This window comes from Prunus dulcis, chromosome 1, assembly GCF_902201215.1.
Source record: "Prunus dulcis chromosome 1, ALMONDv2, whole genome shotgun sequence".
Classification (NCBI taxonomy): Eukaryota; Viridiplantae; Streptophyta; class Magnoliopsida; order Rosales; family Rosaceae; genus Prunus; species Prunus dulcis.
Window position 1 is genome coordinate 29,014,620 of NC_047650.1, and position 103,021 is coordinate 29,117,640.

Here is a 103,021-nt window from a genome sequence, read left to right on the forward strand (position 1 = left end):
TTTAACACCAATTAGTTAGAAAAAATTGTTATATGTAACTATACTAATTCAACATGTTTATCATCCGTATGACAAAATGTGTCACCCACGATAGCTTATGTAAACTAATAGGTAAGTGAGAAATATCAAAGGCATGTTTTAAAGTGATTATATGGAGAAGCACATTGGAAATGCTTCTCCCTAGAAGTGACGAGCCAATTACTGTGTTATGTTGAGAACGGACACTTAGAAAATATTGACACTTGATTATAAAATTTTAGAAAAAATCCAATTCTAGAGAGAGCAAATAACAATATTCCTTCTTAATTATTAAAAAATTGAAATTCATCTAATGGAATTTACTATATAATCTAACGTATTGAAAATCTATCCTTTTTTGTGTGTGAACATATTGATATTATAATTTCGTCTGCTTTCTTATTATGTCGTCCAACCAACTTTGAATTTTGAATTATTTATTATCATATGAGAATCGACTATTGGCACCGTGCACCACACACAATACGACATGCGCACGTTCGTCGTTAGAAGCCTTCACCCATATGATACGAGTTGACCCGGCCGTACAAGGAATAAGGCTGCAGAAACAGGAGAGGGCCACTAGGCCCAAAACGACAAAACCAAAGCCTTCCCATTAATTTTAGGATAATTAATTCAAAAGCAACAGTAATTAATTAGAGTTTTAACATTGCATAATTAATCTCGACATGAAAATTACACGCACTCTCTGTGTCGGTGTCTCCTGATTTCTCCAAAATCGCCCTTTCATTTTCTCGTACTCTCTCCCTCCCAGAATTGAGAACTCCATCACCTGCTTTACGGCGACAGGTCCTCCAGTAATTACCTCAAATTCCATGGCGGTTGTTTAGTTAATTAATACAAAAAGTAAGGATCAGAAACTCGCCGGAGAAGACCAAGATAAAAGTATGGAGTCTCCGGTGGCGACACCGGAGTCGATCTTTCTAGAAGACTTCGGTCAAAAGGTTGACCTGACGCGGCGAATCCGGGAGGTTTTAGTGAACTATCCCGAGGGGACGACGGTGCTCAAAGAGCTCATTCAAAACGCCGACGATGCCGGCGCCACCACCGTCCGACTCTGCCTCGACCGCAGGCTTCACGGTACCGACTCCCTTCTATCGGAGACCCTGGCGCCGTGGCAGGGCCCCGCGCTCTTGGCTTACAACGACGCCATCTTCACGGAGGACGACTTTGTTAGTATTTCGAGGATCGGCGGCAGTAGCAAGCATGGCCAGGCCTCAAAAACCGGCCGATTCGGGTAAATTTTTCTTTTTTAAATTTTCATTAGCATTAGTTTTCTTGGTGGGTCAGGAAAGAAATTGGGGTGCTCGACAATTCTTGCTATTGGCGGGAAAATGAGACTGGTTTCTGATTTTTTGTTCAATTTTTGTCTAATTTTTAGGGTTGGATTCAACTCCGTGTACCATTTAACTGATTTGCCGTCGTTTGTGAGCGGGAAGTATGTGGTATTGTTTGACCCCCAAGGCATTTTTCTTCCAAAGGTTTCTGCATCCAATCCCGGGAAGCGAATTGACTATGTTTCTTCTTCGGCCATCTCTTTGTACAAAGACCAGTTCTTTCCTTACTGTGCTTTCGGTTGCGACATGAAAACACAATTTGCCGGAACTCTATTCCGTTTCCCTCTGAGGAATGCAGAGCAGGCAGCAACCAGCAAGCTTTCCAGGCAAGAGTATTCCCAAGACGACCTTTCTTCCTTGTTTCTTCAGCTCTATGAGGAAGGAGTTTTCACGTTACTTTTCCTAAAAAATGCCTTGCGTATTGAAATGTATGTGTGGGAGGCCTGGGACAATGAGCCCAGGAAGCTTTACTCGGTCTCTGTCGGTTCCGCGAGTGATGATATTGTTTGGCATCGGCAAGCTGCGTTGAGATTTCCCAAGTCAGTAAACTCTACAGAGAGTCAGGTGGACTGCTATTCAGTGGACTTCTTAAGTGAGTCAACAATTGGGACCCAATCTGAGAAGAAGACAGATAGTTTTTATCTAGTTCAGACACTGGCATCCACATCCAGTAGGATTGGTTCCTTTGCAGCTACTGCGTCTAAGGAATATGATATTCACTTGCTGCCATGGGCATCAGTTGCAGCTTGCATATCCGATAATTCAGCACATGTAATTTGCGATATATGAGACATTCCTTGTTTTTCTATTTCAATGCATTTCAATTTCTTGCAGTCTCTCATAAGTTTTACCTTCCTCTTAGTTTTTACATTACTTTCTGCTTTATAACATCCTAGAGAACTTATATTGGTGCAATGTGATTTTAAACAGAATGATTCTCTTAAGCTTGGCCGGGCATTCTGCTTTCTCCCTCTGCCCGTTAGGACTGGCCTCACTGTGCAAGTTAATGGATACTTTGAGGTCTCGTCGAATCGTCGTGGCATCTGGTATGGGGCTGACATGGACAGAAGTGGAAAAATCCGTTCTGTATGGAACAGGCTTCTTTTAGAAGATGTTGTGGCACCTGCGTTTATGCAACTTCTTCTTGGTGTACGGGGACTGCTAGATTCCAGGGACTTGTACTATTCCTTATGGCCAAGTGGTTCTTTTGAAGAGCCATGGAGTATTCTTGTCGAGCATATATACAGAAACATTTCTAGTGCTCCTGTGTTGCATTCAGATCTTGAAGGTGGAAAATGGGTGTCGCCAGTAGAAGCTTTTCTACATGATGATGAAGTTACTAAGAGTAAGGAACTTGGTGAGGCTCTGATTGTGCTAGGAATGCCCATTGTGTGTTTGCCCAACGTTTTATTTAACATGCTCTTGAAATATGCTTCCAGTTTTCAGCAGAAGGTGGTGACTCCTGATACAGTACGATGTTTTCTCAGAGAGTGTAGATCTGTTTCTACCCTTGGCAAATATTTCAAGCTTGTATTGTTGGAATATTGTCTTGAAGATTTGCTTGATGATGATGTTGGAACACATGCATATAACCTGCCCTTGCTTCCATTGGCAAATGGTGAATTTGGATCGTTGTCAGATGCCTCCAACGGAATTTCATATTTTATTTGCAATGACTTAGAATTCATGCTGCTTAAACAAATATATGATAGAATAATTGATAAGAATATTCCTATTGACATACTAAGTAGACTCTCGGCTATTGCAAAGTCCTCAAAGGCAAATCTTGTCATTTTCAATGTTCAGTATTTTCTTCAATTTTATCCAAGATTTGTACCCGCTGATTGGAAATATAAAAGCAAAGTGTTATGGGATCCAGAGTCTTGCCATAATCACCCTACTTCAACATGGTTTGTGTTATTTTGGAAATATCTTCAGAATCAGTGCGAGAAACTGTCATTGCTTAGTGATTGGCCCATTTTGCCATCTACTTCCTGCCATCTGTACAGAGCCTCGAGACAATCGAAATTGATCAATGCAGAAAAGCTTTCTGACAAGATGAAAGAAATACTTGTTAAAATTGGTTGCAAGATTCTGAGCCCCAATTATGGAGTTGAACACTCAGATTTATCTCATTATGTAAGTGATGGTAATGCTTCAGGGATTCTGGAATCTATATATGATGTTGTCTCTTTAAATTATGGCACCATAATAACATGTTTTCATAATTTGGAAGCAAAAGAGAGGGATGAACTTCGTGCATTTCTTCTTGATCCAAAGTGGTATTTTGGAGACTGTTTGAATGAGTCTGACATAAGAAATTGCACGAGGCTGCCTATTTATAAAGTGTATGGTGATGGATCCACTCAAAGTTTCCAATTCTCTGATCTTGAAAATCCGCGCAAGTACTTACCACCCGTAGACAGCCCTGAGTGCTTTCTTGGAGCTGAGTTCCTTATTAGCTCCTCAGATGTTGAGGTGGAAATTTTGTTAAGATATTATGGAATTGAGAGAATGGGGAAAGCACGCTTCTATAAGCAGCAGGTGTTGAATAGAGTTGGGGAGCTGCAACCCGAAGTTCGTGACAGCATTGTTCTTTCTATTCTGCAAAACCTGCCACAGTTGTGTGTTGAGGACTTATCTTTCAGGGATTATTTGAAAAATTTGGAATTTATTCCGACCTTTGGTGGTGCTCTTAGGTCTCCTACTGCATTATATGATCCTCGTAATGAAGAATTATATGCACTATTAGAGGATTCTGATAGTTTTCCCTGTGGTCCTTTTCAAGAACCTGGTATTTTGGACATGCTACACGGTTTAGGCCTTAAAACATCTGTAACCCCTGAGACAGTCATACAAAGTGCTCGACAGGTTGAACGGCTAATGCATGAGGATCAGCAAAAGTCGCAATTAAAAGGCAAGGTGCTTCTGTCCTACTTAGAAGTTAATGCAATGAGATGGATACCCAATGCTTTAAATGATGATCAAGGAACAATGAACAGAATGTTGTCACGAGCTGCAACCGCATTCAGACCTCGTAACTTGAAATCTGACCTTGAAAAGTTCTGGAATGATCTTCGGCTGATCAGCTGGTGCCCAGTGGTAGTTTCTGCTCCATTTCAAACTTTACCATGGCCTGTCGTGTCATCCATGGTTGCTCCACCAAAGCTTGTAAGACTGCAAGCAGATCTGTGGCTTGTTTCAGCTAGCATGCGAATACTTGATGGAGAGTGCTCATCGACAGCACTGTCGACTAGTCTTGGGTGGTCTTCTCCACCTGGTGGAGGTGTCATTGCAGCCCAACTACTTGAGCTTGGTAAAAATAATGAGATTGTGAATGACCAGGTTCTTCGACAGGAATTAGCCTTGGCAATGCCAAGGATATATTCAATACTCACAGGGTTGATTGGTTCAGATGAGATGGACATTGTAAAGGCTGTTCTTGAAGGTAGTCGATGGATTTGGGTGGGTGATGGATTTGCAACTGCGGATGAGGTTGTCCTTGATGGTCCTATTCATTTGGCTCCTTACATACGTGTCATACCTGTCGATTTGGCTGTTTTCAAGGAACTATTTTTAGAGCTTGGTATTCGAGAATTCTTGAACTCTACAGATTATGCTAATATCTTATGTAGAATGGCTTTGAAGAAAGGATCCTCCCCTCTCGATGCACAGGAAATGAGAGCAGCCTTATTGATTGTGCAGCATCTGGCTGAAGTTCAGATACATGACCAGAAAGTTAAGATTTATTTACCAGATGTGTCAGGCAGATTATATCCTGCCACCGACTTAGTTTATAACGATGCTCCTTGGTTGCTTGGCTCAGAGGATCATGATAGCCCCTTTGGTGGTCCATCTAATGTGGCACTGAATGCAAGGAGAACGGTTCAGAAATTTGTGCATGGGAACATATCTATTGATGTTGCAGAGAAGCTTGGCGTCTGCTCTCTGCGCAGGACCTTGCTAGCTGAGAGTGCTGATTCAATGAATTTGAGTTTATCTGGGGCTGCTGAAGCTTTTGGACAGCATGAAGCCTTGACAACTAGACTTAAACACATTCTTGAAATGTATGCAGATGGACCTGGGATTCTGTTTGAGCTGGTTCAAAATGCAGAGGATGCAGGAGCTTCTGAGGTGAGCTTTCTCCTGGACAAAACTCAATATGGGACTTCTTCTGTTCTTTCACCTGAAATGGCAGATTGGCAAGGCCCTGCGTTGTACTGTTTTAATGACTCTGTATTCAGTCCCCAAGATCTTTATGCAATCTCACGCATTGGCCAAGAAAGTAAACTAGAGAAGCCTTTTGCAATTGGGAGATTTGGACTGGGTTTTAATTGTGTCTATCATTTCACAGACATTCCCACATTTGTTTCTGGTGAAAACATTGTTATGTTTGATCCTCATGCCTGTAATTTGCCTGGGATCTCTCCATCTCATCCTGGCCTACGGATTAAATTTGCGGGAAGAAAGATTATGGAACAATTTCCTGATCAATTTTCTCCTTTCTTACACTTCGGCTGTGACTTGCAGCAACCGTTTCCTGGAACCCTTTTCCGGTTTCCACTTAGGAGTGCTAGTGCTGCTTCCAGAAGCCAAATAAAGAAAGAAGGATATGCACCTGATGACGTCCTATCCCTTTTTGCTTCATTTTCCAAAGTTGTTTCTGAAACTTTGCTTTTTCTGCGTAATGTGAAAGTTATCTCTGTTTTTGTGAAGGAAGGAAGTGGACATGAAATGCAACTTTTACATCGTGTCCATAAGCATTGCAATGGTGAGCCCAAAATAGAGTCCAATGCGTTGCAGGATGTGTTTAGCTTGTTTGATGGAAGTCAGCACAGTGGACTGGATAAAGAACAGTTCCTAAAGAAACTGAGAAAATCAACGGACAGAGATTTGCCATATAAATGTCAGAAGATTGGAATTACAGAAGAAAGCTCAGCTGGTAATTTATCACACTGCTGGATAACCTCGGAGTGTCTAGGTGGTGCACAAACTAAGAACAAATCCGCAGTTTTGAATGACAAGTCTCATACTTATATACCCTGGGCATGCGTTGCTGCATATTTACACTCTGTCAAGGTTGGATTGGGCGTGAGTGATATCCCAGAGATGAACGATGCCTGTGCTGTTGCGTCAGATGTATTTCAAGTCTCTACGGGTTCTTTGCAAGATAGGAAAGATTTTGAAGGCCGTGCTTTCTGTTTCCTGCCACTTCCAATTAGTACTGGCCTTCCAGCGCATGTTAATGCATATTTCGAGTTATCATCAAATAGGAGAGACATCTGGTTTGGGAACGACATGGCTGGCGGTGGGAAAAAACGTTCAGATTGGAATATGTACCTGCTTGAAGGTGTTGTTGCCCCTGCTTATGGTCGCATGCTAGAGAAAATAGCACTGGAGATTGGCCCTTGTGATTTATTCTTTTCACTTTGGCCTAAAACAAGAGGATTAGAACCTTGGGCTTTAGTGGTGCGGGAGCTCTACACTTTTATTGTTGACTGTAGTCTTCGTGTATTACATACAAAAGCTCGAGATGGCCAGTGGATCTCAGCCAAACAGGCTATATTTCCTGATTTTAATTTTGACAAGGTAGATGAGCTAATTGAAGCATTATCAGATGCTGGTCTACCTCTGGTCACTGTTTCTAAGCCAATTGTTGAGAGATTTATGGAGGTGTGCCCCTCATTGCATTTTTTGAATCCACAGTTGTTAAGAACTTTATTAATTCGGAGGAAACGCGAATTCAAGGATAGAAACACAATGGTATTGACCCTTGAATATTGCTTACTTGGTTTGAAGATACCTGTCGAATCTGCAAGTTTGTATGGTTTGCCGTTATTACCCCTTGCTGATGGTTCATTTACAACATTTGACAAGAATGGGATTGGGGAAAGAATATATATTGCACGAGGCGATGAGTATGATCTGCTCAAGGATTTGGTTCCAAATCAACTTGTAGATTGCGGAATCCCAGAAGGAGTTTATGAGAAGCTATGTTACATAGCCCAAAGTGAGGCCTCAAATATTTCTTTTCTGTCATGCCATTTACTGGAGAAGCTCCTTTTGAAATTACTTCCAGCAGAGTGGCATCACGCAAAACAGGTGGCATGGGCTCCTGGTCAGCAGGGTCAACCAAGTTTAGAGTGGATTAGACTTCTCTGGAGCTATTTGAGGTCTTCTTGTGACGACTTGTCGCTTTTTTCTAAGTGGCCAATATTGCCTGTTGGGAATCATTGCCTCTTGCAACTAGTTGAAAATTCAAATGTAATCAAGGATGATGGGTGGAGTGAGAACATGTCATCTTTGTTGCTGAAAATAGGATGTGTTTTCCTGAGGCAAGACCTCCCAATAGATCATCCACAGTTGAAATTTTTTGTGCAGTTGCCAACAGCAATTGGCTTATTAAATGCGCTTCTGGCAGTTGCAGATAGGCCAGAGAACATTGAGGGGCTTTTCGACAATGCATCGGAAGGAGAGATGCATGAACTTCGGAGTTTCATTCTTCAGTCCAAATGGTTTGTTGAAGAGGAAATGGAATATAAACACATTGACATCATAAAACACCTTCCTATGTTTGAGTCATATAAAAGTAGAAAACTAGTAAGTTTGAGTAATCCTATTAAATTGCTTAAACCTGGTGATATTCCGGAAAATTTTTTGAGTGATGACTTTGTGCGCACAGAATCAGAGAAGGAAAAAATTATTCTGAGAAGATATTTAGAGATCAGAGAACCCTCCAGGATGGAATTCTACAAAGATCATGTTCTTAACCACATGTCAGAATTCCTTTCAGAGCAGGGGTCTCTTTCAGCTATTCTCCACGGCGTACAGCTTTTAGTTCAAGAGGATAATTCTTTGAAGTCTGCACTCTCTGAAATACCTTTTGTTTTGACAGCCGATGGGTCTTGGCAGCAACCTTCCAGGTATAACTTGTGTGCTCTGTTGTGATATATAGTTAGGTGTCTTAAGTCTGTGATTTGTTATTTTCTTTCTGTATTTTAGTTTTTTGCGCGAGAGTTCTAGTACTAATTACAGTGGATTCTTAGGGTTTGGTCTTTGGTGCACTTTAATGTTCTTTTATTCTCAAGGCTTATATATATAAGCAAGTTCAAATTGATGCATGACTATGTCCAAAATTGTTCAAATTCCATGAGTTAGTTCTAGTACTGTTTGAACCAAGATGAAATCCATCTTGGTAGATTCAATTCTAGTACTCCTCTGCTGTTCTGTTCTAATATTATAGTGGGGAGCTGCTGTGGTGTAGATATCGATAGAGTTTTGTTCTTTTAACAAGGTGACAGACTTGTAGTTGGTTTTTTTAAATTTTTTTTAATGCGATTTGTATCAAGTTTGAGAGGATGGTGGACCTCTTGTTTCCCGAGTCTTTATACCTCGTATTTTGTAAATTTTGTTTCTCACAGAAAAAGACCTAGATTTAATCCATCCTACTCATTTTAACCTGCAAGACCTCTTTCGAGTGTTAGTGCTTAGAATTTTTACATGCATGTCTTGCGTATCTATATAAACGGATCAAAGATTAAGTATGGAAAGTTGTTTTTGTACATTGATGAAGTTTCAAGGTCATCTATCAGCGCCACCCACTTCACCACACATGCCATACATCCTTCAATTAGCTTAAGGATATAACGCTTTTTGAATCTATTTTCTTTTCACAGGCTTTATGATCCTCGAGTACCTGCACTAAGAACCGTGCTGCATAGAGAAGTTTTTTTCCCTTCTGAGAAATTCTCAGATACAGAAACTTTGGATATTTTAGTCACGCTTGGACTCAGAAGAACTCTGGGCTATTCTGGTTTACTTGATTGTGCTAGATCAGTTTCTTTGTTACATGATTCTGGGAAACCGGAGACACTAAGTTATGCGACGAAGCTACTTCTTTGTTTAGATGCTCTTTCATTTAAGCTCTCGGCTGAGGAAGAAGGAAATCTTGATGAATCGAAGAATTCAATTTTTCACGATGACAATGAAACTGAGGATGGCGATGGTATGCATGATGAGTCTCCTAAGAGAATTGGGAACCAAATATTAGATGATCTGGACATAAATTTTTTCGTAGGTAACTTGATTGATGATCAGCCAGATGAGGACTTTTGGTCTGAAATGAGGGCTATTGCTTGGTGTCCTGTATATGCTGACCCACCTCTGAAAGGAATCCCATGGTTGAAGTCTAGTAATCAGGTGTCCCAGCCAATCAATGTGAGACCTAAATCCCAGATGTTTGTGGTATCCTGCTCAATGCATATACTAGATGGTGAATGCTGTTCGTTGTACCTACAAAAGAAACTTGGTTGGATGGATCGTCCAAACATAAATGTTTTATCTGCACAGTTGATTGAGCTATCCAAGTTATATAGCCAGCTCAAATCACATTCATCTGATGTACCTGTTGTTGATGCTACACTTTCTAAGGGAATTCCAGCACTCTATTCTAAGATGCAAGAGTATATTGGCACTGATGAATTTGTGCAACTAAAATCAGCACTAGATGGTGTTTCCTGGGTTTGGATTGGGGATAACTTCGTTGTTCCAAATGCTCTTGCATTTGACTCACCTGTGAAATTTACTCCATATTTGTATGTTGTTCCATCTGAATTATCGGAATTCAGAGATTTGCTCTTGAATTTAGGCGTCAGAATTAGTTTTGATATTTGGGACTATATGCATGTGTTGCAACGATTGCAAAATGATGTGAAGGGATTCCCATTGTCAACAGATCAGTTAAATTTTGTCCATCGTATCCTTGATGCTGTAGCAGACTGTTGCTCAGAGAGGCCACTTTTTGAAGCTTCTAACACTCCAATCTTAATTCCAGACACGTCTGCAGTTCTTATGCATGCTGGAGATCTTGTGTATAATGATGCACCATGGATGGATAATAGTACTCCCGTTGGGAAACATTTTATACATCCAACTATCAGCAATGATCTGGCAAGTAGGTTGGGGGTACAATCACTTCGCTGCCTCTCTTTAGTTGACGATGACATGACTAAAGATCTTCCTTGCATGGACTATGCTAGAATAAAAGAGCTTTTGACATCTTATGGGGACAATGACCTTTTATTGTTTGACCTACTTGAGTTGGCAGATTGCTGCAAAGCTAATAAGCTTCACCTAATTTTTGACAAGAGGGAACATCCTCGCCAGTCTTTGTTGCAGCACAATATGGGTAACTGAAATATCTGTATTTTTTGTTTTTGTTTTGAATGAGTTAATATATAGATTGCATTCATAGAGAAAGGGATCTTCATAAGTTTTGGGCTGCAAAAGATAAATTTTTTATTTTAATGTTGATGTCTGGTACCGTTATTAGACTTTTTCACTATTCACTAACATGTTAACCTGGTGAAGCATCAATTTTTACTGTTCTACTAGCTGTAAAACATAATGATTTTGTGCTTTATTCTTGATTTTGTTTACAAAATTGGTGATTACTGTAGGTGAGTTTCAAGGGCCTGCCCTATTAGCCATTTTGGAAGGGGTCAGCTTGAGTAGAGAGGAAATAAGTAGCCTCCAATTTCTACCTCCATGGAGACTAAGGGGCAATACACTTAACTATGGTTTGGCTTTGCTTAGCTGTTATTTTGTCTGTGATCTACTCTCAGTTGTTTCTGGTGGCTACTTATACATGTTTGATCCCCTCGGTTTGGTGCTTGCTGCACCGTCAACTTGTGCTCCTGCGGCAAAAATGTTTTCTTTAATAGGTATTTATTCATTGCCCACTCATTTTTCAATCTTTTGTTCCTATTTAAGGTGTTCATATTGTATGCCCCCTGTGTCTCAGGTGGTACCCATTTTTGTACTTCTCAGATGATCTTTATGACTTTCATAGTGCTTTTTAGCTTTTCATTTTTTTTTTCCACTTGAAATTGACTCAGAAATTCCTTAATGATGAAAGTATTGGTATTTTTGTCTTATCGGTCACTTTGTTGTGTGATTGTGGTGGTGGTAACAAAATGGTTTTGGTGGCAACACCATCCGATTTTAGTATATCATTTTCCTACTGAAAGGTGTCTGAGAGTAAGTGCATAAGTAACAATAAAACTTAACATCTGGTGCATTGTGCTCCGAAAAGCTAAATGGATATATCCAATCTCACCATTTTACTTCATATCTATGACTAACCAAAATGCATCATTTATCTGAGTTCAACAAAGGATTGAATAGAAAAATAATGAGTTATTAAGGTAAAAAAGAAAAATATAGAAGTTTATTTATAGCTTGATGAAGTAATGTATGGGTAAAACTATATTTAATAGTAACAGTTATAATGCATTCCATGATCCAAAGTAGCGTACTAAGTCTACTCTCTGAACTGTGTACTAACTAAAGTAACATGCTGTGTATCTACCACGTACCAAAGTGAACCATACTCCAGGTGACATTTTCCTGCTGGAACAAGGCTGAATGAGTACATCATGTCACAATCCACTAATTTGATACTCTGTTTTCATTTCATGCTGAGCAAGATTGAAGACTAAGAAATTTTTTTATGCTCGGTTTTCAGGTACTAATTTGACTGACCGGTTCCGTGATCAATTTAATCCCATGCTGATTGGTCCCAGTATATCATGGCCATCATTGGATTCTACTATTATTCGCATGCCTTTATCACCTGAATGTTTGAATAATGGACTAGAACTTGGACTAAGGAGAATAAAGCAGATTAGTGAAAGATTTTTGGAGCACTCTTCTAGATCACTTATATTCTTAAAGTCGGTGATGCAGGTATTGTTAGAGATTAATTTTCTTTGCATGTAGCTATATATCACAGCATTTACTTACAGTGGTCTTATGTATGATCAGGTGTCAATCTCGACATGGGAGGAAGGAAACTCGCAGCCACACCAGGACTATTCAGTTAGCATTGATTCGTCATCTGCTATAATGAGAAATCCATTTTCAGAGAAGAAATGGAGGAAATTTCAAATATCTCGATTGTTTAATAGCTCCAATGCTGCAACAAAATTGCATGTAATAGATGTAAATTTGAACCATGGGGCAGCAAGAGTTGTTGACCGATGGCTCGTTGCACTCAGCCTAGGCTCTGGGCAAACAAGAAATATGGCCCTTGATAGGTATGTTATGCAAGAACGTGGATATAGATTTCTTTCCTATATCTGTCACTGCAGAGTCTGCAGTTTAGAAGTGAAAAGTTGGAAATATATATATGTGATGATTTACCTTTGTTAAATTTGGGTTCCCTTGAATTCTGTGAACTCTTTGAGGGATGAATAATTGATTGGGGAAGCAGTAAATTTCTAGGTAAGGCAAAACTCACAACTTGATGTATAAAGTTGTATTAAGGTATCAGCATCAGTAAGTTGATGTGATGCTTGGTTTTTCTACAATTTGAGTGATAAATACAAATTCTAAGAATAAAAAATCATAAACATGTGTGGCATTCCGTCATTTAGAGCTGCTTAATTTTCTTTTTTCTCTATTCCCATGTATGACAGACAAAAACTTGAACTGTGACAAGATTTACACACTTTTGTCCTTTAGATTGGATTCCTGCATTCAAAATGTTCCATTTCTGTTGGGTCAACTGGAAAATTGCTTGATCTGTAATGTACTTATGGTTTCAGTAATGACTTCAAACGAATAGAGACTATCTTGTTTTAACTATTAAGTACGGCTAGAATCATCAAGCTGTGAAACTTGCCGATACAGAGAATATCCTGTCAACAAATTGAGCTTCTCTGATAAGTTTCTATAATGTGCTTGATGGATTCCACTTACTTCTTTGCAGGCGATATCTGGCATACAACTTAACACCTGTTGCTGGAGTTGCAGCACATATATCCCGTGATGGCCATCCTGCTGATGTTTGTCTAGCAAGTTCTATCATGTCCCCTCTTCCTCTGTCCGGTGGTATAAATATACCTGTTACTGTTCTTGGATGTTTCCTGGTTTGCCACAATGGAGGTCGCTCCCTCTTTAATTACCAAGACAAAGAAGCTTCAGAAGAGGCACAGGCTGATGCTGGAAATCGGTTAATGGAAGCTTGGAACAGGGAGCTTATGTCATGTGTCTGTGATTCCTACATTGAATTGATATTGGAAATCCAGAGGTTAAGAAGAGATGCTTCGAGTTCTGCAATTGAATCAAGTGCAGGTCGTGCAATCAGCCTGTCTTTGAAGGCTTATGGAGATAAAATTTATTCCTTTTGGCCAAGGTCTAATGGGCATAATATGGTCAAACAACAAGGAAACAACTGTGGTTTAGTTCCAATGGAAATGCTGAAATCAGATTGGGGATGCCTAATTGAACATGTGATAAGGCCTTTCTATGCTCGTGTTGTTGACCTTCCTGTGTGGCAGCTTTATTCTGGAAACCTAGCCAAGGCTGAAGAGGGTATGTTTCTTTCACAACCAGGGAATGGGGTGGGTGGTAAGTTGCTTCCAGCAACAGTTTGCAGCTTCGTAAAGGAGCACTACCCGGTGTTTTCAGTACCTTGGGAATTGGTAACTGAAATCCAAGCCCTAGGGATTGCAGTTCGGGAAGTAAAACCTAAAATGGTTCGGAATCTTTTAAGACTTTCTTCAACATCTCTTGTTCTCCGATCAGTTGATATGTATGTAGATGTTCTTGAGTACTGTTTGTCTGATGTTGAGATTAGAGAATCATCAAATTCCATTGGAAATTCTCTGACAGTTGACCACAATAACACAAACTATATCCATAGGGAAAGTCAAGTTGTTGGTAGCAGTCCTGGTTCTGTTTCAGTCCCTAATACTCATAACTTTCCTGCATTGTCTACTCAGAACGCTGGCAGTTCAGGAGATGCAATTGAAATGGTGACAAGTTTGGGGAAGGCTTTATTTGATTTTGGCCGAGGAGTTGTTGAGGATATTGGTAGGGCTGGGGGGCCCTTGGTTCAGAGGAACGTGGTTGCTGGTAGCAGCAACAGCATCTATGGAAATGGAGACCAGAATCTTCTATCAATTGCAGCTGAGCTCAGGGGTTTACCATGCCCAACTGCCAGAAACCATTTAACTAAGTTGGGTACTACTGAACTTTGGGTTGGGAATAAGGAGCAACTGTCATTGATGGTTTCTTTGGCTGAAAAGTTTGTCCACCCTAAAGTATTGGATAGATCAATCTTGGCTGATATTTTTTCAAATGGTGTGCTACAGTCATTATTAAAACTGCGAAGTTTCTCTCTTCACTTACTGGCCAGTCATATGAGGATAGTTTTTCATGATAACTGGGTGAGTCACGTAATGGCCTCAAATATGGTTCCTTGGTTTTCATGGGAGAATAATACATCAAGCTCTGGTGGTGAAGGAGGTCCTTCCCCCGAATGGATAAGACTCTTCTGGAAAAATTTCAATGGCTGTTCAGAAGACCTCTTGCTCTTTTCTGATTGGCCCCTCATTCCTGCTTTTCTTGGTCGGCCAATCTTATGCCGTGTTAGGGAGCGTAATTTGGTTTTCATTCCACCACTGGTTATTGATCCAACTTCAGAAGAAAGTTCCTTGGAAATTGGAGCAACTGGAAGCAATGATGCGCCTGAATCTGAATCAATTCATGGTTACGCATCAGCTTTTGAAGTAGCTAAAAACAAACACCCTTGGTTGTTATCACTGTTGAATCACTGCAGCATACCTATATTTGATATAGCTTTCCTGGACTGTGCTGCTCCATGCAATTGTTTCCCTGCTCCTGGCCAATCATTAGGTCAAATTATTGCTTCCAAGTTGGTTTCAGCTAGAAATGCTGGCTATTTCCCTGAACTTACTTCCTTTTCAGCTTCAGATTGCGATGCACTTTTTGCACTTTTTGCTAACGATTTCTTGTCAAATGGCTCTAATTACAGAGTGGAAGAACTTGAAGTTATACGTTCACTTCCTATGTATAAAACAGTTGTGGGTTCATACACACGGTTGCTCAGTGATGATCAGTGTATTATCTCTTCAAGTTCATTCCTTACGCCCTATGATGAACGCTGCCTGTCCTACTCCAGTGGTTCAGTTGAATTTTCATTTCTTCGAGCACTCGGAGTCTCTGAATTGCATGATCAGCAGATTTTAATCAGGTTTGGATTGCCTGGGTTTGAAGGTAAACCTGAATCTGAAAAGGAGGATATACTAATATATCTTTACACAAACTGGCATGACCTCCGAATGGATTCTTCTGTAATCGAAGCTTTAAAGGAGGCTAAATTTGTAAGGAATGCTGATGAATTTTGCACATATCTGTCTAAGCCCAAAGATTTATTTGATCCTGGTGATGCTTTATTAACATCTATTTTCTCTGGTGAGAGGAAAAAATTTCCAGGAGAAAGGTTTACTACAGATGGGTGGCTTCACATTTTAAGAAAAGCTGGTCTCCGGACTGCAACAGAGTCTGATGTAATACTTGAATGTGCCAAAAGAATAGAGTTTCTTGGAACTGAATGCATGAAGTCCAGAGATTTGGATGATTTTGAGGATTTAAACAACACTCAGAGTGAAGTTTCAATGGAAGTATGGACATTAGCTGGATCTGTTGTTGAAGCAATTTTCTCGAACTTTGCTGTCTTCTATGGCAACAACTTCTGTGATCTCCTTGGCAAGATTAAATGCATACCTGCTGAATTTGGCCTTCCAAATGTCGTCGGAAAAAAAGGTGGCAAGAGAGTACTCGCTTCATATAATGAAGCTATTCTGTTAAAGGATTGGCCTCTGGCTTGGAGTTATGCGCCCATTATTACAAGACAAAGTGCTGTTCCTCCTGAGTACTCTTGGGGATCACTCCAGCTCAGAAGCCCTCCAGCTTTTCCTACAGTACTAAAACACTTGCAGGTACCTCTAGTAGTCCCTTGTATATTCATCCACTATGATGGATTGAGTGCTAAAATCTTGCTTACATGACTGTTCCCCAGATTATTGGAAGAAATGGTGGTGAAGACACACTTGCTCATTGGCCAACTGCATCAGGCATGATGAGTATTGATGAAGCTTCCTGTGAGGTGTTAAAGTACTTGGATAAGATTTGGAATTCCCTCTCTTCTTCAGGTAGACTCCATTCCTGTTTTGTTTAAATTGTGTTCTTATGTCACCTTCTTATTTGATAATCTTCACATATAATTGAGCTTCTGTTTTCACAAATTATCAGTACTTCTGACCTTCAGCCCAAAAAAACCTTTGGTGTGGGAGGAAATAACTCATCTCAACTGCAAATTGCTACTTGTTGGTTAATTCTGCTTTTTCCAACTTTCTTTTTTATTGTCCCACTCTTTTACATTCCATGGTCCATACACATTTCTTACTGTTAATCAGCTACGTTACCTTTCGTAGACAAAAAAGGGATTAGTTATAAATAAATGAAAAAAATCTGAGATAAGGTATATCTGGCAGAGATATTTTGTGTCATGCTAAAATCAAGTACTGGCTTTATGAGTGTTTGTGCTGCTTGTTCAATTGGGTTCATGATATGATTCCAAGTCAGTAGTGCCTTCTTTAGTATCTGTTTATAGGCAACATAAAATTTTTATTGAATAAAACAAAAGATTACAAGAAAACAAAAGACAAAAAAGATTTCCATCTTGCACCCATCAAGATGAACAAATTTGAATAACAGGTTCTTCATCTTTCTTCTGTTTATGCAGATATAATGGAGTTGCAGAGAGTTCCATTTATACCTGCTGCAAATGGAACACGATTGGTGACAGCAAACTTGCTTTTTGCCCGTCTAACAATTAACTTATCCCCATTTGCATTTGAACTTCCTACTTTATATCTTCCTTTTCTGAAGATTCTCAAAGATTTGGGACTTCAGGACATATTTTCAATTGCCTCTGCGAGGGATCTTCTTTTGAATCTCCAGAGAACTTGTGGATATCAGCGTCTAAATCCAAATGAACTCCGGGCTGTCCTGGAAATTTTGTACTTTATCTGTGATGGGACTATTGGGGAAGACATGTCCAATGGGCCCAATTGGACATCAGAAGCAATAGTCCCTGATGATGGCTGCAGACTTGTTCATGCAAAATCCTGTGTGTATATTGATTCCCATGGATCACGGTTTGTAAAATGCATTGACCCTTCAAGGTTCAGATTTATTCACCCAGATCTTCCAGAGAGATTGTGTATTGTCCTGGGCATCAAAAAGCTGTCTGATGTAGTCATTGAGGTAGCATGATCTTCTAAAACTTAATTACTTTTTATTTTTCCCTTATTTGTTTTGCCCAAAGTAGAGTTGTCTTTATGTAAAATCTGCTTTCTGAATGTAGGAGTTAGATCGTCAGGAGCATTTGCAGACTTTGGATTATATTGGTTCGGTTCCATTAGTAGCCATCAGAGAGAAATTGTTGAGCAAGTCACTTCAGGGTGCTGTATGGACCATTGTAAATAGTATGTCTAGTTACATTCCTGCAATTAAGAATTTATCTCTGGGAACCATACAAAATTTATTAGAAGCTGTTGCAGAAAAGTTGCAGTTTGTTAAGTGCCTTCATACTCGTTTCTTGCTTCTCCCAAAGTCAGTAGACATTACACAAGCGGCTAAGGATTCCATCATTCCAGAGTGGGCTGATGGATCCATGCATCGGACACTGTACTTCATTAACCGGTCTAACACCAGCATTTTAGTTGCCGAACCACCACCCTATATTTCAGTTTTTGATGTTATTGCAATTATTGTGAGCCTGGTTTTAGGGTCCCCTACTCCGTTACCTATTGGATCTTTATTTGTCTGTCCTGGAGGCTCTGAAACTGCAATTGTTGATATTTTGAAGCTTTGTTCTGATAAACAAGAAATGGAAGCCACTAGTGCAAGCAATGGTTTGATAGGCAAAGAACTGTTGCCTCAAGATGTTCGTCAAGTACAATTTCATCCATTGAGGCCGTTTTACGCTGGAGAGATGGTGGCATGGCGTTCTCAAAATGGAGAAAAGCTCAAATATGGTAGAGTTCCAGATGATGTCAGACCATCAGCTGGCCAAGCACTGTACAGATTCAAGGTGGAAACCGCAACAGGGGTGATGCAGCCTCTTCTTTCTTCACATATTTTCTCATTCAGAAGTATAGCAATGGGCAGTGAGACTTCACCAATGCCAATGGATGATAGTCATACAGTAGTTCATAACAGAACTCCAGTCGAAATGCCAGAAACTTCTGGAAGCGGCAAAGCAAGATCTTCTCAGGTTTGTACCCCTCTGATGTTGCCATCTGCTCACCATTATGAGTCGGTTTGGCATGCCGTTCCCCTCTTTTAAGTGTTATATTTGTACGGTTTTTCTCATTCAGATTATTCTGCAATACTTGATCCTTTCAATTCCTTAGAAGACTCATTCCATACAAAGTATTCCAGAGCCATATTCGTGTGAGAAAGAAGTGGACTTTGCCTAAAGATAATCACCTACTTTTTATCTTTTCTCTTTTCCCTTTTTGATTTCTTTCCTTCTCTTTAATGCTTTTGTTTTTGGCGTTCAAAAGTTTGCACGATGGCTAGATGTTTAATCCATGCAGGAAAAATTATTGTTTTAAGTCCTGTTATATATTTTCCACTGAATTGAATGCTTTACGTGTTTAATATTATTGATTGTACGATCATATTTTACATCTTGGTTTGATTTAAAATTACTTTGGAGTCGGTTCTTTTCCAACTCTCACATGAGGCGAGATCCATAATATTGTGATACCAGTGGAGTCACTCAATGTGAAAGAATTGGAAAAAAAGGTTTGAGAAAAAAGTTAGATGTTATAGCAGTTTTCAGTTGTATTCCTTCAAGTATCGAACTCAAAATGGTTTCTTCATTTGCAGCTGCAAGCTGGCAAAGAGCTCCAGTATGGCCGAGTATCAGCTGGAGAACTGGTGCAAGCAGTACAAGAGATGCTTTCTGCAGCTGGGATTTATATGGATGTGGAGAAGCAGTCCCTGCTGCAGAAAACACTAACGCTGCAAGAACAGTTAAAGGAGTCCCAGACATCACTTTTGCTTGAACAGGTATGCTATTAAACTATACATATTTTACACACTTTATTATCTAACACTGCAATCGTGCTTGAATATAAGGGAATAATATTGCATATATGTTGCTTTGAAGAAAATATTTTGGTGCGCTATGAATCTCAAGGGACCATGTTTTTATATATGAGCTGGATCACTTTCAAAGTGATTTACTTTGGCACTTGCTGAGGCTTATTTGTCCTTTCATGTTTTATTTTTGGGCGTTCAGTGTGGGGGATATAAGTCTGCATGTTTATTAGATTTAGCATATGGAGAAATTGGTTGTGGAGGATATAAGAAAGCATATTTATTGAACTAATTTTCAGGAAAAAGCTGATGTGGCAGCAAAAGAAGCTGATACAGCAAAAGCAGCATGGCTTTGTCGGGTCTGCTTGACTGCTGAAGTTGACATAACTATAGTTCCTTGTGGTCATGTACTTTGTCGCAGGTGCTCTTCGGCGGTTTCCAGGTGTCCATTTTGTCGGCTCCAGGTCTCAAAAACTATGAGAATTTTTCGGCCATGATCACCTTGTTACTTCGGACGGAGAAGGGGTTGTGCATTTCTTCTGTTTATACATTTAGTTTTGGGTAACGAGAATCACCTCTCGTCCTTGTTTCTTTGGGAAAGGAATAGGTTCTATTAATCTCTAGGAAAGTTGAGTTTTTTCTTTTTCTTCTTCTTTGAGTGCAATAGGAAAGTTATCGATTTTTATCATAGGAACAACTGTTTATGCCCCTTGTCTGGCGGGTCTAAATTTTGTTGTGTACATAGTGAAATAGAAATATATAGTTTCATTCGACCAAAAAAAATATGTATGTATATATAGTTTGTATAGTAGTTGATTGGAAAATGAATCTGGCGTGTACAAGCCATCATCCCTCTCATGACCCTCTCTTTTTTATTTTTATTTTTTCCTGAACCTTTAATTTATGGAACTGGTAAGATTATCGAAAGATGAAGCAAAAATATCTAAAAATTTTCACTTCAAAATTATTATTTTTAAAATTTTAATTTGTTTATATATTAACTTTCACTTCATTTGATGGATGAATCTATGGTAGGCATACTAATTACAAATAATGTTTGCAAACTAATTACAAATAATGTTTGCAAATTGTTGTGAATGAATTAAGCAAAGTGAGCAAAGACACCAACTAATGGGGGCTCGCCAAGTTTATAATTGTCTCTGGTGTCGGTACAACTGTCGTTTTCATCCGCGCTCACAACGGCTCCGTCCAGCACGTTGGGGTTGGGCGCGTTTTTGTGGAACCAAGCCTCGAAGCCACCTTTGCATGTCACAGCAGGTATAGCGTCCTTGATTGATATAATTCCAGTAATCCGCTTAAGCTTGCTACTTAAATTCCAGTAACGAAACGGGCTCTATAATTGTTTTATAACTCAGCAAAAATTTACAATGGTCTGCATGAAATCCCAAAAAGCAACTCTTTAACAATGACTGATGGAGATATGATTTTAATAAGGAATCTTATTTGAGTAAAGGAGAAAGAAAAAAAATCATAATAACACAAACGTAGCTTTGAGCTATGGCAGCTATTTTAAGACATAAAGAAAAAATAACAAAAACTATGGAGATGCGGGGTATCGATCCCCGTACCTCTCGCATGCTAAGCGAGCGCTCTACCATCTGAGCTACATCCCCGTCTTCTGTGTGATTGTTGATGCGAGTTACGTAATTTTATATTATAAACCAAATTAAATGGACTATCCACGTGGATATTCCCATCCCATGGGTGCTCAAAATCACCCGCGAAGCCGTTGATCCTTTCTTCTTCCGGATAAGAGAGATAAGAGAGAGAGAGAAAGAGAGAGTGAGCATGAAAATGGCGACTACTCTGCAACTGACGACGGACTTGTCCAAACCAATAATTGTGGTGAAACCCTCTCTTGAATTCGCAAGCACTCCTCGTCATTGCCGAACCTCTCTATCTCTACCTCGCTTCAATAATATTGCTAGAGCTTCCTCTTCCTCTTCTGATTCTTCGCTGGTGAGTCGCAGACATTTTGTTTCCGAGACTGCGGCGCTGTCTCTGACCCTCACTACTCTGCCGTTGTTTGGATCCATACAACCGGCCAAGTCGGAAGAGTCCGCCCTTTCCGAGTGGGAGAAAGTGTCCCTTCCTATCGACCCCGGCGTTGTCCTTCTCGACATTGCTTTTGTGCCCGAGGACCCTAAGCACGGTAACTTCACTTCACTCCACTGCTCCATCTACCATCTTTTTTTCTTTCTACACTTTGTTGTTTGGTTCCTCAGAAAAATTCATGAGCTGGAATTAACTCAAGGAAATTAAATTTGAGCGTGGATTAATTGTTGTGGGTAGGTTTTCTTTTGGGGACCAGGCAAACCATTTTAGAGACAAAGGATGGTGGAGACACTTGGGTTCCACGTTCAATTCCGTCAGCTGAAGACGAAGATTTCAACTACAGATTCAATTCCATTAGCTTCAAAGGGGAGGAGGGTTGGATTGTTGGAAAACCTGCAATTTTGTTGCACACTTCTGATTCTGGAAACAGCTGGGAAAGGATACCGCTAAGCTCTCAGCTTCCTGGAGATATGGTAAAGCTTTCTCTTACACATATCTTCACCATAATTCTGCACATACGTATCAATTTTAGATACTTTACAACTCGTTTAATCTCAATATCCCTCCAAACTTATTTCTATGCAATGGAAATGGATATTTCGAAGGTGTGGTTTGAGTATGAAGTATAATGGGGAATAAATTGTTGTTTCTTCCTCACCTGTATGTTGCAATCAGAGGCTACAAAGCATTGGGTGACCCCAGGTTTCCAACTGCATTGAACTTTTGTTGCTGATTCTATTATGAAACATATCCTTCCTTCCTAGGATATATTTTTTTCCAGTAAATCTTGGTTCCTTGTCATTCAAAGGATGTAATCAATTTTGTCTTCCATTTGGATATACAGCCTATCGGTAAGCTGAAATAAGTGATTCTGTTATGATATCTCCAGGTTTATATAAGGGCAACTGGTGAGAAGAGTGCAGAGATGGTGACTGACGAAGGTGCAATTTATATTACATCAAATAGAGGCTACAACTGGAAGGCTGCTGTTCAGGAGACTGTTTCAGCTACTCTTAATAGGTAATTTGCTTCTAAAATCTTATATGACTACATAACCATTCAAGGAAGTTTTCTTTTAGTGGTTGGATTGAATAATATAGTTGAAAACTTAAAATTCCAACAAAATAATTTCAATTTTAAGATTTTACCTATCGTGAAGACATGTGATAATTTCTTTTAATTTTCCTGAGTTCTTTACATTTTTTTGAGTTGGTTACATGCTGCTCTTTTGTTAATGATATAAAAGCAACAAGATTCATGTATCTTCATTGCTTTTTCAGAACAGTTTCTAGTGGCATTAGCGGTGCAAGTTACTACACAGGAACTTTTAATTCAGTGAACCGCTCGCCTGATGGAAACTATGTGGCTGTCTCAAGCCGTGGTAACTTCTATCTTACTTGGGAGCCTGGCCAGGTGAGTTTCTACTACGCAATATGACTTTTCTTTCTGTCTAATCACCCTTTTTTTTTTTTCCTTTACCTCCCTAAAAATTTAGATACAATAAGGTTAGGGAAGCATGTTGTTAGGGCTTTGTTTTTTTTTGTTAAGTAGTTGAATTATTGTGGAAAAATAAAAGCAGTGGTTGCATTGGCTGCTACTACCGCACCAATGTGAATTCCTAAGGAGTGAAACAGGTTGGAGGAGACTTAACATGACATACGTTGATCATTGAAGTACGGGGGCAGGGCATGATAGTCAAAGATTTGATGGAAAAGATGGCCTAACATAAGGCTAAAATAGGGAAGAAGAAAATAGAAGCTTAATTGAGTTTTTGATAATGATCAACCACGTGTTGTATCTGCAAAGCATGAGGACTCATTTGTAGCATTCTTGCAGGCATTCACTTTGATGACATTAATTATTTGAAATTGTATGCTCATAAGTTATATGTACTTTAGAAACTGTTGTCATTTTGTTTGTGACACTGGTAGTCAATAACTTCTTAATTATCCTGTGTTGGCTTTATGCATGTTCTCATTTTAATTTTTTAGTTTCATGTGGGATTTGCACAAAGCACTCGTGTTAACTATGATTCCTTGTCTTTAATTTTTCAGCCATTCTGGCAGCCACATAACAGAACAGTTGCAAGAAGAATTCAAAACATGGGTTGGAGAGCCGATGGTGGTCTTTGGCTTCTTGTTCGTGGAGGAGGACTTTATCTGAGTAAAGGTACAGGGGTAAGTGAATAATGCTTTATCCTGTAACCTTAAGGTGCACGAAGAATTCACCCTATAGCCTTGGTGTTCTATTATTGTTAAAGCAAAGTTATTGTTTATTGTTTCAGTTAACAGAGGAGTTTGAAGAAGTTCCAGTCCAAAGCCGGGGTTTTGGCATTCTTGATGTTGGGTACCGATCAAAGGTAATTCATTCATTGTAAATGAGCTTCCAAATTTAATCTTTCAACCTTCTAGTTTCTGGAACCCATCTTTTTACATGTTTAGTGACTGTTTGTATTATGCAGGATGAAGCTTGGGCAGCTGGGGGGAGTGGGATTTTGTTGCGAACTACCAATGGTGGCAAGACATGGACCCGTGACAAAGCAGCTGACAACATTGCAGCAAATCTATACTCTGTAAAGTAAGTAGAACCCTTCGACCTTCGAAAAGATTGTCTCTGTTTGATATTTGTAATTTGGTCAAATCGAAAATATTCCAAATGCAAGGCACACACCTTTTTCTTGTCAGTTATTAGTATGATCTCCTTTATCCTTGTTTACCACTTCAAAATATAAGAAAACTCAAGTAGGAGGCCAAAAGAATAGATAAAACCACGTAGATTTGGAATCTTATAGATATATTGCACCAAATCGGAAAGAACTAGCAATTCAATGTAAGGTCCACATGACATGAGCTCGTCTATCTGTAACAGAAAGGCTCTTATAATTTCTGTATTGGTGCAGGTTTATCGATGACAGTACAGGATTTGTGCTGGGAAACGATGGGGTCTTGCTTCGGTATCTTGGATGAAGTTGTAAACTTGTAATTTACACACGGTAAATTTATTTGCGTCTCCTCTTGGGCCTTCTTGGAATATCTCATTTCATCATTTAGAAATTTTGGAAAATTTTATTTATTGACATGTGCATATATGCAGGTTGATCAACGGTGCTTGCAATTTTGTACTGCTGCTGCATATATGACCAAGTATCAAAAGCTGTGAAGAGGGGGTCAAAGTGTCACTCATTTGATATTGAAATTTTGCTGTAATTAATACAAATATGAATTACCATTCGACAACAAATATTATGTCTATAGAAATGGTGGTTCTTCCTTCGGGTCAATGACTCAATGTCATGCTTTAAATGTGAAATTTGTTTGTCACCAACATCACCACGATATCTTTATTCCTTTTTGAAATACAAATACAAAACTTTCAATTCGGTAATTAGCAACTCTCCTTTAATCGGATTGTTCATCATTCTCTTCCAAATTCCAATGTACTAAAATTACAAGGGAAGAGAGCAATAATAATAATAACGGTGTTAAGTTGTAGTCAAGGCGCTATTTTCTTTGAGTTTTGCTTCTGGTTCCTAGTTCTATTCTATCCAAGTGAATTGGGAAAAGTCAATTATACCCGTTCCTTGTTACGTAATATAGACAATGAAGTAGGGGTAGAAACGACATTAAGAATTCCTTACATTTCCAATTGGTTCCCCAGGGAGTTATTCGCAAATTCTGTTTTGGTGGACCTTCGGTGCAATGAACAATAATTTTTCTGGTCAGACTGTAAATTAGCAATGATGAGAGGATGAAAAAGAAATCAAAAGAACGGAAACTGCTGACAAAACGATAACCCCAGCTTCTTACTCTTTTTTATACTTGTAGCGGGAATTGGAAAGCTCACCCACTGGAGGCCGCAGCTCAACAACACCACCAAGGTCTTCTTTTCTCTCTCTCTCTCTCTCTCTCTCTCTCTCTCTCTCTGGTAGTACATGTGTTTGAGGAAATGCTTCATAGAAATGTTACCACCCCCAGTGGGTGGAAAAATGGTTCACAGTTCCATTATTTGATAAATGGTGCCTAATACCACTATTTATTGGGTTTGCTTGTGAAAGACTCATGGAGGCATAGGAAGGAAAAGTGCGATTTCATTAGCAGCGTATTGAGTTTAATTTTCGTGAAAAGGATAAGAAATAAAGGAAAAGAGAGATTTTTTTAAATTAAATTATGTTTATATTTAGCTGTTCAAGTATATTTCAGCCCCTAAATTTTATTTATTTATTTTGGTATATCTCCAATTTGAATTAAATGAGCCATAACTCGTGATTTCGCAGACATGCTTATGTAAGTGAGAGAGGGGAAATTAAAGGAGCAAAGCAATGATACTCTGTTCTTATAGTCCTTCAGCTCCAAGCTCTCATCTTTTATCGACCGACTTTTCTCAGTCTTTTAAGAGTCCCATACTCCCTCATCCGGTACGTGCTGTTTTCTTTATCATCTTCTTTGCTATTTGTCTGTTTAGTGTTTATTATACTTTCCATTTTGCTTTTTGTCCTGCTGTATTTCTTTTCCCTTGTTATGACTATTTAATTGTGCTATTTGAATATTGTGATTAGTATATATTATCGTGTGGATGTGCTTCTTAACTTCTATAAAATGTGGCTATTTTGTTCAGAACAACTGTTTCTATTTCTATTCTCATGGTTGATTTATTTTATGCTATATTGACGACATAATGCGTGTCTGTTGAATCTCTATTTACTCAATGTACACAGCAGAGAAGATGGCCCGACCGGTCTCAAAGAGCTTCTAAAGTTGTTGCTTACTATGGCCTGAAGAAACCTCCTTATAAATTTGTAAGTATACAAGATGAAACCTGTAATTGAACTACGTACTATGTGATATTTGTTCTTAACTGCTTAAGTAACAGAGAACACCCCATTCATAAGGCCCAGTGCTAAACCAATTTTAGTGACTTGAAATCAGGTTGGATAAGTCAGATTCAAGTATCACATTAGGTGCATGATGCATGCTTGATACATTCTAAAGAAGTTTGTTGGTTTTCTATTTGCCTTTGTCAAAGTCTTATACCTCATTGGCCTTGCAAGATATTTTGGTAATGCAGTCATTTGGTTTCTGAAATTCATGTGGTGTTGAATTTGATTCTCTGAAAGCCTTAATTGTAGGAGTTATCCATCTCATACTGTGCCGCTTATTTTTTGTCAGTTCTTAAGCTCCCAGGCTTCCAAATGCTCCATCCTTGAAATTTGATACAAAGCAATTTTTGGAACATAAAAAATATAATATGTAATTATACTATAGATACGTATATGCATAACATTCTACCTTGCAATTGTGCCGTTCAGTTTGTAGCAGTTTTTAGAAGTCTTTCCATGACCAGTGATCTTCCTTGACTGAACTGCACTGTTTCTCTTTGTAGGATGCTTTGGAGCCCTATATGAGTCAGAGGACACTGGAAGTTCATTGGGGAGGCCATCATCGTAACTATGTGGAAGGTTTGAACAAACAGCTGGAGAAGAATGACATACTATATGGCTACAGTTTTGATGAACTTGTCAAAGCAACATATAATAATGGGAATCCTTCACCTGAATTCAACAACGCTGCTCAGGTATCTGCAAGATTGTTAGCTAATCTGCAAGATTCTTAGCTAATTTATGTACTTTTCTTGACTGGATCATTTTCAAATGGTTTCATGAGCTTTCTTAGGAGTCACTGGTCAATGATAGGGAACATTTAGATTGAATTTCTTAGGTTCAAATGTACTACTACTACCTGACAACATCTAATCTAGTCATGTAGCCTGGAGCATAACTGTGGCTTTAGCTTGTTCAAATTTTCAGTTATCCTGATTGATTGTTCTAAATGTTTTTTGTAGTTTCATATTCTTTGGAGACTGGGAATCACAAACTTAAAGTCCCGTTTTGAGCATATCATTAATAAAAGTTTCAAATGGACATGTTCTTGATAGTTGATATTGAACAACAATGGAAATTTACTCTGTTTTCCATCTCTAATTTCGGGATTATGAGATGTTCTCCTTCAACTTTATCCTTTTAGGTCTGGAATCATGACTTTTTTTGGGAATCCATGCAACCTGGAGGCGGGGACATACCCAAACTAGGCGTCCTTCAGCAGATTGAAAAGGATTTTGGTTCCTTTACAAATTTCAGAGAGAAGTTTGTAGAGGCAGCACTTACACTATTTGGCTCTGGCTGGGTTTGGCTTGTTTGTAAGTCCTTTCTTAAGTTAATTTCTGAACTTTTGTGAGTATTATGCGTTTAGAATTTCTAAGAATGAAATTTCCTCATTTTTATTGTGATGGTGTACAGCTGAGTCAAGCAAGGCCTATCATGCTGTGTTCTATTTGTTTTATGTTTGCAGATACAAATAATGAGGATTTTTTTACTATTTGAGTATCAGATTGTATCTTGCTTGATATTGATATTCTTGGAAGAAATGCATAAATATCACCGAGTGTTTGTATTCATCTTGTGGCCTTGTTTTGCTAATCAACTCCTCTGGTTACTGATAGATTTCCTTATTTCTTTTTCCCAGTGAAGAGAGAAGAGAGACAACTTAAGATAATTAAAACTTCAAATGCCATTTGCCCACTCGTCTGGGATGACATAGTAAGTAAAATCGACTTTTCCCAATGTTATTTTCTACATTTTGATTTCAAAAGTTGGCATTAATCATATCTTGTTCTGCAGCCCATAATCAGTTTGGATCTCTGGGAGGTGTGTAAATGATCTGCTCTCTCTGTATCTCTCTCTGCTATGTGCTCTCCCTCTCTCTTGTGGAGAGAGAGAGAGAGATGAAATTTTTTCTTTAACATGCTGATAGTGTCTTTTCTCTCTTTCTCGCAGCATGCTTATTATCTGGATTACAAGGTATGTAGTAGTATCAAACTTGACTTTGTTTCCACCAGCTGGCCCTATTTTTATGATGTTTGGGTATCTTGTTAACAGAATGACAGAGGGAAGTATGTGGATGTATTTATGAACCATCTTGTGTCTTGGAATGCGGCAATGGCACGCATGGCCCGAGCAGAGGCCTTTGTGAATTTAGGGGAACCTAATATCCCTGTTGCTTAAAATGCTGTTAACACCAAGTACTACGGCTAACTGTAATGAAGAGACTTCCCTACTAGGTTCATGGGGGTCCCACGGAGATTGAGCTGGATTTGGATGTTGTGCTATTTCGTATATGGGTGTCCTCACGAATACAAGGATGGATCTTGGTACGAGAGATGCAAGCTTAGAGAGTAACACTATAGAATAGAGGAAGAGATGGTGCATCATCGTATGCTATTAGAGTAGAACAAGTGTTTGTGTTTCTATTTCTATGCGCATTGCTCATTGTAGATTTCTTGTTTGTTAGCCTTTAGTAACATTATTACAGCACTTCCACCCATTTGCCATGGCAAAGGGCAAGGGGAGGCAATGGCTGTTACTATTCACATAAATAGTGTCAACCATTGCAAAAGGCTGCTTGTGTTTCCATCCATTGTCATGGCAAAAGGTAAATACTATTCACTTTTTTCTTTTCTTTTTTTAACTTTAAACGATTAATTTGGATAAGATTTTCGGTTACTACGTGTCAATATTTATTATAAAATTCACATCTCATATTTCGGATAAGATTTTCGATTGTCACATGTTCATATTTATTATAAAATTCACATCTCAAATTTCATCATTTAACCAATTAAATAAAAGACAAGCAGTACAACTAATTAAATAAAAGACAAGCAATACAACATAATGGTTTTTATCATTTAACCAATCGGTGTTGCTTGGTCATAGTCATGGAAAAATCTTCTTCTCATAACATCCCATCGTTCTAGCTTCCAAAATAACTTTGTTTCATGGGACATATGGCTCGTATCCATGACCATGGTTTCCCGATCCTTCTTATCCATGTGTTGTTTGTGTGCATACTCCATTTCTCTTGCAAATGCTTCATCTCTTGTCTTCTCATCCACATCTCTTTTCATGTCTCTCTCAATTCTCATTACTCCATTTCTTAGTTTTTGCCGCCTTTCTCCCAATAGACATTGGCTCTCTTTAGATTAGTGAGTCTTGATTCATCGATGACTCCAATGGCGATCTGATGCAGTTGAATCATAGAGCAGCATCTCATTCAACACAACGTTCGGATCCGAGGGAATAATTTTGAATCTCGAACAATCTTTCACCACCTCCCAACATTGGTGATTGTTGAAATATTTTTTACTTTGGCCAATGGCACCGAACCACATTTGTGCTTGCATAATCTATAATAAAAAAATAAAAAATTGGAACTGCAAGAAAATTTCAAAAAAAATAGGACATTAAATTTAATAAAACGGCAATTACAAATAATTTACCTCGTTGCAAAGATTTTCGCCTCTTCAAACGTTGTCCCTTGCTTTTGCTAACGCATCTCTCCATTTCCCTGACTCTTTATTCAAAATTTTCCACATATTAGCAAAGCTCATTTTTGTACGAGCCAAACCCGATCTTTCATAGAATTCGACATGAATTTTTCTTCATATATGAGAGAACTTCATCTCATTGCCCGTGATCGGGTAATGACCAACTTGGACCCAGCACTCACATAACAAAACTTCTTCCATGGTTGTCAACGACTCTCCGACTTCGATGGAAGATGCCATTTGTATTTTTACACAAATGAAAAATGGAAAGTGAATAATATTGGAAGGAGAAGAATTTGTATGAAGATTTGGTGTGGAAAGTAAAGAATATTGGTAGGTATTTTTAGAGAAAAAAAATTTTCATAAATTTGGGGTTTTCTTTAAAAAAAATTTGAATTTTTTAACACAAAAAATGGCAGCCGTTGGATTGGAGGACAATGTACGATCGGACAACCCTGAACAAGCCACGTGACTTCTAGCCATTGGAGGAAAGCAGGCTAGCGTCAGCACACGAAAGTTTCAAATTTTTTTTACTGTTGGCATCATCATCTCTCGGGCATGAGCTCGGGCTTGATATACCTTAGGCTTGCCTGGGTTAGTGGCCCCCACTGTTTGTCCGGACTGCTCGCGCACGCTAGAACCTAGAAACAGGCCTCGAGCCCCCTTTTTGCTCGGGCTGGCCTGCAGCGGTGGAATTGCTCTTAGGGTAATGTTATGCTTACCACATAATTATACCACATTTTAATACCATCTCACATGGCAGTTGAGGTGGACATCCAACTCATTAAAATTATATTAGTATTTTTTTTTTTTGACATATCAATTTCTTATTATTTTCATTAATTAAAAAAACCTAACCTTAATGGATTAGAGACTCTTCAGTTTTCATGTTATCTGTCGACCTCCCCCAAATCCATATCTCCCTCCTTCCTCTCCTCCCATCACCTCTTCACCGCTGCAAGACTCCTTCCTCCTTGGATTTTTGATCAATACACATTGTTAGTATAAAAATGTGTTGGCATTTCCTAGAATTTAGTGTAGGTTTGGAAGTGTCATTTAGCTAAAGGGTTGAAGCAAAATTGATGTCTCTGATTTCCAGAAACTACAGGATTGAGACAGCTCAACAATCCCCAAATTCCAAAATTATGACTTAACACGTATTAGACATTGATCTGAAGGGTAAGACATGTCATTTCACATGCATACAAGATAGGAATGTTTTTGGCATTTAATATGATTTTATTTTCTTATTTTTTAATAAATTAGAATCCCATTATGAGCTCATCTCATTTAGGAATTTTTGGCCCAAATCAATTTGATTCTCCTACTTTCATGTTTTAACATTCCCTTGATTTTCTAAATCATTTTGGTTGTTTAGAAATCTGTTTATCAATTATATCATAATATCAAGGAGTCAATATGCTATTAATAGTTATCCTAAACATAGAAGGATTCCTTTGATATTGTGATTAGTCAAAATCTTCCTTCTTCAGCAAGTGGTTGATTTTCACATGACTTGCATTTAGAATAGGAAATATTCTATTGTCATTTTTGTCTTGAAGAATAGAGATTTGGGTTAAGCGTAAGTTTCTTCCAGTGAAGAAAACTTATATAAAAACAAGGTTTTGTGTTTTTCCAAATCTACAGCTTTTCAACAATAGTTTTATGTGCTTAAACATTTAAGAAAGTTGTGTTTTTATTTAAGATAAATCATCAAGTATTCCATGTTTGCTTGGTGATTTATCAAACACTTTTATCATTCATATTGCATTCATTTGCATGTTCGGTGACTCATATAGTTGAGAGCATCAAGACCGTTATGATGATTTTTCTCCGGTCAGCTTGAATTGATCGTGACCAGTATAGGATTCAACATAGAGAGTTGGAAGAACTTCGGCGAGCTTGAGGCAATCGTGACCAGTATTGCTTTCAACATAAGAAGTATTGAAAGATCATCTCGTGACAGAATTTGAGTTACGAAGAAGTCGGTAAATATTATTTAGAATGTGTCTAGGATAAGTGTGTGAGTATGATTTAGAATGCGTCGGTAAACATTATCTAGAATGTGTCGGTAAACATTAAGACCACCTCTCTTTGCCAAAGTAACGTGTGTTTGTTGATTCTGTATGTACTAATCATCAGTGTGCAAGTGTAAGGTAAGCAGCAGAAAGATGGCCTGACGATTTGGTCCCTGCCTGCCTAAACTAATAAGTCAGTTTCTTTTATTATTCGCGAGATTAGGGTTGCATGAATTCTCCACAAGTTTGATGCTTTTCTTTGTCAAAGGCTCATAGACTATGAGACTTTTAGCAACAACATGACATGTAGAGTTTCTGCCCTGAAAACTGAAAACGACGACTACTTGTAATTTTCGTTGACTGGTTGTCTATGATAAGACGAGAGCAATTAGCGCCCTTGTCTAGGCAGTTAACCATAAATCAATATTCCTTTTTGTTTTCTTTCTAATACAAAGAAAGAAAGAAATGGTAGAAATTTGAAAAGAAAGCATTGACCCTTGACTTTGCGGCAAAGTTAGGCAAATCTTTACATCTACAAGAAGAATAAACTTTTGGAGTACTAGATCTCTTCTAAGTTGCATCTAATATTGGAGTTAAATGCTGACTGAGTTGTTGAATCGAAACTAACCAATCACCCTGTTAATCCTACAATTCTTCCTGGCGTGGCGTATTCCTTGATTTCCGTCGGCTCAATGGAACGGAAGGTCAACAAACAAAACGCAGCCCATTTTGAGAACAATTGGCCTGGGCTGAGCTGGGCTGGGTTGGGCTGGGCTGACTGATAACAATTTCATTATTATTTTCAATTTTATTCATACTTTTTTATTTATATTATTAATTATCAAACTACCGCTCGTTTCTCAGTTAAAAAACGAAAAACGAAAAACAGAAAACAGAAAAGAAATCCGAATCCAAAAGCAGGAGGGACTCTGCCAGTTGTAAGTTGTAACTGAAATGGGGTCGGAAACAAAAACAAAATTGTCAGATAAAATTAGAGTATAAATTAAGTATAAATAACATGGAAAATAATTATTAATAAAATAATAACAAACCCAAATAGTCCGAGTGTGGGCGGGCGTGACATCCCCGAATCCACCTTGGTCCTTAATTTTTAATTTAGAGAGAGAGAGAGAGAGGGAGAGAGAGAGAGAGAGAGAGAGAGGCAGAGAGGGACTCAATTTCAGGGAAGAAGGGAGGAGAGAGGTTCTCAATTTCTCACCTGATGATCAGAGAGAGATTCTGAGGGAGCAATTAGCCAACGAAGCATTCAATTGAAGAAAGGCGCGCAGTGCATCTTTGATTGCTACATCAATCAATCTAATATATTACCATTAGATCTCTCATTGTCTGGGGGTGGGGGATCCCAATTTTCTTGACGAATTCAACGATCTCGCTCTTATATTTGTAATTATAATTGATTTTGGATTTGGAGAAGAGATGAGATGATTAGGAAGACGACATCAGATTGTGATTGGCAGAAGATACGCAGATGGAAAGCCACTTCTGTTGTCATCATGCAGATCAAGTGATTTCATCATCCCATTTACATAACCGATATCAAAATAACATTAAAAACGATTCAATGTCGTCGTCTTCTTCCTCGTCACTCTTTCTGCCGAGTTCTTCACCGCCGCCATCACTGCTGCAGCAATCTTATTCTCCGTCTTCTTCGTCTCCCGCTTTGGTCGGTGGAGGTGGAGGTGGAGGAGGAGAAGCAGGTGCAGGTTATATAGAACACGTCGTTTCCAAATTTGACACGCTTGCTGGTGTCGCCATCAAATACGGCGTTGAGGTACGTACTTTCATTCCTATTTTCATTTCTTCATCTCCGTTTTTTCTTTTCTTTTTTCCTGTCAATTGGACTTCTTCTGCTTGAATTACCATTTAGAATTGCTAGGTTTTCTTTTTCTTTTGTTGTGGTTGGTTAATTGAATTTGAATATTTGCTGGATGCTGAGAAATATATACGGCTGATAGCTAAGGCAGTCAATGACAATGCGTATGATTCTTTGAGTTCTATTGTGCTTTTTACTCCAAGGGGTGTGATTGTTTTGTCTTGATACTAATGTGTATGTTCCTTTTCCCCCAGTCTAATATCAGGTTGGTTTTTGTTTGCTGGTTTTTTCGATTATTGAGCTTCTTCTTTTTTTCCAAAATATAATAAAATAATTTAGTATTTTTTATGATATTGTAGGTGGCCGACATCAAAAAGATGAATGGCCTTGTTACAGATCGTCAAATGTTTGCCCTCAGGTTTCTTCAGATTCCACTACCTGGGAGGCATCGTCCATCCCCTTTATCAAATGGTTCCAACACACCATGGTAATTAGATGTCTCTACTCTTAATTGGTTTTACTATACTTTCTTCTTCTTTGGTAACAACTTGTGGTTTTGCCAACCATTCTGCTTCTTCTAGCTACTGGAGATTACTTTGGGTCCACAAACGATATCTAAGGCCCCACTTGTTTAGTGTAACTGTGGATGCCCTCTTCTTTTGGATATGCTTTTGGTTTTAAAACTAGATATGAGGACTGGGTTTTAGGTCAATGTTGTGTCCATGAACATAATTAACACCTCTAGTTATTCGACTAATCTAGGGTCTAGGATCTGGAAAGACTGTTAGGAAATGCACTTCTGGAGCGGCACCCCATATTTCTCTGCTGTATATTAATTAGTTCAACTGGCATTTATGTCACATTCCAGATGTTGCTTCCTTTTCTAAAGGGGAAGCTTCAATCACAAAGTTTACTTATTTTGGGATGCATTTTAAGGTGATTATTTAGAAAACAATCTTTTTTTTCTTCTTTTTTACTTGTGTTTACTCGTAGTACATTTCCCTGCAAAAGTATATCTGCAGGTTTCCAAAGCATATGTCAAGATTTTGTTACAATATCAATTTATAGATTCTGCTCTCAAAAATGTCTATAACATGTAAACTCAGAACAACAATAACTATTCAGTCTCTTCGTACTCTATTAATATTGCTTAAAATTCAAGTTATGTAACGATTTAATACTTTGAAGTGGATAGTATTGCTGGTAGTTTCTTCTTTTACTTGTTTTGTTTTTGGTTCATTTGTGGCTTACTGTGTTGACACTTATTTACACAGCCAGACTAGCTCTGACCAGACCCCACCCCGCCACACACAAGGTGATATGTTTGAATCATTCCGGTCCCTTAGAGTTACTCCTCAGCGGAAAGCCTCCCCGGCTATGGACTCTTTACAAAGTTATTACGGGCTGAAACCAAGAAATCAGAACTCCATAACTGAAGGTTTTGAAATGGCAGTCTACAAAAATGGAGGTGGCCATTATTTAGAAAATGGACGTGGCCATTATTTAGAAAATGGACACTTCCTTAGAGGCTCGCCAGCTTCTGACAGACCCTTCGGCCAACGTCGAAAGTCAAGAAGCTTAGTTAAGCTGGATGAGAATGGTGAACTTTCGGATTCCATGCCTGGTACGGAAACTAGAGAGGGTGACTCTGATCAATTTGGTGAAAAACTAATTAGGAGGCGTCAGAAATCAGAAGCTGACTTTTCTCGCACTCCTGAGATGCTGTTGGGAGATAACAGTGGCAGTGGCAGTGGCACTGCCGGGTTTTCAGCGTTTACAGGGCAGTGCTTGGCCCTTAGACCCAAAGCAGCTAATCGAACGGCTTTAGGAACTGATGTTGAAGCTGGTGGCTTGAATCCTATACCAGTGGGTTTGGGTGATTCTTTTATAACAGACGGGTTGTCTGGAGTGAGGAAGTCGTCAAGCACATCAAATTTGCAGGATCACGACAGTAGCAGTTCTGCATCCATCTGGTCAACTTCCAAGTGGAGTTTGAAGCCAGATTTACAAGTATTTTCAACTGCGGCCATTAGAAAACCAATATTTGATGGTTTGCCTAAGCCAACAGGTCGAAGAAAGGCTGCACTTGATTAATTCATTTGATCGTACTCTAATTGCCAATTTTGACCCATGTTTTGCACATGCATTACCTGCTTTCAAGGGGTAAATAGAAAGAAAAAAGAAAGGGGGGGAAAAGATTTGAATAAGACCCTATATCATTAATCATTGAAATACATGTGAATTTCCTGTTAGATGGAAAACAGTTCCAAGCTTTTGGAAGAGGTACCAGTTCAAGCCATGGATGAACGCTTGGAAGGAGCAAGCGATCACATGCGCGGTGCGAACAAAAGATTACTGGATATTTGCCAGACAAATTTGTAAGCACTTGGCCAGATTCTAGAAGATGTATATTGGTTCTGGCTCTCCTTGGGTTTATGGAAGGATCTGTTTATAACATCATATATCATACTAGCTATTATTCTTTTGTGTTACTTTCGCAGGGAAGCCACAATCTAATGTTCTTTATTTCTGATCTTGTTTCAGCAGTTTGTATGTCTTCATGATCGTCAATGTGCTTTACCTCTACGTAAAATATTGATCTTATCAATGTACTCATATCCTGTCAATAAGTTTTCTTTGATAATCTCAAATTACTCATGTCACGCCGTTTTATTTTAGGTTTATTTTAGGTTTATCATCCTCGGCTTTGAATGATCTTTTCATTCTCTTTTTTGAAGTCAATCCATCTTTCATTAAAGGTGCAATCCTATAGCGAAATCGTGGTATTCCTTAGTATCTGTACTTAGAAACTTAATACAGCTTAGCAAATAGGATGTACCGCCGCGAGTGAGACAGTAAGTCCATAAATGGTGAGGGTGGTGGTGTTACAATGACAACTAGTATTTTTTTTTAGTCGGAAACAATAACTAGTTTAAAGGAAGAGTTGTCATAAATATAAGACTCATGGTCCATGGACGATCTGAAATTCTAAAGGAAAATACATCACGTGCAGTGAAATGAATTACAAATTGGTGCCGAACTTGCCTACTCCTCGTTCGTTTCTCTTCTGTAAGGTTAACGAGGAACATATGAAAGCAAAGAGTTTAGCATTAAAACATTTTGAGAGAGAGATATATATATATATATTTAATTCATTTAAACCAGCAAAGCAGGCAATGAAGAAATTACCAGTCCGCAGCTGAAATCCTCCACCATCCTACCCGGTTCCATATTTGGTGATAAGGAAGTCTACAAAACCATCAAAATTCATGTGTTTTCGCGCGGATGGGATGGTTATTAATTCATTTACCACAACCACCAGAGTCGAATTTGAGCGGCAAAAAAAAAGTTTGGATGCATAGACGTCTTGCCCACATGGCATTGGCATCGGCATTGGCGGAGGTGATGACAGCAATACCGACACTTGAGAATTGTTAAGCCCCAAAAGCCCTAATCATATGGTTATTATTGGCTTCAGAATCAGACACATGTTTCACACACCTTCCTCCAATCCAAATAGTGAAATGGATCCTTTCTCGCTCTCCAGCCTCATAAAAGTTAGCCCAATTTCATTTACAAAAATAAATAAATAAATAAATTGATGTTAGTAATAGTATACGCATGAGCTTCATGTCCGTTTCAAATGAAGACCGAGTTACAATGTTTGGGAGCAGCAGAAAACACTGACTCATTCATATTATTAGATGCAACAAAAGGTGGACATGATTGCTGCCTGCCTGCCTCCTGCATTATTATCTACGGTTGAGAATGCAGGAAAAGGAAATGAAATATTGTTTTACCCTCGTTACTACAAATACTTGTATCAACATGACCTGACCTGACCTGACCTCTCAAATAAAACAATGCCTGGGGCCTAAACCCCAGCTCCAAATGTGTGGCAGTGGAAGTAGAGATTTTAAACAATCATTAGCTGGTAAAACTAGTGCTGCCACTTTTTGTGTAAAAGATTTTCAACCAATCTCTAAACAAAAAATAACGAGAAGAAAAAAAAGACCGAAAATGAATCAAGGTAAAAAGATGATAAAGGAAAAAGAACGAAAAAAACCAGAAGCAACAGCAGTCAAAGAACCTCCTTTCATTTTGTGATGCTCAGTGTACAATAGAATATAATCAAACATAATACTGTAAACAAAAATGCTCGGATCGGATGTTTGAGCATTAAATGAAAAATCGCTGCTATTAAAGCATCTGTAAGAACTATCAAAATAAAACTTTCAGCAGTTATAAAGCATCTGTAATTTCTTCAAAACATTCAGGTACATATACAGTTGCATCAAAACCGTACTCAACTAACAATATTTATGATCCTTTTCTTGGTCCAAAAATCCATGTCAAATATGTACCTGAATGGTTTACAGCAATGTGTATCTGCCAGGAAGTAGGATTCCTTTTCCTTTGTCAGTGACAAAACCCCAAAAAATGTATCTGTTTTAATCTTTTGCCAAAACCTGTAACAGTATGCGCAGTTATGATGTCATTCCAAACTAAATTCCCCATCAACAATAAAGGGAAAACCACACAACTCATCAAAACTCTCAATTCAATATTTATTTCTTTTTCTTTTCATTTCCTACTTTTTTTTCCATTCTTCTTTTCAGCTATTTTATCTATCATTACAATACAAGGGACTTGCATGTATTTTCAGATGTCATCTACTATAATTTCTGAATCTTAAAGGGAAAAATAAGGCCTTACAACCAAACCTTAGTCTCACATTAAAAAAATAACATTCCAGAATAAATACAAAACACACATGGCTTTCACACTTTTATTGAGAAAAGAAAAACATAACAGGAACTAGGAAATCCAAACAAAGGAGAACTCATGTGCAAGTATCTACACAAACATTTTAAACACTACCACAGCGCAAAATGCGAAACATGTAACTTTGACACTACAGAATGCACAAATTGAGCCACGAGTACGGTACCACACATTACAAAAAATTAACATTAAAAATAAACGACATGGCGTCGACACGATGCAACATCAAGTAAAATTAATTAAATTAATTTGCACAACATGTATACAGATAGCAAACACTAAAATAAAAATCCACATCTGTTGCACTTTGAATTAACCAGGTGTAGAGTGAAGGCATAAAACAGAGATGTGCCTCAAACATAATGAGTCAGACAATAGAATCATCCTAATCAAAGGTCAAAAAAAAATTTGAGTTGATGTAATCCCAAAAAAGAAAAAACAATCTTTAAGTTTCCTTTTTCAACCATAGGACAAATATTGTGGAGTTATAACTGCGGCAGATCAAACAAGACCTTACTTGTTTCTGGATGAATTTGTTTCAACAAGTAGTAAACAACACACCAAATAACATAACCCAAGTTTTGGTAACTTCAGCTTTACAGTAAAGGTTGCAATGCTGATAATTGGTTCTAAAAAAGAAAACTTAAGCTCCAACAAAAATATGGCAACGATCAACTATATAAAGAGTATGTACTTCCTACATTCTAAATCTGATCAAAACAATCGAGGCTGGTTTATTCTAACAAGCATGCATAAAAAGTTCGTCCAACACTCATCTAACATAACTCCCTAGCATTAGAAATCCAAATTTCATCAACATCTCACAGGCTGCCTCAACCTCGGAGCATTCACTTATCATATACCTCCCCTTGTTACAATAAAAATTATAAAAGGGTATCTGAAGATGATATTACCGCAGACATTCATTAAGTTAAACCAAATATCTACATATACTCAAATATGAAAAGGAAAACAAAGAAAGAGAAACACTGTCCAGAATCCAATTTCAAAGCTTAACTCAGATAACTAACATTTCACCACAATCACAACACCCACCGACTTCAACCATTACATAGAACTTTCAGCCAAAATGTATGGAAGGAATTATTTTCACATTGCAATCACCGTCTGAGTAAGCTCACACTAACCACTTTATAAAAAGAGATACCCATTGCGACTTGCATAAGGTGGTAAGGATTTGTGGTTTGGAAACAAAAAAGGAAAATTTGAAGACGAGTCCTGAAGCTTGAACACAGCTTCCACCAAGTAGTTCTGTCCAGGAGTCTTTTTTTCATTTTTTATGCGCCTGGGTTTTTTCTTTTAATTTCAAGATTAGTGTATAACCCAGTAATTTCAAGCATCAAAAGATTTGACTATACATAGCCAACACCATTTCATTGATTACATAGCCAAGGACAATATTTTGACCCATACCTATCTCCTCAATAATGTGCAATACGCTAAACACCTATTCTCCAATACAAACCAGCTCCAGAACAGCACATTCCGACCCAGGTTTTCAACCAAGTTAATGTCATTGAGGTATTCTTCTTCTTCTTCTTCATGTAAAATTTGAAACCTTTAAACCGTTGTTACACCTTTTAGCTGTTTTTGGACTCAAACCTTTATTACACCTTAATCCTTTACGTTTTCCTAAAGTTTTTCCACAGTTTATTCTTGACCTCTTTAACCTTATGTTCCTGAACCCTTCACATTAAACCCCACCCAATATTAGCAACAATGCAGATACAAACCACACATGCCCTCCATCTAACCAAAAGAGTAATCTCAAGTCTTTCCAAAGATACCATAACCAAAAACTTAGCATGAGAGAAAGAAAGTATTATCCGGCAGGCAGCACATTCAGGGTGATTCTATAAAGAAAAAGTAAAATTTCTAAATTATGCATGAACTTGACAACATGAATAGATTTCTCTTCGGTATGGAATGACATTCCAAAATGTGATTACTACAATTACCACAAGAAACTAATTTTTAAAGACTGGACCCATGGACAGGTAGGTTTTGGTTGGAGGAGGCAACTTTGCCTTTCTATACTAAAATCTTTGACTGTTTAGTAGATACATGCACAAACCAGGATGTGCCGATCCAAGAGGCGGAAGGATGACAACTGGAACTAACAGAATGTTGGAGCAAATTATATTATAGGATGCAACAGATAGCGGGAAAAGTTGGATAACTATGCATATAAAAGATAATAGCAAAATAAATTCATCAAAGACTAAAGGTCAGTGCATAAAATCGATTTTCTATCTATTTGATATTGGGAATAATTACATCAGTTATGAACTTAAGAATCAAGTGTACTAACCAAGAAAGAAACATGGGCATACACTTGGAAGCAAATGTTCTCGGGATACATTTGTCAGGAAAAATTACAATATACACAGTCCTGCCAAGAGCCTCCACAAGTTCTCAACACTGACTTCAAGTGGTACTAGGGTTTTGTATACAAAATGAATCCAACTTTGAAGCACAGCATCATGTGACGTTGCTAATTGATACGCCACCGTCAATGCTGAAAAGAATTGCCAGAAAATAAACAGATTTATCACTGAGTGAGAGAGTGAGAGAGTGAGAGAGAGCATTGTCAATCTAAGCGATGATGGACGCAGTGGACGGTCGGAAATGCAGCACATGAATTTGCACAAACTTTTCGTTTTAATGTCTGGTTATAAGAAAGATGAGAAGAAGCAAAAAGACTACATTAGGCTCCTATAAGTCAAGGATGAAGAATCATTTGAAATCTTTGAGGTGATTCTGATTAAAAAATCTTTGAGTTGATTATCAACATATCCATTAAAGGATGAGGTGGCTGTCGATTTCAATTAACAAATAGACTTCAATGAGGAAAGAATCAATAAAATAGTAGAATGATGGAGCCATTCAGAGAAGTACATGAGCTACAAAATACAACATTAAATTTTGAGCCAACGAAAAAGAAAGAAAAACTTACAAGAATATTAAAGTAGGGCTAAGTTTCACTATTAAGCTGGTCTCCAACAATTAACAGCAGATATGTCTGGTCTACATGGCAAGATCTGGGAAGCACTATGACCTGGATAAAATGCAGTCAGAAAGTCAGTTTATAACTGCAACAGTAGCAAGGTCTGCTTAAAACATGCAAGCCCACTTCCAACTAGTTTAAGTCAAGATCACCTGATATTGGAGCTCCAGATGGTACATTATTAGGGGCAGAACGCTGAAAAGCCATATTATTAGTTGGCGGTCTATCAAGCGGTGGACGAAAATAACCTGCCATATCAGCACCAAATATAATATATCTAGAGATGCTTCGGTAGATAAGTGAATTAAATTAGGCAAAGGAGCCATGATCCATCACAATAAAAACATTAACTAGCATGAGCTAATAGCAATCAAAACTTTACAAATACCATATGCGCACGAAAAGAATAGAGAAAACATGTGAGCCTCATGCATGAAGTCTCCACAAAATAATAAAATTGCAATCCACAACCAGCCAGAAGAAAGGAGACCCTTAAAAATTGTTAGAAACCAAAGCCCCCAATTGCACAACTGTTCCATAAAAACTATAGGGTTTCTCTCCCACACTAGAGGCACAGAAGAAACATGGGCAGGACAAATCGCCTAGCACAGACTCGCCACTAGAAGAAGGTTGTACTACATCCCAATACAAATGATAATGAATGAGAAGAAACTAAAATGTACTAAAAATCAACAGAATGTCTAGCAGTAACCATATGTGTGCCTCAGATTCATTTAAAACAGGCCTGCAGCAAAATACATGCCACAGAAAACTCATAAATCAGGCAAACATCAAGCCCCACGTTGGTTAAAATACGGTTGAAGTTTCAAACAGAACCTAAAAGTAAAAATCTGGTTGAAATTAAAAATGATTACCATGGCATGCATTGAGAGAAATTCAAAAGAAAAACATATAATAGAGATTTACTCTTTTTAAGAATGATCTAATGCAGACAACGGATTACTCATTATAGTCAACTGGGCTCTAAGAGAAAAAACATTTCAACAATGATATTGGCAAAAGTTCTAGTTTCGTTACACAAAGCTCAACGTGAAATAGACAGGCAACTACTTAAGGGATGGCACAGCCACCTGGATCAGAACTCCATACCTTCATGGCCAAATGGTGGTCCCGAATGTGGGGGTCTTCCTCCATTCATCCAAACACCACGTTGTTCATCGGCAAATCGTCTTTGACTATCAGGGAGGGGAGTCAAAGAGTATGGAGCATGGTATGGATGCTGGGGATGTTGCTGACTCGAGGGCTTTGTATAAGAGAAATGACTGGATGGATTTTGTGGTGGAGCAGGAGGTAAAGGCCTTTGAGGAAAAGGGGTATTACCTTGTTGAAATTGTTGGCTTGGTTGAGAGACTTGTGCACTTAGAAACATGTCATTATGTCCGTGTTCTAATTGCCTCGTCGAGTTAAATCCAGAAGGTTCTCGAGGACCGCATACTCCTGTAGGAATAAAGCAAGCTTGCTGCTGTGGAAACATCTCGCTTTTTGCAGCCGCATCAATAGGGCCCCCGTGAGGAGCATTTCCAGCAATTTGGACAAGTTGGTTACCCTGTATAGAGAAATAATGTGTTATATGATATAATATATATACACACAACAACGTGCGATTGATAGGGGGGAAGCAAGAAGCCTTACACTAGTGCTACAGTATTCGTGAGGTACAGGAAGTTGATATGCCACCTGTGGGGAAGAATGCATTGTTGACTGAGGAGGCAGCATCTGTTGGGATAGTAATGATGCCTGAGTTGGTATAGATGACTGAGGAAATAATGGCGGATGACCTGATGGTGGTAGAGGAGGAGGTAGCTGTGATGGTAGAGGTGGGGGTGGCGGTGGCGGTGGTGATGGGGATAACGGGGGTGGGGGTGGCGGTGGTGGGGGTGATGGAGGCAGAGGTGGGGGAGGAGGAGGAGAATCAAGAGGCAATGGTGGAGAACCCTCTGGAAGAGGGGGCAACTCACTGCAAACATTTGAAGCTGGCTCTGTGACCGTATCTGATCCCTGCTGTTGTGGATCCCTTTCAAAAGAACCATTAACAAACACGGGTCTTTCATCCTTTGGATGTCCAGAAACATCTTCCATTTCAAGTTCACCGTCCACATCCTCCAAGATGCAATGTCGCCTATCATTTGGAGTCACAGCACACGTTTCTGATTCCCCAGAAGCATGAGTGGTTTCCACCGGTGAGGAATGGCTAGTCTCCTTATATGAACAGCTAGGAAGTTCTTCGTCTTCTTCTTCATCATCTTCAAATGCATGAGAAGATAAAAAGCCAGGCAGCTGAAATGTAGCATTACTGACACAAGAAGCAACACAGAACTACATGTATCAGATACCAGAGAGTCCGTGCAACAATAGAAGTGACGCATAAAATTAATAGAAGCAAGTTTCTTTGGGGAATACTCAATGGAAAAACAAATAAATGTAACTTTAATACCCAATTAAACAAGCAATTAGAAAAATTATATTCTAGGTAAAATCATTGAATTGCATGTATACAATAATTGCACTATAAATTCCTTGAATTGCTTGTATATAAAGGCAAAATTTAAATTTCTCCACATTATTAATTCACTAATGAGAAGCTACTATCCATCTAATAAGTTCATGTCCTTTACATGGTCACGCATGTAAGTTATTTGGTCAAGAAGCAATAGCAAACAGAACCTTACAATCAGCTCTTTACAGGACAACAATGAAAGGAAGAAAAATAGTACAATTATAACTCTTAAGAAAAAACAAAAAAAGTAATATGCTTACCTGCCGTACTCATCCACAAACATTCCTTCCATTTCTCTGATTGGATCATCTATAGCACGCTCGGCTCGAGATGGACGTCTAAGGGCGAAACCAGCAGTTGCATCATCATTTGAAACCCCAATGTCATCCATGTAGCGACGAAGGACAGATTCGGGAAAGATTTTTCTCTCAATCCACAGCCGTAAAACCTGGATGGGAAGTCTGTTTCACTTTATCTTGTATACAAACTAGAAGTTCACGTAACATTATATAAGACTGCACTTACCTTAAGACACTGACGACGATTGTCACGAGCACCAGAACCAGGTGGGGCAGCAGCACCTAGAAGACGTGGCAATGCTGCTTGAACTGTCGGAACATATGAAGCTCCCGCAATGCCTGTATATTGACAAAAAATAATTACCATTAATAACAGATTTCAGAAGGAAATACCATATCAAGCACTCACAACCAGCAAGAAAGAGAGAGAGAGGCATGAATATCTATTATCACAAAAAGTTGTTTTCAAGTACATATACCTTTTTGATTATGCGAGCATTGTGTGATGGAATCCACAAGAAAGAAAAGATCAACCTTACGATGAAAACTAGGCTCACCCTCCAACTTTCGGATTAGTAGTTCCACAACCTGCATAAAAGAGGAAGTCAAATTTTCAAATTCTGAAAGAGTATCTTCCAATCAACATGATGATTGTCGGCAATAATATTCTTCAATTGGTGTGTGATATACTTCATAAATTCCAAAAACAAACCAGGTCATGTTCAAAGTACATTACCACCTCTGCGATAGCAGTTACCATTTATTTATTTGTCAGCATATGCAGTTTTAGATAATCCATCACCGAAATTCCATTGCAAATTGGTAAGTAAAAGGACAAAGGCAAAAACATATGCCAACTTGACACACATAAATTACAAATCTAGATGCAGAAAGAAAGGAATGTGCAAACTGCTACTTGAAGGTTTCTTTTTCTCAACTTCAGATGAAAGTTGGAACAGAAATGACTAGAACTATTAATTGGTTATGGTAAGTGTAGACAAGAAATTTGAAACTCAAAAAGACCTGGGCAATGAGTATAGCAAATCAAAACTTTCACTACAAAAACATTTTGCACTTATTTTTTAACAAACAAAAGTACACTGGCAAATGTAATGCACGCATATTACAGAGTATATGCAAATTATAAGAGTACTATCCACAAAGAAAAATCAATCATTAAACGATTTTAGTATAACAAGGTCTATACTGTATATACAATTGATATTAGATATTGATAAATCAATCAATAAATGAATGAAAAAGAAAGGAAAAAATTATATCAAGTGATAAGGATCTTTGAGAGAAATCAAAGAACACCAGGTAAAAGGAAGGTGAACACGCTAGGGAGCCTACCTCATTGGCAATACCATACTTGGCACAATCAATGGCAAGACGAGTTGCACGACCAATACTTTCTTTAGTCCTTGACAAAGTCTCTATCATTCCTTCAAAAGCATCACGAGCAACAGCTGCCTCAGTGCCACCACTAAGTGATCCTCCAGCAGTTTGATGCCCAGAACTAACTCTTCTTTCAGAGATTTCCTCAATATCAAGTTGAATTTGTGATGCAGATTGACGACCATGAGTAGACGGTGAAGCTAAATTTGTGAGTTGATTAGATCCCGGGAGATCCGCCTGCAATGCACTGCTGCTAGTGGACAAAAACCCCTGAACTTCAGAAGGGCTGGGGCTCCTCCCTTGCAAATCTTTGTTAGACACAAGAGTAGAATTGGAAATTCCAAGAAAGAAACTTTGTGACTGAGCCTGTTTCCTCTTTGCTTGTGCAACTGCAATAAGATGCCTCATAGATATAGAAGATTCCGGGGTCCTAGAATCCATCAAGCCACTTTTATCTTCTCTGCCAACGTCCATTCTGTTATTAGGAAAACACAATGAAATCAAAAATGAGAAAACACAACCAAAAACTATGCACAAAATAAGGAATAAAAACATGCATACCTTTCACCAGGTAATGAAATGTACTCTGTTGAATTTTCTGTTAAAAGAGCAGCGTCATTGATATGAGGGATTGATCGTAGAGTAGGTTTAGATTTTTCTCCAGATGAGGCAGGCCTATTTCTTTGAGTTGTTGCATGATTTTGAGAAGAAACTAAACCTGAACTCTTGCCAGACACAGCCTGAGCCTTCTTTTGAATACCAGTACTAGAGACTTTAACAAGAGGTTTTGTGGATTTCTGCTGTTCTACTACTGGTTTAGTGGTAGAAACCAACTGAGGAGACTTTTTTGGAGAAGTCAAAGTCGGTTTTTCCTCCTTGCACAACTGCTCGGGTTCTGATTTTGCTGGACTGTGGTAGACATGCACTGCCTTTTCAAGCCTCATTTCATCAATTTGAGGTTTCCTTTCCGATCTATCTTCATCTGCTTGAGGTTTGCTAGGTGACAGAGAACTACTGTTTGACTGGGAACCTGATTCCTTCATGTGGCTCTCCTGAAACTCAGCAGGACATTTGGTACTCTGTTGAGCAGTATCCAAACGCTCATGATTTTCATCAGTGCTCTTCATAGCATCTGAAGAATATGAAGGCCCTTTAATATTTCGGGAAGACCCTCCATGAACCGGTGTTTTGGGTTTTTCCTCCTCCTCATCCTCCTCATAGAGGCACACAGCTCTCCGCTTTCTCTGTGTATGAACTGCTGAAACTCTGACATCAGTAGAAATCAAAGTATCATTCTTCAGAATGCAATCCTTTTCCAGTTTATCATCAGAAACCAAAGTATCTGAATCAGACATAGCCTCCAGTGCTCGAAGACGCCGCTTTGTTAGGGGTAGCGCAGCTTCATCACCAGGAGCGTTTGGTCCAACAATAATATTTTGGGATCTGGAATGGTTCTCTCCTTTCACACGTGAATTTGACTTTTTCAAATCCCATTTTTTAACTGTCTTGTCATCAACAACATCAGAACTTGGAGATAGACTCTTTACAGTTTTAGAGAATGAACCCCGTGGAGCATTGTCCCCTGAGTCTACATGCTTTGACTTTTTGGCAGGATGTGAAATATCATTTGATCCCAAATTAAGCTTTCCAAGCCCAAGTTGAACCTTCTTTGTCCTTCCAGAAAGTTTTTCTTTGGCCTGATCCACAGGATCATCCACAGAGTCCTTCACATCATCTACCACCTCGATTTGATTTTTGGCTTTAAGCAGATCTTTTGCCTTTTTCCCACCCCTAATACCACTATCTGATTTACGAGCATCTGGTGAAAATTCCCTTTTCCTGCCACCAGAGCCGAGTTTGCCTTTTGTTCCATCTCTCAGTCGCTCACCAGATTTTGGGCGATCAAGAAAGACAGAGCCATCCTCCTTCAATGATGTCACAGAAGAGCTATTTTTGTGTCCTTCAACTGTGCCATCATGTTTTCTCTTTGATCCAGTAATCTTCGTAGACTTGTGACCATTTGCTAAGGACCTCTGTCTTTCAGAGTGTTTCTTAGTGCGAACACCATCTTCTTCATGCTTACTACCGGAAACATCTTCCTTCATATTACAAGAATTATCTGGGTTGGATTTCTTTAATACCTCCTTTTTGGGCTGTGAAACTGCAGACATTTTATTTTTTGTCTCAGAAGAAATTATTGGAGATGAACTCTCATTTGCTCCACATGAGGTAGATGGATTTACATCTTCAATGCCATTTTCACCTCGGATCTGTGAACAGCGTTCCAACTTAGAGCCAAAATCACCTATGCCTTCTTCTTCCTTCAGTGTTTCTCCATTGGAGTCCTGCGTACCCTCACCCCCATCCTTTAATTCGACTTCAACCCCATTATTTTCTACACCATTAACAGACGGAACCTCACATCCAGGGTCAGTATCATCCCTCAAATCATTTGATTTCTTTTTTTGTAATTCATCAAATTCCTCACATATATCCTTCACAGCTTGGGAAAAGTTCTTTGTTTTACCTGGCAGCCGACCTGTTAATTTAACTTTTAACTCACTAGTGAATGCCTGAATATCTGCAGGGGCAACAAAAGCTCTGTGGAGTGGGCAAAAAAAAAGAAGCAAATTAAGATATCAGAAGCAGCCAATTTAACCAGCACAAAAATACGAAACAGACAGCACAGAAAATGATAACAGAGCAAAAGACAAAGCACGAAGAATTACAGGCTATTGGTGTGGTTTAAGTGATTTCAATTTGGATTTAGAATAAACATTGAGTTCTAAACTTACCATATTTAGAGGCCAGTCAATATATTAATTAGGAGGGAAGTCTAACTTTAACTTTCAATTCAACGAGAAAAACGGTAGAGGATTATAAAGCAGACTGCCACAATTCAACACTTGCCACAAGATTTTAGTAATTGAAAAGAACAAAAAGGAACAAATTAAGAAACTATTTCGTGTATGTGTTTGGTTGTCAGAAAATGTAAATTTCACTAGTGAAATTGTTTTCTAGAAAGTTTAGACTATTTTCCTTCCAACATTTTTTGCAAACCAAAGCATTAGAAGAGAGTTTAAATTCTGTTCTTTCATCATCTTTCGCTTCACTTCTTCTAACAACATATGCCCACAAATTTCTCCAACAGCGAAAGCAAAGGACACCCATATGATCTTATTCTTTTCTTTTCATTTGTGCACCATTGTAAAAGCTTTTAAAACCACAAACATTCTAATTCTTTAACTACAAAACGATTTCTTAAACCATAAGCTTATTCTATTTAAACTCTATATATTACCCAGTCCTTTTTCATTGGTCCAACACCAAATTTGAGATACAATTCCAAAAATTGCTCAGTTTAATGCAACATTTCCCAAAACTGGGCCCTTTTCTGCACCAGTAGGAACTAAATAGTCAAAATACAATCTTCCACCTTTTAAAACCCTAATCACTTAGTTTTTCATCTACCAAGACAAACTACTTTGCAGGCAAAAATTTCAATCTTCTTCTATTGTTAAGCTTCTAGGGCTAACATAAAAAACACATGTATTACTGATACTAGAATAAAAATTCAGAACGAATCACAAGAAAATCCTAAGCAACCATTGATTAAACATTCCATAAGTGAACTTTTCCATTTGAAAAATAAACTGGAGGAGAGATAGTTGACTAAACTGCACATGCAAAGGTTGTATTTTCACTGTGTTCTTAGATAGAGATGAATCAGATAAACGAATTCATTTTGGTAAAACAAGTTGTCATTTTCAACTTTCCATATCTACAATCAAATATAATGGTGTCTTCTTTTTAATTAAAAGCCCATGTATAACAGTTAGTTCAATTTACATGTAACATATTTTACTGACAGAATGTATTGACATGCATGAACTAATATGAAATTATCAAATAAGATATACTTACATCTCTTTCGTTCCAAAAAATTTGTCAATTTCACCTTTCTGTGATCTACACCCTAGGTTGTCAATATATTAGTGTCTTATTTCTTGTTATGAAACCACCATGTATAAGAGGTTTTCCAAAGTACATGTAACAATTCACTAACAGACTTTATTCAACATACATGAACTAATATGAAATTATCAAATGGGATATACTTACATCTCTTCTGTTCCAAAAAATTGGACAAAATACTTCTTAGGATCAGGGACCTTCTTCCAATCTTCAGGCCTGCTAATCTGAAAATTCAAACCCACAAAATCTAGTTCAAATGCCAATCAAATTGGTTATAACCCAAAAATCTAACGGAGTTACTATTAACCACAAATAAATAAAACAACCAATTCTAAACACGCCAAATTACTGAAAGTTCATGGTCCATTTACCAGCTCAGTGCAACAAATCCTAGACATAATATAGATTAAACAATAAATTAAATAGATATGACAAAAAGAAAAATACTTTATTCTAAAAACTTAGACGACCATCATATAAACAGACCTAAGGACAAGATATCCATAATGTCTGAAATCCTCACTATGTTCAGTCCCATTCAGTAAACACACAAGTCCAAAAGCCTATGAAAATTCGTTAGTTATCACATTCTACGAAAAGTCAAATCCAAGTAGAGCACACCGATCAACAAGCAATTCAAAAGCATATACTGGAAAACCCTAATGCCCAAACACAACCAAAAACATAAGCGTAAAGCAGAAACACTACATATACACAAAGTCGTAAATGAAGAGGCGGAAACCATACAGACACAAAGTTGTAGATGAAGAAGCAGAATCCGTAAAAGAGAGAAAGCGACAGCGAATTAAAAATCAGACCTTGGCAGGCCAATAGGGGAAGCCCTTGACCTTGGCAAGGACAAGATCGCCGAGACTCAACTGGCTCTTGGCCTTGGCCTTGTTCGCTCCGCGTCTACGCCCCGGAGCCATGGCGTGGACGCCGCAATCTTAGAAAGCAAAAGGAAAAACCCTAATTGAATCGTCGCAATCAAATCGCAGAAGCACTTAAGAAAACCCTATACAAGTCCCCAGAGACTCGGAATTGGAATCGTAGCGTGTGGTTGACGGCCGGTGGATGCTCCGGCGCCGGAGGCACTAGGTCATCGGACAAAATGAGATAGAGCAACAGGGTTGTGCATTCGCAATTACAGAGAGCCAACGAGAGAGAGAGTGTGTGTGTTAGAGAGAGAGAAAGGCAGATTGTAGAAAGGAATTGAGGCGGTCGAAGAGCGAGATTGTAGATTTTGTGAGAAGGAGGGCTTGGGCTTTTGGGTTGGGCACCAATGTGAATGCCCGAATAAGAACGGGACCTATCGGTAATTTTCCCTTTCTTTTTTGATTTTTTTTTTTTTTTTTTTTTGGTTTGGGTTGGGAACTTGGGAAGATGGAAGATGGAAGATGGACGTTGGTCGGGACTCGCTCCGAGTGATGGTTTTATGTGCTGTCGGTGTACGTGGCAAACAGTTCCAAAGTCTTTCTTTTCTTTCTTTCTTGGTTGCTATTTTGGTGTTCTACTTAATAATAAACTCTTTTTATCTATTCATTTTATTATGAATCCCGAGACGCTAGATTTAACAGCAGCTTCAATTTTTCACATAAATTCTATATCAAATTATTTCATTACAGATAACTCTAATCAAGAAATTCTGTTGGTGAATTTTCGCTTAACAAGGTTTGATGGGGTTTGTTGAATTTGTAATCTGCATCGTTTATATATATATAGAAGAGAAAAAATTAAACATTCAGAAACCAAAAAATTAAAATAAAGTTTAACTACTGAATAACGAAGTATTTAGGTTAAAGGGTAAAATATTACATAACAAATTATTTAGATTAAAATTTTAAAAATAGAGAGAGAACACAGGTATGCAAGACTCCGGTTGTTTTTGTTTTTTTGGGTAAATGATGCTAAATAAGAAGAGACTTACAAAAGTTACGAAGTGAAAAGAAGAAAAAAAAACAAAGGTAAGAAGGTATAAAATCTAAAAACTATTTAAAACTACTCATTTATATTATGTTTTACTTCGTAATCTGCCGCCCTCTAAAATTTATCTTTAAGGTCTTTACAAGATCAAGATGGCTCTCATCACTCAGAGAATTGAATATTGATACTTACTGATAGCCCACACACTGTTTCTCCTTTGTAAAGTGAGCATGTCATGTAACAAAATGGGCAGAAAATACTGATATCCAAATGAATGCTAACAAGAGAAGCAAACCTGTTGACTTCAGGATTGTAACATCAAACATATAATTCTGTCAAACTAAAAGACCAAACTAAGAAAGAGTGATGGTTACTTCCTCACTGACACCCAAATCTCTGATCCTCCTACTTTGAACTTTTATCCTTTTCTTTGCCTTCATTGCCAACAGCATCAGTCACCAGAGCCACTGGTCTTTCATCCATGACCTCGTCAATTATTCCAAACTCCTTTGCCTCTTCTGGGGTCATAAAATAATCTCTATCCATATTCTTCTGAATTATCTCTACGGATTGCCCTGTATGCTTTGAATACAAGGCATTAAGGGAATCCCACACGCGAACAATCTGCTTCGTGTGAATTGTCATGTCTTTTGCTTGTCCACTGTACCCACCTGAAGGCTGATGAATCATAACTGTCGCATTTGGGAGTGACCGCCTCTCGCCCTTGGCACCCGCAGCTAAGAGAAGGGAAGCCATTGATGCAGCTTGACCCAAACAAATGGTATTGATAGGTGACCGAATGTACTGCATGGTATCATAAATTGCAAGACCTGTATGAACAAATACAATCATTAGCATGTAACAATGCTGGTGAATTTCAACCAAATCATGCATTGAGTCTCGTCTATTAAATCTATTTATATCTTTTCCTGCTGAATCTCATCTATTTATGTGCAGTACAAAACATAACTATACTGTTCAAAATTCAAATTAGGAGCATCTGCTAATTAAAGAATTAGAACGTACCATTATAAGAGGACAAACATAAGCACTGTAACAATGTTTGTAGTATCAACTTTTTGCAGCTCTGTATCTTATCGCAATCATTTAAACTAAAACCGGATTTTCAACAAAAATTTATGTTTTTTACCCCAAGTAGCTGGTATAAGGCTTCCAATTAGTTGACTTCTTCACCTCAAAATGAACAAATAAATATGAAAAAGGGCTTGATGAAAGCAAGTGTTAAAAGAAAGTCAAACGTTAATCCAAATTTGATGGAATACGACTGAGGACATCATAACCAAGTTTGGCTTTAGCCAGGTCTTGTTTCCCCTTCAATTTCTACCTACCAGTTCAGTCTTACCTATATTTTTTAGGAGACAGATTATGCTAAAGAGCATGCGAATTTCAGCTCCAAAGCCTCTAGTTTCTAGACACAGTAGATTCAAAGATGGAAAAATAGTTTTCTTGATTCTTGTTGTGACCATGTAATGGAGCTGAGACTTGTGTGCTTTTTAAGCATGTGAAATACTGAGACACTTCAAGAAAAAGTAAAGAAGTGCATCACACAAATCTATACAATGCTGCGTGATATCTAGTTTGTTTTCTTCTTAATCTTCTCATAATTTTGTGCAGATTTTCGTCCATCAGTCAGCACAAGTGATTTAGTCAACACAAAACTCTACTTCTTTAAGAATCTTATCTATCTACAGCTACCTTACCAAAACTCTGACAGAATATTCCTTACATTCACAAAACTTAGAATCCCACACAAGAATTAACTTACCCAGAAATCATCTATAGAGCCTGATCACCCTCTGCCTTTTTTTTCTTTTTTCCTTCCTGGGATTAACTTACTAATGCTCTACCATCTGTTCAAGTCCTTAGAGCACTAATTGCTTATTTAAATCCCACTGCTTATCATCTTATTGGAAGCAGCTTTCAATTAGTTAAACTGATACTTACAAATTAATGACATTTATGATTTCATTTTAGTTGACATAAACCCTAACAGAGCTCAGATGTTATGAAATATTACAGTGAAAAGGACTGTGTGACAAAACACAATTACTTAACGTGAGTGCTTTAACATTGGTGATATATGGTGCACTTGGTCATACAATGGAAATTTGAAAGACCTGTTTTACTTGGATCCATCATCAGTAGCAGATATTATACCATGATTCTAAAACTTTTGAAATGCTACAACCATATCATGATTTCATAATTATGTATGTCAATGACTTTTCTAACAGTTACATTTGTGAAGGGTTCTTAAAACCAAGTTACACTCAACATCTTAGTAGATTGTGAAGTTATATAAGAAAATCCCACACTTCTCTCTGACAATGCTCTCTTAAGATGTAGGTTATACAAACCAGACCTAACTATTCGCAATCATCATCTAACCCAATAATTTCAAATATCAGATAGCTTTCATAGAAGCAGTTAGAAAAGATCTCAAGTGACATTCACTCTCCGCATATCTTAGAAATATATAAACATTACGAGTTTATAAATGAACTTATCAATTATCAAAATTCAATTTCAAGAAAACAGAAACCGCGAATATAAATAAATTCTTTCAACTCGTAATTATCAATAAACAAACAAGCATACAAAAGTAAATCAGGTAATAAAATGGAAGTTAGAAATGGGTCATAATCTAGAAAAACAAAATCGACTAATCTCATTCCTGAGTCCTAAAATCTCGAAACTACAATCAGACATCGATTCACCCATTAATATTAATTCGCAATTCATATTATTCAAGACAATGTCTAAAAAACTAAAACATGAGAATTTCACACAACCCATCAGCAAATAAACAAGAAAAAAAATGTCGACAGTATAAATAAAGGAAAGCATAAATGATAATGGACCTGCAGTGACATGGCCACCGGGAGAGTTGAGGTACATATTAATGGGCTTGGATGGATTCTCAGACTCCAAAAAGAGAAGCTGCGCAACGACGACGTGGGCAGTGTCGTCGTTAATTGGACCGTTGATGCAGACGATGCGCTCCTTGAGAAGGCGAGAGAAGATGTCGTATGCTCGCTCCCCTCGAGACGAGTGCTCTATAACCATTGGGATCAAGCTGTAGCTGCGCAAAGACGTACCCCATGGCTTAACCCATGCCCTGCTACTTGCCACACACTTCGCGCTTGAGATTAGGCCCCTCATCATGAGCACGAAGAAGGAGACTGATTTGCAAATGGGGGATATAGGGTTTATGGATTCAATCTCTACTCAGTCAGAGTGTTTTTCTTGTGTGTGTGGTTGGAGAGAGTGAGAGAGAGTGTGTTTTAGGATCTGGGTCGGGTTAATTGGGTTGTGGGTTGTTTGTTGGTTCCTATCTATGTGGTATGATCTGAGTCGGGTTCGGGGTAACTCGCGTTGTGGGTTGGTTCCCATGTGGTCGGATAACCTTTTAAATACTAACCATGGTTCTCCGATGATGCAAACAGTTTCTTAATGTCAAACAAAATATGTACAGATAAATATAATAGAAAATAAATTTTAATTACAATAAGAAAATAAATAGATAAGTAATCAAAATCATAATTAAGAAAAGACTCACTAACACTTCATACCAAAAATTTAGTGCTGGCAACTTCAGGATATGCAACAGTTTCTTGACTAAAATCATTATTTTATCTCCCGTTCGTTAGAATAGTTATTTAATTCAAATCTTCTAAAGCCAAGTTTGTCATAGAGTGCTGTTATTTTCACTCCTTTATTCTATTTTTTCACCCATCTTATCTTCAAAATTTTAAAAATAATTTATTTATTTGTAAAATGACTTATAAGGTTTGACAAAAAGAAGAAAAAAGCGTATCTTTTTTTCCCCTCTGCAAAACCAGCCAATAAAAAATTTTCACGTTTCAATAATTAATAACAGTAAAAGAAAATTGAACCAAACAAATTAAGAAAGTCTCATCCTCTCTATCTTCACTTTATCCGTCTAAACAACTCAGGTCTCATAGGAAACCTTTTTTATTTTCTTCTTTTTTTATCATTATCAAAGCTGCACAGTGATATCCAACTTGCACCGCCTAATTTGGCAGTGAGTTTTGTTGGTCGCAATCTCTAGATCTATAGTGCCTCTCAATTCTCTGATAAATTTTAGGGAGATTCACTATTATACCCAATATAAGGGCCCAAATTATAAAAATACCCTATATAAAATGGACTTTAGAAACACACCCAAAGCCCATTTACAACATAACAAAAAAGCTTTTAACTTTTTATAAATTACAAAACTGCCATCAATTTCTTAAAACAAGCCCAACTCCAAAATCTCATAAAAATACCCAAAGCACTCAATAGGGCATCAAAGTAATTTAATAATCAATATTAAATTCTATAAGGCTAGCTATCATTTTTTGGGTTTTTTTTGAGTTTGTTTATAGAAATTCAATTGTGTATGGTTTATTTGTAATATTAATGCTAGAAATGGGTATATCACTAAATATCTCTAAATTTTATGGCCTTTTTGGGCAAGGGTTGTGGTCCCTATGAATGTTGAAGACGGAAATTTCAGAGAGGCAAAAACAAAGCAACGAAACAGAGGGATGAAAAGTTCTCAATCTGCATGTCAAATCTGCTATTCCATCAAATCATGATTGATTGAAAATATGTCATACATTTCGAGAAATTCTTTTATTTTTTAAGAGTAATATTACACTTATCACATTTTTATCTCATATTTTTATACCACATATATGATGTGACATATTCATATTATATGTTATATCAATTAACTCAATGAAGTGTATTTTAATAAAGAAAGTTTAATTAACAGTTTTTTTAAGTGTTAATAAGTCAATATATATATATATTAAATAATTTTAATTGATGTGCTTGTCTACCTCATTTGTCACATAAGATAATATGGAAATGTGGTATATAAATATAGTAAGAGTAACATTATTCTATTTTTAATGTTCTAGACTTTGTTTAAAGCCTAAGAACATCCAAAGTGCACCTCCACTTGCACTTATTTAATGATTAAAGAATCTTCGGGGTATATACATATTATAATTGAAATCATTATACATATGTTACAATTAAAACCGTTCATTTTTTATATCATCATATAAAGGTGATATATGTAGATAAAACAAAATCAATTAAATTTGAAAATGTTCATTTTGAAACTTGGGCTGTAAATGTTTTGATCTATATTGATTGACAAATGGCTAATAATATTTGTAACAAACATAATTAACACAAAACGTAGAATTAGGTTTATGTATAAACAAATGAAGTAAAGCCGTCAGCTTAAGAAAATTGCATTTGAACCGAGGGCCTAGATGGATAGGCACATTTGGAGTTGAAGATATAAGAAAAGGTCAAAGTTTGAATATACTCAGCAGCTTGGCATAAAGAACCAACATCCATGTTGTCATGTTGACTGAAAACAAAAATAAAAAAGGACTCGGACCAAGCTTGCATTCATTCTCGACGTGGTTTGCGGCAAACAAACCCACTGGCGTAGGATGAAATGGAAGTGTGATGATGGCATTGGCATATGTTATATAAATGAAAAATAATCATACACCAACCCCATTTCAGTTGTCTAGATTGTAGATAGACTTCCCAATTAGAGACGTAGCCTTGAATAATACTAATTCTAAATTTGGATATCTAATATTATATATATGATCATCTCACCTGTTATAACTAACCAATTAATAAGTTAAGGAAATGGGAAACAAAAAGAAGAAGATTTTGAAGAGAAAAAAGAGCTAATCTAGCTCGTTTGACGAAGGGCTCGTTTGAGACTGCTTTTCTAATAAGCACTTATGCTCATAAGCGCTTTTAATCAAAGCGTTTTTATTATAAAGTTGTTGAAAATTTAATAAAAAATCGAATGCTTCCTAAAAAAGCACTTGGGAGTGAAGAAGCCCATGACATTGCTTCTCCAGAAAGTGCTTCTATGGCCCAGAAACACTTTTTAACATTTCTGTCAAAGTACTTTCGGTTGTCATAAAGTGTTTTTAACCTTTCCAAAAGCACTCCCACACAAACCCGAAATAACATAACATAACAATATACATATTGCATACATAACATAACAAAACATAACATGATGTTTTCAATTGATATTCATGAAATAATATTATACATTAATATTATTATTATTATTATTGCGGTGATTATTCCTTTCAAGGAATCCCTCTAAGACCACCTTCTTCTTGTATTCCTCGGAATTCAAATCCAAGTCCGAAATAATACTAGCAGTGGCAGTGGCTGCAGCTGAAGAAGATGTGAAGCGAGGGAGGAAATAAAACCATGCGCACGTACACAGAATGGCGCACAATCGGCCCCAAAATAACATAATAATCAGCGTCACCACAATAATGGACATACCTACCAGTGGGTCCGAATTCTTCTTCTTCTTATTATTATTGCTCGCCATTAATATCACGGCCTGATGCTGATGTTGATGATCATCATCTGCTTTCGCCTTCACAGTCGACCCGGAGGATGAGGATGAGGAGGAATGTTTATTGTGTGGCAGAGCGGAATTGGCGGCCCGTCCACTCTGACGTTTCTGACTGGGGGAAGACTCAGAGTGCGACATCACCGCGCTGCTGGCTGTTCGACCACCACTGGATTTGGGCTTCTTCTCCTCCTGCTTAACTGGTGAACCGGGTTGGCTTCCTCCTCTTCCTCCTCCCGATCTTAGAGAATCAAATTTCCGGCGAAATGACAACCGCTTTTGACACGTGTCGTCTTTGGAAGACTCCAATTGTCTCCTCCTATTTTCGAGGATGATCGTGTTGCTCGTCGTCTAAAAACATTTACAGCCACCAACAGAAAATTAATTCACTAAATTAGTATAGTGCTGAATTAAAAACAAATAAGGGAATTCATTAATTATACCTGTGGAGGTGGTTTTTGGGTCTGCTGCGGGTCTGAGACTGTAGACAGCAGCAGCACATCCTCTCTCTGACTTGAGCCACCCGGCGGCTTTGCGTCCGTGACCGAGACTGTACGTTCGGCGTTGGAGACGAGCTTACCAGACTCGGAGTTTGACTTTGACTTTGACTTTTTTTTCTTCAAAGAGAATTTAACTTGCCGTTTGCCAGTCCCCGTACCGGAGGCGTCGATGGGGACGGTTTTGGTGGCCGACTTGTTGGCGCAAAACCTCCAGCTTGACCAAGAAATCAAGTACCAGCGTCGACTACTAGTGCTCGTTTTCATCTCGATATCATTAGACTTATTAATTTGGTGTTGTTGATGAAGATGATCACGATCATGATGGGATCGGATATAATCGGTTTCCGGGAACGACGACTTTGATCTGCTAGTTGTAAGCCGGCTGCTGCTCACTTTCCTGGAAAATCCGAAGCAACCGAGGAAACAACTAGTTTTGGGTTTGGATGGAGATGGAGATGGAGATGGAGTATTAGTACCAGTACTAGTAGTGGTGCTGGTTTTCTTTTGGACCAATTCCGCCATCGCCATGAAGGGAGAGCGTTGAACATAACACCCCAGCTCGCTCGCGCGCTCTCTCTCTCTCTCTCTCTCTCTCTCTCGCTCTAGGCGTCGACGGCTATATCTCAATATATTGATTTTAGGATTCATTTTTATTGTGAGAGAGTTAATTAATTGTTTAAATAAGGTGTTTGGTTAATTATTATGAGTTAATTAGGAATAGGCATTTATGACTTAGACTGTGGTGGCCAAGGAACAAGTCCTTACACGTTTTCACGTCGTCCACGTTTTCATCACCCCTCTCTCTCTCATCAAACCTAGTGCCGTTATTATTATTATTATTATTAGGATAATACTAGGCTTACCACCTTTATGAGAGAAGTAGTACATAATGTGTTACCACCTTTATGAGAGAAGTAGTACATAATGTGGTATAAAAATATGATAAGCCTAGCATTTTCTTATGCATTTTCTCCTCAACACAATCACATTTTCGTTGGCCCATAAAAAAAAGAGAAAAATCACATTTTCAATTGAGTTGAGTTGAGAGGTCCATCATCCATGTAAGCGAATATCAAATATATTCTTATTTATGCAATCCAGATCCAGTCACAACCTTATTAACTTGAGCATCATGGCCTGAAATTAATACGGTTGAACTGCCTGCAACCATATATACTAATCCAAATCATTTATATACAAACAAATCAATATTAAATTTATAGTTTGGATCACATGCATAATAATAAATTACCATCTTCTTTTTTTTTTTTTGCCTTAAATTATTGACAGATCAAATATCTATTTTCCTATCCAATTTTATTTCGACAGGAAATCTTAAGTAAGTTTGTGAAATTAAAGTATGAAGTTTGCTTATTATTTGAAAGATCTCTGAAGATATTATATTGAGAAACTATGTTGACATGAGCTGGCTCAAGAGTGACATTTATGGATCTCATATCAGTTAGCAAAACTGAATCTTTATTTATATAAGCTTGGCATTACTTTTAATTAAAGATATACATGTTCATATCATACGCGCTCTCCGTAATATCCATAACAATTTTCAAACATGAAAATTAGGGCCCGTTTGATAACTATTTCAATTTTAGTTTTTAGTTTTCATTTTTTGTGCTATAGTACAAAGGAAAAAGAGGGAGAATGAGAGTGGAGAGATGGAATTGAGAGGAAATATGAGAAGAGTGGATCAGATGGATAAATAACAAAAGTGAAAACAAAAACAAAAAACTGAAATCTATTTCAAATTGTTTTTATTTTCAAGTAATTGTTTTCACTTTTGTTACTCTTTCCTCTTATCTTCCTATCTCATTCTCACTCTCATTTTTTTCTATACTCTAACCAAAAATAAAAAATTAAAAATTAAAAAAATTCTCAAACGGGTCCTTAATAACTCGTTTTATATTTTGAAAAGTAATTACAATAGGTGAATAGGACGAGTATCTGTATTCCTTTTTCTTTTATCTTTTTGGTTCAATGATGTGATGATATTCAAATTTCCAGCTGCTCCATTAATGAAAAGAAAACAAAAACAAAGGAAACTTTCTTTCGTTTCAATTACAGAGGTCATATGTGTGTGTGTGGTTGCCACGTTTTTTGCTTTATGTCACTCAACTACATCTTCTTGCCCAGATAAACAAAGGAACTAAAAATGACCTAGCTGGTCTCAAGTTCTCAACTCAACTGGATGTTAGCCTTAGGGTCAGTTTGGTATTGTTGTACTGTAAAAATAATTGCTGTCAGATTTGATGTGAGAGAAAGTTGTTTGGTGTTTTGTAAACTTTTTGTTAAAAGTGTTGTTGGTACTAATTCCAGCACAATTAGAAAATGATTCATGCATAATCATCAAACCTAGTGCCTCTTCAAAACTGATTCATACATAATCAGAAAATGAAAGCACCTCATTAGCTGATTTCACTTATAGTTTTCTCTCACAACAATTTTTAACAATAAATAATTTTTTCATAGTTTACCAAATAGGCTGGCTTTCCAAACAATTTTAAAAATCACTTATCATCCCAAATAAGTAATGTCAAATGGGCACTTAATTACAAAAATCTGACCAAGACGGTAAGAACTAGTTTTTTTTAGTTGACCGAGTTAACATATTTGGACTACTTTTATAAAGGGTAATAAAAACAATTTCAAATAACTAAAAATGTCTTCTAAGATCGTTTGTAAATTCAAGTGCTAATGAGTTATAAAAACACTTAAATTTTAATAAAAAATTGTATATGCTTCTAATAAAATAACTTTAAAAAACAAACGCTCATATATAACTAGAAGTGCTTTCTACATAAGCATTCTATAGCGGGATCTAGTGATTGATTAAGGATTGTCCGAACTTATTAGTGCTAGGAGTGAAGAGTTTAGGATTCCACGTAAGAAAGGAAGAGAGTCAAAATTCAGTGAAGAAGGGGTTTACGATATTATGCTGGTTGTGGAACACCACTTTATAAGTTAATTTTCAAATTTGACTATGGATGCAGCTGGCTGCGTCTTGACCTTGACCCTGACCCTATATATAATAGGAGGAAAACTGAACAACCTACACAACACCAAGTAGCCAAGAATTTTACTGTAGTATATAAATACTAATACTAAACTACACACAGGGACTGACCCAACCACAGGCTAACCTGGGCTATAATCCAGGTGGCTTTTATTATTTTCCAGCCCAAAGTCACATGTAGCCCACCCTACAGCCTACCCTAATTCATGCATAGCCCTTCAATATGTTCAATTTTCTTGGTGGGTCATATGTTATTGGTAGAATGTTAGCAAACAATTATTTTATTGGTGGAATCTTAAAACTTTCTTTCCTCAATTTATTATTACTGAAATTTGGGGATTTTTCAAGGTTCAAGAAGTATAAATTAGGGATTTTTAATTCAGTGTTATGAATTATTAATTACGGATTTGCAATTAGGTGTTGTAAGTAAGGTAAATTTAGCCCACCTCATTTTGAAATCCTAAGTCTGTCTCTGATTTTAACTGCAGGCTCCCCAAAGCCACTAGGCCTTGTTCCGAATCCACCATCATCACCAACCTCGCCATGTAAACCTCCAGCCAATTTTGGAGCACAAGACCCTGGATTGAAATCATTATGTGCTTTCAATTTTAGGTTTTTGAATTGAGTAATGCTACACTTACCACATTTTTATCTCACATTTCTATACCACATGATGTGGCATGTCTAAATTATATGCCACATCAATTAAATCAATGAAGTGTATTTTAATTAAGACAATTAGAAAAACAAATAATTGAATAAATCATAAAATAAAATAAAATATTAAATAATTTTAATTGATGTGGTTGTCTATCTCAGCTACCACATAAGATGGTATAGGGATGTGGTATACAAATGTGATAAGAGTAGCAGAGAGAGAGAGAGAGAGAGAGAGGTTGGTGATGAGGGTGGATTCAGAACATGGGTGGTGGTGTCTTTGGGGAGGCTGGAGTTAAAACCAGCCAAAAGGTTGGGGGAAGAGGAAATAGGAAGAAAAAAAAAAACGACTCTGTCATGGTTGAGGAGAAATTACTCTTGATATATTAGGAGCTAAGCATTGTCCAGTTTGGGTTAGTTTTTTTTAAACCCTGGTTCAAAACGATGCTGTTTTGATGCCAAGTCATGAAATTTTTTTTGAAACCGCCTGGACCAAAACGAACGTCGTTTTGGCCGGGCAGTTTGAAAAAGAAAATAGCCCATCTGCGCAGCAGGCTCTATGGCATTTCGTCGAGCACCTTGCGTGCATCTTGGGGTCATCTTGCAGCTAGATATGCGGTCTACTCAGACCTCCACTGGCTGTCCACAGCCATATTTCCGGCCATTTCATGGGATCGTGCGACCCCTCTTGTCCCTTAATCAGTCCGCCACTGATCCTAATGGCAAGGACGAGCAGAGCAAGCCCTTTACTAGAAAAAAAAGACTGCAAGTCTTCCAGTCAAATCTTCCACTCCAATCCAAATACCAAGTAAAGATTAGTGTCTGCTCTCTAGAGAGAGAGAAGAAATTAAAGCAGGGAAGGGAAGGGAAGAGAACGATGGGGTCAGTGGGATCATGGGAAGAGACGGTGAGAAAGGCAGAGAAGCTGGTGGAGGAAGCCATGAAAGACAATGATGCATCCCACGACGCAGCTCACGTCTGGAGGGTCAGAGACCTCGCTCTCTCTCTTGCCCGTGAAGAACAAGGCCTCTCCCTCCTCTCCTCCAATTCCAACACCATGCAAATTGTTCGAACTATTCATTCCTTTATTTATTATCTTCTTGATATCTTGTCTAAATGAGTTTTGGAACTGAAGGACTTTTATAACGTTTCTTAATCGATAATTTTCTTCTTCGGCAGGTCGAACTTGCTGCACTTCTCCATGATATAGGTCAGTGTTGAGATCATAACTTTGAAGCTTGTTTTTGTGTGCTTCAATTAAATGGATTACATATGGGTGGATAATGGATATGGAGTTTTTTGGGGGAAGATTCATACTGCAAAACATGCGCCCGTTCCTAAATCTTTACTTTTAACTTCTCTTTGGCTACATGTAACCACATGCCTTCTTGCTTATGTGAGCTGTACTAATCAACTCAACTCATAATAATGGTATGCATATATCTACACAAACAAACCCATTTCTGCAAAATTCTGTTCTCCGTGGTTTTCATTTTATGCTTCTCCTTGCATGTTTTCAGCCTTGCTTTTATTTTCCTGTTCTCACCCTGTATACCCAACTGACCATATTAGTCTTTGGTTGCTCATTGCAGGTGATTATAAGTATTTGAGGTTTGTATTTTTCTCATTCTTTCTTTTCTTTTACCTTTTTATATTTCCTTTTTCTCTTTTCTATTTTCTTTTCTGGTTCTTGCATCTATTCATCCTTATGGCTAATGTTGGAATGTAGAGATCCCTCAGAGGAAAAAATTGTCGAAAACTTTCTTGACGAGGAGGGCATAGAAGAGAGTAGCAAAATGAAGATTTTAAAGATCATTAAGGGAATGGGTAAGTTGTAAGTTGGTTGCTGCTCCTTCTCAACTTTGTTTCTTCCCTATTCTGCTCTGCTGATATAATCTTGATTGCATTTGTTTGAGTTTAATGGTATAATCTACTTATCAGCATTTTGTACTGCATCAATGTCCACGCCATGTCTCTTTCCCATCTAGGAAACTGTTGCGTGTGTAAACACATGTACTAAAATATGCATCCCCTGTTTTTGCCATGTAATGTTTTATACCACTTAATAATCATATGCAATTTTGCAATTTCATTGTATTTTTTTATTTTTTGTTCAATTCTGATCTTTCTGCCAGCTCCTTTGTTCATTCATTTGGTTCTCTACCTGTACTTCTACTTTCCAGGTTTCAAAGATGAGCTTGCAGGGTCAGCAAATAATGATCTTCCTCCAGAATTTGGGGTTGTACAAGATGCTGACCGTCTCGATGCAATTGGTGCTATTGGTAATTTGTGTACTTGCTAATCAAATGCTTGGTTCTAAAACCATTGGATTTTGTCTACCTACTTTCTCTATGTAAAATTAAAATTGGGATTACTGCTGGAAAAGTAACGGTTGTGCATAGCTGTTTGCTCTATGCCCCAACGATCTTTGGTGTCTTCTTAATTGCCAATAATGAAAGACAGAAAAGTTTCATGTCTTTCCACCCTCTCTCTCTCTCTCTCTCTCTCTCTCTCTGTTTGTTTGTTTGTTTTTGTTTTTCTGGCTATGACCTTTCGCTTTGATTTGGTCCATATATTTCTCTTTCCTTGCCTTATTCCATTCCCCTTTTTTGTTTGAGGTATCTCCATTGTGAAGTTTGTTAAAAAAATGCTTTAGACGATAGAACAAATTATGCCATTTCACGCTGGTAGTCTTTTGGTACAGGAATTGCTCGTTGCTTTACTTTTGGTGGAAGTAGAAACAGAGTGCTACATGATCCTAACATTCAGCCTCGATCTGATTTATCCAAGGAAAAGTACATGAAAAAGGATGAGCAGACTACTGTGAATCACTTTCATGAGAAGCTTCTTAAGCTAAAGTCATTGATGAAAACAAAGGTAAATTTGTTGAAACAGAAGCATGATATTACACATTCCTCACATGGAATTTTCCTCATTTGCATCCATCATGCATCTTCGAGTCTCATCTGTGCTTGTGCTAAAGTGCATATATATATATATATATATATATAAAATTTATACAATGAGAATAGCTGGATGGTAAATCCATCTTTTGAATAACGAGAAAAATGTAAAGAATTATCAATTTGTGCTATGGAGTTTGGACATTGATTTCAGGCTGGGCAAAAGAGAGCTGAGAGAAGGCACAAGTTCATGGAGGAGTTTCTTGTGGAGTTCTATGAAGAGTGGGATGGGAGAGCTTGAATGAGGTGAGTTTACTTAATTTGATTTATCTCAGATAAGTCAGATATAACTCTGTCGCACTCCAAAATAAGGAAACAGAATTATAGCATACATGATGCTAACGATGTTGAATTTTCTGATTATGTTTGAACTTGTTGATTTTGCTCCTGGAGCCGGCGTCAAGATGCGGGATATAATATTCAAAACCTGTTGCTTGAATTTATGCAACTGTATTACCAAATATATTTATAGCATGAGTTTTTTCTTTGAGGGCTGTGCTAAGTAGATGAACACCAACCAAGGGAGTGGAAAAAAATTCAAAACATTACTGTTCTTTTGTTGATTGTTTGAGGAATTTGATGAGTGTAGTAGGAACCGTTACTAGGAATAAGTAATCAATTCGATGAGAACCAGCTCTTCTTCAAGGATTCTTTTCTTCAACGAGTCTATTGGATCAATACATCCTAATGGTATCCACGGATTATGAGACGGTGTATAGTACCCGATTTCTGTTGCTCACGGTCACCACATCTTATTCACCAAAATTTCTCCCAGGTTATGTGCTAGCGCACATGTAAGTGTTTTATCTGTTAGAAATGTGAAATTCAAAGTGGGTTCATATTTGCATAAATTCAAAAATGGTACATCATTGGACAAACAGAATTTGGTAAACAAAGTTGGTGAGTTTAGAAGTAGTCTTTCTTGTATTGTCATGATGTGAGTTAACTTTAAGGTGAGGGTCGGGTACGGACCGAGGTATCCTGGAAGAGGAAGCAAAAATGTGCACCAACCTCAAACAGAGAAAAAAGCCTCACGTTCGCGGAGGGAGTTCAAAGTTTCAAACCCAACCGCAGACTGCAGTGAAAAGAGTGTTGGTCATGAGTTGGTCGCCAAACTAAGCACTAGTTTTTTTAAGTTGACCGAGTTAACATATTTGGACTACTTTTATGAAGGCTAATAAAAACAATTTCAAATAACTAAAAATGTCTTCTGGCATCGTTTATATTAGGTAAATTGAAAATACATGAGATATCTATTCATTTTTGTAGAAATGTCACCTGTACTTATCCATCAGTTTCAATTTGTTACTTTAAAGAAAAATTTAGGAGAAATGTCATCTTAATTTTTCAAAATCCATGATTTGTCATCCGACTTTAACACTATCCATTTTCAAGGGTATCTTAGTCTTTCCATTTTCAAGAAAAGAAACAAAGAAAAAATAGACCTCTCCCTCCCTTTCTCCCCCACTCCAACTCCACCCGCCCCAAAAACACATCGCATAGAAAAATACTAAAAATAAAAAATAAAAAAATAAAAAAAGGTGGACTCTGTTTGGGTAGGCTGAGGGAATTTGTGCGTTGAGGGTAGGTGTTTCATGGTAGATGGGGGAGGAAGGCGTTATGAAGAGGGAAGGGGGAATGGATTTTAAGGTTGGCGGGGTTGGTTGGAGCTGCTGGTGACGCACATGGGATGAGGGAACGTGAGATTTTTCTTCTTTCAATTTTAATTGTTTAAAATATATAAAAAAAATTAAGAATGATTTTTTCATTTTTAAAATATCCTTAAAAATGGAAAGACTAAAATGCCATTAAAAATGAATGAAAAATTGAATGGTGTTAAAATGGGATGACAAATCATGGATTTTGAAAAATTAAGGTGATATTTCTCTCAAATTTTTCTTTAAAGTGATAAATTAAAACTGAGGTATAAGTTCAAGAGACATTTCTACAAAGGGTAAATTATTCAAATGGTTCTCAAATTTATACCCGATTTACATTTTGCTCCCTCAATTAAATTATTTGTTCAAATTGTCCATCAACTCTACATTAATCGCTCTATTGATTCAACCGTTACATTATGTTAATGTTGCCGCCAAATGTAAGGGTAAAACCGTCCATAGCCGTCCTATGTTCTCCAAATAAGTGATATAGGTGATAAAGTGGTGATAAAGCAGTGATATATAAGTCAAAAGTCTTATTTGGCCCCACAAATATAGTATGTGCTGCTCACATGACTAAATTTAATAGAAAATGTAACGGTATGACCAAAGTGCCGATTAATAAAGAGTTGGTGGACCTTTTGAACGAATAATTTAGTTTAGGGACCAAAATGTAAAAAATGTACAAATTTGAGTAATTTACCTTTTCTACAAAAATCACTTTTTGTAATTCATGTATTGGAAATTTAGCAATAAATAAAGGTAATGGAAATTTTATTTAGGGAGCTGATTTTCTCACTCCCTTTTACTTCACTTACACTTTCTTTTGCTTTTTAATAGCTTTGAATTATTATTTTTTTTTTTGGTTCTTTCTCTTTTCTATTCTTCCATTATCTTACATTAAGGTTTTGATAACTGGAATTAAGAAAAGTTAACAAAAAAATAAAACAAAAAACAAAAAACAAAAAATGGAAATTGATAGAAATGTGAGTATTTGTAAGCCAAATTTTTTATTTTTTATTTACCAAATATGTGAGTGCCATTTATCTTTGTTGTAATTAATAGATAATAAATTTTTTGGGCTAACATGTTTACAGGTAGAATGACAGGAGCCGCCCTAGATTCCCTCTTGGAATCCGTGACGAACCCTGCTTCCCATCAGACATCTATCCGATGTCGAACCCATTTTACTAAAAAGCCATGTAACATTAATTTAAATGAATAAACAAATTGACTTCTGTCAAAATCTCCTCTGAAAAGTACACTTTACCAAAAAATTTCCACTTGCTAAAAACAATAGAAAATAACTTCCCAACAGGCAGCACACACAATGCTAAGCACATAGTTTACAGGATAGGCCTCGGGCCTCAACTTCAACCCTACATGGGCATTAACAGAGCAATCTGAGGATTTACGTTTACAACCTGGGGAACAATAAAGTATAAAAAGATAAAGAAGAAGTTCTTATAGAGTGGACAACCGCAATGCCTCGACATGGTGGTCTCGACCTCGGATATCTAGAACCTGAGGGAGCAAAACATAAACTGTAAGTGGACGAAAACAAAGTGTTTAACATAATTTATATGCAACATTCATAACTCATCCGTTTTAGAAAATAATGCCAAGTACAAAAATCCTTTGTATGCATACATATATACCAACCGATACTTGAAAATTATTCTATTAAATTTGTACCTTAGCATACCATAATGAAAACCATATCTTTAATACTACCTCAATTTCTTGAAAAACATTGTCTACTCAAGCATTTAATCCTTATTATAAAATTCCACCCCAAATATTCCGTTATTACAGAATATAATCAATATAATAAAAAATTCTCCTTTTCCTGCAACCATACTCTTTCTTAGGCATATACTCGCAAACATATAAAATTTCAAGTATTTCCAAATAATCCAACTCAAATCCAAACTTATTTTCAAATGCTCATACATGCGCAGAGTAGTCTCAATGCACATGCTCAGAAAACTCAACTTGGAAATAAGCCCACAAATGTACCCACACAAATACCCATATACATATATATACACACACAGTCAGAATTTACACATCATCATTACGTACCGTGGGAAACAATTCAACTGGGGGATTGTTTGACTAGACCACAAGCAAGAATCCTCAATACTCATGTGGCTAGAGATGAGCCATCCAACAGAGGACTGTAGCTCCCAAACACGCACATCAGAATCCTTAATGCGTGTGCGGCTGAAATAAGTCCTATGCTCTCAAATTGCCCATCAAGGGCCTACTGCACACCCCGCCAAGGGTACCCAAGTTCCGACATATCCAAGTATCCATCGTTTCCCAATATCAATATCCAATGGGAGGTACATATAATGGTGTGTCATCGCCAAAATCCGAAATTCACTTTCATAAACTAATATATATAATAGAATACACTCTCCCTTATGAAATCCACAAAAGTCATATTCATGAAAAAGTCCAATTCGTAAACTCTTCCGAAAATCATATAACCCAAAACATAATATTCAAAAAACAAAATCCATAACTTAATAGGTATGACCAATTTTGAAAATTCCCATAAGACTTTGATAAATATCCAAAATCCTTAAAACCAAGTTCCATGTTCAAATTTCATAAACAAACCCAATATCACCCAATTCATGTACTTTAAAATAATAAAAATAATGATCCCTGGAAATCCCATATCATATTCCGATAAAATCATAATTCAAAACCCACAATCCATATACTTTACAACTAACAATAAGTTCTAGTAATCCCAGAAGATACTATAAAGCCATAGTTAAAACATATATCAAATCCCATAATCCCAATAAGTTCTAAATCAAATCTTATTTATGCATGCAATTCTATATTGGAAAAATAATGCTCATTTAAAACAATGTCCACTCACAACAAGTCCAACGTTGCTCAATCCTGAGAGGGCTCTTCCTCTGGAGTACATGAAGTATGGGCACCTATTTGAGAGAATAAACAGACTTAATTAAAAAACTTACCAAACAACGAACTTTAACTCATAACTCTAGTTCCCGGGTCTTGAAGTTTGCACAACCTTTAAGAAACTTTATAGGGTCATTCTAATATTTCTCGAAGGATGAGACAGTCCTGGAAGACTCATGGTCAACCGAGCGGTCAAACTTCTCATACTAGACAGTCGGGCCCCCGGGGCCCACGACGTTCGATTTCCGATCAAAAAGTTCATATAGGTCCAACAAAGTCTACTAAACAAGTCCCGAAGGTTTGGTCTCAATCGAGCGGTGAAATCTAAGCCAATCGCACGATCGGATGATGATCGTTTCGCCTAAACTTAGAATAATTGATTCAGAGTATCCGGGACTCTGATTTTCAATCCAAGTTCCTACACAATTCTAGAGTTACCGAGAACACCATATTTGAAATTAGAACCGATCAAACGTTTCGAACCTATCGAACCCGAATATCGCATAATAAGCACAATATCTGTTTGATAGTCAAACAGTAACCAAATTCAAATCTGAGCACACCGTCGTGCTTAGGACAACATGGGGAACATTTAAGAACACAATGGGCCGCCGCCACCCTCTGTCGACATCATGTGGGTGTTTCGAGAAATTTTCGCCTTACAATACCTATATCAAAATGTTCAGACTAACAAGGGGAGCATTTTTTGTCTTGGACCCCGGCCAAAAAGTGGCTGGAACTAGGTGAATCGAAGCCAAATCCGTGAGGGTTTTGGGCGAAACTTCTTTGCTTCACAACGGTAGCAACAACTACTAATGGTGTCTCTCGACCTGGGGCAAAACAAGAGGGATGAGATAGCTACCTGTTCAAAGTGGTGGAGCGACCTAAAGTGGCCGGTGACGGTGGAAGTTTTTGCCTAAATTTCTTATCAATCAAGTCTGAAATCCTTGAGGTTTTGAGCTTGGAAAATGGCTGGGTTAGACAGAGAACGTCGATACGAAACTTTTGTAACCAATTTCGCATGAGATGAAACCTCCAGTCAAAGTTCCAGCATCGAGCGGAGAGAGAGAGGGTCGCAGGGAGAGAAACTGAGAGAGAGAGAGAGAGAGAGAGAGAGAGAGAGCTGTCTGGTTTTAAAAATCTGACTTTGGAAAAATTATAGTTGTGCCACTGCACTTCCGCAGACCACAACTTCTTCCTTTTAAGTCGGAATTGAACCTACCGCTTGTATACGAACTTGTATCGTTGAGCTCTATGCAACGATACATCTTATTTCCCCAAATTCCTTCCTTAACAAAAAGTAACCCTACCCCAAGGGCAAAATTGTAATTTCATAAATAAATAAATAAAAATAAAAATGATTAAATTGGGTCGGGGTGTTACATAAAAGAACCAAAGAATGCAACTAACCAAACTATGTTTAGGAGCATAGATATGTAGAGAGCAAGGTATACATAATAGTCTCAGATTTTTATTCTTTCACAATATTAGTAAGTGAATGTACATGTCTTCTTATTAAAGGAAATTGTAGGGTAGGAGTAGAATAGTAAACAGAAAGAAGTAAGGGCATGTTTATGTATCAGTAATGGAGAAAGTAAGGAATCAGAGAATTTAGAAATCGGGGAACTACTGAATCGGTATGGGAAGAATCATTCTCATTAAGCTGTTTACTAAATATATGAAATTAGCAAAGGAATGGAGTTGATTCCCATTGTTATTGTTTACTAACTTTCATGAATTAGAATCCAAATTAATTTGATTACTAAAATGCCCTGCACATTTTCACCACAACACATATATAATTCTCAAATTGGCTAAATAGACCAAACTAATCCTGCAGCAAACTAGTAAGGTGGTATAAACATGAGGAATCAATATGCTGAATAAGATGAACAACAGGTGCCCAATTCAATGGTAATGTTAATAACACCTTTGTCCAGAGCTAATTTCAAACGACAAATAAACTCCAATAAATATATATCTTTCACCTACGTAACTAGTAAACAATCAAATAATAATAACATGCATCATCTTCATAAGATTAAATACATGGAAATTCTTGGAATTGAGTTTTAATTTTTTTTTAAGGGTTGGAGCGTCTTGGAACTTTTTGGCGTGAGTTTTTATTTTTTAGGGTTTGTGGTGTTTTGGAATTATAGTAAAGTGGTAAGGGTATTTTTGGAAGTTATGAAGAGAAAACAGGAATGAGAATCGTATCGACTACTCCCCCCTAGTTGATCTGATACTTAGTTATGAGGGGATGTGATTACGGATTTTGATGTGGGATTCACTTATTTTTTCATTCCTGATTGCAAGTAAACGCTAGGAAAGTCAAAAATGAAAATCATTCTTTTTCCTCCCATACCCATTACTGATACGTAAACATGCCCTAAGAGTAGAATAGTAAAGAGAAAGAACAAAAAATAACAAAATTGATTAAAAAGTATTTTAAAAACAAAAAATAATTGTAAATGAAGAAAAGGGGAGTGGGAAAATCACCTCCCTTTATTTATTGTATTTGTGTTTGTATTTATTTAATAAACTATCAATTGAGAAAAGAAAATTAAAAGAAGCGGGAGACGAGACCACGATGGAGGGAGAGGTGTTTGAATTGAAGCCCGGGGGACGGATGAGATCCAAAGGTAGGTCAGGACCACATCAAGTAACCACTAGCTGTTTGGGCCTGACGATGCGAACCCGAACCTGGATGGATCGGATCCTAATGGCAAGGAGGAGGAGGAGAAGCAGAGCAAGCCCTTCACTATAAAAAAAAAAAATACTGCTAGTGTTCCAGTCAAATCTTCCATTCCAATCCAAATACCAAGTATCGATTAGTGTCTGCTCTCTAGAGAGAGAGAAGAAATTAAAGCAGGGAAGGGAAGAGAAGAGAACGATGGGGTCAGTGGGATCATGGGAAGAGACGGTGAGAAAGGCAGAGAAGCTGGTAGAGGAAGCCATGAAAGACAATGATGCATCCCACGACGCAGCTCACGTCTGGAGGGTCAGAGACCTCGCTCTCTCTCTTGCCCGTGAAGAACAAGGCCTCTCCCTCCTCTCCTCCAATTCCAACACCATGCAAATTGTTCGAACTATTCATTCCTTTATTTATTATCTTCTTGATATCTTGTCTAAATGAGTTTTGGAACTGAAGGACTTTTATAACGTTTCTTAATCGATAATTTTCTTCTTCGGCAGGTCGAACTTGCTGCACTTCTCCATGATATAGGTCAGTGTTGAGATCATAACTTTGAAGCTTGTTTTTGTGTGCTTCAATTAAATGGATTACATATGGGTGGATAATGGATATGGAGTTTTTTGGGGGAAGATTCATACTGCAAAACATGCGCCCGTTCCTAAATCTTTACTTTTAACTTCTCTTTGGCTACATGTAACCACATGCCTTCTTGCTTATGTGAGCTGTACTAATCAACTCAACTCATAATAATGGTATGCATATATCTACACAAACAAACCCATTTCTGCAAAAGTCTGTTCTCCATGGTTTTCATTTTATGCTTCTCCTTGCATGTTTTCAGCCTTGCTTTTATTTTCCTGTTCTCACCCTATATACCCTACTGACCATATTAGTCTTTGGTTGCTCATTGCAGGTGATTATAAGTATTTGAGGTTTGTATTTTTCTCATTCTTTCTTTTCTTTTACCTTTTTATATTTCCTTTTTCTCTTTTCTATTTTCTTTTCTGGTTCTTGCATCTATTCATCCTTATGGCTAATGTTGGAATGTAGAGATCCCTCAGAGGAAAAAATTGTCGAAAACTTTCTTGACGAGGAGGGCATAGAAGAGAGTAGCAAAATGAAGATTTTAAAGATCATTAAGGGAATGGGTAAGTTGTAAGTTGGTTGCTGCTCCTTCTCAACTTTGTTTCTTCCCTATTCTGCTCTGCTGATATAATCTTGATTGCATTTGTTTGAGTTTAATGGTATAATCTACTTATCAGCATTTTGTACTGCATCAATGTCCACGCCATGTCTCTTTCCCATATAGGAAACTGTTGTGTGTGTGTGTGTAAACACATGTACTAAAATATGCATCCCCTGTTTTTGCCATGTAATGTTTTATACCACTTAATAATCATATGCAATTTTGCAATTTCATTGTTTTTTTTTTATTTTTTGTTCAATTCTGATCTTTCTGCCAGCTCCTTTGTTCATTCATTTGGTGCTCTACCTGTACTTGTACTTTCCAGGTTTCAAAGATGAGCTTGCAGGGTCAGCAAATAATGATCTTCCTCCAGAATTTGGGGTTGTACAAGATGCTGACCGTCTCGATGCAATTGGTGCTATTGGTAATTTGTGTACTTGCTAATCAAATGCTTGGTTCTAAAACCATTGGATTTTGTCTACCTACTTTCTCTATGTAAAATTAAAATTGGGATTACTGCTGGAAAAGTAACGGTTGTGCATAGCTTTTTGCTCTGTGCCCCAACGATCTTTGGTGTCTTCTTAATTGCCAATAATGAAAGACAGAAAAGTTTCATGTCTTTCCACCCTCTCTCTCTCTCTCTCTCTCTCTCTCTCTGTTTGTTTGTTTGTTTTTGTTTTTCTGGCTATGACCTTTCGCTTTGATTTGGTCCATATATTTCTCTTTCCTTGCCTTATTCCATTCCCCTTTTTTGTTTGAGGTATCTCCATTGTGAAGTTTGTTAAAAAAATGCTTTAGACGATAGAACAAATTATGCCATTTCACGCTGGTAGTCTTTTGGTACAGGAATTGCTCGTTGCTTTACTTTTGGTGGAAGTAGAAACAGAGTGCTACATGATCCTAACATTCAGCCACAATCTGATTTATCTAAGGAAAAGTACATGAAAAATGATGAGCAGACTACTGTGAATCACTTTCATGAGAAGCTTCTTAAGCTAAAGGCATTGATGAAAACAAAGGTAAATTTGTTGAAACAGAAGCATGATATTACACATTCCTCACATGGAAATTTCCTCATTTGCATCCATCATGCATCTTCGTGTCTCATCTGTGCTTGTGCTAAAGTGCATATATATATATATATATATCATCTGTACAATGAGAATAGCCGGGTGGTAAATCCATCTTTTGAATAACGAGAAAAATGTAAAGAATTATCAATTTGTGTTATGGGGTTTGAACATTGATTTCAGGCTGGGCGAAAGAGAGCTGAGAGAAGGCACAAGTACATGGAGGAGTTTCTTGCGGAGTTCTATGAAGAGTGGGATGGGAGAGCTTGAATGAGGTAAGTTTACTCTCAGATAAGTCAGATGTAACTCTGTCGCACTCCAAAATGAGGAAACAGAATTATAGCATACTTGATGCTAACGATGTTGAATTTTCTGATTATGTTTGAACTTATCGATTTTGCTCCTGGAGCCCGTTTCAAGATGCGGGATATAATATTCAAAACCTATTGCTTGAATTTATGCAACTGTATTACAAAATATATTTATAGCATGAGTTTTTTCTTTGAGGGCTGTGCTAAGTAGATGAACACCAACCAAGGGAGTGGAAAAAAATTCAAAACATGACAGTTCTCTTGTTGATTGTTTGATGAACATTTGGTGAGTGCAGTAGGAACATTTGGTGAGGGAGTGGAAAAAAATTCAAAACATGACAATTCGATGAGAACCAGCCCTTCATCGAGGATTCTTTTCTTCAACGAGTCTATTGGATCAATACATCCTAATGGTATCCAGGGATTATGAGACAGTGTATGGTACCCGATTTCTGTTGCTCATGAGACAGTAGTCTTTCTTGTATTGTCATGATGTGAGTTAACTTTAAGGTGAGGGTCGAGTACGGACCGAGGTATCCTGGTAGAGGAAGCAAAAATATGCACCAACCTCAAACAGAGAAAAAAGCATCACGTTCGCTGGAGGGAGTTCAATGTTTCAAACCCAACTGCAGACTGCAGTGAAAAGAGTGTTGACTGAGGTCATGAGTTGGTCCCCAAACTTCCCTATTCTAGCCCTATGTAATTTGTATTCCCACCAGCGAGGCTTGACGCTTGAGGGAGGTTTGCGTATTTGATGAAATGCCTACAGAACAGAACAGAACAGAAGCAATGAAGTGTGAAATGAAATGTATGAAAATCGTCTGTCAAATCAGAACTATAGAAGCAAAACTGTTTTTTCAAAAAACTATACTAGCTTTCCCAAAGGGTATAGGAGCTTGTGCGTGGGCCCACCCAACCCAACACAACTTGGGAAGGAAGGGAAGGAATTACTCATTATCTATCTATCCTTTCTTTTGGGGAGGAACAGGAACTAATAGGAATTTGGAAAGGTAAGTTCAGTAGATGCATATAGCTAGCTTCAGTGATAGATACAGCCGCACTTGCTTGCATACTCAGTCTCTCATCTCTCCACCAACGTTAACGTTGTGTGATGAATATATAAGAGAGAGAGAGAGAGACAGAGACAGAGACAGGTGAACAAATTATATGTGGATTATTCAGATGTATATGAGGAAGAATCCAAATTTTAAACAATCCAAGCGTACACACAACTCCATCATTATTTATTCAAATATAACTATATTCCCAAATGCATCCCTGCCCTATATCTATATATTCTCTACAGATTTTCAATCATCTTTATGGGTATGGAAATACCACCATTTATCTGTAAAAGACAACAAGATCACCAAATACTCCCACCCCAAAACAAAACCCAAAAAAAAATAATAATAAAGCCCGTACATACTATGAACAGTAGCATATAATATATAGATATGACACTTAACTAATTATATATTAGGATTAATCTCCAATACTATTGATTAACTTTTGGCGCTGAGCATGGTCACGCCTTTGGAGAGTGACCTTCAAGCCATGCTTCATGTACATTGTCAATGCGAGCTTTGGCTGCACGGGGTGATGCTCCACCACCTTCACATGGTATCGATAAATGATGGAGGCAGCAACGAACTTCATTTGATAATAAGCGAAATCTTTCCCCAAGCACAGCCGAGGACCGCCATTGAAAGCCGTAAATTTGTAGGCCGGCTCACTCATGAAGCGGCCGTCCGAAGGTCGTAGCCACCTCTCAGGCTTGTAGTCCCTGCAGTCCTTTCCCCAAATTGCCTCCGTTCGCCCCATGCTGTAAATTGCGTATATCACTTTTGTTCCCTTCTTCAGTATTGTTCCATCCGGAAATATGTCATCTTCAATTACCTATAAATATACATATATACCCATTACTCAATTCAATTCAACAACTAATTGCCAATCAAAATGCTTTTTTATTTTTGTTTTTATTTTCTGGAATATTATATAAAAGAATAATTACCAATCTATATATGAATTGTGTTCAAACTAATAAAAGAATAAATAAATAAATGATCGATGCGCAATTGAATTTACCTCCTTGTGATCCAGTGGAACCGAAGGATACAACCTTAGAGCCTCTGAGAGAGCTGCCTGAAGATACTCCATCTTCTTTATCTCTTCTGGCTTGAAGACTACAGTTTCATCATCATCATCGTTGATAATATCATTGTTGGTATGAGATCGACGGTCGTGATCTGATGATGACCTTGCACCCACTATCCTGCACACTTCTTGAAGAATCTTGTGCTCCACCTCCGGATTTTGATGAAGCAGCCAGAAGAACCAGCTCAGCGCCACTGATGACGTGTCCCTCCCAGCCAGTATGAAGTTGACGCATATGTCCTTCAAGAACTTGTCTGAAAACGTCTCTCCGTTCTCGTCCTTCAACCCCATAAACACCGTTAACAGGTCTGATCTTTGCTTCTTCGTATGATCAGTTTCAGTAACACCACCACCAGAATTATTATTGAGCAGTAATGATGCAAGTTCTTTCTTCCTCGTCCGAATGACATCCTCGGCGAACTCATCCACTCCTTTGATGGACATCTTAAGCTTCCTCTCCGGCCCCAAGTTAAGGTACCTCATGGCCTTCCACAAGCCCATGGGGGTCACAAAGCGCATCATCGTTGCTTCTGTTGCGTCCTCAAATGCCTGAGCAAATGGTATTTGGGGTAACCCCAGCTGCAAGCAGCCGGGATCGACGCCAAATGCGATCATGCAAACGTTGTCAAAAGTTAACCTCAAAAGAATGTCTTGGAGGTCAATTGCAGCAGCCGAGTGTTTGATGGAGTCCTCTAAGACAGGTAGGAGGCGGGTGTGGACCAGCTCGAACAAGGAATCCGCCGTCAGTTGGCGGAACTTAGCTGAGTGGAATTCAATGCTGGCCGTCTTCCTTTGTCGCTGCCAGGTCTCGTCGTCTGCGCTGAATATGCCATCCCCAAGAAGGTCCCGAACGGTGTCTCTGAAGTAAGGGCCTTTGGGGAAAATGGAGAACTTGGTCTTGAGTAGGTGCTCCAAGTTACGAGGGTCGGAAGTGACGACGCAGTTGAAGCTGCTCAAGGAAGGGCCTTTGAACCGAAACGTCCCGTTTTGACGGTAAAGAATTTCGGAAACCCACTCATACAGGTTGGTTTGGGGTCCAAGTACGGCAAGAGAGAGAGAGGGTAACATGCCAAGCAGGGGCCAAACGGGTAGGCCATGCTGCCTCTTCTGCCTCAAGGAGTGTATGGTTACAAAAACAAAGAGAGCCAGAAAGAGCTCCAAGATTTGGATATGGTGGAGGAAAAAGAGTTGCCGAGCAACTAAGTTTCCGACTACAAAGTTTTCAGAGGAGGCGAGGGAGGTGAGATTAGTGGTAGGAGAAGGAGGAGGAGGAGGATGAGGGGTGATCATTTTGTTTGAATGAGAGGAGGGGAAGGGCATGTGAGATATGTGATGAGAGAGTGGGTTATGCAGGTATTAATATTGAGAAGGAGAGAGTATATATGTATGTAATATATAATGGTTGGTTGGTTAATTAGGTTGCGAAGTGGTACGGTGGGGGTGGTCATGTGTTATATGAGGGGGTGGAGTCTGGAGACTGGAGGAGAAGGTGGTCATCTCATCACTCATGACTTGTAATTGTGAGTGTGTTTCTTGGCGTGCATGTTTTGTGTATTTTACCCAACGGGTTTTGATTTTGGTGAGCTGAAATGTGCCGTGTGGCAGGCTGCTTTACTTTGCTGCCATATATATATGCATATTTCTTTATGTTTGCCTGCTTTTCTTTGTTTTCTAATGCAAGTAAGGAGGTAACTGAATGCATGCATGCTTACGTGTATGAATGAATAAATGTCTCTCTTTTAGTGTGAGTCAGCAGAAAACTAGTGAATTTGAGTTTGGGGAATATTATATTGTTATATACAGATAGGAATTAAGGTAGGTGTTGGGTGATTAGGAATTAAAATTTGGAGGGTTTTGTAAGAAAGAGGTACAATAAAATATAGAGTCGTTAAAACTTTTGGAGTGGAAAGGAGAGAGAGAGAGGAGACTGTGGAACGGAGGTTGAGAAGTGGATGCGACGGATTACCTACGATGCAACTATTTCTACACTTTTAATTTATCAAGTTTCCTTTTGCTATTAGCGTACTACTATAATATTATTTATTATTAATTAGTATCATTATTATTATTTTATTTTTTTTTGATACAAACGATAGTTTAAATTATGAGATAGGGAGTTTCTCACACAAGAATTGATGGATACCGTGGGTGTTTGAACATAAAACTTCTAATCCATAAGTTAAGGCAATTTTCCAATGAAATAGACCATGTTGAGCTTTACTTTTCTTGAATGATTATATCTTCGCATTCTCGCATCCATAGAAATAGAAAAAGAATAGAAGAAATAGAAGGGTGACCAACATAACATAAAACATGCATGCGTCATGCATATGTAATACGAGGAAAAAGCCCGGGCAGTTATATTTGAAAGTTTTGTGTTGACTGTTGATAAATGAATGAATTAAAATTAGTTAGTTGGCTAGCTAATAACCTAGTACAATACATTAAACTCAAATAAAATATTTTAATTATGTAAGTGGGTTGGGTGACAGGATTTGTCAAAGGGTGATTTTATTGGTAATCTAAAATTTGCTTTTTTTATCTCACATTTTTTTTACACCCCGTTAAATTTTAGTAAACTTTAAAATTACTCATTACACCTCATTTTTCTTTATAAATTGTTCTCATGAACCTCATTTCTTAACTTATCTATATAAATCCCACTGAAATCGTTACCTTATTTAAGTGGTAGTCTACTGAATTTGTTTCCGTTTTTCAATGGTTGTCCACTGAATGTGTTTCTGTTTTTCAGTGGTAGTCCACCGAATCCGTTTCAGTTTTTTAGTGTTAGTCTACCGAATTTGTTTCCATTTTTAAGTGGTAGTCCACTAAATTCGTTTCTTGTTTCAGTGAATTCGTTTCTTGTTTTAGTGATCATGTACTGAATTCGTTACTGAGTTTGTATTTAATATTGTTTTTTAGATATGAAGAGGGCTCACAAAGGTACGACTGAGGCTTCATCATCTCGACCTAATAGACAGCGTCCCACAGCCTTAACGATGAGACATAAAGCGGTGAGGTTAGCTCCTTAAGAGGACCAGCCCCAGCATGGTCCCCTAGACCACTTTAAGGATACTACAGAGCTTGAAGATGTAGCTGCTACTCATGATAGTACTTTTGACACAGAGATTGAAGATGTAGTTGCTACGCATGATAGTAATGTTGACGCAAAGGTTGAAGATGTAGGTGCTACTCATTATAGTAATGTTGAGGTAGATGTCTAGCCTACTGAGCCATCTCGAGTAGGTTCCATTGATCAATCTTTACTTACGAGTTTTAAAATTCACATAGCAGCTGCAATTTGGAATAACCAGGTAAGTCGTTTTACTGTAACAATAGAAAGTAGAATATAAGTCTTGTTCATGGTAATTAACCTAAATATTATTTTTGTATTTGACTAGGAACGTGAGCTCCTTAGGTGCATGTCAAAGGCATCTACCCTTCATGAGTGGAATTAGTGGGCTAATCCAAATAATAGTATATTCAAATGGTACATTCAGATGTCTGAATTAGAGCAAGGTGTTCTTATCGGAATGCAGATAAGATTGTTGTATCTACCTTCATTGAGAGGTGGCATCCCGAAACGAACATCTTTCACATGTCTTTTGGTGAGATGACCATCACATTGGATGATATGTCATTTATTTTAAAGGCGTCACCATGTTTTTGTTCATTCAATGGGAGTAAGGTCAAAATAGCTTACATTAAATTTGTGGTCGACAATAAGTTACTAAATAAATAAATATATTTTGGTTCGTTGCCACTGAATTGTAAGTAAAACTTTGGTAATACACCACCGAACATCGTTCCATGTTGCGGTGGATCCTCACTGCATCTTAAGTTAACAGCTGGTCAAACACAATCGAAAAAATAGGTGCAATTTTTCAGTGGCATCCCACCGAATTTACCTATCGCGTTCGGTACCGGTGTGCTGAACGCAACCAGCAACCATCATGAAATCCTAAACTTGAAAAATGCCCAAAAATAAACTCATACCTCATTCGAAGCCTCTCTAACTTCAGTCTCACGCTTTATGAATAAATACAAGATATTTTTTCACCAATACAAGTGTATAAACCTCGTTAAGGTTGTAGGAACAAGATGGTTTGAGAAAAAAGTCTAACTAGGGTTGCAAGAACATATATGGGGTGTAGTGAGTAAATTTAATTTTTATTTTACATATTTTTTTGTCCTTAACGGTAATTATGTACAAGAGTAAAATAAATTATTCATATTTAAAATTAGTATGGGCGCAAAGAACAAATAATGAGGTGCCAATAAAATCACCAATTGTCAAATATAATCGTGTTTCCACGAAACCAACCAAACCAAATAGGATGGAAATAGGATGACCCATAATCTTTTGAGGCCCAAAGCCCAATCTATTTTCAAGCTCAACTGCGTGCTGCTGTCCTTTGATGCTGACCCAAATCTGATTGCGGAAATAAATAAAGAAAATAAGACATTTACACTTGGGCTGGGGTGGGGATATTATTATCTTTAAGGAAAGCTTTTAATTTTTTGTTTATTTTTTCTAAAAGGAAAGCTTTCTGATGATAGCACGCATGGTAAATTTTGGCAAGTCTGTCTCTAACCATTTACCTTGGAATCTTTTAGAGAATGATTTTGTTCCTTTATTTATTTTGGGGTGGAAAGAAGATGTCTACGTGGAGTGGACGACAGAAAAAAAAAAAAAAAAGTATCAATCTAATATAGTGATAAATTTAAAGAAATATTTTGAAAAAGAAGAAGAAGAAGAATTTAAAGAAATAAATAAATATTTCGAATATTCTTGTGTTTGTTTAGCGGAAAAGGAAATCCAGTTTGAGAAATCTGGCAGGCACACTGTGTGAATGGATATTCTTGATTTGAGTTTGAATGGATATCCAAAAAAAGAAAAGGAAAAATTAAGTAAAGGGAAGGGACAAGATGAAGTGAGAGAGTGGAGAAATCATTTTTACCATGTCTGTCAGGAACATGTCCCACGCGGTTGCCCACTAGAACCTCAGAACTCAGATTTACGAAAAAAATTTGCCTATAACAGGGATAATACTGTTTTACTATCCCAATCAATAATACAATGAAACGCAAAAACGTTATTCTATGCACAGCAAAAAGTGATATCTATGAGAGTTTCTCTCCAGATTTAGAATATATAAAAGCTCTGTGTGTGTCTGTCAGTCTAATATAACGGACCCTTGCATTTTGTAGTCTTGTCATTTTCATTCAACTCTCTTTCTCTCTCTCCATGTTCTCTCTGACTCTCACAGTCTCATTCACGCAAATTGCACCCAAATAAAACACACACACACACACATAACAAATTAGATAAGAAGAGAATGGAGATAGAGAGATAGAGAGATAGAGAGAGAGCAGGTGTTGTTTGTGTGTGATTATTCTGCGGAATGGCAATGGGTCTCCTCCTTGTTCCTTTGTTCAATGTTTTGCTTATTCTTATTTGGTGTACTCAGACTCTAGTAGTGGTTGCTGTGGAGGACATAGCTGGTGGTGGCAATGGCAATGGCATGAGTAGAGAAGCAGAATTAGAAGTAATTAGAGAAGCAGACAGAGTCATCAACTTGCCCGGACAGCCGCAGGTCTCATTCCCCCACTACGCTGGCTACGTCCAACTACCTAATTATCATAATTCTCACAACACCAGCAGCAGCAGCAAGGCTTTGTTCTACTGGTTTTTTCATGCCGAACAAAATGCCTCTTCTAAACCCCTCGTCCTTTGGCTCAATGGAGGTCACCTCTATCTCTCTCTCTGTCTCTCCAATTAAATTAATTATCTTTTGAATTTTATTAATTAATTATTAATTATGCTAAGTAAGATACATATATATATATGACAGAATTGGGATAAGTTTAAAGTTAAAACTATGCCCTTTCCATCTCCCGTGCAAAGAAAGAAACAAGTGTTCTTATTTTAAATTTTTTTGAATTGCGTGTGTGAGACACAGTTTGTTTGTCTCTGCCTAATTACAAGTTATAACAAACAAGAGAGAGAGAGAGAGAGAGAGAGAGAGAGAGAGAGAGAGAGAGAGAGAGAGCAGAGACTCATTGCTTGCCATCCCACTAGGAATTGTTTGTATGTTGAATTGAAATTTGAATGCTATTTATATTTTATATTATTATTGTTTAGAATTTTGAGATTATAAGTTCTTATGGTCAACAACAACAAGACAAAGTAATTAAGCAGAACGAGAGAGAGAGAGAGAGAGAGAGAGAGAGAGAGAGAGAGAGAGTCTAGTGAGCTGCTGCTTCTGGTCCTCTGTCTTCTGAAGCAGAGCAGAAGAGAACAGATACCACATAGGCTAGCGCAGGCAGGGATCCAACTTCCCATTGTATTAATATACCATTTTTGCAGTAAGGAATATTCGCCGCCCGCCCTCCCGCCGTTATCTTTGACCAGCCTTCCTGCCCTGCTTCCTCCTGCCCATACCATACCATAGGTCCATAACCAGGAGCTAATTCCCATAACCATAAGCATAACCATGCCCAACCTAATTTTTTTTTTTGGTCGAATGCCCAACCTAATATAATATCTTAGGGTCCTGTCCTGTCCTGTCATCAATGAACAAAAATTTTAAAAACAGTGTGCAACTCTTCTTCAGTTTGGACTTGATCTTTTTAATTTTGGAAGGACATAAAACTTCATATTCGGACAGACAAGTGAGTGACTGTGTAGTAGCCTTGAGAAAACTACTTGTGGTAGCCTTAGGTTAGGTAGGACCCGATATAGTTTTCTCTCTCCCTCTCTCTCGCTCTCAAACGAGTCACGCTTCTCATTCGTTTTCCTTGTTTTCAAATTTCAAGTTTTTCTCCGCCCATTTTTGTTGCCTTTCTCTTTTGGTAATGGTAGGGTAATGGTAATGGTGACAATGGACATGACCAATAGCCAATACTCATTCACGAGTCACGAGTCACTACCCACTACTAGCCAATTTCATTCATTCATTAATTCCTCCTCCTCCTTTTTTTATTACTTGACTGATAATTAGTTTAGATTAAAGGGGTTAAATTAAATGTATATAAAATGAATGCAGGACCTGGCTGCTCGTCCGTAGCTTATGGAGCTGCACAAGAACTTGGCCCATTTCTTGTTCGGAGCAATGGAACTCTCATCCTTAACAACTTCTCCTGGAATAAAGGTTTTCATTCATTTCATTCTAGCTAGCCCTCAAACTCAAACCAAACCACCAGACCCCACCAGACCAGAAACAAAGATATATAAATATTGTTTCATTTATTCATTCTACTGTTGTTGATGTTGTGTCATCAGTTGCAAATGTGCTCTTCTTGGAGGCACCTGTGGGAGTGGGATTTTCCTACACAAACAACTCAAAAGATGTGGAGACGCTGGGTGATGCAGTTACAGCCGCAGACTCGTATGCTTTCTTGGTGGAATGGTTTCACAGATTCCCGGCCTTCAAATCTCGTGACTTTTATATTGCTGGGGAGAGCTATGCTGGTCATTATGTCCCCCAGCTGGCCGACCTCATCTACCAACGAAACAAACACTCCTCCTCCTACATTAATCTCAAAGGTTTCATGGTGAGCCTGCCAGCTTTCTTCCATGTACCTATACCTACATTTACTTAATTATTATTATTGTTGATGAACTTATTAATTAATTAAAAATTTTAAAAAAAATGGTGGGGTTAGATTGGGAATGCTGTGATCAACGGTCCAACCGACAGCCGTGGAATGTTTGACTACGCATGGAGCCATGCCATCATCTCCGACCAGCTCCACTACAATTTAGTCAAGGAATGCGATTTTGCACATGAAAATAACCAAACAGAGCAGTGCAATGACCACATGCGAGCCTTCTTACAAGCTTATTCTGATATCGACATCTACGGCATTTATGCACCTGTCTGCCTCTCTCCTTCTTCTTCTTCTTCTAATTCCAATAAAGCCAAAGCCTCAACGTATAATTCCATCAGACTTCTTGTTGCACCTCGCCTCCTCACTCAACATGTAATTACTAAGCCACCCCTCTCTCAACTTTATCTCATCACTTAATTCATGCATGCTATGCTAGCTTCATATGCATGCAGTAAGCACTCTGCTTACCTCTCTCTCTCTCTCTCTCTAATATAATATAATATAATTGGGTATTGTTGTTTTGGTTTAATTAGGAGCTTTGGCACAGGCTGCCATCAGGCTATGATCCCTGCACAGAGAATTATGTTGAGCAATATTTCAACAGAGAGGATGTTCAGAGGGCCTTGCATGCCAATGTTACCCAACTGTCCTATCCTTACACCCCTTGCAGGTAATAATAAACACCAGCTAGTAGCGCTACTATATTTTATTTTAATTCATTAGCTGTGTGAAATATCATCGATTCAAGAAATGACTGGAGGTGGTATAGCAATAGCAAGCATGATGCTCTGTGGAATCAATGAAGTGGAGCTTTCTTTTCTGTTTCCTCCACTGCCACACACGGCCCCCGGTTCTTCAGATTCTATTTAATGAAACCGTGCATGCAGTGATTCTTTTATTTTCTCTCTCTCTCTCTCTCTCTCTCTCTCTCTCTCCACACACTCACACACACCATTATTATTTGATAAAATTGTTAAAAAATTATTACTATTATCAGAGATGGGTGAATTCATCTCGACACCTCGTTTTCATTTCTTGTACCCTTTCACCTAAAGTCATCCTAGCCAGCTGTTGCTGTTGCCTTGGCCTCCGGATTTGTCTCTGAGTTAGTAGAAATTGATCAAATAAAACAAAACAACAAAGTTGGTAGGTAAATATAATATATATATTTGTCAATTGAAAGCAAAGTTGGTGTCGTGACTCGTCTGGGTGGGTGGGGACATAACACAAGCAAGTTGGTTTCCAGTAGTGAGAAATATATAGTTGTGAAGAATGCATTTAATATAGTTTGCTTCTTGTGCCATATATATGATATATATGCAGTGGCGTTATAAAGGGATGGAATGACTCCCCCGACACCCTACTGCCAGTCATTCAGAAGCTCTTAAAAGCTGGCTTGCGTATTTGGATCTATAGGTAAATCCATCAATTCCATAGATATATAGATTTGTATAATTGAGTAATGATGATGGTGATGATTAATTTATTAAATGTTGAAATTACAGTGGGGACACAGATGGGAGGGTGCCGGTAACATCAACAAGGTACAGCATAAAAAAGATGGGGTTAAGAGTAAAGCAAGAATGGAGGGCATGGTTTGATAGGGGCCAAGTGGCCGGCTGGGCGGAGACGTATGAGGAGGGCGGCGGCCTCACATTTGCCACAGTGAGAGGAGCAGGCCACCAGGTCCCGGCCTTTGCACCTCGTCAGTCTCTTTCACTCTTCACCCATTTCCTCTCTCCCAATGCTACCCTCCCATCTTCTCGCTTTCACTCTAAATCCTAAACTCTAAACCCTTAATAATTCTAGGCTCCTCATCCTCTAGCTACCCTCCCATGATCCTATCCTATCCCATTGCAATAAGATATGTATTACATAATATTAATATTATTTATGTGTTCCCTTTAATTATATTAGCTTCTTTGCGTGCGTTTCTGCGTTTATGAGATGTTTTAAAAAAAAAAATTTTAATTTATTTTAGGATTAAAAAAGATAATGGGTAGTTGTGTTCCATAAAAATAGAATCCATTATCTGAATTTTCTTTTAATTTTAATTTTTTTAAATATGAAAAAGTATGAATTTACCATATTATTCTCATTTATTAATAATTTCAATTCTTAATGTTTGCATTAACCAATGGCATTTTCTGGTATTTTGAATGTTTTACCATTCTCTCTCTTTTGCTTTATATATACTAGTCTCTCCGCACGCGCTTCCGCGCCTGCGAGAGACTTTTTAAATTAAAATTTATTTTAGATTTAAAAAAGATAATAGGTAGTTGTGTTCCATAAAAATATGATTCATTATCTGATTTTTCTTTTAATTTTAATTTTTTTAATATGAAAAGGTGTGAATTTACCATATTATCCTCATTTAATTAATAATTTTAATTCTTAATATTTGGATGAACCAAGGGCATTTTATGGTATTATGAATGTTTCACCATTCTCTGCCTTTTGCTTTATATATATATATATATATAGATATATCATATCAATGAATATTCCTTAATTACTAATTAGTACACTGTATATGTTCATCAAGAAACAAATTAAACTATATATATTATTCTATCATTAACTATATCATTAAAAGTATCCATGAAAATAGCAATTGTGGGCTCATTAAAACAAATAAGTTACGTCACATTAAATTTGATATTAAAATAAAAAACAAGTATTTGATTCTATAAAAAAAAATATATATATATTTTTATATTATAAATATGTAAATAATTTTAGTTTTAAACAAATAAATTAATAAATTAATTATATTTTTGAAATACTCACAAAAATTTGAATTATATTTATAGATACGTATCAAGTGTTAAGAAGAGTAGTGAGCGTATCCTTGAGTTAAAGTGGTGAGAAAAAATGTATGTTTGTTCATTTGTAATCTAACAACAGAAAATAGAAAGAGTACAGCATTATCCTATTTTATTAATTGAGAAATGCGATTTATTATTTCCCCTAACAAACAAAACTAGATCAAAAAAAGAAGAGAGTTTTATGGGTTGGTCTTGGACTTGGACTTGGACTTGGACCGAAGGTGATTAAAAGCCTCAGTCAGTGAGTCCGTCTATCCTGTCCATTGAGAAGAGAGGCCCGATAATTTTACGCAGGTAAAGCCCACGAAAATTATGATTTTACAGCCCAATTTGTTTTTCATCCGATGCCCCACCCAATTGATTTTTCATTTAGTAACTGGCAGGTTTGGTTTCTGTAGAAGAGGTAGGAATTGCAGTCGCATCGCAGTGGTTGGGCTGGGAGAGGAGAGCAGCTTCCTCCATCCTCCATCGTCTTCTCTACTGAGTCTGCTGTGGAGTAGTGAAATGGCTTTTCTTTTCCACAAGTTTCAGGAGGTAACAACAATATCAATATGCATCTCTCTCTCTCTCTCTCTCTCCCATTTCTCCATTTCCTTAACATTCCTTTTCCCCTTCTCTGTTTACGCATTACAATTTCTAGTCTCTAAACAAATAAATTTGGAATGCTTCTTTTCTGAATTCGGGGAGTTGGGGTGAGTTTTCCACGATAATATCCACACGGTTTGAGGAATTTAGGCACTTTCGCAAACAAGCCTCTTAAAAGGTGCATACTTGCTGGCAGTGGCAACCATCAAAGTATCAAGGATCTTGTTGCAGATCCCATTCCCATAAGAAACAATAACAGACCTCTTAGGACTAAAGAAGAAAACTCTACTCTTTCTTTGAGAGTCGGATTCCTAGTCGTTGGTTGCCCAGTTGGAATTGGATTACAATGACCGATATTAAGCGCCGGGAAGGGAGAGAAGAAGAGAAGTAAGAAACTAATGTGCTTGAATTGAATGAGACAGACATGCTTAAACACTTTACAATTCTTGTTGGAATTTGTTCTTCATGTAACGGCTACCGCATTACACCATGCTATATTGTCTTGTATTGTGTGTCTGTTCAATTTATAATGTTGTCATCAAAAGTGCCTCATCACACTTTAATTTTTAGACCTTTTTAATTTTCAGTTTGTGAAGACTCTTGCCAAAAATTCCATGCTTTCTAAGAATCCAAGGCAACTACAATTTGAGGCAGATATTAATCGTCTCTTCCTATATACCAGGTTGGTGTCACATCAGCATCTTCGATATGAAAGCCCCACTATTAATGTTTTCACCATTGAAGTCCTTCAGTTGCAAAAAGCTTACATTACTTTCTTGTTATAAACCTAGTCTGACAATTCGATATTAAATTTCAAGTAATTTCAATGTTGAATTTCAATGCAGCTTCATTGTCAATATAGGTGCTGCTACCTTTCCCACTCTGATATTTTTGCATGCTGCACCACCTTTTCTTTTGAGTTATCTTGGATGTTGATTATGAAAAACTTGTATATCCAGCTACAATCGCTTGGGAAGGAATGCTGATGAAGCAGATGTGGATGAGATCATTGACATGGCTAGTAGAGCCCCTGTTGCTGATCAACAGAAGCAAGTCCAAGAAAACATTCATCTCCAAATTAAAAGCTTCTGCATGTCTATGGATGAACTTCTTCTCCCTGATGTTAAGAAGATAAATGAGGGAATTGAATCATCTGAACAATCAAATCCTGCTCCTCGACGAAGTGGTCTCAGTTTTGCTATTGGCAGGAATACTCCATCAGTTAAACATCATGGTGAGGTTTTTTCTTTCTTTTTGCCAATCTTATTCATCTCTTTTCAGCAATTTTCTGAAAGTTCGAATACGACCTTAACTTGCATCTGGTACACTTTCGGACTTCCCCGACCTGTGGTTAAAATAGTTGAAGTTTAATGTTTTGTGGACTTAAGTGATGTTAGTTCTTTTACTTGTTTGCTGTATTAAATGAAATTAATTCGTCTCATCAGACTAATTCCAGTGAGTAGAGTTCAGTTCGTTTTGGTTGGTTTTAGAGAAACGCTGGGTTTCGCCTAAATAGTTAAGTGCGAGTCATGTCATAGCTGAAGAAGCAGCAAATAAATTTCCACATTTGGGCCTTCTTGGGAGATTGATTGTTTAAATAAATCCATGTGATAACCAAATCATTCATCTCAATTCTGTTTTCTTTCCCCTTAATTATTTAAGCACAAGAAATTACCACTCTTTGATTTTCTGATTGCTGAAGATTTCTGTTTTTACTTTATGGCTTTTTAATTCAGTACTGATTAGTTATGATTTTCAGCGCAGATGTGCCCGAGACAAGGCCATTAGAGCGTGCTGATGTCTCTCAAAGATTAAAAGATCTCATTGGCTACACGCTTGATATCAAACCTTCTCAAATACCTCACAAGGAAGCAGGCCAAGGTTTATTTCTAAATGGCGAATGTGATGTTGGTGCTGTGGTGGCCGTGTACCCTGGTGTAATATATTCCCCTGCTTATTACCGCTACATTCCTGGGTACCCAAGAGTTAATGCACAAAACTCGTATCTGATCACAAGGTATGACGGGACTGTGATCAATGCACAACCTTGGGGTTTTGGGGGTGAAACCCGTGATTTTTGGGATGGTTTAACTGTACCAGAAATTAGGCCTAATATGCAGGGAGGTGAGAAAGGTCCAGACCGGTTCTGGAAACTCCTTAGTAAGCCTTTGGATCAAAGGCAACTGGGAAATAGGGGCAACATTCTAGAGGGGAGGAACCCATTAGCTTTGGCTCATTTTGCCAACCACCCTGCAAAGGATATGGCCCCAAATGTTATGATTTGCCCTTATGACTTCCCATTGACCGAAAATGAAATGAGAGTCTATATTCCAAACGTGGTATTTGGAGATGCAGAAGAAGTGAAGATGAAGAGATTTGGCAGCTTTTGGTTCAAACTTGGGGGTTCAAGAAATGGCGGACCAGATATTCCTGTCTTGAAGACTCTTGCTCTGGTGGCTACAAGGGCACTTTGTGATGAAGAAGTTCTTCTGAACTATAGGTTGAGCAACTCTAAGCGTCGGCCAGAGTGGTATACTCCTGTTGACGAAGAGGAGGATCGAAGGAGGTGGAGCTAAGTTTTGTTAAAGTTAGCATCTTGTGTTTTATGTGTTACGTCCATGCAGGATGGTTCCCTCTTCTATTCTAAACATGAGTGTACTACTTTTGGTTCTTGATTGGTTTCTCTGTTTTGAGTTTTGAAGACCCGAAAGGCTGAAAGTTATCAAGACTTGCTTTACCTGATGAATATGGTTATCTAAATTTACTGAAATCATGATGCATACACTTCTCTGTGAGAAATATAGGCTTTCGCTCTGTCAATTTCACCACATGCTCACACAATGGAATGTCCAAACCGTACAAAGCATTCACAAGGTCTTTCCTATTTTGTTGGTTTACTATGGTCTTTCCCGTTCGTTTCTGTTTCATTGAATTGAGACTTGTTTTCTTAGAGAGGAGGAAGTCAAAAAAAGAAAGAAAAAGAAACAAGGTGAGTAGCTTCTAGAGCTTTTAGAATTAGAACTAGTGTGTTTGAATCCAACAGGAGGCCTAAAGGGTGAAGACGACTGATATGTATACATTGTTAACAACATTTGTATGAATTAGAAGCTTCACCTTTACGTATTTGTATGTATGAGTATGACTATGTATGGCTGTCACCAACCTATAGCCTTTTGCTGGCCTTTATATAAATGGAAGGGATATGATGAAACCACTTAATTGGATCATAATAATATCGAAATCGATTATACATCCATGCTATAATAATCTCTATAAGTTACTAGCTGGCTATAAGATTAATTAATGACGCAATCCTTATTCTTAAAACAATTTAATTTGGAATTAATAATTAATGAAGCAATACTTAACATGTTAAATGAAATATACCCCTTCTATTGAGGGATCCTTCAAATAAACTCAATTGAGTGGTCAAATGATATCTAATTCAAGTGATTTTTTGTAGAGATGATCTTTGAATGAGTATCTACAAAATAGACAGTTTGAATTAATGAAATACAATCCGAAGTGGGGTCTACAAAAAGTATCCCTCAAATAAACTTATTTGAAAATTCCCTCAATAAAAACTCTCTGTCTATATATATATATATATAGGTTGGAGGGTGGAGCATTGGGTATGATGGGTTGACTTTCTTGACCGTGAGAGGCGCAGGCCACCAAGTGCCCACATTTGCTCCCAAGCGATCTCTCCAGATCATCCGACACTTTTTGGCGAATCTGTCGCATTTTGATATGTTCTACGCTTTCCTTCCCTAACCCAAAAAAAATTATGGACCATCGCATTGATCGCTATTTCTTGTCCTCTTATTCTTGGAAGAGAATTATACATCAGCAATGACGGCATTGGCATGTATGGACGGGAGAACCTTTCTCGCGATCTTGGCAAATTATGCAACTTGGTGGGCCAATCAACATGTCATGCGCTACATCTAATTTATTACTTGGTCATCATTGAGTATATATAGCCATTAGCAAATAAAAGATATTTTTATTTTTATTTTTTATATTTTTTTATATTTATTTATTTATATACATAACCATAACAAAACCAAAATTAAAAAGCAGGAGAAGTAACCCTTGGTAAGAGCACTTTCATCCATTGTGTCATGACAAACGGTAATGGCAAGTTCGAGTCTCGCTGCCAACGAGGGTTCGTTGAGTTGGTGATGATCTTTCTCTTCGCTTTCCATGCCTAGATTCGAATCTCGCTATTAACAATCCTTCTTGGTGGGTAATCTTTTTTTAACCAAAAAATGAGTTAAGACCCCTCTATAAGTCCTCAAATAGGCTTTGGTATGCCCTGACCTTGAGATGGGATAGCTTTCCCTCCCCCTAAACTTTTGCTCATTAAAACTTATATAAAAAAATAAAAATAAAAAAGGTAAGGGCAAACACTATTCACGTCAATAATGATTGCCCTACTCTTTTTAATTTTGCTTTCTCACCCACTGTCATGACAAGTAAAGGCAATGTATGGAGTTTTGGTGTATGAAGTGAAGAACATGGCTATGTATTTATAGAAAGAAAAAAAATCTGAAATTTGTGGTTTTTTTTTCTTTAATTTTTTAAATAATATTTTGGGTATTTCAATTGGTTGCCGACATCATGATGACATCAGCGCCTCCTGGCAGCAGCCCAAACAATTCTTGCCTTTGGACTGACCCAAGTAACTGAGGCGCATTCTTGCCCAGACTAGCCTTTGTTGATGTGGGCATTATTCTAAGACTGGGCTGCCTTTTGCCCTGGTAAAAGACCCCCGCTAGAAGTGCTTTAAGAAAGTCATATATTTAACCTTTTTAATTAATTTGGAACTCAAGACGAGAAAATAGACTGGGACCACAACCCACTTTCAAGAGGTCACAAAATGGAGAAACTCTTATACAATGAGGATATGACTTTTTGTTATTTCCTGGTCAATATAACGCAATGCACGTGTGACGTTAGATAATTTTTTCACATATCATTGTGTTATTAGTCAGAAATACTGCTAACGAGGCACTCGAGTCGGCCCTTGTTGGCTTTGACTTTGAGCCTTTGAGCATTCCTTTGGGATTTACATATATATTTGCTTTTATACATGTAATGTACGTAATGTAAGTTGTAACTAGCTGTCGACCTATGGTCAGATCAAATAGTGTATAATAGTATTATGTCACGTTCAGAAAATGAAGTTACAATTCAAAGCAATTGACTGAGCCAACCGCAAATCTCTCCGTCATAACGTTGAATGAATTCACATAGATCAAATCAAATTGCCTTTTTGATCCTTCTAATTAATTTTATATAATAAATAATATAGAGGAACTTTCACATAAATATTTATTTAAGTGTATTCCGATCGCTTCTAGATGTCGTGCGTGCATGTAAATAAAGTAGATCCCTCTGAAACCCAATATCCCAAGCTTGCCTTTTAGTTCATGGCTGCGAATGACAAGTCCAAGATGCATTCAAATGTAAGCAAGCAAGAAATTCAAAATATAAAAGACAAGTAAGACAAATATTATATGGAAATGAATGCGTATGTAAAACGATGTTTTTGTAGTTTGGTGAACAAGGGCACTCATATATCATCAACGTCGACAATTCTTATCTGTCTTTTGGATCATTCAGTACTGTATAAATTTAAACCAGACGCTCCATATATATATATATATATATATATATATATATATATATGGCTTCTTCTGTTCGTCTGTCTTTCATCGGTCCCTTACACTTTGGAAATACTACTGTTCACGCGCCTGTGACTGAGTGCCTCATCCATCCATTATCCATATATATAGATAGATAGAGAAAGCTAACGTCCCACCCCAATTAATGGCTTTGTCTTCATCAATATTTCCTTTGAACATTCTTCTTCTTTCGCTTACTTTTAGCATTTCTACACAAACTTTAGCCGCCAGATTTCATTATCATGAACCTTCAGCTCATCAACAACAACAAAAAGCAGACCAAGTGAGTGGACTGCCTGGTCAGCCTCCGGTGAGCTTTAAGCACTTTGCCGGCTATGTTACCGTCAACAAAACTCATGGAAGAGCGCTCTTCTATTGGTTCTTTGAAGCAATCAACAACCCTCAAGATAAACCCCTCCTCCTTTGGCTCAACGGAGGTACATGCCTAATTCTCTTACTTCCCTACCACAATTAAATTCTTCAAATTCTTACCCTATAAATTAACTTGTTTTTTCGTGGAAAAAATTTCATATCATCTTGCTTTGCTGCATCCAAAGATTTTTAGTTTATTTTCTTATTAATTATCTTGCTATTTATCAGTAGAAACACCCCAAATATAGTTTCACTTGGAATTGTCAATACAATTACAACCTGTCATAATCAAATATGATTATTAGTACTATCTTCATGGTAGATGAGTATACATGATCTGTACTGTTATAATGAAATTGAGTTTTTCATATTTTATTGTACATTCGTCAACGTCTCCTTGTCATCAAGTTTGTTTTCCATATTAATAATTATGCGCTTTATTTGTCTTTCATATGGATGGGTCCAATTAGAAGGGGACCTTTAACCGAATACAAATTTGTATACCTCCTATAAACGATATTAAATAAATAGAGGGATACCTCATACCTTGCGTATGCAATGCAATGCAATGAAACTTATATATATACAGTTTCGATCTCTTAGACTACAGAAGTCCAAGAGATTGTGGTCACCCATCGTTGGATATTAATCTAATGGTTCAAAAAAAGTTTTTTAAAAAAAGTGCAAGAGTTAGTGAACCGTTGAATTTACATCCAACGGTGAGTGACCACAAATCTTTTGGACCCCTATAGTCCAAAAGATCAGGACTGTATATATATATAGACGTTATTATCGTGCGAAGGTCATATATTTTGTACTATCCCTCTCTACTTTCGTATCTATATATAGTTTTATTTTATTGAGAGATTCCTCAAATAATTTTATTTGAGGGATACCCTTTAGGGTCTCCTGAGAATTATTTTTTTATTTTTTTCAACTATCCAAACCATCCATTTGTTAAGTCTATATTCACAGATCATCTTTGCAAAAAATTAGATAAATTGAAAACCATTTCAACATCCAATTGTGTTCTATAAAATCAATTAACACGGTGCTTCAAGAAAGTACTAAAATTTCAATAACTCAATTGAGTGGTCAAATGATATCAGATTCAAGTGATTTTTTTGTAGAGAATATCTTTAAATGATTATCTAAAAAATAGATGATTTGGATTAGTGAAATACAATACAGAATGAGCCCTACAACGGTATCTTTCAAATAAATTTATTTGAAAGATCCTTCGATAGAAGCTATATATATATAAATAGTTTCAACAGCAATATAATATAATATATAATAATGATTGTTTTGACTTGTTCTTCGTCTCCTTCTACCTAATAATACCCATAATTTTTCCATTAAAGAATAATAAAATTTGAAAAGAAGGGAGATATCCAGTTTGGCATTGATGTGCTGTGAAAATAATCGCTGTCAAATTTGGTGTGAGAGAAATCTGTTGTGAGATAAAGCAGTTTGGCGTTTGGTAAACTTTTTGTTAAAAGTGTTATTTGTACTGATTCCCGCATAATCAGAAAATGATTCCCACATAATCATTAAACCCAGCGCTTCTTTAAAACTGATTCTTGCATAGTCAAAAAATAAAAGCACCTTATTAGCTGCTTTCCATTATAGTTTTCTCTTACAACAATTTTTAACAATAAGTGATTTTCTCATAGTTTATCAAACGGGTTGGGCTTTCTAAATTTTTTTTAAAATTACTTATCACTCCAAATAAGCAATGTCAAACAAGTACTTAGAGCGTGTTCTATTATTATCATATTTTTAAGTGAAAACCCTAAAATGATTATATTATATAAATGCAATTGTATATGTAATTTGTATTAACAACTGAATAAATAATACTAAATAATAAAATTAACGATTTATGGAAAAATGAAATGTCTGACTCACTGAGTCTTGTTCACGAATTACTCTAAAAAATGTTAGGGCCTGGATGTTCATCAATTGGGTATGGAGCAACAGAGGAGTTAGGCCCTTTCTTCGTTCAAAATGGCAGCGAACCGAAGCTCAAGTTCAACCCTTACACGTGGAACAATGGTTGGCTGAATTTTAACTTTCTAAAGACAACAACATATGTATTTTTTCTTTCCTAATAAAGATCTTCGTCTTTTTCTGTGTTGTGTGTAAATTTCAGCTGCCAATTTATTGTTTCTGGAGTCTCCCGTGGGAGTGGGATTTTCTTACACGAATACTAGTGAAGATATCAGGCAACTTGGCGATAAAATTACAGCTGAGGATTCTTACAACTTTCTCATCAACTGGTTTCAACGGTTTCCACAATACAAGTCTCATGACTTCTATATATCTGGAGAAAGCTATGCAGGTAGCTACTTCTATTATTATTTGCTTGCTTTACTTAATTTTATTTATTTATGTTTTAGCTTGTGTTTAGTATCATGAAACTTTAATTAACTATATATCTATCCTTTTTTTACATATGCATTTTACAGGGCATTATGTTCCACAGCTTTCTGAGCTCATCTTTGACAGAAACCAGAACCTGTCCAAGGAGAATTATATAAACTTGAAGGGATTCATGGTGAGCTTTTATAATCTTTTGTTTTCCATTCATTTAAATTTAGCTAAAATTTGCATGTGGCCCTGCTTTGGAACGATCTTGGGCTAATTTGCTATATTACCGTACCTATTTTATATATATTACACAAATGAACATGAAGACTGCATGCAATGGAATATGCAGATTGGGAATGCAGCAGTAGACGATGAGACAGATCAGAAGGGAATGATTGATTACGCGTGGGATCATGCGGTCATCTCTGATCGCTTGTACCAGGATATCAAGAACGAATGCGACTTCAGTGAGAAAATGGTATCAAGACTCTGTAATAAGCTGATAGACAAGTACTTTGATGTCTACGAAATCATAGACATGTACAGCTTGTACACTCCCACGTGCCTCAGTAACAACAGCAGCGCCACCACCGCTACCAGGCAATCCCGCACCATCCAAGGCGCCCCTACTTTGTTTTCGAGACTTGTAAGTTCCCTTCCTTCCCATTACATGTATACTTACATAACAAAACAAAACAAAACAAAATGCCGGAGGAGGAATGAATGAGATTGAGAGTGAAAATTTGCAGGATGTAAGGCACAAGAGACCAGCAGGTTATGACCCTTGTGCATCACAATACAGTTATGTGTATTTAAATAGGCCGGATGTTCAAAAGGCACTGCATGCCAATGTCACCAAAATTCCCTATCCATGGACTCACTGCAGTGATAACATCACCTTCTGGAAGGATGCACCACCCTCCATTCTTCCCGTGATTGGAAAGCTTGTAGCGAGCGGCCTCCGCGTTTGGATTTACAGGTAGCTTTGCTGTCGTACTAATGATATTTGTAGGATGAATGAATGAATTGCTGCGTTTGGTTTGGTGACATGACATTGCCATTTGTGCAGTGGGGATACTGACGGGAGAATTCCAGTAACATCAACAAGATACGCCTTGAAAAAGCTGGGATTGAAGATTAATGAAGATTGGACTCCTTGGTACAACAACAAACAGGTACTCTCATCGGTTCCTGCCTTGTTGCTAACTCAGTCTAGAATGCTAAAATAAAATAAATTGTTTACTGATCGTGTTTTTGAATTGATTGTCTCAAATTTTGATAGGTTGGCGGGTGGACAGTTGCGTACGAAGGGCTTATGTTTGTGACAATTAGAGGAGCAGGTCACCAAGTTCCGGAGTTTGCACCAAAGCAGTCGCTCCTCATGGTTGAACACTTCCTGGCTAATAGAACACTCCCATCTAAACCATTTTAAATTTAACCACTCTCCCTCCCTCCCTCCCTCTTCTTCATGTCAATAAAAATACAACATTTTACGATTCTTTGGAATTTGTGAAGTCCTAGTCAATTTTATTAGTCAGACAGAGATAGACTTCAAGTCTTTAAGTGGTAATTTTTGTAACTTTCAAGCAGTTGAAGGAAAGAAAGAACGAAAGAAAAACAAATAAAAATCGAAAGCCTTGGGGAACTTGCACAGAGAGAGACAGAGAGAGAGACAGAGAGAGAGAGAGAGAGTGTCACAAAATTTTGGCTATTACGAAATAATCTGAGACAACAACAAATCAGCTAAGCCTATTGTGTCACCGATTTCTCTTCTAATTTCTAATATACAATCAATGAAACAATCATCCTTCTTCAAATTGTACCAACACGCACTCTAGCAACAAAAGATAAAATACTAATAGCACAACAGATGGCCCAAAAGATGATAAATGAACTCGTTGGTTGCAATCACAAAAAGTTGCATACGAGAGTGAGGCATTGACTTCCGCTGCTTTCTCTCTATTATTACGTCTCACTTTTAACTATCAAAAAACCCAGGACCTGCTTGTGAAAGAAGTTCCTGGCCTGCTTCCTTACCCATGTTGATCATATCTTGAAAAGCATATGTGCCTTTTCTCGAAGTTTCCAGTACTGAAAAATAGACACAGGGAAGCTAATTAGTGCCAGATATTTTTTCCTTCTTTTTTAAGTTTACAGTGGAGAACAAGGTAAGACAACTGAGTGAATTTTCCTCAGACTATGAGCATGAGCATACCACGTGTTCCATCTGGGGAAGCCACCAACCCTTTGAATATGCAATTACCATCCTCATCTCTGCTAGCATATCCAGCAATAGGAGTTCGGCAAGACCCATCCAGGGTCAGAAGAAACGCCCTCTCACATGCAACTGCTAGCCTTGTTTCCTCGTGATTCAATGAGGCTATGTAATTAGCCTGCAAGCAAAAGACCAATTGAATAATGTTTTGGACAGAAATAAATAATATGTATATATATTAAATCACCAGAGAAAAGTTATATCACTAGTTTTGCTTAAATTCTATTCATCCATGATTTTCCAGCTACAACTCATTCAAACTAAACCAGCTTAGAATTGCTTCGCTTTAGCAATTGTATAACACTTCTACACAAATGCACAAGTGTGTTCGTGGGGCCAATTTAATGAAGTATTTTAACCAACTAGTACGAAAGTACAGTATCATTCAATATGGTAGCTCCAGAATAGAAATGTGAAGATTGAAACACACCATTTTATCATCATTGCTTCGGCAGGCAATTCCAATTGCCCCTTGTGCAACTGCTGGAAGCATTTCATCTAGTGAAAGAATTGAAGTCACATTTTCCGTCATATCTAAGCGTTTGAGTCCAGCTAAGGCCAATAAGGTTGCTTGGACTACCTTTTCATTGAGTTTTCTCAGCCGTGTCTGGACATTACCACGAAAATTCTCCAGCACCTACAAGATGATATTAACCAAAACATGAATGAGAAGCAACAGAAACATGTCAGGAATCCATCCAATGGCCCAGGAAAAACACAAGCCCATGACTTTCAAAAACTAGCACATAGCTTGAAAGGTTGCTCCTGGGAGGCTCCATTAAATGCACCCGAAAGCCAAATTCAACTTTGAATAAAGCAATATGAAATGAACTAGCATACAATCTCCTAAATATGAAGTATGTAAAGGTGACACCAGACAAGATGGCAGCTCACATTGAGCGATGGATATCTATTGAGTATCTGTGACTTTCTTCTAAGGGAGGCAGTACCAATAGTGCTCCCAGCTGGCAGATCTGCCAAAGAAGATGCAGTTAAGGATATAAATGCATCTCGGACATCCTCTCGCGGAAGGTTGCATGGAAGAATTGTCTTCTCAGGTAAGTAGGTAGGGACATCTTTCATTGAGTGGACAGCAATGTCAATTTCACCATTGATTAGTGCCTCGTCTATTTCCTTGGTGAACAAGCCCTTCCCACCAATGTCCGCAAGGGGTTGGCTCAGTATTTTATCACCTGTAGTTTTTATAATTACAATCTGAATTGCCCCCTCTTCAGCTAGGTCTGGATGCGATGCCATGAGTTTATCTCTTGTCTCATGAGCCTGAGCAAGTGCTAGTGGGCTATCCTATATCCAGAAAGAGTATCAATAACTCACGAAAAATAAATATAAGTTGTATAGAGAAACATATGGCACCACAAGATTTTGAAAATAAACCCATCAATATGAAACTAATATATACTGTAAAATGAAGGATATTGAGACATATACAATCAATCAACCGCAAGAGACAATTAAAATAGCATCTTTTGCTCTAAGAAAAACCTTGAGAAAGATTAAAACTTTTAAGAAATCTAACCAATTACTGACGCAATTGAGCACAACTAAATGTAGCAATTCACAAAAAGAAAACAGAGATGAGTGGTGTCATTGAGCTAAATTCAAGTTACATTCTGAAATAGGAGCAAACCCATAAGTAAGAAATCGGCAATAACAGGAAAAGTGTACCTCCCTCGGGTGCCAATTCTGATTAGCGCCAGTTTGGCCTTCTGGGTCTGCTGCTCAACAGCGACAGAGGCCCTTGGGATCCCAACTGCACTGTGTTTTCTGATACAGTGGGGAAAAGCTCGAGTCTTGAGGGAAGGCAAAGAGAAGCCAGGGACTGAGACTGAGCCAGCTCCTGCGAAGTTGATTGAAGATAAAGGAAGAGCCTGTTTAGTCAAAAGAGAAGAAGAACAAAGGGTCTCCATGGCCACCAAATCTTTCAGAGAGAGGGAGAGAAAGTGAGGGGCGAAGGAGATGGGGATTGGTTCGGGTTTCAAGTTTGAAACTTTGATGAGATTTTGTCTGAGGTTGGTTGTTGATGATGGATAGGATTAGGATAATAGAGGGAATTTGAGATTGCACTGCAGGCAGGGTATGGCTGGCTCCTCCAATAGTCCGGTTTCTTATCAACTTCACATGGTTTTGGCCTATTGCTAATAAAATAATGCTTGCCAAGTTTCTTTTTCATTTTTCATTTTTGGATCGTCCCCCGCTCTCTGGGCTTCAACTTTTGAATGCTGATGCTTCACTATGGCCCATATCTCTGCCCATTTAAAAAGGATTAATTGTTTTATTACTTCATGTATTTAGATTCGATTTGCATTTGAGTACTTTAATTTTCAAAATGATTTCCGTGATCCTTTAACTTTAATTTCATTAGAACAAATAGTCATGCCGTCAATTTTATTAACTTTTTTATTAAGTGCAGGATTAAAATGATATTTTTATATCAAAATTAATTAAAATATAAATAAAAATTAAAAAAAATTAAAATTAAACTCTCTCTCTCCCCCTCTATCCCGATTTCTACCCCCCAAAATTTGATTTTTTTTTCTTTTTGCTGGTTTTTAATTTTTTTTTTTTAAAGATATGATTTTTTATTTATTTTTTTGTTTTAATATAAAAATATCATTTTACTCCTACATTTAACAAAAAATGTTAACAAAACTGACGACAGAACTATTTGTCCAAACGAAACTAAAGTTAAATGACCATGAAAACTATTTTGAAAATTAAAAAGATATTTAAATATAAATCGGGTTAAAGTTCAATAACTAAAACGATTAACTCCATTCAAAAATAACAAAAACCGACAATTTCCACAAAATCGTTACAAAAAAAAATTTCAACCAAATCCATCACGGAATTTCCTTCAACCTTTTATTAAATAAAAGCCCACATCAAAATAGAAGACAAACAAAGTTCCTGCGAAAATAAAATTAACCAAAAAAGAAAAAAAACATATATTATTACACACTAATTTTAGAGAGGGAGAGACGATTACAGTACATAAACATTCATTTTAGTTTGGAGAAGTTGGTTAAGTAAGTTGTCGATTGGGAAAAAGTCCCCCCTCAAGCCTGTTGCAATCCACCAAGTAGGCAAACCCATAAGCCAAGTTCTTCAAGGTGGCCTCGTGCAGCTCTTGATCTGACGTCCCAGTCGCGTCAGTTGAGAAAAACACTCGGAACCCTCTAACGAAGCCATCACGCGCCGTCGTTTCGCAGCACAAGTTGGTCATGACGCCGGTGACGATGAGCTCCTCCACGCCCCTCTCCTGCAAGTATTCCTGGAGGCGCGTGTTCCTGAAGGCGCTGTACGTGTTCTTGTGGACGACGTGGTCCTGGGCGTCGGGGTTGAGCTCGGGCATGAGGTGGGATTCGGGGGTGCCGTCGAAGATGAGGTGGCCGCGCCACCACTCGTCGAGCATGCCGTAGTCGGAGGGGGACTTGTGAGAGTGGCGGGTGAAGATGACGGGGATGGAGGCGCGTCGGCAGAGGCGGATGGTGGTGAGGAGGTTTTGGAGGATGGGCTGGGCGATGGAGGAGAAGTAGTTTTGCATGTCGATGACTAGAAGAGCTGCCACTTTTGGATTTGGGTTTCTTTTTCTGACGTCGTATTTTTCGTATGAGGAGGAGGCCATAGTTTTAGAATTGAGATGAGCGCAGTGATCGAGTGATTGCTGAATTTGATTGATTATTGATGATGCTCTCTCTCTCTCTCTCTCTCTCTGCTTGCTTGCTTCTATGGTGTTCCAGAGTTCACTGTGAAAAAATTTACTTGTTCACCCTCCCTCCCACTACCTAAGTATATGTGGCTAAATATGGCTGGGCCACGCCAGGCCACCCATTTTGTTTTTATTCTTTTAATTTTATGAACAAGAAAAAAAGAAAAGAGGTGAAAGGTCAAGATCCTTCTGGTGACTTCCTCCATCTTGGTCAGCAGTCAGTCACGACACCACCATGGCACCATGGGCATGGGATTTCCTCCTTTTATATTGTACATGAGATGACAGAGAGATCCATTATTGAGGGTCGCCTCCCTCTGTTCCTGTGCTCCGGAGAAACAGAG

The 103,021-nt window shown here is 37.7% G+C and overlaps 15 protein-coding genes and 1 non-coding gene across 27 annotated transcripts; 9 read left to right on the plus strand and 7 right to left on the minus strand.

Moving 5' to 3' along the window:
* Positions 1-742: 742 nt before the first annotated feature.
* On the plus strand, positions 743-20,285 carry LOC117616372 (sacsin). Its single transcript, XM_034345674.1, has 13 exons — positions 743-1,276; positions 1,421-2,147; positions 2,307-8,299; positions 9,053-10,563; positions 10,835-11,098; positions 11,902-12,122; positions 12,201-12,472; positions 13,147-16,183; positions 16,264-16,396; positions 16,990-17,513; positions 17,614-18,525; positions 19,146-19,328; positions 19,658-20,285. Exons 1-13 carry the CDS (start codon positions 927-929, stop codon positions 19,853-19,855), a joined length of 14,325 nt encoding a protein of 4,774 aa, XP_034201565.1. The 5' UTR covers positions 743-926; the 3' UTR covers positions 19,856-20,285.
* A 634-nt stretch (positions 20,286-20,919) lies between these two features.
* Positions 20,920-20,992, minus strand: TRNAA-AGC. The gene has a single exon. It is a non-coding gene; the product is annotated as a tRNA-Ala (tRNA).
* Positions 20,993-21,112: 120 nt separating this feature from the next.
* LOC117616571 (photosystem II stability/assembly factor HCF136, chloroplastic) lies at positions 21,113-24,758 on the plus strand. The gene is made up of 9 exons (XM_034345926.1): positions 21,113-21,531; positions 21,672-21,907; positions 22,324-22,454; positions 22,715-22,847; positions 23,489-23,611; positions 23,719-23,793; positions 23,896-24,011; positions 24,334-24,426; positions 24,528-24,758. The coding sequence occupies exons 1-8, from the start codon at positions 21,168-21,170 to the stop codon at positions 24,398-24,400; spliced, it is 1,245 nt and encodes a 414-aa protein (XP_034201817.1). The 5' UTR covers positions 21,113-21,167; the 3' UTR covers positions 24,401-24,426; positions 24,528-24,758.
* Positions 24,759-25,137: 379 nt separating this feature from the next.
* LOC117614166 (superoxide dismutase [Fe] 3, chloroplastic) lies at positions 25,138-28,987 on the plus strand. Of its 2 annotated transcripts, none has more exons than XM_034342884.1 (9): positions 25,138-25,311; positions 25,708-25,848; positions 26,152-26,229; positions 26,814-27,005; positions 27,455-27,626; positions 27,953-28,026; positions 28,108-28,134; positions 28,264-28,287; positions 28,366-28,987. In XM_034342884.1, the coding sequence occupies exons 2-9, from the start codon at positions 25,753-25,755 to the stop codon at positions 28,489-28,491; spliced, it is 789 nt and encodes a 262-aa protein (XP_034198775.1). In that variant the 5' UTR covers positions 25,138-25,311; positions 25,708-25,752; the 3' UTR covers positions 28,492-28,987. The 2 variants fall into 2 exon arrangements, with proteins under 2 accessions (XP_034198775.1, XP_034198774.1); XM_034342883.1 differs by having other exon boundaries at positions 25,143-25,311; positions 26,149-26,229.
* Positions 28,988-32,967: 3,980 nt separating this feature from the next.
* Positions 32,968-36,236, plus strand: LOC117616519. Its single transcript, XM_034345858.1, has 3 exons — positions 32,968-33,623; positions 34,025-34,152; positions 34,940-36,236. The coding sequence occupies exons 1-3, from the start codon at positions 33,321-33,323 to the stop codon at positions 35,757-35,759; spliced, it is 1,251 nt and encodes a 416-aa protein (XP_034201749.1). The 5' UTR covers positions 32,968-33,320; the 3' UTR covers positions 35,760-36,236.
* Positions 36,237-36,593: 357 nt separating this feature from the next.
* On the minus strand, positions 36,594-51,065 carry LOC117623997 (ENHANCER OF AG-4 protein 2). Of its 7 annotated transcripts, XR_004585264.1 has the most exons (16): positions 50,487-50,957; positions 49,816-49,892; positions 49,618-49,662; positions 46,255-48,294; positions 45,649-46,168; positions 44,775-44,883; positions 44,522-44,634; positions 44,257-44,444; positions 43,132-43,792; positions 42,589-43,045; positions 41,631-41,726; positions 41,428-41,529; positions 40,783-40,989; positions 38,030-38,134; positions 36,855-37,213; positions 36,594-36,732 (listed from the first exon to the last, which is right to left on the minus strand). XR_004585264.1 is itself a non-coding variant. In XM_034355099.1 (13 exons), the coding sequence occupies exons 1-12, from the start codon at positions 50,595-50,597 to the stop codon at positions 41,459-41,461; spliced, it is 4,488 nt and encodes a 1,495-aa protein (XP_034210990.1). In that variant the 5' UTR covers positions 50,598-50,957; the 3' UTR covers positions 40,700-40,989; positions 41,428-41,458. The 7 variants fall into 7 exon arrangements, 3 of the variants coding, with proteins under 3 accessions (XP_034210990.1, XP_034211019.1, XP_034211006.1); XR_004585265.1 differs by lacking the exons at positions 36,594-36,732; positions 36,855-37,213 and adding an exon at positions 37,215-37,409; XR_004585263.1 differs by lacking the exons at positions 36,594-36,732; positions 36,855-37,213 and having other exon boundaries at positions 37,719-38,134.
* A 592-nt stretch (positions 51,066-51,657) lies between these two features.
* LOC117616741 (ATP-dependent Clp protease proteolytic subunit 2, mitochondrial) lies at positions 51,658-55,004 on the minus strand. Its single transcript, XM_034346144.1, has 2 exons — positions 54,474-55,004; positions 51,658-52,421 (listed from the first exon to the last, which is right to left on the minus strand). The coding sequence occupies exons 1-2, from the start codon at positions 54,775-54,777 to the stop codon at positions 51,997-51,999; spliced, it is 729 nt and encodes a 242-aa protein (XP_034202035.1). The 5' UTR covers positions 54,778-55,004; the 3' UTR covers positions 51,658-51,996.
* Positions 55,005-57,635: 2,631 nt separating this feature from the next.
* LOC117615066 lies at positions 57,636-59,137 on the minus strand. The gene is made up of 2 exons (XM_034344060.1): positions 58,483-59,137; positions 57,636-58,390 (listed from the first exon to the last, which is right to left on the minus strand). Exons 1-2 carry the CDS (start codon positions 59,065-59,067, stop codon positions 57,716-57,718), a joined length of 1,260 nt encoding a protein of 419 aa, XP_034199951.1. The 5' UTR covers positions 59,068-59,137; the 3' UTR covers positions 57,636-57,715.
* A 3,546-nt stretch (positions 59,138-62,683) lies between these two features.
* LOC117613955 (uncharacterized protein YpgQ-like) lies at positions 62,684-67,958 on the plus strand. Of its 4 annotated transcripts, none has more exons than XM_034342584.1 (8): positions 62,684-63,290; positions 63,404-63,434; positions 63,817-63,835; positions 63,954-64,051; positions 64,408-64,506; positions 64,929-65,101; positions 65,342-65,433; positions 67,943-67,958. In XM_034342584.1, the coding sequence occupies exons 1-7, from the start codon at positions 62,784-62,786 to the stop codon at positions 65,426-65,428; spliced, it is 1,014 nt and encodes a 337-aa protein (XP_034198475.1). In that variant the 5' UTR covers positions 62,684-62,783; the 3' UTR covers positions 65,429-65,433; positions 67,943-67,958. The 4 variants fall into 4 exon arrangements, with proteins under 4 accessions (XP_034198475.1, XP_034198472.1, XP_034198473.1 ...); XM_034342581.1 differs by lacking the exon at positions 67,943-67,958 and adding an exon at positions 65,581-65,741 and having other exon boundaries at positions 62,685-63,290; XM_034342582.1 differs by lacking the exon at positions 67,943-67,958 and adding an exon at positions 65,592-65,741 and having other exon boundaries at positions 62,686-63,290.
* Positions 67,959-72,500: 4,542 nt separating this feature from the next.
* LOC117631470 (uncharacterized protein YpgQ-like) lies at positions 72,501-75,312 on the plus strand. The gene is made up of 7 exons (XM_034364639.1): positions 72,501-72,873; positions 72,987-73,017; positions 73,400-73,418; positions 73,537-73,634; positions 73,998-74,096; positions 74,519-74,691; positions 74,926-75,312. Exons 1-7 carry the CDS (start codon positions 72,685-72,687, stop codon positions 75,010-75,012), a joined length of 696 nt encoding a protein of 231 aa, XP_034220530.1. The 5' UTR covers positions 72,501-72,684; the 3' UTR covers positions 75,013-75,312.
* A 964-nt stretch (positions 75,313-76,276) lies between these two features.
* LOC117631453 (cytochrome P450 86B1-like) lies at positions 76,277-78,794 on the minus strand. Its single transcript, XM_034364615.1, has 2 exons — positions 77,142-78,794; positions 76,277-76,952 (listed from the first exon to the last, which is right to left on the minus strand). Exons 1-2 carry the CDS (start codon positions 78,528-78,530, stop codon positions 76,539-76,541), a joined length of 1,803 nt encoding a protein of 600 aa, XP_034220506.1. The 5' UTR covers positions 78,531-78,794; the 3' UTR covers positions 76,277-76,538.
* Positions 78,795-82,413: 3,619 nt separating this feature from the next.
* LOC117631463 (serine carboxypeptidase-like 35) lies at positions 82,414-86,740 on the plus strand. Its single transcript, XM_034364625.1, has 7 exons — positions 82,414-82,958; positions 84,260-84,364; positions 84,496-84,767; positions 84,879-85,196; positions 85,358-85,494; positions 86,148-86,240; positions 86,330-86,740. The coding sequence occupies exons 1-7, from the start codon at positions 82,616-82,618 to the stop codon at positions 86,607-86,609; spliced, it is 1,548 nt and encodes a 515-aa protein (XP_034220516.1). The 5' UTR covers positions 82,414-82,615; the 3' UTR covers positions 86,610-86,740.
* A 1,301-nt stretch (positions 86,741-88,041) lies between these two features.
* LOC117638457 lies at positions 88,042-91,360 on the plus strand. The gene is made up of 4 exons (XM_034373584.1): positions 88,042-88,186; positions 88,825-88,919; positions 89,197-89,471; positions 90,002-91,360. Exons 1-4 carry the CDS (start codon positions 88,157-88,159, stop codon positions 90,811-90,813), a joined length of 1,212 nt encoding a protein of 403 aa, XP_034229475.1. The 5' UTR covers positions 88,042-88,156; the 3' UTR covers positions 90,814-91,360.
* Positions 91,361-93,987: 2,627 nt separating this feature from the next.
* On the plus strand, positions 93,988-98,185 carry LOC117614058 (serine carboxypeptidase-like 34). Its single transcript, XM_034342737.1, has 8 exons — positions 93,988-94,364; positions 96,247-96,357; positions 96,455-96,643; positions 96,771-96,859; positions 97,022-97,318; positions 97,422-97,651; positions 97,742-97,847; positions 97,955-98,185. Exons 1-8 carry the CDS (start codon positions 94,073-94,075, stop codon positions 98,102-98,104), a joined length of 1,464 nt encoding a protein of 487 aa, XP_034198628.1. The 5' UTR covers positions 93,988-94,072; the 3' UTR covers positions 98,105-98,185.
* A 174-nt stretch (positions 98,186-98,359) lies between these two features.
* LOC117629840 (porphobilinogen deaminase, chloroplastic) lies at positions 98,360-101,164 on the minus strand. 2 transcript variants are annotated; one of them, XM_034362473.1, is made up of 5 exons: positions 100,634-101,164; positions 99,842-100,247; positions 99,378-99,584; positions 98,888-99,065; positions 98,360-98,763 (listed from the first exon to the last, which is right to left on the minus strand). In XM_034362473.1, exons 1-5 carry the CDS (start codon positions 100,873-100,875, stop codon positions 98,651-98,653), a joined length of 1,146 nt encoding a protein of 381 aa, XP_034218364.1. In that variant the 5' UTR covers positions 100,876-101,164; the 3' UTR covers positions 98,360-98,650. The 2 variants fall into 2 exon arrangements, with proteins under 2 accessions (XP_034218364.1, XP_034218371.1); XM_034362480.1 differs by having other exon boundaries at positions 99,842-100,252; positions 100,634-100,857.
* A 684-nt stretch (positions 101,165-101,848) lies between these two features.
* LOC117629851 (nicotinamidase 2) lies at positions 101,849-102,687 on the minus strand. The gene has a single exon (XM_034362494.1). It carries the CDS (start codon positions 102,591-102,593, stop codon positions 101,991-101,993), a length of 603 nt encoding a protein of 200 aa, XP_034218385.1. The 5' UTR covers positions 102,594-102,687; the 3' UTR covers positions 101,849-101,990.
* Between the last annotated feature and the right edge of the window lie 334 nt (positions 102,688-103,021).

Coding starts and splice junctions, on each gene's coding strand:
- LOC117629851 (XM_034362494.1), bottom strand. CDS start 102,593: ATGGCCTCCTCCTCATACGAAAAATACGACGTCAGAAAAAGAAACCCA.
- LOC117631470 (XM_034364639.1), top strand. CDS start 72,685: ATGGGGTCAGTGGGATCATGGGAAGAGACGGTGAGAAAGGCAGAGAAG. Junction 72,874..72,986: donor ATTCCAACACCATGCAAATT/GTTCGAACTATT, acceptor CTTCTTCGGCAG/GTCGAACTTGCTGCACTTCT. Junction 73,635..73,997: donor AAAGATCATTAAGGGAATGG/GTAAGTTGTAAG, acceptor TGTACTTTCCAG/GTTTCAAAGATGAGCTTGCA.
- LOC117623997 (XM_034355099.1), bottom strand. CDS start 50,597: ATGGCTCCGGGGCGTAGACGCGGAGCGAACAAGGCCAAGGCCAAGAGC. Junction 44,635..44,774: donor ATGCTCGCATAATCAAAAAG/GTATATGTACTT, acceptor GTCAATATACAG/GCATTGCGGGAGCTTCATAT. Junction 43,793..44,256: donor TTTGTGGATGAGTACGGCAG/GTAAGCATATTA, acceptor TTCTTGTGTCAG/TAATGCTACATTTCAGCTGC.
- LOC117631453 (XM_034364615.1), bottom strand. CDS start 78,530: ATGCCCTTCCCCTCCTCTCATTCAAACAAAATGATCACCCCTCATCCT. Junction 76,953..77,141: donor TTCCACTGGATCACAAGGAG/GTAAATTCAATT, acceptor GTATATTTATAG/GTAATTGAAGATGACATATT.
- LOC117614166 (XM_034342883.1), top strand. CDS start 25,753: ATGATACTCTGTTCTTATAGTCCTTCAGCTCCAAGCTCTCATCTTTTA. Junction 26,230..26,813: donor AGAAACCTCCTTATAAATTT/GTAAGTATACAA, acceptor TTCTCTTTGTAG/GATGCTTTGGAGCCCTATAT. Junction 28,135..28,263: donor TCAGTTTGGATCTCTGGGAG/GTGTGTAAATGA, acceptor TCTTTCTCGCAG/CATGCTTATTATCTGGATTA.
- LOC117616519 (XM_034345858.1), top strand. CDS start 33,321: ATGGAAAGCCACTTCTGTTGTCATCATGCAGATCAAGTGATTTCATCA. Junction 33,624..34,024: donor CCATCAAATACGGCGTTGAG/GTACGTACTTTC, acceptor ATGATATTGTAG/GTGGCCGACATCAAAAAGAT. Junction 34,153..34,939: donor AATGGTTCCAACACACCATG/GTAATTAGATGT, acceptor TTATTTACACAG/CCAGACTAGCTCTGACCAGA.
- LOC117638457 (XM_034373584.1), top strand. CDS start 88,157: ATGGCTTTTCTTTTCCACAAGTTTCAGGAG. Junction 88,187..88,824: donor TTTTCCACAAGTTTCAGGAG/GTAACAACAATA, acceptor TTTAATTTTCAG/TTTGTGAAGACTCTTGCCAA. Junction 89,472..90,001: donor TCCATCAGTTAAACATCATG/GTGAGGTTTTTT, acceptor TTTTCAGCGCAG/ATGTGCCCGAGACAAGGCCA.
- LOC117616741 (XM_034346144.1), bottom strand. CDS start 54,777: ATGATGAGGGGCCTAATCTCAAGCGCGAAGTGTGTGGCAAGTAGCAGG. Junction 52,422..54,473: donor CGGTGGCCATGTCACTGCAG/GTCCATTATCAT, acceptor TTGTTCATACAG/GTCTTGCAATTTATGATACC.
- LOC117615066 (XM_034344060.1), bottom strand. CDS start 59,067: ATGGCGATGGCGGAATTGGTCCAAAAGAAAACCAGCACCACTACTAGT. Junction 58,391..58,482: donor CCCAAAAACCACCTCCACAG/GTATAATTAATG, acceptor AAATGTTTTTAG/ACGACGAGCAACACGATCAT.
- LOC117613955 (XM_034342584.1), top strand. CDS start 62,784: ATGGCATTTCGTCGAGCACCTTGCGTGCATCTTGGGGTCATCTTGCAG. Junction 63,291..63,403: donor ATTCCAACACCATGCAAATT/GTTCGAACTATT, acceptor CTTCTTCGGCAG/GTCGAACTTGCTGCACTTCT. Junction 64,507..64,928: donor CGATGCAATTGGTGCTATTG/GTAATTTGTGTA, acceptor CTTTTGGTACAG/GAATTGCTCGTTGCTTTACT.
- LOC117616571 (XM_034345926.1), top strand. CDS start 21,168: ATGAAAATGGCGACTACTCTGCAACTGACGACGGACTTGTCCAAACCA. Junction 23,612..23,718: donor ATCTGAGTAAAGGTACAGGG/GTAAGTGAATAA, acceptor TTATTGTTTCAG/TTAACAGAGGAGTTTGAAGA. Junction 24,012..24,333: donor GCAAATCTATACTCTGTAAA/GTAAGTAGAACC, acceptor GTATTGGTGCAG/GTTTATCGATGACAGTACAG.
- LOC117616372 (XM_034345674.1), top strand. CDS start 927: ATGGAGTCTCCGGTGGCGACACCGGAGTCGATCTTTCTAGAAGACTTC. Junction 2,148..2,306: donor TATCCGATAATTCAGCACAT/GTAATTTGCGAT, acceptor GATTTTAAACAG/AATGATTCTCTTAAGCTTGG. Junction 12,123..12,200: donor TCTTAAAGTCGGTGATGCAG/GTATTGTTAGAG, acceptor ATGTATGATCAG/GTGTCAATCTCGACATGGGA.
- LOC117629840 (XM_034362473.1), bottom strand. CDS start 100,875: ATGGAGACCCTTTGTTCTTCTTCTCTTTTGACTAAACAGGCTCTTCCT. Junction 99,585..99,841: donor ATAGATATCCATCGCTCAAT/GTGAGCTGCCAT, acceptor ATCATCTTGTAG/GTGCTGGAGAATTTTCGTGG. Junction 99,066..99,377: donor GAAGCAATGATGATAAAATG/GTGTGTTTCAAT, acceptor TTTTGCTTGCAG/GCTAATTACATAGCCTCATT.
- LOC117614058 (XM_034342737.1), top strand. CDS start 94,073: ATGGCTTTGTCTTCATCAATATTTCCTTTGAACATTCTTCTTCTTTCG. Junction 97,319..97,421: donor CTACTTTGTTTTCGAGACTT/GTAAGTTCCCTT, acceptor GAAAATTTGCAG/GATGTAAGGCACAAGAGACC. Junction 97,848..97,954: donor CTTGGTACAACAACAAACAG/GTACTCTCATCG, acceptor AAATTTTGATAG/GTTGGCGGGTGGACAGTTGC.
- LOC117631463 (XM_034364625.1), top strand. CDS start 82,616: ATGGCAATGGGTCTCCTCCTTGTTCCTTTGTTCAATGTTTTGCTTATT. Junction 82,959..84,259: donor CGTCCTTTGGCTCAATGGAG/GTCACCTCTATC, acceptor AAATGAATGCAG/GACCTGGCTGCTCGTCCGTA. Junction 84,768..84,878: donor TTAATCTCAAAGGTTTCATG/GTGAGCCTGCCA, acceptor TGGTGGGGTTAG/ATTGGGAATGCTGTGATCAA.